The following is a 103449-nucleotide window of genomic DNA, read 5'->3' on the forward strand; positions in this document are numbered from 1 at the left end:
ATAAATTCTTTGGGGAATATTCATGAACTTAAAAATTATTACAAATAATATAGTAAGGGTCATTCTCACAAAAAGGTGATTTTTTAAGTCCCTTAGTAATAAATATTAGGAAATACAGCAGATTTCTTAATATTTTTTTCATCATTTTTCATTAAGTTCTAACAAATCATATGCATTTCTGCTAAATGTATTTAATATTTCATTCTTATTTTTTAACAAACATAACTTCAAAATCCCCTCCGTGGACGTCTCTACGTCTGTGACACAAAATAATTTTTAATGGCTGTTAAACAATTTAAATATTATTTTAATGATTTTTGTAGTTTTACCTAGTTAAATCTTTATAGTAACTTTTTACTTAATATTTTTTTGAAAAAAATTTATTTTTATGAAATAAATGACTAGTAAACTTTGTCCCTCAAAAATGAAATCTCCCTCCTTGGACAATTAATATAGTTAGGTAAATATGCAATAAAGGGCAGTATATGCGATATCCCTATAAGACAGCTGCTGGGAAAGGTAACCGTTTCATTTTCTATTGTTAACTAACAGTTGTTCTTGTTCTCTTTGGTGTCAGTTTTGGATTGTTATGTTCAACTGGGGTTTGGCAAATATCTCACCGATTACTCCGTGGACATCATAAAGAAGGTAAGAGAAAATTATTTTATTTTTGATAGATGAATTTTAGATTGCAAAAATAGTATATTTAATAAAAAGAACTGTCCCATTTTTGTAACTTTAAAATTAAAAATCAGTAAAATTCAAGAACTAGTTTTTGTCTCCTCCGTGGACATGACAATTCCATGGAGGAGAAGACACAGTCAATGTATTAGATAACCATAATACAATTTTAATAATTAAAAAACTATTTTCTTTTAATTGATATTTTTTAAACTGGAGCAAATGTGTTAATTTGCTTGTATTTTTAAAGAAAATCAATTAAGTTTAACTTTTTCTTATCGGAGAAGTAAATATTGACAATTTTTCTAAATAATTTCTGTGATGTTTAACATTTTTTTTCTCTTCAAATTTTAGGAAAGAAATAGCAAAACCAACATGTAAACAAAGAAAGCAATCAAATGTTCAAATGCAAAAGAGAAGGGAACAGAAAAAACTTAGTATGAGACAAGCTAGACAGAAATTAAAAGAAAACTCTATATTGTTTGAAGAAAGTAAAAAAAAAAAAGAGCAAGAAACTTTAAAATCTGTATCAGAAAAAGATTTAACAGAAAAATCATGATCAAATGTACTTAAATTTCTAGAAATTGATAGAGCAAGCCGTTTGTGCCCAGGGAAAAAAGAAATAATAACAGGAAGAAAAGAGAAAAAACAAAAACGTCATTCGGATGACAGTATTAAATAACTAGAATAAAATGTTCATAAAAGAGTACCCTCAACACACAACTTTCATGTGAAGTCTGAATTTTTATTTCAACAGTCTTTACATTTTAATTTATTAATATTCAGTAAGAGTTACTTAAAAAATTGTACACTTAGGCTAAAAATGGATGTTTCCTTTCATAGCAGCATGATTAATCGGAAGTAGCTCTATCTCTAATAATGAAATATTTTATTATTTACTTATTAATGTTAAACTCATATCAGTTGTACCCAATAATTAATGAATTAGTCTTCATTGACATTTTATATTTTATAACATAAAATTTCTCCTCCGTTGACTATTACATCTCCTCCGTGGACAAGGCAGAATTTAAAATATTTTAAATCTTGTAAAAAATAAAATAGAAAACTTGACCATTATTATAAGGACATATAACAAATATAAATAAAAGCATTTATGTAATTTTTATTTCTTTTTCAATTACTTTAATTTTAGAAAATTATTTATACCTTTTCAATGAGAATGACCCGTAAATACCTTTTGTATATATTTTTAATTAACATTTTTATTTAACTAAATAACGTTAGTTCTGTAGCTTTTCAAAATATTTTGACCAATTATAATTTAAACAGCTATTATAATATTTTTTTCACTACTCTGTTCATTCAGTTATTTTAAAATTATTCTTGTCACATCATTTAAACTAACCGAGAGATTCCAACTTGTTTAAAACAACTTTTGATTCAAGAAGAGAACAGTTAGGCGCATGCGCGAATTCCAGTTTTCGTTTCGCTATGTCGATTCCTCTGTTCTAAGCGAGCAAGTTACATTTCCTTATTTTTCTTGTGAATTACTCAGGTGAATGCAGGGAAACAGTTAAGAGGTAAATTTCTTTTTAATAGTTGCTAATAATTTAGTTTTATTTACTAAAAATAATAATGAATTAAATACAAACATATTAGGCTTTTTTCCCTGTTTTAAATAATTTAAAATAATATACATTTAGCCCTATTTAAAGTTAAGAAATTAATTATAAAAAGTGATAGATTGCGGAAACAAGAATATAATTGTTTTAAAATTGCTACTTTAATTGATGCAAAATTAAGTAGCAAAACATTTCTTTCTTGACTAATTTTAAAATTTTTACAATTTATGTACCAAACAGTGTGGAAATAAAATTTTAATTTTAGTAGAAGAAAAAGAAAGGAAAGGTTCTATTATTTTTAGTATTACCAGGAACAAAGTGGTTTTTATGTTAGAGGCATTGGATTTATTTTCAATAAATTTATGGAAGAACTATAAGAGTGGATAATTCTGGTTATTTCATAACAAATTGAATAATTATTTTAAAGAAGGATAAATATGTACTATATATTAAAGTAACTATTTTACGCTAAAATAATAGTTACTTTTTGGATCTCAATTGATTTTTCTTTCACACATTCTGTCATTTGTCAAGGATATAATTCAATAAGTCTGCTAATATATATTTGATATTATATGACATTATTTGATAAAATCATGACTATCCAAAATTGGTTTAAAAAGCATTTTTTCTAATTTTGTTGTTGTTGCCTTTTGTTTTTACATTTCTTGAGCATGCCGCCAAAAGTCATTTATCTAATAAGTTATTTATCATCAAATTTGCAATCTTGATGTAGTTCTCTAATTTGGATTATTCAGATGTTTTTAAAAGTTTGCATGTTTTTGCTCTTTGAATCGGCTTAGATAATAAATATTGATATAATTATTATTGTAATAATAATGTATGCAGTTATATATTAATAATATAATATAATTATGAATAATTTAATGATATATAATTATATATTAATAATGAAATATAATTGGTATAAATATTATTATGTTATTGAATGATTAATTGAAATGAGCTATGAAATCTGCTAAAAAGAATTCTTCACTTTTGCCGTTTTTCAGTACAATCAGATCTAATAAATATGATTAAGACATATTGAATATGCTAGGATTTGCCCAAATCATTGACTTTTTTAAGCCATATTAAAAACGGTTAAAATATAAAGAATCTTTAGAACATTTAAAAATATTTTTAGCGTTATTTAAAACGTTCAAATATATATTAAGAAATGGTTGTAATTGAATAAAGAAAAACGGGTGCAAAATTTTTTTTTTCTTCTAAAAATTAATTGTTCACCATAAATCTTTTATGTTCATTGCATTGTTTTCGTATAACTAAATTTCTTACAACTAAGTTTTCTAATTTGGCTTCTTTAGATGTTTAAGAAAATTTACCTGTTTCTGCTCTTTAAATCGGCTTAGATAATAAATATGGATATAATTATTATTGTAATAATAATCTATGTAGTTATATATTAATAATATAATATAATTACGTATAATTTAATGATATATAATACATATTAATAATATAGTATAATTGATATAAATATTATTATGTTATTGAATAATAAATTGAAAGGAGCTATGAAATCTGCTAAAAGGAATTCTTGATTTCTGCCGTTTTTCAGTACAATCAAATGTAATAAATATGAATAAAAAATACTGAGTATGCTAGGATTTGCCCAAATCATTGACTTTTTTAAGCCATATTAAAAACGGTTAAAATATAAGGAATCTTTAGAACATTTAAAAATATTTTTAGCGTTATTTAAAACGTTCAAATATATATTAAGAAATGGTTGTAATTGAATAAAGAAAAACGGGTGCAAAATTTTTTTTTCTTCTAAAAATTAATTGTTCACCATAAATCTTTTATGTTCATTGCATTGTTTTCGAATAACTAAATTTCTTACAACTAAGTTTTCTAATTTGGTTTCTTTAGCTGTTTAAGAAAATTTACCTGTTTCTGCTCTTTAAATCGGCTTAGATAATAAATATGGATATAATTATTATTGTAATAATAATCTATGTAGTTAGATATTAATAATATAATATAATGACATATAATTTAATGATATATAATTACATATTAATAATATAATATAATTGATATAAATATTATTATGTTATTGAGTAATAAATTGAAATGAGCTGTGAAATCTGCTAAAAGGAATTCTTGATTTCTGCCGTTTTTCAGTACAATCAAATGTAATAAATATGAATAAAAAATACTGAGTATGCTAGGATTTGTCCAAATCATTGACTTTTTTAAGCCACATTAAAAACGGTTAAGATATAAAGAATCTTTAGAACATTTAAAAATATTTTTAGCGTTATTTAAAACGTTCAAATATATAAAAAAAAAAATGGTTGAAATTGAAAATACGGGCTCACAATTTTTTTTTCTTCTAAAAATTAATTGTTCGCCATAAATCTTTTATACTTATAGCATTGTTTTCTTATAACTAAATTTCTTACAACTAGTTTTCTAATTTGGTTTCTTTAGATGTTTAAAAAAATTTGCGTGTCTCTGCTCTTTGATTCGGCTTAAATAATAAATATTGTAATAATTATTATTGTAATAGTAATCTATGTAGTTATAGATTGATAATATAATATAATGATACATAATTATATATTGATAATATGATGTAATTGATATAAATATTATTATAATATTAAAGAGTAAATTGAAATGAGCTAAAAGGAATTCTTGACTTTTGCCATTTTTCAGCACATTCAAATGATTAAAACGTATTAAATAAGCTAGGATTTGCTCTCGTCGTTCACTATTTTATAATATCTTAAAAACGCTTAAAATATAGAGAATCTTTAGAACAATTAAAAATATTTTTAATAGTATTTGAAATGTTCACATATATATTTAAAAAAACAGTTAAAATTGAATGAAAAAATACGCGCACAAATTTTTTTTTCCCATAAATTAATTGTTAGCCATAAGTCTTTACGTTCCTTGTAACTAAATTTGAAATGCTTATTCTTTTACGATTCATAAACTTAAACCTTCTTAAAAGTATTAAAACGCAAGAAAAAGGTAGCATATTTGTTTTTAAAAAAGAAGACTTATATTAAACAACTATACTTTCATTGGCTTCAATGAAAAATTATTCATTTCAGACAGCGTGAATCACTATATAAATATCCTACACGATGCAAGAAATACTGAAAAATGTATTATTTTTCATGTAAAAGCACAATTAAATGATTTCTTTTTTTAAAAAAGTATTTTATCACATTTATAAGTTAAATAAGTATATATCTTTAAAAATTTATATAAGAGATCCCCACAGAAACTGATATTCAGAAGCTGTTTTATTGTTTGTATATTACCACCCTCGTAGAACAGCCGACCCAATTTTAGGGTTTACAACTACTAATGTTCAACTCCATAGCCTTGTAATCTTGAACCCAATCCAGAAGACAAGAGAACTCCTGGATCCAGTATTGGGAGAAATTTGACTTCGTGGAGAACTTTTTTGATAGAACTAAACCGCATTTGCGTTACATGGAGAGGAAAACCACGAAAACCTTGCACGGTTAGCCTGAAGGTAAGGGGACTCTAGCCCATAATTCGTCTACCACTCAGGATATTTTACGTCAGCAATGTGGTCGGTGTGAGCCGTGTGCGGAATTGGAATTGACCCGTCATCGCTGGGATTCGAACCCGGTTCACCTCATTGGAAGGCAAACTTTCAGTCCCCACCACGGCTCTATCGCTTGTATAGAAAATAACTGTGATTTGAACCGAAAAACTCTTAGGTGGACCGCGAAAGAAACTTTTCTTGTGAGAATAAGCCATGAAGTTTCGAAAACTCTCCATTGCTCATAATTTGTTTTCATTTTAATATTTCTGTTCAGCAATTGGTTTGCTTCTTTTTTCTATACTTTAAATTAAGTAATTTAAATAATTTAAGTATGTAATTAAGTAATTTAAATAATTTAAGTATGTAATTAAGTAATTTAAATAATTTAAGTATGTAATTAAGTAATTTAAATAATTTAAGTATGTAATTAAGTAATTTAAATAATTTAAGTATGTAATTAAGTAATTTAAATAATTTAAGTATGTAATTAAGTAATTTAAATAATTTAAGTATGTAATTAAGTAATTTAAATAATTTAAGTATGTAATTAAGTGATTTAATATTTCCGAGGAAAATTCGTGCTCCTCTTAGCATTGAATTTTCCACTTCATTGGAATTTCCAAAAAATAGCCCAAAGAATGTTTTAAAATGTGGTTTTAGAAATATGCAGTTTTGTCCCTAACAGATATTTAATATAAATTTTATTTTCTTCCAAATTATTACCCTGTGAAAAGTTGAGCTAATTTTATCCTTATTAAATTGCTGATATTACTACGTGAAAACAATTGATGCGTCTCCATATAGTTTTAAACTTTTTTATAAATAGTTGTTGACAAATAAAAATTGATTGTATCCTTGTCAGCAAGATTATAATTTTTAGAAAAAGTAATTGAGGGTTTTTTTTTTCTTCAAAAAATATAACATACGAAAATAATTAAGGTAAATGCTTTATTTATTTATTTAGTCTTAAAATAATGTTTCAAGTATTTAAGTAGTTTCTTATGTTTTTTTTAAATATTTCTGTAACAAAATATCACGTAAAATATAGGGTTGTCCAAAAAATGCAACGCATGCAGTTTTTCACAAAAATTTATTGTGTAAGAAAATCCAAAAATTCGATGAAAAAAGTTATTATAGTGCTTACTTTAATTGAATAGAAAGTATAATGCGAGAATATTTAGCGTATATAACATGGAAATCATAATTAGCTACCGTGATTGTTGTTACCTTTTGAAAGGTGTCCTCTTAAGCTGTAAAAAAGTTGAAAAGAAGAAATTAACGAAAACTATTGCTCTAAACCATTTAAAGTTTTTTTTAACACTACAGGTATCTCTTATTTCTGTTTAAAATTTTATAAACCGTTTAGCACATCTATCTATAAATTGTTAAAAATCCCTAATAGTGTATACTAGTCGAGCTACTTTTAAAAAATGTTTTCCAGTTACTTATTTTTACAAGAATTGAAGGAGTAATGTTCAAAACAATATCAAAAAAATTTTCAAATTTTTTTTAAAATTTAGAATATTTGAACGTTTGTTCCTATGGAGCTTTCCAAAAAAAAAGTATCTATATATCACTCATAAAGTTTCATAAAATTTTTAGTTTCTCTCAATCCAAAATTCAGTGGTCGAACGGTCATTGCCGTTTGGCACCTTTTCCGCTCAGATGAACGCAAATTTTCAACCCCATTGCTTTCCGAGGTCAATTTTGTTTAGATTTTCTCGCTATTTCAAGGGCTTCCGGCTGAAAAATATGCTTAGTATTGTTCATTCATTTTAAATGAAAGATGTTTGCTTAGCTCCTTTCACAAATCTAAAATCTTATTGTTTCCCTTTTTTAAGTACTAAAATTATCTCGGAACTTGTTATGGTGTGTTACAGATTAAAAATATTCAGTTTATCTCATGCTGTGAAACATGAAACTATAGTGTACTTATGAAGAAACACTTTTACCACCAAATTGAGCTCTCATAAGCAATTTGTTGTTGGATCTAAGCACTTATAATGGGAAAAGCTTATACAAAACTCACACATTTTACTTCATTCTGCTTTAAACATTTTTGATTTCGAAATCACCAGTGTTGGTGTTTATATCATTTATTCAACGAGTTGGCTTGAGTTTGTAATTGTCTTCAAAGCTGCTATGTAAGGTGGTCATAAGAACTTGACCTATTTATAGACCTCTAGCGGCCGGTCCGTTCAACAGAATGAGATGAGATTTCAGACATAGTTATACAGAGGTATGAGCTCGAGATTCTGAGAACGGCTGCAAAGTAATGCTTAGTAAGTAGTTAAAAGTACAGAAACTCGAAATTTTCGAATGGCAACACCCACTTTTTTCATCGCAAAACGTCCAGTATATGCAAATACACTAAACAGAGTATGAACGGTATCACAGAAAACGGATGCACTGTACACGACGCACAAAAAGCAGATCTGCTCACGACTAAAAGACACACGATCAAGGCGCACAAATGAAATTGATAGAGTCAAAGCAATGACGTTCGTCAGATATTCAGGGTAGAAATCCTTTAAAAAGTGGGGTGGAAAACTGGAAACATTGGTTCCTCAGTCGGGACTCATGCTGACGAAATGAAAAGAAAATTCGTGGTAAAACTGTTTTATCTATGGCTACGAAAGCCTTGCGTGTTTACTATTGAAATCATATTGTGGCTCAGCAAAGAAACACCTGTAATAGGCCGAACTGTTCCTGTTTTGGAAGTGAATCAAGCACGGCATGATTGGACGACGGAAGTGAATCAAGTGTCTTCAGAGAACAGGCATACTGAAGAGCTCGTGTATTGGATATATCGAAATCAACTGTTTTAAAGCAACTGTACTTCATATGTCTCCATATCGATACCAGTGCTCTCAGATATTGTACGTTGGAGACCATCAACAGCTTAGTAACTTTGAGAATAAATTTTTTATCCAATATGATGATAATAACGACAGTCCTCTTTGAGTATTGTGAACAGGAGAGGTCCATTTTACCCAAACTGGCAACGTCATTGTCAACATCAAAAGATTTTGTGCACTAGGTGGACACGAATCTTCATGCTGTGTTACCAGTAAATTGACATGACGCCAAAGTTACTATGTGGTGTGACATTTCAGGCGCAGTTGATCTCTTTTGATTATGTTTGTAACATGCTCTGTGACAGGCTGACGCTATGCAGCTATTACATCATACTAGAATTGCTGCAGGCGAAATGCACTGAGTGATATCGTTTGGGTGCAAGATGGTGCATCTCCACACATTGGGATGTCTGTTCACAGGGTCACATTTTTGGTAATCGTGCCATCTCACACCATTTCCGTGGCCTCCACGATCAACCGACTTCACTCTTGTGGATTTCTGGTTCTCTGAAATCCAGAATGTACAATCCTCAAACTTTGTTGTATTTGAAAGACTCTATAAAACGTGAGATTGCATCATGCCACGCTGCTTTCGGATTTATTTTCCACAGTCTCCCGGACACTTTGGGGGCACACGTAGAAAATTTGTAATTCAAATAAACTTTATGATCGGTGTTGTCACCACTGATCGTTGTTTTACCTCTCTCAAGTTTTCTCCGTGCGCCACGATTGTGTATTTTTTAGCCATGCGCAACGTTTCTTGATGAAAAAAAAATGAATGTTGCGAGTTTCTGTATCATTTATAATCATACCCAAAAGCGCCTCTCACCTCTGAATATCTATATCAAAAATCTCATATAATGAGGATATTTTAATTCTCTGTAAACTGTATTAAATAACTTTATAATGTATACTTTCTATCTTCTTCGGTTCTGTTAAGCCTAGTTCGAATTAGTCTTAATATTCTCTCTGTGCTACTAATTTTATTTTATCAATTAGAGTTCACAAATTTATTTTAAGTACTAATTTTATATTTTAAGTACTAACTTTATTTTAACAGTTAGTGTATATATCCATCCTAAATTCTTGCTTTCTATTGTTTCGTAAAAATTTCTTTTCTTACTCTCTTAAAAAACTCTTTTCTTACTGTAATTATAAATAATAGTGTTATCGTATAACAAAGCTGGTATTTTATACCAAGTAGCGTAAAAGATCATTCTTGGTGTTTTACTACGCCAGGAACTGTCCTTGATTTTGTACCACTTTGAGCTTAAATAGTTGCCACTATTTTTTGATGTTAAAATACATTCAAATTCATAAAGGGTTTTTGACAAGAGCACTTTTTTTTGGCCTTCATTTCGTCAAATAAGGATCTTCTTTTACTTAAGGAACCAATAAATCCCTGCCTATTTTGACTCATCACTATTATTCTAAGATCCATTCCATATCCTAAATTTTTTCACATTTCTGTTTGAAAATATGAAAAGCACATAAAATTTTGATTAAATTTTCTTATGTTTACAAACTAATTATTTAAACAAAATAAATTAAAAATGAATAATATTAGAGAAGTATTACAATGTGGGTCACTTTTTTTTCATGATCTTTGATGGACCCTTTCAATGTTATGCAAAAAATCTGACACACAAATTACTTTGTGCAGTACATCGAAGCTTCTCTTTCTATATGTTTGGAAATAAATTTAACACAATAACAATTTTTTAAATACGAGATTCTCACTATAAAAGCATTGACGATTAATTAAGGCGCCTTCTTTAAAAGCCTTTTAAAATGAGACGTATTTCAATTACAAAACAAATATCCATTTTTAATAAATTCACCCCAATTAGTCGGAGATTTTAATTACAACAAAATTTTAAAAGAAAGAAATTAGATTTAAGTAAGCTTTAGTACAGTTTTGTGATTATTTGATTCGAGGGAATTGTGTTTCATGATCCAATTGTGAAGAAATACACTATGAAAATGTCATGGAATTTGAAAATTCAAATTTATCACTATTTTAAGTAATAATTAAAAATAACTAAAAATGTTAATTAAAACTAATATATTAATTATTTTTAAATATTATATATTAAATATTATATATTAAATATTATATATTAAATATTATATATTAAATATTATATATTAAATATTATATATTAAATATTATATATTAAATATTATATATTAAATATTATATATTAAATATAATATATTAAATATTATATATTATTAAAAAATATATATAATCTCATTTATGTGTTTACTTACTTCAAAGTAAAAAACGTATTTCCTGCATGGAACTCTGCATAAATTATTCTCCAATAAACAAAATTCAGACAAATATGTGTTTTTTAATGATGCGATTAGAAACTTTTAACAAAATAATACAACCGCTATAATAGTTGTAATGAACTTTTTCAGTGGTCCCATTTAGTTCCTTATCTCAGGCTGAGTTATCTTAACCTAAAACCTCGAGCTGAGCTTAACCTTAAGTTATCTGGGGATATTAACTTACGTTATTTTATACGATTATAGTGGAGAGCTGAAAAATTGGTATTCGTTTAGAGTAGTAGACTCTAATTTCAGCTTTAAATTTGCAAAAGCAGCTCCTGAAACTGAAAAACTGAACAAAACTCACTTTCCAAAAACTATTTCTTTAGAGAAATTGAAAAGATTTGTAGACTTTTAAAGAAGTTGAGTGGAAAAAGAAAAGTGAATAATTCTTCACTAAAACTTAAAATTCTTAGTGAAAATTGCTTCTTTTTTATATTTAATCAGTTCAAATAAATTGTGTACTATTTTAACAAGGGTATTTTCATACTCTTAAAAAATCATTTTTTATACCGGTACGTACATGATTTGGGCAACCTTATAAATAAATTACAAGCTTCAAACTATTGTAAACAAATAAAACTGACTTCAGGGAAATTATATTGAAAAAAACCCAATTATCTTGAAAACACTTTTCCACGAGAGCAAAAGCAATCTCTATTTATATCAGCATTTTTCGAAGGGATACTGTTAAAACATGCAATTGTGTAGTTTTAAATGCAAACCATAAATCACTTTATGTCCTCGTTTTAAATTTTATGAAAAAGAAAACTTTAAAAATTCTATCCAATCAGTATTCGTCCTATCCTCAATCCTTAATTTTCAGTCATTCCTGAAGGGTATAATGCTTTCAAATGACATTCTATCATCAAAAGTTTGTTATGCACACACACAAAAAAAGAAAGAACGAAGGAACATCAAGAAAAACAAAATACAAAATGAAATGGCATGGACCCTTTCTGTCTTGTTTGAAGCGTAACTACGAAATAAAAGAATTTAGGTGATATGAATCATCGCTTGATTAAGCTAAAAAAATAAGTTAGAAAACGTCAACTTTAATTCGCTATTAAAACATTTACAACGTTTTTAAAAAAAAATAATAATAATAATAAATATGAGCGCTGAATTCAAATGATTAACCAGAAGATCATTGACCTCCTGAGACCCCAGCTAGCAAACAATATGTGATTTTTGCTAAGAAATATGTAGCTTACACCAATTCTTAAATGCGATGTAAAAAAATAATTAAATTTATAAAAGTTTTTTCAATTAATTTTAATAGTTACATGAAAAAAGAATTTTTTTTATAATTTTTATATAGAAAGATATTTTTATGGTGTTACTTAATTTATTGGACTTTAACAATAAGATATTTATAAAAATATCCAATTACAGTTTTACATAGACTTTATGATAGATCTAAAGTAATAAAATTATATCGAATATTGGACGGTGGGTCTAAAAAGGTTGAATAAGATATTTATAAAAATATCCAATTACAGTTTTACATAGACTTTATGATAGATCTAAAGTAATAAAATTATATCGAATATTGGACGGTGGGTCTAAAAAGGTTGAATAAGATATTTATAAAAATGTCCAATTACATTTTTACATAGACTTTGCGATAGATCTAAAGTAATAAAATTATATCGAATATTGGACGGTGGGTCTAAAAAGGTTGAGTAAGATATTTATAAAAATGTCCAATTACATTTTTACATAGACTTTGCGATAGATCTAAAGTAATAAAATTATATCGAATATTGGACGGTGGGTCTAAAAAGGTTGAATAAGATATTTATAAAAATGTCCAATTACATTTTTACATAGACTTTGTGATAGATCTAAAGTAATAAAATTATATCGAATATTGGACGGTGGGTCTAAAAAGGTTGAATAAGATATTTATAAAAATGTCCAATTACATTTTTACATAGACTTTGCGATAGATCTAAAGTAATAAAATTATATCGAATATTGGACGGTGGGTCTAAAAAGGTTGAATAAGATATTTATAAAAATGTCCAATTACATTTTTACATAGACTTTGTGATAGATCTAAAGTAATAAAATTATATCGAATATTGGACGGTGGGTCTAAAAAGGTTGAATAAGATATTTATAAAAATGTCCAATTACATTTTTACATAGACTTTGCGATAGATCTAAAGTAATAAAATTATATCGAATATTGGACGGTGGGTCTAAAGAGGTTGAATAAGATATTTATAAAAATGTCCAATTACATTTTTACATAGACTTTGTGATAGATCTAAAGTAATAAAATTATATCGAATATTGGACGGTGGGTCTAAAAAGGTTGAATAAGATATTTATAAAAATGTCCAATTACATTTTTACATAGACTTTGTGATAGATCTAAAGTAATAAAATTATATCGAATATTGGACGGTGGGTCTAAAAAGGTTGAATAAGATATTTATAAAAATGTCCAATTACATTTTTACATAGACTTTGCGATAGATCTAAAGTAATAAAATTATATCGAATATTGGACGGTGGGTCTAAAAAGGTTGAATAAGATATTTATAAAAATGTCCAATTACATTTTTACATAGACTTTGTGATAGATCTAAAGTAATAAAATTATATCGAATATTGGACGGTGGGTCTAAAAAGGTTGAATAAGATATTTATAAAAATGTCCAATTACATTTTTACATAGACTTTGCGATAGATCTAAAGTAATAAAATTATATCGAATATTGGACGGTGGGTCTAAAAAGGTTGAATAAGATATTTATAAAAATGTCCAATTACATTTTTACATAGACTTTGTGATAGATCTAAAGTAATAAAATTATATCGAATATTGGACGGTGGGTCTAAAAAGGTTGAATAAGATATTTATAAAAATGTCCAATTACATTTTTACATAGACTTTGCGATAGATCTAAAGTAATAAAATTATATCGAATATTGGACGGTGGGTCTAAAGAGGTTAAAAAACCAGTTTTGTTTATCCACATTTATGGAGTCACCGTGGAAGTAGTGAATTGCCGGAAAATCATTCGAATGAAAAAAGTATTTCTCTTTAAAATGGTTTATCAATTAAAACCATTGTAACCTTTTAAAGGTCTCTTCACGAATTCCTTTCCGCTTCGTCGATTTTCTCTAAAACAGATTCAGTTCACTACATATTTCCCTCCGGTCTCGTTCTTTTCCCTCACCTTTCTCTCAGTCAACGGCACTTTAACGTCACGACATTATCATATTTACAATTAAATTAATTATACACTTAGAATTAATTATACCTATGGAAAAGTAAACTACTTTCGGACCGTTAAATATCTTAACTATTTCTCCGAAGGCTCTCAAAAGTTTAAAACAGCTCATTCTGAATGAATGTATGCTGTAAATCATTGTTTCCCAAAGTGTGGTACGCGTACCCCCAGGGGTACGGGTACAGTTCATCTGGGTTACTCGTTCTTATGCGAAATATCTTGCAACAAACGAAAATTTCAAAACATTTTATTTAAAAACAAAGCTAGCCATGAAAATTTACGATTACGGTATTTTTCTATTGGCTATTTTTTGCAGAGTTAACAGTTAATAATTAGTGGAATCAACAGCCAGTTGTGATTTTTAACTTTTGCGCAATTTTTTTTTTTTTTTTTTTATCACAGCAAAAACAATATCATCCTTCTCACTGAGGCAAATAAACTTATTAACAAAACTTTGTACCAAAAAAAGAAAAATAAACATATTTTAAAAAATGCATTCATTTTTTTTATTAGTGGTACACAGCGTTACGAAAAATTTAGAAAGGGTACACAAAAGTCATAAGTTTGGGAAACACTGCTGTAAATACACAACTAAAGCAATATACTTTTATCTCGATAGTCATTGAAGACATTAGATTATCTAAAATAATAAATTTATAAGAAAACTATCGGCAATACGTTCCTGACTATCTCTTATTTCACCTTTTCCATAAATACTTTAATAATTGAAAATTATTCTAAGAGTAAATAAATAAATACTTAATTTATTTATAGTTAAAAATCTAGACTTGTACATTACTTTTTCGAATTCGTATCAAAGCAATCAATTAAAGTTTTTCACTCAATACTATAACGTTTGCGTATTACCGTCTTATTTAAACTCTTATTTTGTTAACATCAAGACACTATTTAAAAGATTATTTTGGTGTGGCCATTTTGATTGATATTTTTTAAGGTATATATTGAAAATTTGTGCAATAAATTATGTTGACATCAATTTATTCTAAAATGAGAATAATGGTTGCCCAAGAATCAGTCTAAAGTGGCACTTCCTTGAAATAAACGTTTCCCCTTGGTGGAAATACTAGACGTCGATCTGGGAAACATTCATGAGGATGCCATTACAATTTTGATTCTATTGCCGGTAGAATATTTCCCTCTTTCTAACTGCAACTAATAATGTCTCACGATGCTCCGAAAGTTTTTTTAATTTATTTTATTTTAAAACAATGCAAAAAATATTAAATTTACTCCGATTCACAAAGTTATATTTGTAATACTAAAAATTTTTTCTCTTTATTTTATAGAAAATGTGAAAAATTATATAAAACTAGAACTCACTGATTTTTTTTTTTTTTGTTCTCATGCTTTTTTCAATTTAAAAAATTTAAATTAAGCACGATATTTATTATCTTTTCATGTTTTAAAATTTTCATATTGTTATAGATGTAAACTTTTGTCATAAATGTTTAGCTCAGTAGCTTCAATTCAATGATTGAATAAGTGAAAATATCAGTTAACCCATTTTTGGGTTCTCAGCTATCCTCAGCTACTCCCTAGCTTTGAAAATTTATACTCAACCCAGAAAACAAGAGAACTCCTGAACAAACTATCTTCGGCATTTTTCTGGAATGAACCAGCGGTTGCATAACATGGTTAGCCCGGCAGCAACAGGACCCAATTTTCAGTCTATCAGTAAGGTCGATTAGCCATCGCTAATGTGACAACATCCAGAGACATTGTGGTTCGTATTAGCGATTTTTGAAACATTTTCTGGGTTGCTTTGTGTGAGCAAATTATGAATTATTTAACTCCTTTTGCATTAATGATGAGAAACAAAATATAATCTCATATACAAATTAAAAATGAAAGCAGCAATTGTCTCTTTTTTACCGCTATATCAAGTTCATCATACATATTTTTGATCTATCAATCATCATTAATTAATTTTTTTTTTAATTTATCAGTCCATCAATGCTATCAGATGCGGGTAAATATGATTTATTTGAAGTTATCCCTTATTGGTGTGAATTACGTGAAAATTATCGAAATAAATAACTTAATATGATACGCAATTTTATTGACATCTTTTATATCTATCACTTTGAAAGAATACTATAGTTTTTCCTAGTTTCTTCTTAATCTTTTAAATTACAATTGTATAGCAAAAAAGTGATCACTAATGTAAACACTAAAAAAATTAATCATATTTGTTGCAAAATTATAATAATAATAATATTAACTTAAAATAAAGCTGCCAGAAAGCTTCAATAGTTTGAATATCTTTTACATAACGTTAAAAGTTATGAAATACGAAAAATATCAGAAATTTATCAAGTTCGAAATGTTTCTTTACTTTTAACACACTGTTTTTTTAAACTGTTGCTTATCAGCACTAAAATTTCATCTGTGAAATATAGCCCTGGAGACAAACTTTGCTATGGGGAATTTATAGAGACTCCGAGTTCAAAACGTTTAATTTCAAAAGTGTCTGACTTCAAAGCGTTTCTGTAATCTATCTTCAGTCTAGTGTTACATCCTGAATTACAAGCGGGTAAATAACTAACTCTTAATTCCGGGGAAAATATGAATACATCATTTTACAAAACAAAACTTACACGTCATCCCTAAATATTCAGTTGCCAATGGCGAGTTATATATATAATAAAGCAAACCATCCTTTTAGAAGAAAAAATCTTTGTGCTCCCCTGCCTTAAATTTCTTTCAGGCTATGCCAATGTAGTTCACTCACTGTCTGTGACATACCGGCTCATTATATTTAATAAGGGTTGAAGAAATATTCAATTGTAAACATATTTTTAAATAAGAAAATATAAAATGTGAGCGAAAATCGTGGCAACTACTTTACACCGAACATTCTTGGCGTTTCACTATGCCAGTTTTTGGTTCTACAACACTTCGGTTTAACTGTTTGTGGTCTTAAGATACACTTAAATTTTTTACAGTTGCAAAGGGTTCAAATAACCTGGTTTATTCCCGGAAATACACTGGGTTTTCTGGTTCATTCCCGAGTATTCAAAGCCATTTTACAGTCAGGAGTGGTTTTGTTGCTGTCGTGTATGTTGTGATATAACAACAATTCCGGATGTTTGTTTCTATTTTAAAAAAATATTCAGTGTCTTTTGAACGAACTTTTAGTTAGTAAAGTAATTAAAAAAGGAATACAATAAAGTTAAAATTACATATATTACTAAACTGTTTATACGAGTAGATTGTTTATTTATATTGTACATATCTTATAAAAATCCCTTCATTCAAATTGGTAATGGTCAAAAATCGCCGAAACTTCGAGTTTATTATTCCCCAATATTCTCTGTTTTTTTTTTTTTTTTTTTTTTTTTTTGGTTCCGGTTTTGATTTTTTCCCCATCTTTCAAAAACGGAAGACTTTTTACATCACTGGTATTATGTCATAGTTCAAGTGGTGGTGGAAAATTATAAAAAAAAAAAAAAATTTATTCCACTTTTCAAAGATTTTGTAAACATTATATAGTAACGCGATTCCTTAGAATTTCTAAACACAAAAATTGACAAAAAAATAATAATAAATTTCCTTTAAATTGTCAAAAAAAAGGTAATAATAAAAAACTAAAAAAAAAAAAAAATTAAAAAAAATGATTCAACGAAGCGAGACACATTGGAAGATAGAAGAGACTGGAATTCATTTAAAAAACAACAAATGTGTTTCTACCTCAAGGTCAACAATCAGAAAATTAAAAAAAAAAATCATGTAGCATATAAAAGAAAGTGTGATTTAAACAATTGTTTTGGTCAAACGGAAATGTTCTGCTTCGGTTAATAACAATTGAACGGATCTTTACTGTTTATTTATTTATAAAGGATGTTGACCTAAGTGGATGTTTCTATATTTCAATCGAAGTTTTTTTTTAGAAAAGGTAATATACCTTTTTCATACTAAAAATTAATATTATTTTGTGGACAGTGAGTAAAACAGGCGAATATCCTCAATAACTTTTCATATAATAATTGGATTTTCATTTACTATGATTCAATCGTAATGGTTTGAGGGCTAAACCTTAAATATGTTAATCAATTAGTGCAGACGATATTTTAAAATACGAAATCAGACGCAAAACATACTTTATCATAAAAACGTAAACGTAGTTATTCACGAAATGTAGACGTAGTTATCACTTGGTTGTACAATTATTATGGACAACGACCCTAATTAATTTAACAAAACATTTATTAGACAAATACTGGACAGAACAATGAATAGAAATGAGGAGGCCATCGGATGCATCCGTCTCATACCTTTTCACATGAATGTCTAACAGCTCGCTGGTTCAAAACTAAAACGACACTTCTGCACTCGCTTCTCATTCAAATAACATGAGAAGTGAGTGCAGAAGTTTGTTAGTTTTGAACCAGCGCGCTGTTTTAAATAGAGATTCTGAGGTGCGGGGTGCGAAATGAGGTGAGTCGTGAGGTGCATGCCGTGAGTCGTGAGAGGGAAAGTACGCTTCCTACAATATTGATACTAATCTGAGTTTAAATGCGCAAAAAAAAAGTAATTAAATAAAAATAAATAGCAAGCACCATGAATATTTTTTGATCTATAAAAGACGTACAATCTTAATAATTCTTATCCTTAAAAATGTTTATTATTTAGTAATACGACCCAAAATTACTCCTTCTCTGTAAAAACATGGATTTGAATTCTCAAAAATCACAATCTGGAAAGAAGGGTCAGGAAAATAGACTAAGATTCATATTAATTTCACTTTTCGCGTATTTAGCTATATTTCAAGAACTTTTTAAGCGGATAGAAAAATTTTTGCGAACAATTATAAAATTCCTTCTCCAAAGATAATCTCATATATAACAAATCATTAATATTATTTTATTAATTCATTTAACAATAGTCGAAAGTATTTTGAACTTTTAGGTCATTTTAAAGTATTCAATTTTAATTGACATAATACAAAGTTTTCGCCGAAAAGTTCTTAAGAAATCAAATATTAAATAGGTAGGAGATTGATCGAAATTTTATTCCACGTAATATTCCATAGCCTTTTTACATGTAAAATTTTTACACGTACTGGTAAAATTCGTTTGTCCAAATGTAATATGTAATCCTTGTAAAAAATAATTTGTAATAATTATTATTTTTCTTTAACTATAATAATAAAATGAAACATAGCGTATACAACATATTTAAGTAATTTTAATACACAAATCAAATAGTTTTTGAGTTGTCCAATTTTAAAATTTGTTATTTTAAATTACGTACTTTAAAATGATTAAAATTTTTGTATACTTTGCAATCCAAAAGTTTTTTATTTATTAGCAAATAAATCAATAAGAAGATATAAATAATTATAAGAAATGGTTTTTCCATTGAGTTTTCTTTGGGCAAACTAATTTCATAATTGCGTTCAAAAAAATTTTCGATTCATTTAAAGAATTCTCGAGACATGCACAAAAAAATAAATAAATAAAACAAGTAAAAATTTAAAAAAAGAAATTACCATGAAGGATATCTTCCTCTATTAAAATTTTATTTTCCAGAGTGCGCTGTTATACATCATATTGAGAGAATCTGACGGGAAAAAATAATTATTCTGAAAAAGTACGTTTTTGTGCAGGATTTCGTCATTTAAAATAATTAATTATCAGATGGATGGCGTTTTCAATATAACAACAATTTCGTGCTCTTGACCTGTTCTACTTCCGGTTAGAATTAGTTATTTACAGATATAATGTTATAAAAGGTGACTCTAGATTTATAAAGAACTCGTTTTACCTTTTTTTACTTGCTTTTTACTGTTTGTTCCTGTTATAAGCCATGCACAATCATGCATTAGTGTTAGCATATTGTTCGAGCAGCGAGATTAAGTTTATTTTGCAAATTATCATTTAAGTTTAAATTTCGAAGTTGGTATAGTGTTGACAAGGTAATAACCAGGGCTAAAGAGAATAGAAGGGCTAGTTCACTCCGCTCTTAGAGCTGAAGCTACGATTTCCCTCCTCATGACGTCACTGTGTCCACAGATCTCGGAAGATCGCACGCAAAGATATTATGATAACTTTGCATCTTTCTCTTTGTAAAAATAAATTAGACTTTTTCTGGTTATTAGCTTTCAAATTTTACGTAATTAACACATTATTTCCATTCATAAACATAGTTTAAAAAAACTTTCTTGGCCATTATATTAAAAAAATACCATTTTAAACTTATAAAAATATTTTACTAGTTGGCGAAAATGACACTATAAATACTTTATTTTAAAAAAGTTCAGTTTTAACTTTATTAAGAAAAATGAAAGCATATATCGACACTTTTTTATCTACACATTCTATTATAACAATAAGTTGAGTTAAATTTAGAATCGCCGATTTTAAAATATGCCCTTAATAGCAATTTGTTCATACTTAATCATTAGGAAACATCAAACTAGATGTAGTAGAGGAGATGGCTCTCCTGCTTCGGTAGCCCGACGACCTGACGCGAAGTCGAGCACTTTACGGTAGAACAGTTTAACGAGGACCCATACCGCACACCCTCGGTCCCTACGCAGACTGATCCAAGTGGTCACCCACTCGCACACCGACCGCAGCCATTGATGTTTGACTTCGGAGATCTGATGGGAACCGTGTCTTAATGATCAGTCCACTGTGGGACCCAGCCAGATGGAAAACCCATGTTTTGAGTAGAGCAGAAACAATTTCTACTTTCTTAAAACTAAATTGAAAATCATGGGATGCTTCGAAAAACTACGCAGAATTTTAGGCGATGATTGTAGTTTACACTCTAAAAAATTTCACTGATACATTACTGTCAGTAATCGGCAAAATGAGCTCCAATCACTTACCGTCAAAATTAATTTATGCCCGTAAAGCTACCTTGCCCATACAAGTACAGGTCTGCTCGTAAACTTTTTCTTTTAAAATATTTGGTCACTCACTGTGTTGTGCTTGGAAAAGTTATATTCAGTTGTGGCTTTGTTGACCGTGGAATGAGACAATAGTGAAGTGTTGAGGAACAAGAGATTACCTGGTCACCTATGTAGAGGGAGAAAGATGTTCTTTGACTCCAGCTAGGTTCGAACCGGGGATCATTATGTCCCGTAACACGATGATATAACAAACATGGAAGAAAGCTTACATCACTGAATTGAGTTGTCTCATAACATAATAACTGTAAAAATAATGACATAATAACTGCTTTAGAGCAAAATCTCCAAATATATACAGTAATATTCACAAATTGAGGAAATATTCGCTTGGAGATTTTCCCGAGAAACAGTTTCGTTAAAAAAGAAGAAACTTTACAGAGTGGAATAACTAATTATTAAATTAACCTTCTGATACTCCAATATATTGGACCTTGGACAACAGTTGGTATAATTTAATCACATTCTGTTCTATGCCTATGTCCGAATAAAAATATAATTGAATTTATAGTCTTGGGGTTTTTAATGACAAAAAAATTGTAAGCAATTTGAGTACTTATTTTTTTAGTCTAGGGTATTTCGTTTCATGAATAAAAGAAACACACTATAAGAATATCCTGCTCAAGGCAAAAAACGCCAAGATTTATCAATTTTATGCACTAGTTGAAGGTAACAAAAGAGGCTAATTTTAAGTTTAATTTATTGCTTTTTTAAATATTTTATCGCATTTATTTTCTTCTACTAGATATTTCTTAATAAAAATCATATTGAAGTTTATGAAGTATAAATTTTTTCAATTAAAACACATTACAATAGGTATGTAAAAGGCCGGGATAGCCTGGCTGATAGGCCATTGGGCTCATGTCCAAGATTCGTGGGTTCGATCCCTAGCCGGCCGAAGGTTTCCTATGTTGTAAATGGTGACTGATGTAAGTTAAATCTTTCGAGTCACAAAGTCCTCCATATTTCTATAACAAATCAAATACCCCTGGGAGTACTGATCCAGGAGTTCTCTCGTCTTCTGGATTGGTTCAAAATTACAAGGCTACGGAGTTGAACATTGGTAGTCGTAAACTCAAATTTGGTTCGGTTGTTCACCGACGCTTATAAAAATAAATATAGCTTTAGATTTCTCTAAAGAAATATACGTAGATTAATATAGTATAAGAAAAATTATGCCTCATAATTCAAATTTTTTTAGTCCACAACTAAATTAAATAATAAATGGGTGGGTGACAATTTTTTTTGCTCAACTCTCCTAACTAGAAGAGTGAAAAATACAAAAATGCAAAAATAAATACATGTTTTTTCAGAGAAAGTACGTTTTTCTGTCCTATTTAACTTAATTAATATTTAGCATTAATTAATTCGCATATTTGAGGTCACCTCCGTAATTAAGATTGTCACTTAGTTCGTGAAAACCCGATCATCAGATCGAAAGTTATTCCGGGTGATATTTTCTTTTATTTTGGGCTCTGTACAATAAATTTCTTTAATTTCGAGCTCATTTAAATCTCCATATTCATTAAACGTGACAAATTCTATAAAAATTCTATTTCGTTTTCAACAAAGAATGATTCTTTTCTAAAAAAATTTCGTTCTTTTTTTCTCTTTATTTGTGTACAGTGCGTAAAAAAACGAACCATCCTGAATAACTTTTGATCTAATAATCGTGTTCTAGGACTCAATCTTAATGGTTTGAAGGTGTAACTTCAAATAAGCTAATTACACTACTGGTCATTAAAATTGCTACACCAGGACGGATTGCAAATAACAGAATGATATTTATTGGGTACATACCTTATAGTTATAAGAATAAGTGATTAAATTTTCAGGATATTTGAATGTATAGATCCTGAGGAATCAGTATTCAGAGCAGCCTTCCCTAGCATCAATAACAGCAGTTATTCTCCTGGGCATCGAGACAAAAATTGGATAGCATGGACGGGTGCAGCATTTCATGCAGCTTCAACATTATACCACAATTCATCGACCGTAGTAACTGACGAGTGGTTTCGTGCCAATCGTTCTGCAACCATTGACCAGACATTTTGATTTGGTGAGAGATCAGGAGAACGCACTGGCGAAGGCAACAGGCGAACATGTTCTGTGTGTCACGGAAGGTGAGGACAGTGCAGGCAACATGCGGTCGTGCATTGACCTGCTGAAACGTACCGTTATGGAGGCCTCGAAGATAAGGCAGAGCAACTGGCCCTAATACATCAGAAAGGTAACGGCTGCTGTTCAAAGTGCCGGCAATGCGAACAAGAGGTGATCGAGACGTGTATCCAATGGCACCCCATACCATTACTCCAGGTGATGAGCCAGTATGACGATGTCGAATGTAAGCTGCCAATGGACGTTTTCCACGATGTCGCCAAACACGGATGCGGCCATGATGATGCTATTTTACAGAACCTGGATTCGTCTGAAAAGGCGACGTCATGCCATTCCTGCTTCCAGGTTCGTTATTGATCACACTATTGGAGGTGCTCTTGCCTGTGATGTAGCGTCAAAGGTAACCGAAGCCATGGTCACCGTGCTGACAATCTGTGCTGCTGCAAACGTCGTCAAACTGTTCGTGCAGACACTTGTTGTCTTGCAAATGGCCCCATTTGTTGACTCGGGATCCATGACGTAGCTGTACGATCCCTTAAGGTCATGTGAATAGCATGTCTGTCTTCTCGGTTGTTAGTGATGGGAGGGGAAGCTGAGATCCTGCACAGTGTTCCATATAACCATCATGAACCCATCGATTCCATATTCTACAAACAGTCATGGGATCTCGACCAACGCGAGCAGCAATATTTCGGTATGATAAACCGCAATCCCGGTAGACCACAATTCATCCTCGATCAAAATCAGACACGTGCTGATAGGCATTTCTCCTTCTTAGACGCGGCATAACAAAAGCGTTTTTACCCAAAGACAACCCTCAAATTCAATTTCTGTATGAGAAACTTACTGTCAAATCTCTTCTTTTATACACATTGTAGGTGTGGCTACCGCCACCTACTTGGTATGAATGCGCTGATAAGCTAATCATTTGCATATCACAACATGCTTTATCCGTCCTGCAAATTTCACGTTAGTGGTGTGTTGCCTTCCTGGTGTAGCAATTTTAATGGGCAGTAGTGTATTTAGTGCAGATGATATTTTAAGTTACGTAATCAGACACAAAGACTTACTTTCGCTCATGGGCGGATCGTGAATTTGTGGGGCCCTGGGCTGAAACTACTTAGGGGCCCTAATAGCCATTTTGTCAAAAAAAACTGTTTTCTATAGTGATGTAGATAAGTATACAGAAAAAAATAGGACAATAAAATAATTTTTTTTATTTTTTATTTATTTATCTTTATTTGTGCATACAAACAGCAACTGTACAACATTATTGCAAAAGAAATTGACAGGTTATGCGTAGTTATGTTATATAAATTATAAAGCAACCTTTTTGCAGTTTTGTGCTGCAAACTCATTTATTTGCTCATCACATTGTAAGTCCTTCGTTAAATCACAATTTATGGAAAGAACTGATAAATGATGTAGTCGATGGTTCGACATTGTTGTCCTATATTTGCTTTCCATATATGACATCCTGGAGAAGGAGCGCTCCGCTTCACAGCTAGTGATTGACAAAGTTAAAAAAATCTTTAGGATAGTATATCAATTTGGGAAAACATCAACAAGTTTCTTTTCATAAATTAGCATAAAAATTTCACTGCAAGAGATGTAAGACTCTGGCTTAGACTGAAGTAAATAAGATTTTAACTGAATGCATGCACTCATTCACTAAATGCTCGTCTACGTCACCTGGATAATAATCAACAATATTACGTACACTTTTCCGATCTATGTTTTCCATATTTTTGTCTTGCAAATTCATTAAAAATTTGAATTTATTGCTGTACATCTGATAGACTTGGCTCCTTTTATTTAAATCCATAACCAGCTTATCCAACGCAACGTTTAGCGTGTCTCTTTCAAATTTTTCTGCGCTGTATACTGAGAATTCATCTGTAGACTTATCTGAAAATTTTGGAGCAATGCGTCTCTTGTTTATGTCATTGTAGTCTATTCCCTCACTACTTAATATTTTAGCTTTCTCTTCGTATTCCTTTAGCTTCTGATCTGATTGGTGCCTTATGTTGTTCACAAAGTCTTTTAATGACACAATTAACTTGTTGCCTTCACAAATATCTGAACCAGGGCTCTGTATTTTTTTATTAACTAAATTAAATCTCCCCAAAATTTCTTCCCAAAAAATAATCAAAATTGCAGTATCGATTTTCGTCATTTTATTGAATAAATTTCGTGCCTCTTTCCGGAAGTCAACTTTCTCATCCTCATTTTCTCTGAAACTTTCGAAAATTTTCATAATGTCATCATAATTATTCTTCAAAGCTTTTACAGCATCATAGTGACAAGACCATATGGTCTGATTTAAACTTTTTAACGTAAATTTGAGTTTTTTTTCACGATTTAACAGTTCCCACCTATGGATCGAAATAGAAAAGAAAAGGTATATTTTTTGCACTACTCCAAAAAGTTCACAATTTCGGTTGCAACCTTAACAGATTCTTCACCAACTAGGTTAAGGGAATGCACAGCACATGGCGCATAATCCGCGGATTAATTTTTTTGTTTCAGTAGTGCTTGTACACCATTGTAGTGACCCGCCATATTAGCAGGGTTGTCATAAGATTGTCCTCTACAATTACAGTAGTAGTCCATTTGTTTCTAAAAAGTCTTGTAGAATATTAAATAAATGTAAGCCAGTATGACTACTAATTTTAATGAAGGATACACATCTTTCATACACTTTTCCCCGAAAACAGTATCGTAATACAATAGCAAGTTGATCATTGTGAGATAGATCTGGGGTAGAATCCATCACAATTGAATAATGCTTAGTGTCGTCGTTATTTATTTGAGTTATAATTTGTTTAATTATCTGTCGGCCCATAATCTCAATTATTTCCTCATATACTGTTTCTGATAAGTATGATATTATCGGTTTTGGTCACAGCTCTCGTTGTTCAATGTGTTCACGACTGAATGGATCGAACTCTGCCTATAGCTCCGAAACACCCATAAAATTACCATTATGTGGAAAACCAAATACTTCCTCGGAACCTCTAAATGCTAAGCCCCTTATACTTAAAACTTTGACCACTGCAATAACCCGTTTTAGGACATTGTGATAATATTCTGTTTCTTTTCTTAATTGCTTCTGAAGCTGTTTGTCTAAAACAGATCTATTTTCTTTCGTGTCAACCACACTAACATTGATTTCTTATGTTCATTAGAATTTTCGTGATTTTCTAAACAAGTTCCTATGTGTTTCCAATCAGAAAATCCGATTGTGTATTGAGAAGGGATTATAGAAAAAAGTTTGCAAGTCAAACAAAAAACAGTACCAACCCTGGTTGAATAACATAACCAAGATCTTTCCAGTGATTGACCATTTTTCATTTCCTTAGGGAAATACCTATTTGAAAATGTTTTGTTTTGCTCTTTGTATTTCTTTATTGAAGTTGAATATATATTTTTCGGATCTTTATTTTGAAAGTCAGTTATTTCATGTGAGAGGGTGTCATAAAGAAAATCATTATTTTGCAATTCTGGCCACAAGACCACGTCAACATATTTCTCAAACTCAAACTTAGTATTCTCTAAATTTCTTTTCGCCTTGGTATTACCGTCCTCTTGCTGAACACCAATATAGTTTTCAGTGGGATCAGAGGGTTGCTGGTAGTCAAAACTTTGTACGTTTTCATCACTTGTATTTTTTTCCTGGTGTTGCGATTTTCTGCTCCCTTCAAATAGATTCTCTTCGGATAAGATCCCTTCCTTTTCGCTTGTTAATAAATTTGTAGTTATTTCATTCTCGTTTTTATTTTCTAACTTGAAAAAAATTTAAATTTTGCACATTTCTTTCTTTTTTTTTCTTGATCTAGCTATAATTTCCGTTTCTCAGCTCCACTTTTATATTTTCAACCAGACTTATTGTAAAATAAGCCTTTAATATTTTTCTGAAAATAAACAATGAACTTGATAATTTTCTGGTAATAAGCAGGGAACGAGATAATCGATGTAATATTGTTCTTCACGTCACATTTTAATAATTTGTAATGAGTGCAGTAATTCACAAATTATCATTAGAAATCGATTAAAAAATTCATTTAGTATTGAAAAAATACATTAAAAACAAAAATAAACATGATTTATAATTCTTCGCACTTACCATCTAAGAGCAGGAAGTCTTTTCTTATACTGATTATATACTTTCAATTATAAGTAAAATAAGAGAAAGGTCTGGTCTTTATAACTTTTAAGATATCATTTATTAGTAAACTAAACAAGTTTGTCACTTTGACGACGAGAACAGAAGTGTGGGAGAAAAAAAATTACGTCGGGCGTAAAGTGGCGCGCCGAGAAGTCCCCCGTAATAGACGCGAAAAAATACACTGGCCAAAAGCAAGTACCGGGGAATTCCCCGTTCCGTTCGATAGACGCGCACATGCTAGGGTTGATTGATCTCAGGGTTGCCAACCTTATAATAGTTTATGTACATTTACATTTACTTCATTATATGTACATGTACATGAAATATTCAATTTCGCAAAAAGGCTTTAAACTACTTCATTATACATTTTGTTTGTTAGCTTGTCAAAATTTTTTGATTCAATGGGATTGAATCCCCTCCCACAGATAGAACAGACAGTCAATGAGCAATAGTTTTTTGTGAGAAAGTGATGCCGGGGCTGGTATTTCCTTAGGTGCAAGGTCAGGAAGTCATCCAGAACAAGGGATGTTTGATACTCAGTGGTTGCAGGTTTTAAAACAACACTCGCCAACATACAATGAATTTCACAAAAAATTGCTGAAAAGATCCGCGGGGAAGTGTTTGAACATTCAGCCAATTGTCCAGATCCTTTTCACTGCGGACCTGTTCCACCTGTTCTTGCATACAAAACAAATTCCTGTTATAATTTTTTTACAAACGAAGACTTGCATACGGCTATGGCACGCTGGTTCTATTTCCAGGTGGCAGACTTGGATGATACTGAATTATTTAGGTGTATCCATGGGTACGGCAAGTGTCACCACACCGGTGGTTCTTATGAGTAGAAGTAGTTGAAATATTGCTCCATCGTTGTAATAAAACTTCACATGTAATAATCTTTTTTTTTTTTTTTTGTTACTTTTTATGCGCCGTAGGGAAACTTACTTTCTGGATGACTCTCGTAGGGTTTTTTGTAACATTTTATGTACCGTTGGGAAACTTACTTTCTGGATGACTCTCGTAGACTTTTTTGTTACTTTTTATGTGCAGTGGGGAAACTTACTTTTTTTATGACTCTCGTAGATTGAATTTATTGACTTTATAGCTTTTTTTAAAAGAAAATATTCCATAAATCCTTATCCTGAAGCATAAAACAACATGAATGGAGCACAAATAAGGTACGAAAATAGATATATTATAGTTTCAGTTCTCTAAACAAGAACCTTCCTCGGTATCTAAGCATCAAAGGACCGTAGAAAAAAAAGAAACAAATACTTGGAAAGTGGTTTAGCCAATAGGGATAAATGAGCAAGTTTAAACAAGATATTAATAAGAAGGGTATTAAAAATAGGTGTGAAGGGTTTCGACGGAAATCCCTCAGTGCAAAAGATTTTTAAGCTTTTCTCCTTGAGGTTTCCGCTGAAACCTATCACACTTGTTTCTCATTCTTGTTCCCTTGTCCCTATTGATTAAACCACTTTGAACGCATTCGTCTTTTTTACTTTTCTAAAGTGATTTGGTGTTTAAACACTGAGAAAGGTTTTTGTTTAAAGAACCGAAACTATAGTATGCACATTTCTGTACTTTTTTCAGGCTTTCTTCCGGTTGTTTTTTGCTTCAGTCTGCGTAACACAAAATATATCCTTTTGCTCATTTTTTAATGACACACTCTCTGAAAAATCCCTCATATGATTCTACTTTGAATTATTTTAATTATTATTTTGCATAGCTAAGTGAAATATTGCTTTTTAGGTATCTGAGTAATGGACAGCCTTCATAGGAGCTCGATACCACGCTCAATTGATGGAAATGATCCTCGAATACCGATAGCTTGGAAGAGACGTGAGATGACATTTAGCAATCCTTACGCCAGAAGAGCATCCTCATCCTCGGTAACATCTTCCTCATCAGATGACCGGGAAGAAGTACCAATTGTAAGACAGCCATACAGACCTCTAAGTCGTCACAGTAATGTGGAAAAGCACGAAGATCGTTTCGAGCATTATGCTACATTACGTACTGATATGTTAGAGCAATTGTCTTCAAATCGTAGTGACAGAATGGATTCCCATAGAAATGCCAGCTATTTTCATGGACCATATCGAAGTTCAGGCCCCGGCTCAACTGGAACCTTAAGATCTACCAGAAGCGTTCCAGCTTTAGCATTTGCAGCAGCAATGGAAACGGCAGAGCCCTGTCCCATACATGGGGGAGATCTTGCTCCTTCATCTATGAGGCGACATGGATCACTATTCGATATTAGATCTCCTCCAATTGGTGGTATGCCAATGCTTGACAACAAAAGACTGTATGGTTCAAAGCATTCACTCGTCGGTTCACCACCACAGCAGTTTACTTTTCATCCAGAAATACCACAGTATTTACCACCTCATATGATGAACCCTATGATGAGACATCACATGGGCATGCCTGTGATCATGGAACCTCTTTCATTGCGTGATCGCGATCAATTCAATAAAAGAATGGCATTTCCTCCAAATGGGCCAAAAGGATATCCAACAAAGGAGCCTATAGACCCATACAGTGTAGAACAAGTCTGTTGTAAAGGACATCTAATTGTTTTATGGATTATTCTAGGTGTTGTAACTGTCGGAGTAATTCTTGGTATTATAATGGGAGTCACAATAACGTAATTGATGATAATAAATAATAGTAAAACAAGAACTCAGTGTAGCTCCTTTTACAACAAATTTTCGAAATTACAGCTTTTTAAAAATAAAAAAGCTGCTAATTAAGGAAATTTTAAAGGAATATGGTGATTTTATTCATTTTTATCTAATTTTAACTTATTCTTCTTGGAATCTAAACCTTTTAGTTCAAAAATGAAACTGCAATGGGAGTAACAATAACGAAATTGATGGTGTTAAACAATGGTATATCAAGAATGTGTTAGTTGAAAATGTATTCAGAACTCAGTAGAACTTCTTTTACGATGAATTTTCAAAATTATAACTTTTTAAAATAACCTCTCTTGGAATCGAAAAAATCCAATGAATGAAAAATAATACTGAAGATTTAAAATATTAATGCCTGTTTGATTACTGTAAGAAACAGAGATGAATAAAAAGATTAGTCACACACTGAGGGAGCGAACGGGAAGTAGAGGCATACGAGAGGCGAATTCCCATGCGTTTGAATTAGGAAGCGCATAACAGTTCTGCGCAAGCTAACATAAACATCGAGAAAATCGGTTTCTTGCCTTCTTCTTTCAACCCCAGTGTACGGCTTACCTTAGAAGCCCAAAATATCTCCAGGTATCAAACTGGTTTTGATAATTTTTCCCGTTTGATTCGATAGTGTTATTATTTCTTCATACCTTGAATAGTAGTTTGCAAACTCTGATGTACAGACTTTTTTTTTCACAAAAATTTAACAAGACTTAACTCTCTCTATGTGTATATATACATACATACATACATATATATATATATATATATATATATATATATATATATATATATATATATATATATATATATATATATATATATATATATATATATATATAAGTTAAGGAGAATTTACTTGTATTATGTGACACTAAATAATATATATGACATACAGTTATGATCATATTCTTAGAAATGCCAAACTATCTCTTTGTAAAAATTAAAAATTTATATTGTGCATATATATTTATTGGAACTGTAAAATGCAAAATAATTCCTGTTTGTAAATTTGAATGTTTATTTGGAAAATGATAAGGGCAACGAAAAAAATTTTTTTTTTAGTGTACAAATGTTTTGTGTGGTTGAACTTGCAAGATTATCTTAAAAGAATAAAATGGTTTTGTTAATTTTTGAGTTTGTTCTTAATGGTTAAAATTACATTTAGAACACTTCACAGGAAAAATTAACTTGAATTACCAACGAGTGATAGCCTCAACCAGTGGCGTAAGTAAGGGAGGGGTTTAAATACCCCCCTTGAGCTCAGACAAAATGGCAAAAATAGAAATTATGCGGGCTATTATTTTTTAAGACTATATATTTTTATTTGCCTTATGCCTGCTTTTTTTCTCATGGTATTTCTCAGAATACTGAAAATATTTACTATAATAGGGTTGTACTTTTGAAACCAAATTCACGTGATACTGTTACGGACTGGTTCCTTTCTGACCTGCCAGTATAGTTTTCGAGACTGGCTGTCATTCGCGAGGTCTTTACGCTATGATTCTGGAATCCTAGACGTTCTGTCGTCTTTGAGACAATTCGATAATTTTGGAGATGTGGTGAAAAATTATATAAAAGGGGGAACGGAGTACAATGGAGTTAGTTTGTCAGACTAAGAGTTATCTCTGTCGCTTGTCTTTCGGAGCTTGTCGCTAAATCTGTTTTGTTTTGTCTTAACAAAAAGTTCATTGAATCGCCGAACCCGTCGTCGCCACTATTTTGACTAGTGAAGAAATCAGTAACAATACCATTGGAGATATGTACTGTGCTCGTTGAAGTTATTCATTCCAGCTCGAAACTTTGAGATCGTAGCATAGCGGATATTTCTGTGCCAATATATATATATATATATATTTGCTGTTCTTGGATCTTTAGGATGTCAAAACGCAAGAATTTAACAATTTTTTAATTATTTTGAGAAAAAATCATGACCTGAAATTAGTGAGGTGACAGCATCTAGTACCAATGTAAGTTTTTCTGTTGTACAGAAATGTGATACTTCCGTTGAAGAAAACGTTTCTAGTTTAACAAAATCTGATGAATGTGAAAGTGGCCCTCAAAGTGTTACTTCCCACCTATATGACATTGAACTTTTTTCAGAAGATATTACATTATGTTCTTAAACTTAAAAAATCAAATCAAAATTTAACTAAACAATATTGTATAAATATTAAGTCAAAATTGTCTAGCTGTCTAAATTGGGGAAATAATAGTGCTTTATTACAGACTCGTATTTCTTTTAGTAGTTTCAGAAAATTAAGAACACCCTCCTTGAAAAAATTCTGCGTACGCCACTGGCCTCAACTGTTTCAATATAAATATTTCCCTCAATCTTCGTAAGAGATCATATTATGTAACTAGTTCCGGTTGTTTCTGTGATTCCGATTTTCCAGTTCCGATTTTAGTAAGGGATTCGACCGGCTCTATTACTGTCGCATGGGGTCACTGAATTACTATTTGCAATTTTTACACTTTCTCTTTTTAAGGCTTTGAAGTTCTCAGTCTGCCAGTCGACCTGTATGTTGGCTTCTTTGAACGACACGTGTGATTCCATCATTGTTTCAGCTTTAGTGAACTGAAAAACTTGAGTTAACTAAAGCTGAGTAACTGAAAAACTAAGCCCGAAGTAACACACAATATTAATTGATAATACTGATTGATACTGAAAAATCTGTGCTCAAGATTTTGACTAATATTTTTACAAGATATAAGTTATGCCCTGAAAATTTCAACATCATATATCACCACAAAAAGTTTCTAAATACTTCCATAGCGAAACTTAGTACTTGCAACTGATCTGCTTGGAACTGTTATTTTTGCAACTGGACTCATTTTGCTAGTTGATAAATGAAACAATGCATCATTTTGCATTTGTCAAAGTGTTTGGAACTGTCGTCCTCTAGATACTTAATTTTTAAGATTTTTTCTTTACACAAGTTATAGGGGTTACTTTATATTTTGAATATACTCATTAATTTCATGATGACTTATAATTTAAACATTTAAAGTACAAAATTTAGCAGGTACATCAAATCAAGCTGTCTGTATTCCACCACATTTACAAACACTGTGGAATACCAAGAAATATTCAAGTAAAATAGCAACACCATAAAGAAAAGAGTTTTTCAATCTCTCCATTTTTCTCTTGGTCTATATATATATATATATTATATAAAAATAAATAGTTTATAAAAATGTAAGCACATAAATTTTTAAGAAAAAAGAGAGCATCTAAATTTCCTGAAAAACTTAGCTGGAAGCAGGGAGTACAAGAAAAATGGGGGGGGGGAATCTCAACACCTTAGATAATATGTTAACTAAAGATACTCAAAGAAAAAAGCTCTTCCCAACCACCAAAAACAGAGATTCTCACTCTTAGAGAGGAGGATAGGAGCATAAGTTATATTTTGCAGGCAGGTTGGCTTATTTTTCAAAGTGTCGTCAACATATTTCATAATTGAAGGAAATAATAATCTTTCTTAGGAAGCTTGAAATATATAGATCGTTTACATAATCTCTAAAATGAGAAATTGTTAAATGAATTTTTATGAAAACACATTACTTGCGGGTACTTTTTTTTGTTGAGAATTTCACCATTAAAAATTTAAATTTAAGAAAAAGTTGGTTCAGGTAACCCAGGAGTAAGCCATAAAACTTTAAATGCTGAAATTGTTTTTTCAAAATATTAAAATGCAATCAAAGTTGGTACATTTACTTCTCCTATTGAAATAACGCTAGCTACCATTTTGGGGAGGGAAAAATGAAGCAACCTTTTAAAGTATAATTTCCCCCGAAAAAGTGGTGAATACTTCAATCAAACTGAAAAGAAAACAGAACTACCAACCATTACGGATTGTTCATAATATTTCACTTTTAAATTTAAAGAGGCCATACGATTTATAGATTACATTTTAATTACTGAATTTTTAAATTTATTTCAAATTATTTTGATCATAACTGCACATAAATAAATCAATTATAAATCTAAATAAATGCAAGTTATTCAAATGATAGTATGGAAATGACCTTGGAAAGAAATTATTTTTATCTAAAACTGTTGTGTTTCAACTTTTTTTCACTACCACTTGGAATATTGATCCTCAGAATAATTATAAGTAGACAAGTTTGAGAAAAAAAATGTAATATTTCTACTTGCTTATTTTATTTCAGTTTCAATCAAATAACAACAACAACTGCTTTCTTTCAAAAAATTGTTTAAGTGCCATTCAGTTGCAAAACTTGCCATATCCAAGACATAAAATATTCAGGATATATGCTAATCAAAAGTAACATTTGGCAAATATGGAAATTCAGCATATTTTGCCAGTTTCGCAGCAAAAATGATTTTTAAATGCGAATTTGATTCAAATTACAACAACTTCCTGTATTCAGTTGATGGAAAAGTTACTAAGTAGTTAGAACTAATAAGCTAAAAAAAAACACCATTCCAAAATTTGACGGCATGGCCATTTTACAACTGAACAGCACAATGTTGTTAAAAGTATTGCACAAAAACCTAATATATACCTAATAACTTTAGATATAGACAAATTATGATGAACACAATGAAAAGTTCAGAGCTTATCAAGTTTTATTATAAATATAAGATCAAAAATACTTATAAAACATCAATTTTGCACATATTATAACTTTTTATGATATAATCAGTTTTTCCTTTAATATAGTAATCTAGCAGATGTTAAAAAATGAAATAACAAAAGGACATAGAAGATTAAAACTGAGCAAAACTTAACAAAAAAATCATAATCTGATTATATTTTCGAATTGTTTTTAATTTTTTCAAAAATAAAACAACTTATTTGCTAATTCTTCTTTTCACAAAAATTTTTAAAATAAGAATAAACAGTTTGATAACATGAATTAAATTTTTATACATGCATAAAACTATACAAAGTACTATAACCCATACAAAATATACATATATACACACTTTGGCATAACTTTTATAAGAGTAATAACGATAAAACTTTTTATTCTTCTTCACATCACAGAGTGTTTTCTTCACCTCGAACTAAACGTCCTCTGATTTGCCATATGTACTGAAATAACAAGTTTGACTCAAAAAATATTCTTTAAAGTAAATTTTCATTAATGAACAATAAAAAATTTGTGATCTTAAAAGGAAAGTATACAAGTATATTATTTAGCCCTTAATAATATTTATAATATTTTGTAATATATTATTATAATGTCCTTAGTAATAATATTCAATCGTTTATTTTACTTCTGATAAGGAAAATTCTTGCCTCCAAAAAGTTAGTTCAAAAGAGAAAACACAAATACCGCAAACAAGCAAAACAATCTCCAGGAACAAATTGAGAATGTTCCTTACTCAGCTGCTCACTTTGTGACTTTTTAATTTAAGCCTTTTGACTCGTGGAAATAAAAATGAAATTACTCATCCCAGATACTTTATACCAATTGTATAAAATTAAGCTAACTTTAATTACTGGTTAATATAAAAAATTATATTTATCTTTAGTTATGGAACTTTTTAAAAATGTAAGTTTTCAAGAAAGACCAGCCTTCATCGGACAAGTTATAAAAATTCTTTTAGTATCATCATTATGATAAAAGCAGCAATTATTGATTTTTGGGATTAATCAATTTTTGTGAATTGCATTCCCATTAAATATGTTTTGAAATAACCTTCTCCTGCACTTTAGTATATAGCTGTAAAGGGTCAAAAACAACTTTTAAGGTCTTTTTGAAAAATTCTTTTTTAGATAGTTTTTTAAGAATTTGTTTTAAGTGCATGGTAAAATTGGTCTAGCCGGTCACTCAACTCCTGTGTGCAAAGCGAACTTGCGACCTATCTCAGGGTCCTATCAAGACACCAAGAAAATTGTTCCATATTTCTTTAGGAAAGGATTGGTATACCTTAATATTAAGTTCATGGCAAATTAATCAATTTTACAACATATCATACTGAATAATTTTATAACGGAGCAAAGTTTAAGGATCATTAACTTTAATTTAGATATTGATTAGAGTAAACTTAACACCCAGATTGATGATTATTATGAAAAAGAACTTGTTTTAGAAACTTTTTATAGGGGAGAACAGAAATGCATTGCAAAAGGTGGAGGTTAGTTCGAAATATAATAAATGAGTAAGCAATTCCCATAGTTTCAGAAGTTTTCAGATCAATCTTAGAAATTAATGAACACACACTGCATTTAAAAATATGTGTTTTTGTCCAAAAAAAATGGAACTGTTTATTTTAATGACAAGATCAGTTTTCTTAGTTTTCTATCAATAAAAATAGCAATTCATTACTTAAAGAGAAATTTTTAAAACACTAAGTTTCTAATTAAATTCTTCACATTTGAATCCAAATTTGTTTTTAAATATAAACATGTAAAACAAATGAGAAAATGAATGTACAAAGATTTACTTTTTAAATTATGTATTTTAAAGTAAAATATGATATTTAAAGACACTTGTTTCAGTAAATTCTGTTTTATATTTTTAGTTTATCAATTGTAAAAAAACTGAGAGCTTTTTACTATATATTTCATTTCAAAAAAATTTGAACAAAAAATATAGGAGAATTAAAGAGATTTTGTTAAGCCTCTTTCTATTTTTTTGACCAATAGAAATTTGCTTCACATTTGGAATGAAAATTGCAGTAACAAAACTTTGTAACAAAGAATTTTCATACAGTAATATATAACCTTAACTAATAGTATGAACAATTTCAGCTGTATTCACAAATGTCACTTAATGCACCTTCCTCATGAACTAAAATAGGCGAAAATGTTTATACGAAAAAATTATAAATTCCTACCCTCCAAAAAAAACCACACAGAAAGTTATTAGAAATGGAATATTATAGCAGTATTTTCAAAAATGTGCACAATAAACGTTAAAAAATGTGCAAAAAATAACTGCACAATTCGCATAAAATAAAGAACAGACACACTTAACAACATTTGAATCATAGAGTTGTAAATGTAGGTAGGGCGTCAAAGCTGTTCAATTTCTGCTGTCAATGAGATTCCTCTCTTTATGCAAGAATGGAAGGTGACAGTTAAGACGAACTCTATTTTCTGGTAAATTTGTGTTTTGACCTTTTAAGGCAAGAGAAGAAAGCTTAGAATTTCAAGGGCGTTGATATTTTTGAAGTAAAATACTGGATTAGTTTTTAACAAGACCAAGAAAAGTTATTTTAGAACAATTACAAAATGAGGAAAATGTAAATTTTGGAATGGTTTAAAAAAGGTAAAAAGGTATCGCGTCATTAAACTAAATGTAATTTAATTTAATAGTTTTCAGTAATAAGGCTTGGAACATCTGAAGTTATTTTATAAAAACTATGCATAAATTTTCTTATCAATTTATTAACCTTAAAATATGGTATAAAAAACTTGTTAAATTTTAATTCAACTTAGATTTTACAGTAGTTCAATATCCAATACAATTATGAATATCTTTCCATATATTTGGACTTTTTGAAAATATTTACTAGAAATGGTTTTAGACGCACTAAGAAGTCAAAAAATAAAATTAAAAAAATAAGAATGAGAAGTGCTGCATCACCTTTAAAAACTTTTTAAAAAGAACTTTTTAAACTTTTAAATTTTATTTAAGTTTTATACCTATCAGCTAGGATAAGGTTAATCAGCTTTAATACCACTGTTACGGTTTTTGACTTTTTCCTCAATTATTTTATTATCAGGGATGAGAGTAATCAGGAGATAAAAAAGAGGCAAATCCATCAATATATATATATATATATATATATATATATATATATATATATATATATATATATATATGTACATAAAAATTTGACAAAAAAGTGTGATTTTTACACTTGTAAACCATGTGATTATAAATCCCGAAGATTCATTTTAAAATTGTATGAATATGAATCATATACATGATTTTAAATTGAGAGAATATGAATTCCGATATGAGGCTTTTGAATCACGTGAATATGAAATTCTATATCGAGTTTAAAAAATTCAAAAATACAAATCATGATGCTTAGTTTTTAGATCACGTAAATCAGAGTAACAATGCATAATTTTTAAATCGCGCGAATACAAATCCGAATGTCCAATTTTTAAAGCACGTATAAATATGAAAATCGATGTTTGATATTTCAACTGCAAAAACGAATCACAATACTGGATTTTAAGCTCCCGTGAATACGAATTGCTACATAGGATTTTAAAAGCGCTTAAATACAAATCACCATATTGAATTTTTAAATCTCGTAAGTAAGAATTGCAATGTACGATATTTAAATAGCCTGAATAAGAATCGCAACGTTCAACTTTTAAATCAGGTAAATACGAAAATCGATGTTTGATAATAAATTCGCGATTTTAAAAATCCGTAAATACAAAACGCGATATTGGGTTTTTAAATCTCATAAATACGAATCATAATGTACGATATTTAAACAGCGTAAATAAGAATCAAAATGCGCAACTTTTAATTCAGGTAAATACGAAAATCGATGATTGATATTAAAATTGCTTGAATAAGAATTGAGATATTTGCTGAGTCTGGACTTGGGATTTTTGAAAGGCTTGTTTGTATTGTTTTTGTTTCGACACAATAAATAAAAATTTACAAGATTAATTGAATGAGCAAATAAATATTTTCGCCGCAAAACCACAGCTATATTTTTATTTTCGTTTGCTTTCACGCCAGAAAACAGGAAGCAGTGACATCTGAATTACGAAAATATGAGCTATCCGGCAGACGGATAAAAATACGGAAAATCTTATTTTCTGCACTAAAAGCGGAGAAAATAACTAAAATAAGTAAAAATGTAGAAGGGTTAGCAGCTAGGACGCAATTTGAATTTTCTATTTATCTTTGAAAATCGTAAATAAGTATAATTAATTTATTTCAACAACAGAATTTTTTTAAATAAAGCGGGATATTTATTAAATAAAAAACAAACTTTTAGAGAAGCAGAGTTTCTGATATAAAAGCTGAAATTCGAGAGCCAAAAGCAAAAAAATATCCCTGTGTCAACCAGTTTTATCCCAAGGAAATGATTTTTAGAGAAACTTCAGAGGGAGGAATGAGGACTTCAATACCTTCGCTCCGTGGAAAATTAAATTTCTCATAAAATATTTATACTTGTGCAAAAAAACGTTTCGCGGAAATTAGCGGGGGAAATGGAAAAATCTGGAAAAAAAAGCGGAAATCCGCAAATCAGCGGAAGAGTCACATCCCTGTATTATAAACGTCATTGAACTACCAACGACTTTCTACGGTCAGCCTAACGGACAAGGGAATTCTAACCCATGATCCGTCTACCAAGCACTGTAGTCGGTGTGAGCTGGGAGCAGAATTCATATAGACCAGCACTTGTAGGATTCAAACCCGGTTCACCTCATTAGATGACAAACACTCTATTCCCTGTGCCACCATAGCTCTTTCAAATCAAATAACTAATAAGTCAGTGTTAAAAAAACTTTGCCTTAATTATCAAATAGTTTCGTAATTATATTTTAAAAGCCCTATTCTTTCTGAGGAAATGCATTTTATGAATAAACCAACAAAAGCAAGCTGCTGAAATTAAGAAAATGTTATTATTAAAATGTATTTAAATGTTTTCTTTCAAAGACATGAGAGGGGATACAAATAAAATGTATATAAAAGAAGCAGGAAAAAAATAAAAATGCTGGAAATCATTACCCTGCATGCTTTAGAACCAAAATTTAAAAGTAATTATTACTTATTAACGAATGGTTTAATAGAATCTAGTCATTTCTTACTTGTTTACATTCAGTTGTAAGATAGTTTTAGAAGTACAATTTTGGTTTTTAGTATGATTGGTAAAAAGCAAACAACCAACCTAGGTTTGGTTTTAACCAACTTTATTTGGTTTAAAGTTAGTTTTTTTTGGCTTATTTAAAGCAAAAGGTACAGTATTATTTTTAGCTCAAAATTAAATATAACTAAATCATTAAAAATCATTTTATAGAAACCTTTTGTATAAATAAGTATATTATATATACTTATTTATAAATTGTTACAAGATACTTGTATATACAATTATTTTGTATAAACAAGTAAAACAAGAATAAATTAATATTTTCAATCAATAATTAAAAAATATTCACTTTTGTGCCATAAATATAATAAGAAAATAATAATAACTAAATGTTTCAAATGTTTTCACTGTACATGCAAATAAACATTTAATTATAGTTTATTTTTCCCTTGCTTGACAATACACATGAAACTATCAACCTTAGCATTATTTACATTAATGTCATTATTAACCAGTTTTACAATAAAAGCATTAGTATCAATTGATTTTTATAAAAGAAATTTTTTTCCTCCTTTTTATTAAATCAGTAAAAATTTTAATATGAATGAAATATTAAAAGCAATATCATTTTCAATTAAAAGTATTGAAAATAATAGAACTGTGAAAAGGTATAAAAATGAAAAGTCGGCTGCATAAATGTATACCTAAATATAGTAAGAGTATACTTTAGTACTAATGATTTAAAAATAATTTTTTGTCAATTTTATTTTGACATAAAGGAACTTTAAGCAAAACAATATGTTTAGAAATATATTTCAGCGCTAAATAAAACAATAAACATTTAAAATATAAAAGTATTTTGAAATTACTGCAATAATGAAAAAAGAAAAAACAATATAAATTAGTTTACACAGGTAAATGGAAAAATAAAATAAATTTTGAAAAACCTTCCTTCTCATTCATTTAAATTGATTGTAGTAACTCTAATGTATCTTTTAATGAGAATTAAAAAAAAGTTAGAGAAACTTTTGATTGTAACTAATTCAATAATTACATTATTCAACTAATTTTAAAAACTAACAGAACATAGAATCAGTAATGGTTTATTTGATTTTAAGAATCTTTTTTTAAAAAAACTACGATTTATCCTTAAATTTAATTGACTAAATTTATTTTATATATCAGGTCAAGTCATAAGTAACTTCCATTTTTTATTGGACATTTATTTTGCTCTCATTGAATAACAAGATTATATTAATTTATTTTGTAATCACTACTATTATCTATAACCATCTATTAACTTCCTGGTAGTTTATCAAATATTTCCTTGTAAAATGTGGTTAGTTTGGGCTGGAAGAAGTTTTCGTCAGCCTGCCTGACTTGCTCTTCAGAATTGACCGTTTTTCCATTCAAAAAGTTTTGTAAGAAACAGAAAAGGCGGTAGTCTGTCGGCGCAAGATCCAGAGAGTAAGGTGGATGTGGTAAAACAGACCATCCAAGCTCAAGAACTTTTTCTTGAGTCACCTTTGTTGTATGTGGTCGCACATTGTCATGTAAAACAATGACGCTTTGGCAATTGACGAGTACAGGATGCTTTTCAAGGAGTTTCTCTTGCACTCTTTGCAACTGTTGAATGTATATATCCGCAGTAATTGTTAAATTTCACTTCAACAACTCGTGGTGAATTATTCCTTAACAATCCTACCATACGCACCATAAAATCTTTCTGCCATGGATGTTTGCTCTCTGATCTGGTAGGAGTGGTTGATCATTATCAAGCCACTGTCTTTTGCGGACTATATTGTCATAGGTAACCCATTTTTCATTGCCTGTTACAATTTCGTTTAAAAAGGGCTCAATTTTCACCCGTGATAGCAGACTTGGGGCGATTGACATCCGATCTTCTTTATTCCATCCACTGAGATCGTGAGGTACCCATACACCTAACTTGCTGACTTTCCCTAATTTCTCCAGGTAGCGGTTAACAGTTGATTGTGATGTTCAACCTTTCTGCTATACCTCTTGTTGATTGACATAGATTTTGCTTTAATATTGCCTTTAAAAGGTTATCCTCAAAGTCGAAAGGACGTCCCGCCTTTGGTTCGTCTTTTAAGGTCGTATCTCCAGAGCGGAATTTTATAAACCAACTTCTAACTGCCTGATCAGTCATTAGTCTTTAATCATATACACTGCATATTGTTTCAGCTGTCTCCATAGTGCTATTGCCTTGTTTAAATTCCCAAAGCCTTACATGTAGAATATGTACTTTTTGACTCTTCATTTCAGAGGTTAAAAAAGCAGTTTAACATAATGTGTATCACACAAAACAGTTGGCAAAAGATTAATTGAAGCCTCGCCTACATAGTGAAAACAAAAACTTGTTGTCAGGGTAACTCATAGCTGGTTGATAAGGACAATAGATTCTACTTAGTTGCATCGGAAGATATTTATGACTCGACCTAATAGTTATTTTTGCCTAAGTGCAAATGATACATTAACATTTAAAAATAACTAAATCATGTTTATTTGAAGTAATACAGATTCACATAAGCAACTAAACTAAAAATTGAAAAAACTGTTATGAGAAAATTAAAATTTGCTCTCATTCGATTATAATTAAACTAAAAATATTAATAAAAATAATGAAAAACTTAATTATTAAACAGATTATTTTTTAAAAAAAATTTGATTTAAATAGTAGTTTAAAGCAGCAAACCTTAGTTTTTAGAATGAATAAAATGGAATAATAGGATGTTTTAGAAAAAAGAAACACATGCTAAAATTTCATTTATTAAGTAAATAAAGCAGTTATAATTCCCAAAACTGATAAAATAACTTTCCTATGAAATGTATATGGTTCACCTTTAACAACTTTTTTCCAACCAAATGCAGCTCAGTAAACTACTATATTTTATTTTATCATTTAAATTCCTGCATCGCTTTATCCCATTAAAATAACAAGGAGAAACAAAAGGTAGACAATGATTAGATTTTTATATGCTAGGACATACTTAAAGGACCTAACATTAAATCTGTAAATTATTTAATTCAAAAGATATTTTAAAATTTTGAAATCAGAAACAACCTTCTTTTTTTGAATAAACATGACAGTTTTTTGGAGAATTTTGATTTTTGAATCTGAGAATATGGGGAGTAGCTACTATCAGGAAAATATGATCCCAATAGTTAAGGCAGGAGAGCGGTCCGATTTTTTGAGTTCTGTAATGGTAATTTCCCTACAATCATATTTCACAATCTCTAAAAGTAATGAAGCAAATCAAAAAGTTTCAGCAAACAATAAAACTTCTTTATTTTAAGAATGTAAAAAATTACTGTGATGCCAGAATTGGCATACACATATTTATTTTCTATCTTTTAAAATATCCTTCATTACTTAAACTTATTTTTATTAATGGAAGAATTACTTTTAAAATAAATCAAAAACTTAATCTTTTTAAGCGAACATAAAGTATTTATTTCTTCTCTTCCAGATCAATGTAACGGATACTTTCTTTTTATTTCATTATTATGCAGACATATAAATTCACTGTCGCCTCTAATCGAAAACAAAAATATATTTATAACTTTTTATTTTAATTTTCCAACGGCTAAAATGTTTCGGTTGCATGGTTATAAGAATTCACATAAATTTGTTGGCGACTCGTGATCGCCAAGGTGTTCTTTTTAACCCATGTGGATATGCTTGTTGGCTTTGTTTTTGGCTATGATATATTATGATAAATCGCCAAATATTGGATCTCCTACCCATACTCTTTCGCTGTCCGTTGAGAATAAATATATTCACTTTGAATTTCTAAATTGGAAAGGCTGGGACCCCTTCGGGGGACTCCCAGTCTTAATTTTCTAACGGTCAGAAATGTTGTTCTGCCTTTATGATCTCTCAATAGAGAGTATTATTCTTTTTTCATCCCTTTAAGGGATTTCTTATTTTATTGATGAAGTGGCCACTATAGAAATCTTAAGTTATGATTAATAAAACCTAAATTTACATTCAATGATTTGCACATTATTTCCTGGAAACTCAACGTTATTGTTTTTATTCATTCAATATTGGCCAAAATGAACATTCATACATTCCACTATCAACGATACGGTTAATGAAGGAAGCAGCAAAGCTTTCATCATTACAAAAATGGTGCCTTAAGACGGGGAAACGTATCTTTGAAGAAAATTGCCAACCATGTATAATTCCTATTCCTATTTGCATCCTGTTTGAAACTCCAGCCGATGTCAAAATCTTCAAGATCCTGATAAAAATTTCCGAATGTCATCAGCAGCCTACCAGTGCGCTTGAAAAACGAGTCTTCGGTGCTTCTCATATTATTCCAAAAGATTGAAATCAATTTCTATGGTGTTTTTTTTTTTTTTTACTTCTTCAAAAGTGTGAATTCCGGTTTCATCAGTTTCAGTATGTTATTCAAGAAAGTGTTTCTCACTTTGAAAAGATGAAAGTCAACTGTGTGTGTGTCTCTCAACAGTGAATTTTTTTCTCTCTCTCTTTCATCAAAATCGGAGAGAAATTTTTTTACACAAACTGCAGTGCTTTTTTTTTTGCAGTAAAATTTTTTTTAAAATTACACAATTATAAGATAATTGCATTTAGTGCTTTTCAATTTCTAACTGACTATTTTACAGATTCAGTACTTAATATTTTCAATGCATAACATTTTTTTAAAGCAATTATTTCTTATTCTCATTAAATATTTTTGGAATTAATTTTCATTTAATATGAATATCTTATATTCTATTTATTTTAATGATTACAATTTATTATTGCTGTTATATTTTCATTTTTAAAAATGATTATTATTTTTCTTAACTTGATATTTTAATTGGTATAACTATTTTTCATTTATATATATCTATATATAATTTTAAGTTATCTGATTATTAAATATGTCTAAACGTAAAAATAATATAAAATTTCATATTCAACCCTTTGCTGGTGATCCAACCACATTAAAGTTTTTCTTTCTTCAATTAGAAGATTATGTTAAGATAAATTCTTTAGATGAAGAACAAGCTATTGCAACTTTTAGATCTTTAATCTCAGGCAATGCTTTAAAATTTTATATTGAAGAACCTTCATTGGTTAAAATGAAAACACTGAATGAAATAAAACATAAATTTTTGGATTTTTTTAGACAAGATGATAATTCATCTATTTTTGCTTTGAATAATATTTTGTTGAAACCTCAGGAGACAATAAGATCCTTAGCTCATAGGATAAACATAACTTTCCATAAAGTGTATCCTAACTTAAATGATTCAGATGCAATTGATACTTTAAAGTACACGCATCTAATGGGAGCTCTTCCTCATGATATTAAGGTCACAATTTTGAAAGAAAATATTAAAAGTTATGAGAATGCTGTCGAAAGAGCACAACAACTTCAGAATATAGACTCGGCTATTAACAACCAATTTAAAGGGAATGATGAAATTTTAAATCTAAATTCGGAAATTTCAAATTTAAAAGAGCAGATAAACAATATTGTTTCAAATAATAATGATAATAAAAATAAATCTGATGGAAATAAGAGACAATTTGAAAACAAAAATAGAAATTTTAAATCGAAAACTTATTCGAATATTAGTAATTATCGTAAAGCCCCTTATCATAATAACCAACATACCTTTCGGCAGAATTTTTGTGTTTTCTGTGGCAAGCATGGTCACATTATGAAATTTTGTAGAGAATTTTTGAATATTTCTCAATCGGATGTGCAGATTAATCAACATAATAGAAATTTTCAAACTCGAAGGAACTTTAGAAGCAATAGATTTTATCCAAATAGAAGTTACCAAAATAATGGAGATCACTCGTATAATAATCCTAACTATAATAATGACAATAGACAACAAACTTATCCAAATCCTAATGCCACCACTTTTAACCCCAATTTAAACTAAATTTTAGCTCAAATAAGGCTGATGCATTTGAGCTACCACCTAATATTTTGTCATCAGCTAATAATAAGTCAAGCATTAATGAAAAGAAAGATAGTTTTACCCAAACAGTTAATAAAATAAAAATGCAAAATGAATGTATTACTCAAACTAATGAATTTAATGAAATTATTGCAAATGTACACAATGAAATACCTAAACTACCCCTCATTAATGTACAACTTAAAGATTATTCTGCCCCATTTCTGATTGATTCAGGCTCTTCTCTTTCAATAATTTCTAATGAAACATTTAATAAACTTAAACATAACATTAAATATAAATATATTTCTCGTTCAGTTTCAATTAGTACTATAAACTCTAAGGTTTCATTTTTAAGTTGTATTCAAATCTCATTTAAAATTAACAACAAACTATACAAACATACACTTTTTGTTACACATTTAGATAATTCAGTTTTTGAAGGGATATTGGGATATGATTTTATGCTAATGCATAACATTCAATTGTCACCTAAGGGCAATTTTATAACAATTAATGGCGAAAAAGTACCATTAATAGGACAAAAACAAACTACGGATAATGTAGACATTGATTTTGATGGAGATATTGTGTCGGATATTTGTGGAGAGATTCATAATGTAAATAAACAAAATGTAAACAAACAAAATTTGGACACTAAACAAAATGGAAAAGCTGTACTAAATCATAAAATTTTGTTGAATCCTGAAGAATATATTTATGCTAAAGTAATAGTTAAGAATCCTTTGAATACTAATGTAATTTTTGAACCAAGAATAGACTATAAAAATATTGAAATATATTCTTCAATACATAATTTAGAACAGGTTAAAAATTTTCATGGATTCTATAACAAAAAGAATAAGTACTATGCTTGTAATATTTTTCTTAAAAATAAATCTGAAGAGACTTTACATTTAAATAAAGGACAAGCTATCGGCCAAATGTATCCTATAGATACTATCCAAGATTATGACTATTCAAAATTAAATTTAAATGATTCTATTGCCAATAATCAAGAACTAGACCAAACTAAAAGACAGGAATTTTTAAATTTAATTGTACCAACAAAAGATATTGTGGATTTAAGAAAAAGGGAATTGAGAGAAGATGATTTCCAGCTAGATCATCTTGATGAAGCAAAACAAAAGCAATTAAAACATTTATTGTTAGAAAATTATCAAGTCTTTTCAAAATCTTTAAAGACACTCGGGCACACAGATAAAGTAATACCTGAAATTTCTTTTATTCATGATTATCCTATTCGCACTTTGCCATTTCCTGTGCCTCAAGCTCTTCAACAAGAGACACTTAAGCAATTGCATGAAATGGTCGAAGCAGGATTGATCGAAAGGAGTGCAACACAGTGGTCTTGCCCAATGCTTTTGGTTAAGAAAAAGAATACTAATGACCCCAAACAAAAACAAAAATTTAGATTAGCTTTAGACTTACGATTAATTAACAGCATTGTTAAACATTCGGCTTACCCACTTCCTAAGATTCAAAATATCATTCTAAATTTATCTAATTATAAATTCTTTTCATCATATGATCTTCCTAGTGCTTTTTGGCAATTGAACCTCCCTGAAGAATACCAAGATAAGCTAGCATTTACAACCCCTTGGGGAACTTTTAAAAATAAAAGATTAGTTTTTGGCTTAAAAACAGCTTCTGCAACTTTTCAGGCCCTTATGGATTCAATAATTGAGGAAACTCGACTGGAGGGAATTTTCGCGTATCAGGATGATATAGTCATTGCAAGTAATTCTTTTGAGGAAACGGTAGAAAAACTAAAGGTTCTCATTTCTGTTTTAACTAAATATAATATAACTCTTTCACCAAGTAAATGTAAATTTCACCTTCAAGAAATTGATTATTTAGGATTTAAAATATCAGAACAAAAAGTTTTACCAATTGAATCAAACATCATTAAAATTACATCTTTTCCTATTCCAAAAACTAAACGACAACTTAAGAAATTCATTGGTGTTTGTGGATATTATAGAAATTTAATACCATGTTATGCTAAGCAAATTCAACCGCTAATTGATTTGACCTCTCCTAAAGTAAAATTCAAATGGACTCAAGAACATCAAAATGTTTTTAATTCTCTACAAGAGATATTTTTCAATAAACCATTTATAAGACTCCCACAATGGGATAAAGATTTTATTTTAAATACAGATGGTTCAAATTTTGCTATTTCTGGTGTACTTTTACAGGAATTTGATGGTAAACTGTCTCCTGTGTCATATTTTTCCAAAACACTTAAAAATGCAGAAAGAAAGTACCCTGCTATCAAAATAGAATTAATGGCTATAGTAAAATCAGTTTTGGCTTTTAAACATTATCTGTATAATAGACATTTTATTATTTTATCTGATAGTAAACCCCTTAAACATTATAAGAAAACTTCTTCTCCCATGGACTTAACAACTAGATGGTTAATTCAGCTAAGCGAATATTCTTTTACTTTTAAGCACATTTCTGGAGTCAAAAATGTTTTGGCAGATTATTTTAGTAGATTAGAACAAGAACCTCCCCAACAGGACATATGTAGTAATCCTCAATTACTTCAAGTGAATGATGAAATATTTCCTTTTATTGAAAACTCTAATGATGATGAACAAAATTATATAAATAATACCAATGTAAACAAAGACCCCCTTTTGGAAATTTCTAATCATACATTTTTAATTGAACAAAAATTGGATAAAAATATCAAGAAAATTTATAGCAATATTGAAAACAAACAATTCACTAAATCGAATCAACATTACTTTATTGATTCTGACACTAAATTATTAATGTATGTACATATGGAAAATGATAGAGAATTTCCTGTCATTGTTGTTCCTAAATCCTTAATATCTAAAGTTCTTGCAATAATTCATCTTCCACATTTTGGAATTAAGAAAACTTACCAATTTTTAAAATGTAGATATTTTTGGTATGGTATGTATTCAGATACAGAAAATTTTGTTAAATCTTGCCCCAAATGTATGGAAAATAAACATCATAGAATACCTCACGCTCCTTTACAAAATAATTTTATTCCCAAAAGACCATCTGAATTTGTTTCTTTAGACATAGTAGGACCTTTTTCTAATCAACAATATATTTTAACTCTTATTGATCATTTCAGCAAACATTTAGAACTTTTTACATTAACAAAAATTACTACCGAAGCTGTCACTGATTGTCTTTTTGCATATATTTGCACTTATGGCAGACCTGATATGATTTTAACAGATTTAGGTACTCAATTTACATCAGAAATATTTGAATATTTTTCAAAATCATTAGGAATTAAAATGAATCACACTACTTGTGCACATCCTGCCGCTAATTCTGTTAGTGAACGAATCAATACCAGCATAAAATCAACAATAAATTCTTTAATGAACGATGGCATAAATTTTAAAAATGCAGCAAGAATTCATAAAAACTTGTATAATGGTGCTAAGCATAGCACAACTGGATTTTCACCTAATGTAATACATTTCGGTCGAAATTTGTCATTAATTTTTGATACTTATAATCCCGATATTCAAGTACAACAAATAGATAAGGGCCATTATTTGGATAAAATTCTTTCGGATTTAAATAAAATGTATGATAAAACTTATGAAAATATTGCAGACGCCCAATGTAAACAAAACAAAAGTAATAATGAAAAATCAAAACTCAGATGCTTAATACCTAATGATATTGTGTATATTAAATCAAGGGATAAATATAACAAAAAGTTTTCTGGTCCTTACAAGGTTATTAAAAAGCATACTGATGTAACATATTCAATTCAAATGTTAGATAATCATCATGGTAGGATTTTTAAAATACATATTGATAGATTATTATTAATGAATAAAAGAAAGGAACATTTAAATGATAACGATAATGTCTCTAGGAATAATGATAATTATAAATCTCATTACAATTTAAGGAATAGAATCGTTTAGAAATTTTTTTTTTGGTTTTGTGAATGAAAGATAAATATGATTTTTCGAGTCTTTCCTGCTGTAAAGGCAGTAACATTTTGTTTACAAATATAAAGTAAAACATTTTTTTTCCATTCATATAAATATCTTTTTATTTCAAGTGTATTTTCAATTTATATATTTACTATTTTTGCATTTCAAGTATATATTTTTTTATTTGGTTTTCATATGTGAAAATGAAAACAGACTTAAACAAGTTGCAATCACAGTAAAAATTTTGGTGTAAAGATATTTTGTGCAGTTGAAATATGAAGAACTGTATGATTGATTAAATGTTCAAGCAATATAAATATTTACATGAATGAAATCGTTTACTCTAAGAACTCATCAAATTTTTATCTTTAACCCTTATGCACAATGGATGCTAACACAAAGCATTCTAGGATTAGTTGGTAAATAATGAATATTTTATAAGATATGTAATTCATAAATAATACTTGTATATATATATATAATTGAATTTCAACCACATGCTCACATTTAACAAGTACTATAGTACAGTATAAATAAATTTTGATATCTATATTGATTAAACTCTATCTCATTGTTGCTGTTGTTTTGCATGGAGGCATCTGTGCGGAATGATTTATGGTGATTTTCTTTACTTAGGCGCCAGGTAATTAAATTCATTAAGTGACGTAGAGATAAGATTTTTTTTATTACAATGTAAATAAACATGAATAATTAATTCAATGGTAATTTTTTTTAAATTTAGAACAACCGTAAAGATTACATGGATTATAAGTTGTAATAATGTAACAACAAGAATTTTTATTAACAATATTGGACATGTTACTCAGTCCTAAATTTTTTTAAACGTGAATTGAAATAAGATAATATATTTATACTTTCCTGTGCATAAGAAAAGGGTTATTTAATACAAGTAATACACACCAAAATACTACTTTTTGATTTAAATACTTTTACTGTGAAAAGCTAATGCAACTTTTAGTGAATGTTTTTAAATGAGCTATTTAATAATTGTTTAAAATAAAGATAAGTATTCTTTCTGCTGAGTATAAATATTTAGATGAACATAATAAAATGTTCAGATTTTTTTTCATGCTGAAATATATAAGTTTGAAATAATGGAGGCAAACAAAACTGAAGTAAATTATTTTTCTCAAGAAAAGGACTTGTACAAAAAATGAAGAAATAATAATATTGTAAGTTTGCTCTTCTCTCTGAGTTGAGAGAAATTAAAAATATCCTGGCCAGGTCATGACAATGCTAAGCAAATGTAGCATTTTAAATACTCAGCAAAATTTTTCATGTATAGCTCAGAACATTTATATATGATATTTAGTAACTTGAGTGTTAAAAGTATATCTTAGAACTACAACTGTATGTTCTAAAATTTTTTTTTTTAATAATAATTTTACTTTGATATTTAATTATACATAAGTGTATATTTCATATTTTGTTCCTTGAATATATTATGTTTCAATGCATAAAAATTTTTTGTAACATGGGGGGAGATCCAAAATAAAAAAAAAAAAAAAAAATATATATATGTATATATATTTTTTTCTGTGTCCAGCGGGGATATATGTGATGCCAGAATTGGCATACACATATTTATTTTCTATCTTTTAAAATATCCTTCATTACTTAAACTTATTTTTATTAATGGAAGAATTACTTTTAAAATAAATCAAAAACTTAATCTTTTTAAGCGAACATAAAGTATTTATTTCTTCTCTTCCAGATCAATGTAACGGATACTTTCTTTTTATTTCATTATTATGCAGACATATAAATTCACTGTCGCCTCTAATCGAAAACAAAAATATATTTATAACTTTTTATTTTAATTTTCCAACGGCTAAAATGTTTCGGTTGCATGGTTATAAGAATTCACATAAATTTGTTGGCGACTCGTGATCGCCAAGGTGTTCTTTTTAACCCATGTGGATATGCTTGTTGGCTTTGTTTTTGGCTATGATATATTATGATAAATCGCCAAATATTGGATCTCCTACCCATACTCTTTCGCTGTCCGTTGAGAATAAATATATTCACTTTGAATTTCTAAATTGGAAAGGCTGGGACCCCTTCGGGGGACTCCCAGTCTTAATTTTCTAACTGTCAGAAATGTTGTTCTGCCTTTATGATCTCTCAATAGAGAGTATTATTCTTTTTTCATCCCTTTAAGGGATTTCTTATTTTATTGATGAAGTGGCCACTATAGAAATCTTAAGTTATGATTAATAAAACCTAAATTTACATTCAATGATTTGCACATTATTTCCTGGAAACTCAACGTTATTGTTTTTATTCATTCAATATTGGCCAAAATGAACATTCATACATTCCACTATCAACGATACGGTTAATGAAGGAATCAGCAAAGCTTTCATCATTACAATTACATTGTATTATGCTCAAAACATTTTGCATACAAATTTTTAGTTTAATTTAATTTAGGTAATTTTGATTAACAAAACTCAAAATTTGAAAAGAATTATTTTAATAGTTCTTGAGAAATAGAATATAAAAATACCACTTTTTTTGAGATGGCAAAATACATAAAAAATAATATTAACAATAAAGTTCGTAGACTTTTTAACAGTGTTCTTGTTAAAACAATTAGAGCTACATTTTGCAGCTTGTAAATACTCCCACACCATATTTGGAACGTCAAAATATAGAAACTGTCAAAAAAGGTTTGTTTATTCAGAAAATCTGATAACTCAACTTAAAATATTGTCTGCATCAATTAATTAGTATATTTAAGGTAAAGTAGGGTGCATAGTCAAATCTTTCAACAAAAAAATAAGCACCTTTTAAGTATTTTTTAAGCACTGAAAAATATTTTTAAGCACTATATACATAAGGAAAATGCAAAATAATTTTCTAAGACTTTAAATGATCATGATAAATTAACTAGTTTCTGACAAAGTACTATTTCAAAGTACTATTTCAGTAGATCAAGATATTTTTCGGTTCGCTATCAGAGGGTGGAAATTTAAGTTTGGAATTGAGAATATCTTACAAAATGCAGCAGAGTTGCACAAGAGAGTGAATAATCTCACCGAAACCAGCTCAGCAGACGCATATACGGACCTGCAAGTATTTTACCAAACATGTAAAATGATTGGCGCTTTCATACGCTATGGACAGACGGTACGCCGAAATGGGTCGTGGTGGAATGAACTGCAAAAACGCTGAATTGAACAAAGTGAAAAGCACACTTTTGCATAATACATGGCGAAAATCAGTATGGCCAAGAAAAAAAAATCTCATTTCCGAAAAGGGAAAATTAAGCACTTTTTAAAACCACCCAATGAAAGAAGCACCTTTAAAGGCTTCTAAATAACGAAAATCGAAAATAAGCACCTTTAAGCACTTTTTAAAAACGCTACGCACCATGTAAAGCCTGTCATAAAGTAAGGTTCATTTTTAAAGGTTTTAAAAAATGAAACCAAACTAAAATCAGCGACACAATAGCCCATAGAGGACAAATGCCTATTGCGCCCATCAGTTTTCAATCATAATCAAAAGCTATTGAGGGCATTCAATTTTTAATTTTGCACATAGTACAGGTAGATTTAATAGTAGGTTTGAAGTTAATAGATGATATGTAAAAGATAATACAAGATTCTTTTTGGAAACTTAGCCTTAAGTTTAAATAATTTTTTAAAATTAAAACAAAAAATTTTAAATGTTCTTAAGCTACCACATTTTTTGTATAAAAAAATCAATATAGAAATAATCCAGATTTGAAAAGTTCCTTAAAATCTTGCCCTCAATGCTCAACAAGTATAATTTATGTGTGGATTTTAAAAAGTGGTACTGCAGGCAATAGATATTTTTCTAACATAGCTACTGTAGTTATTAATTTAAAAATAAACCAATTAATCAAGTTTTAAAAGTAAATTTAATAGTATTTAAGTATCATTTTAGGTATTTCAAGCATATGAGTGTCTGAGACCTGCAATAGTAAGGCATCAATAATATTAAAAACAAATTACACAGCACATTGAAAATGAATATATTTTCTTACTTTTCCATATTGTAAGCACAGATGAAATTATGTATAAAACTAATTTAAACTATTTTTTTACCTTTACATCATCGATATCCAACCCCCTCTTTTTAGCAATTTCAAGTATTTCATTAGCAACATATTCCTGTGATGTTCCTTTTACATCAATATAATCACAATCACTTGAAGCATAGTGACAAGATATAGCCTATAAAATTATAAAAAGTTATTAATTTTATAAATTTATTGTACATGTATAACCTTAAATACAATATATTCAATTACAATAAGTGAATAAAATATTAAATAATCTGTGCCGTAAAATAATTTATTATACAAAAATAAACAATAACATAATTAAATAAGTATACATTCTTAAAGTATTTTGATATTCTTACAAATATTTAAGTATTGCATAAGAGTTAATAGTAGATATTCATACAACACTTCATGGAGAAAACATTAATATCAAAATAAAGAACAATATGTAGTTCACACTATAAGAAGTACAAAACTTCGATGGAAAATGAATAGAAAATTAAAATACAATGGAATCAAATGAGTTAGAACAAGAAGTTACAAATAGGCAAGCAAGACCAAACATCACTGAAACTTAGTTTATGAGTCACTACAAAGTAGGAAATAAGAGGAGTAAAATATGATTAGAAAGAATTGAAAATGCAACGAAATAAGAAAGAAATAATAATCTTACCTTAAAAAAAATCTCTGCTGTTAAAATGTAATCTAACAATATTTTTAAAGAGGAACTTGTTTAAACAAAGGTGATTGTTGGTGAATTGAGTTTTCTTTTAACATATTAGTAGTGGCTAGTCAGGAGAAAAATTCTCCTATCATGGCCCGTTCTTGCAGAAATTCATCCCCCATTTAGTCAATGGAAGGTAACTACTTCAATCTGTTATGAATGTGAAACATTTTGTTGTAATTTGAATGTCACATTTCTTGGAGGGAGGGTTGTAACATGCATCATAATTGGCAGATACTCTGGCATAGTTATACATGCTTTGGCAAACTTTATTTGTAATATTTAACACATTATGAAAGACAGTTAAAGTAAGAATTTTTTTAACAAATTTTTCCTAATATAGTAACATTTTTTACTACAAGAGAAGTATGCATTTAATAATTATTTAAAAATTCTACTAATTTAAAAAAAACAAACATGTATTTTATTGTATTTGAAAGATTATAAATAAACTGTTACAAACGAAACTCATAATTTTCTCCACTAAAAAGTGCACTGTTTGAAGGTATACTTCACTTTTAAAATCATAAGAACATTTATTTTCATAATTAATATTACAAACCAAATTTTTTAGAACTGTAGCACTGAACATCATAAATGTAGATTTTTTATTAAATATATTTTTTGTTAGGTAGTTTCTATATTAAGTAGTATTTTTTTAGATTTCTTTTATTAGGGATTTATTTATTATACACACTTTATTTATTTATTTATTTTTTGAGTCACGTCTATTCATTCAAACAAAATTCAAATGCCAACATTCTTAGAGAGAAAATTATATTTCAAGAAGTCATATGAATATTTTTTATAAGATAAATTTAATTTCAAATACAGTTTGTTCAAAAAAATTTATTAGGTTAAATGATACTTATTAAATAAATTTTTAATAAATGGAATTTTTTCAGTAAAATATTTTGTATATTTCATTTAACTCATAACTTATAATTAACTCATACTCATTTAATTATGTTATTTCATTTTCATACTTCTGTTCTGTTTTACTTACATTCCATAAATATTTATTTTTTTATGAAAGTAAACAGTGAGTAGGACAAGTTGTATAGCTAGTACATATCCCGTAATTTGGATATGATAGCTGCTGTATCTAATTCTTGGTGACTATCAATGGTGCAACTGGTAAAAAAAATTTAAATTACTGATACCAAATTGTTTAAAAAAATAATAATACTGAACAAAAATTGTTACAAACTTTTAAAAACTGAACTGAATTGTATAAACATAATACCAAATTGTATTAACATTGAAAAATATTATTATTAAGCTGCATCATAATATTTACATTAATTTAAAAAAATTCCTCGAAAACCTTTTGCTTGCATTTCCTTTATAAGTACATGAAATGTTAAATGCATGCAATTCATAAAAACTCATTAAAATTTAACGAGAATATTTCAAATTAACATTAATCTAATTATAAAAAATAATGATAAAGGCAGAGAAAATATTAAAGGATATGTTTTAAGTAAGTTCAAAGAAGAAAAGCAAGGATGTTTATCATCTCTACAACAAATATATTACATATTTAAAAAAGTGTGATACGTATTTATTAAGCTCATATTTGAACCCTGTATCAACAAAATGAAAATTCAATTTCACTTTTAAATTTTGGTTTAAAATAGTATTTAATATTATACATCACTAAATACAAAATAATATTAGTTTAAATTTAAAAGGATGTATTTTCATATATTCTTGACATTTTTTTAAAAACAAAAACATATTTTTCTTCTTTTTATTTATTTTTGTAAAAAGCAGGAAAAATTTTGTAAAAAAGAAAGTATCTGTTAGGCTTAAGTCTTTTACAACTTACATTTGTGTATGGAAAAAAGCAGGAAAAATTTTGTAAAAAAGAAAGTATCTGTTAGGCTTAAGTCTTTTACAACTTACATTTGTGTATGGAAATCAAAATTTTTTAAAGTCACCTATTATTATGAGACACACCTACATAAGCTTTATTGACATAATGAAGGTAAAACATGCATTTCAGTTGGTCATGGTGTGGTGTTTCTTCAGGTGTATTGAATTAACTAGTGCTAAGAATTTTGAAAATGACAGAACCCAATAAGAGTATACATTTTGGCAAATAACACATCCTGGAAATGACACTAAACTTGTAAAAGAGGCTGAAATTATCTTTGTATCCTTTATGTTATAGCAAAGTAATAATTTATTTAAAATAAAGTAGGTCATATTATGACAAGCTGTTAAGGTATCAAAATCAAAACTTCATCAGAACCTTAAAGAAAAATTCATCTCTGAGAACTTGGCAGCAGCAAGTGGGAAAGATACCTTTCTGAAAGTAGTTCAGTAGTTCATCATATTTGAAATTTTGAAAAGAGGAGATTACTTAATTGAGACTAAACTTGTAATTTCAAGGTCATGTATTCAAAACATTCTCATTGTTCTCATCGTTTCATAAATGTTTAAGTTTTTCTACACTCATAATATTTTTTTAGAATAAATAAATTATGATTCTTTTATGAATTCTTATCAATTTCAAAAGTTGAGTTCCATAAAATTTCCAATGAAAAAATTTACATACGCTCCATCTTTATTGTGCATGCTAGACTCAGAGTTTGAAATTTTTAATTAGAATATCTCTTAAACCTTTCCAAACTACATATTACTCATGGGGGAAAATGCATACTGCTCTGTTCTTATAATATAATCATCATTTTGTGCATGATTTTTAATTGTAACATAATCAAAAAGCTTAGACAGCAACTATTATAGGGAGGAGGAACATAAATTATTTTAGACCCTAAAATTTTTAGAAGAATAAAATTTAAATTGTGATATTAAAATATTCTTAATATTACTAAATTATTAAAATTAACATACATAATATTAAAAAATATAGTGAAATACCAAACTACAGAATTTTTCAATACTATAAAGTACTTTTTAGCTAACTGTACCAAATATTTTATTTATCGCATGTGCAATAAATAACTATTTTAAATAATCTAAATTATCTAGCTAATATTTAATATTGTTTACTCCTGTAATGTTTTACCTGTAAGTAATATTTTATTTGAGATTTTTATTCAGTAATTTATTTATTATTTTTGTTATTGCCAAACACAGAATGGATAAATTACTGAATTTGAAATTTTCCTCTAAAAGAAATTATAACTTTTTCTAAGATTTTGAACGGTTTTTAAAATTTAAAAAAAAACTGTGTGTAAATATGAAAAGAATATTTATTTGACCTCTTGAAAATTCAACTAAATAATATGTATTTATAAAATTTTTCTGTTGTTGTTGTAACATTTGGGTCAAATTGTCAGAATGGTTTTTTAATATGAAAGCGGTTCCTTTTTAATAAATTTTATTTTTGAAATTTTAAAGCCATACATTAGAGATTTGTTGAATATTTCAAAAACTTTCTATATTATTATTAGCTTTCTCCTTTGAATTGAACCACAAGACTGCAGGTTTTACATCTATGATTATCTCTTTGGAATTATTAAAATATTGTGATTATTAAGAATATGTTAAAATAGTTTTTAACATTTTAATTTTGTTAACATTTTTAATATTCTTAAGCAACATATAAACAGTGCTAGTAACGCTGAGTCTTCAGCTGACAGAGAGAGGGGAAAAAACTTTTCTCATATTTGAAATTAATGATTTTTCGTTCATCAAAATAAGGATAATAAAAAAATTTCCCAACACTACATTCAGAGCTGTAGCCAGGATTTATTTGATTTTCAGGATAGGGTTTTTAACTATTTTTTTAATGTGCACGTTTGTACACTGTAGAATACATTTAAAAATAAATGACACAGTAATGATTAGATAACGTTAAACTTCTTGAATGAGCAATTAATAATAATCGATTTCTGCTTGAGTGAGCAGTCTCACTGAACATGGCATTTTGAAATATGAAAAATTATGCATTCAAGAAAAAAAAGAATAACAAAATATCAAATATAACTACCACAAAAAGCAAGAAATTAATAAAAAAAATTAAACTAAAACATGAATAAAAAAATCTTAAATATTCAGAACTAGAAAATTCCGTCAACTATTAACAATGTTTCAGTGGGTACCAATGAAATTAAACATTAAAAATATGTTAGATTAAACCCACATATTCATTAAGCTACATCAGTGCACAATTTATTATACAGATAGTTATGAACCATTTAAAATAGTTGCAATTAATTACGAAAATTCAAATGAAAGCCAGAACGTATGGGCTTTTTCAGCACAGTGATTGCACATGACGCAGATGGACACATGTGACATCAGTTCATGAATTATCATGTAAGCCCCCGCTTTAGGTGAAAATTAAAGTAAGCATTTTTTGCTTAAAAATAACTTAATAAACAGCACTCTTAGGAAAGTAATAAAATGTTTTCTGTGAGTTTTAAGAGACTCTGAATGCATTAAGATTTTTTAAAAAAAAATTAACTGTAATTGTCCATTCTGGAAAGCCTAGAAAAACAAACCAGAGAAAAATAGCAATTTTAGTATTTTTAGCATAATTTTAAACTAACAAAAAAATTTGCTTGAATGTAAATATATGTGAAATTAAAATTCCTTATAATTATAACAAGTTTAATCTTAAAATTAACATGGTAGTTTAATCGAAAAAGAAAATTAATATAAGTTCTTAGACTTATATTCAATTTTTTAATCAGTTTTTCAATAAATAATACTCATTAAATCTTTTTCTCAGATAACATAATAATTTAAAACTCCATAATTAATCAAGGAAATATAAACATTTTATTAACCACTGAAGTTTGCTGTAACATGCTATTTAAAATTATTTGTTCAGTTTTATCTTTCACCAAAAACCTTTATTACTAGGTATTCTTTTTTATAGAAATTAGTACAGTTTTTGATTTTGATTTATAAGAAAAATCTTAAAAATAATCATTAAAGCATTTTTAAATCTCAAGACTCTTAACAATTTTAGTCTAAAACCTGAAATACTAAATTTTAAAAATAGTAGAACACCTAAAAAATAAAATTAAGAGCTAAAATCTAAATTTCAGGTTATGATCTTAGAATTAAACAATACTAATAAAACATAAATGTTAGGTTATCATAACACCAAAAAATAATTTGATACTGACATTCAAATTTTCAGTAAATTTATTCGCTTCATAAAATTCCTTAAAAACAATTTCAGTGTCACTTAAAATACTAAGAATAATATATTATCGAATGAGACACAGATTTTTGTATACCTTTCGAAATCCTTTTGTTCTATTAGCTCCAGAACCATGAATTAATAATGGATGAAAAAAGACTGTATCACCAGCTTCCATTTCCAAAAAGACTCTTCTATCCTTCTGATTTTCTTTCAAGTCAGAAACTCCATGATACATCTTATTAACACCACCCTATATATTTTAATTACTTAATTAAAGTGTTATTACTTAATTAACCTAAGTTAAAATTTATCTTTAAAATTAAAATCAGGTTTCAATTTATTTAAGCTTAATAATTAGTGATGATTTTACTGTAACAGAAACAATTATCCCATTAAGAAGGAATAATCATTTATTCAGTTATAAATTATATTAATTTAATAAAAATAATATGTTTTTCAGATAATAAATGAATATGAAATAAATATAATCAAATAAAAACCACAGACAAAGGCCTAAAAACCAATAAATGAAGTTATAAAGGCAGAATTATTATACAACCTATAAGTTAGAAACTGTTGTATCACTAGGAGGAATAGGTAAATAAAGAATGTCCCTCCGGCAGAAACTGGACTACCGCATTGATGTATGCTGTGTGACCAAGGGTTCACACATAGAACACCTGTAATGTATGTAAGTAAAACTTGAATAGTTTCGGAATAATTTCATATGTTTCTTTTTTTCATATTTGTCTTCTTTTCTTTACTATAAGGCTTCGAAACCCTGGAGGGAATTATGAATAACCCTTTATATCAAGGGCTGTCAGCAAGATTATTAATAAAAAAAATAGTAGATTTATTAGACCTAAACTAATAAATCCACATTATGATATGTTTTTAATACAAAATATTATTATATTAGATAAACTTATATAATATTATTACATGCAAAAGAAAGTATTTTTACATAACAATTTCCTTAAACGGTCACTTAAAAATTTTTTTTATTTGTTTGTCTGTTTCTTTGTCTAAGTAATATATATTGGTTACAAATTAATTTGCACATTTCTTTTTTAAATTGCTGGTAAAAGGATAGTTAATCAGAAGTGTAATGAAATGCAATTAATATTAAAAAAATATGAATACTTGATAGAATTGACATAAGGAATTTGTAAGGAAAGAATAAAGCCTAATTACTAATAAGTAATGTTGTGAAAATAATACTACATCATTTCTACACAATAAGAAAAAAGAACCTTTGAGCAAACTCTTTTATTTTACTGGCATTAACAAATAGATATAATTGTATATTAATATTAGGGCTATTAGCAAGAGTATCAGTTAAGATAATTAGATTTTGGAGCCAAAATCACTTAAAATACAAATCTAAGAAATCTAATCCCAAAATCGAAAAGAAAAAATTATGCATACTGTAACTGCGATTTATAAAAAAATTTTGTTTTAATTACTATACATCATTGTAAAATTGCTAGTAAAAATATTAAATCAAAAGTGTCACTTAGGTGTAAATGCTGATGATTCAATATATTTATATCATAATTAATGACATAAATAAAATTAAGACATTTAATGAAATGTGAATGACATTTAATGAAATTTAAAAAAAAAAACTTAACAATTCAATGAAACTAGTCATCATCATAGCAAAGAGATATTGGAGAGTCTGAATACAAGAATTTTTGAATGCATAATGGTATGTTCCACACATTTGTGAAATCCTTAATTCACATGTACTTCATGTATTGTGCTGAATGAATAATAATTTGCGTGCATCTAAAACAACAGACAATTCAACCAATCTCAATAGGCTCATTAAAGGAATGCATTTACAATGAAATTGAAGCAGCACACAAAACAGAACAATATTTGTTATCTAAAAGAAAACACTGGAAAGAGATCCAGGAAAGTTGAGAGCACTTTAGTCATAAATTCGGTAAGTAATCAGTGGCTTAACACGGACTTAAAACAGATCATGACTATTAAGCAAAACAGGTAAATCATATTAAAATTCCATCAACAAATGCAAGCCAGATCTTCACAGCAGGTATTACGTATGTTGAACACTTATTATCATGCCCAGAACTTCACCCAGAATCTCAGACAAGCCGTGACATTTTCAAATTATATTGAAATGGTAGAAACATGATTTCTCTGTGAAATATTCATGCTTCTTAGGGTCTAACACAATTCACTGATATATATTTTGCATTTGTTCTCTTATGTTTTTTGTTCTTGTTTATATTGTTCATATATTTTATTGTTTATCTTCCTATTTATGTCACTCTTTCTCATGTTGCCTGTATTATTTACATATTCATTTCCAAATAAAGACACAGGAGAAAAAAATAACATTAATCATAAAAAAACTACTTTAATAAGATGCTGCATTCAAAGAACCATCTTCACACCGAGGGTATTAGTCAGAATTCGATTGAGATGCTGCTAGAGTAAACCATAACTTATTTACATATGAAAACAAGTTGTAACTATTTTTGTATGTTGACATGCTATTTGCGATAATATGGAAATGTGATATTTTGATTACCAGTCACTGCTTATTTTAAACACAATCATAAAACTTCCAGTAACAAATCTAGATTAACTTAACATTTGTCAGCAGTCGTTATTTACAAACGAAACAAACACTACTGATAAATACATAGTATAACTTTAAAAAATTGTTTAAAAATAATGTAAGTAAAAGAGCATCACATTAATTTGCATTTTCCAATTAGTCATATGCTTCAACTAGGTTGTCTAAATAATGCTATTACAAAATTTAATCTTACTTCCCAATCTGGGTACTCATGCTCTAATAATGGGCCTTTATGTGTTCCAGGAATAGCAACTAGGCATCCATTTTGACGGTTCACTCTTTCCATAGCTGTCCATGCACAAACAACTTTATCTGCAGGCCTAAATGGAAAGTAATGCAAGTCTTGATGGAGTGGATGGCGAGAAGTAAGAGAGCCTGAACAAACATAATTTATTAGATACATTAGGCACCAAAAAATTAATGTAGGATATATAAATAACATAATTAAAAATTCGGACTTTAATAGCAATTTTTCATATAGAAAGTGTTATGTTACTTAATGGTTGGTTAGTCATTGCTCAGTCTTCCTTACAGCACAGGAGGAAAGATAAATAGTGGTATTAACATGATTTCATTATTTACATAATTTTTGGTCAAACAAATCATTTGTATTAATCAACCATAAAATATTTATAAATAAAATAAAAGAATTTTAATAAATTCAACATAAAACATTTATATTAAAGAATTAAATTTTTTTTATTTGGATGTGAAATTACATGAGGTGTTTCCTCTTTACAATTTAAAGTGGTGATAAAGCTCACTTAGTTTAAATGTAAATGTATAACTGCTTTCAAACTGGGAGCATTTTTCACATGATCCAGTAAAACTTGGAAACTTGGGCATTAATGTGTAAAATACAATGGAACTAATATTTATAAATAAAATATTAATTTTTTAAATAAATTTAACATAAAACATTTATATCAAAGAATAAAGTTTTTTTTTATTTGGATGTGAAATTACATGGGGTGCCTTTTCTTTATAACTTAAATTGGTTGCTAATGTCCACTTAGTTCAAATGTAAACGTATAACTATTTTAAAACTGGGAGCATTTTTCACTTGATCCTGCAAAGATTGGAAACTTGGGCGTTACTGTATGAAATACAATGGGAATAAACACCAGCACTCAACTCCACACCAATTTCCCATATAGGACATCCATGGGTTTGAGATAGTCATGGCTAGGTCCCTTTTCAAAGATGGCCCTTCGCAGAGCCCCCAGCTCATAACTCCAACGCCGCCAGGGTGAAGGCTGAGACTGATTAGCACCCTAAATCATCTCTAACAGAGTATAAAGTTATATCAGAATGAGAACATACAGTGTATCTGCTACATTTCAGATTTTCAAATCCATGATTTTTCATGACTAATTCCAAGATTTTTCTTGACTTAACGAATTTACTATTTTCTCCAACAAAAACACAACAATAAATTTAAAAAAGCATTATAATAACATTAATCACATTAAATTTAAAAACCAGAGTAAAGAAGAAGTTGAAGCAATATAAAATTGCACAAAAAAATACGAAAGCAAATAATTAATTTTTCTTTTTTTCTGCAGGATTATATTCAAAAGATACTTTTCTCGTTCATTAGAAAGGAAAGAAATACTCCTGATTTTTCTGTTCTCATTTCAGAATAAAAATAATTCGCCAATGACTGGCTTACCTCAGCTAGAATTTTAAATTGATAAAATAAAAAAAATTAATAATAATAAAATTCTGAAATCACAGAAGTTTAAAAGATAATTTGCTCTAGAAATGATATTTTTCCTTTAATTTTTTTTAAAAAAACACCATGATTTTTAAAGAACATGATAAAAAAATTTTATATTTAAATAAAATATGACTGTGAGTGAGGATTTTGTTACAAATTCAGATATTCGGTACACCGTGAAATTGGGTGGGGGGTACATTCCATTTAAAAAATTAGATTTTTCGGCAGCCTAAATCCATGACTTTCCCTGATTTTTTTTAAAAAAATAGTTAAAATCATGACATATCATGGCAAATTTTGTTCAATACTGAAATTCATGACTTTCCAGTTGCGTGAATACCCTGAACATAGAATTGAATACTTGTTACAATGGCAATTAGTGCAGTTAACACCTGCAATGAAGAGTTTTTCAGCTTTGTAGCTAACAAATGTTGTTGATTTCAAATTGAAATTAGATATTATATATTTGCATAATTTAAATTATAAATTATATGTCTGGCTACAATTAATAGAAAATTATACAGTTCAATACTAAACAGTTCAAAAATAACAGTTCTCATAAACTGACGTAAATAACTAGGTTTATGTTTTATAGAAAGAACTAAATGCTACATTATATTCTGCCATTGCTCAGCAATGGACAATATGTGATTTTTTCATTAGTTAACTGTTACTTTAACTTAAAGCTAATATGTAAAGATTTGCCTCAACTTTGTTCAAATTCTTAACTAAAACCTGTTTTGAAACATGCTCCTTATTCACAGAGAAACAAGTGGGGCTCGCTTGCTAAGGAACAGAACTAGTAGAATCTCTTTCCTGACTTCAAAGATCAGCAAAAATTGAAAGGAATATTTATATAGAAAATGATGTTCCGCCCATCACTCCTCAACCATTTCTACAAAACGGAATGTTAAAAAATCATGAAATAAATTAATTGATAAAAAAAAAACTTTTTCCTTCGAAACATTCTAAAATATACTCTTATTTTAATGAAAGATATTTAAATAATGCATATCCAAACTAAAAAATAAAAGACATATAACTGTAATAAAATTACAGCAAAATTGTGGAAAATTTCAAATTGGTATATACCTGGATCAGGAGGTTTATTTATAAGCATTGTGTGCATTGCTTTGATATTGGGACCACAAAAGCATTCAACATAATCGACAATCTGAAATTAAAGCAGATGATCTAGTAAGAACTTTAAAATAAAATCTATAATATAAAACCTAGAACATAAAAGAAAATTTAATAAAATGGCTAAAAAGATTAAGGTTTACATTTTAAGAGGCTGTAAGCATTAAAAAGTTTTACTTTATTGAAATTGTAATGAATTGATATATTTTAAATATATTATAGTCACTAATATATTAAATAATATTATTTTTAAAACGTGCTATACAAAGTCATTGCTCAATCAGAATTTAACGTAATTGTCTAAAATATCTATTCTCTTATATGGATTAACTGCTCTAACATGCTTGCTGTTAGTGCAGTTTAACAGCACTCTCAAAAAGGTTATGAGAGAAGCAGGAATTGCAACCAAAGGAAACAATTTTTATTTATTTATTCATATTCTAGCATATGCGGATGACACTGACATCATTGGGAAAACAAGACAAAACTTACAGAGAAACATTTCTAGCTCTTGAGACAATAGATAAAAACATGAGCATAACAATCAAATAAACCAAATATCTGCAAATAACTAAAAGAATCACCAATCTTGAGTTTTCTGAAGTAAATGATAACAGGTTAGGAAAAATCACAAAATTTAGATAACTTGGAACATTAATTAATGAAAAAACTGACAAATTTATGGAGAAATCAATAGTGGTGTTAAAATGGCAATCAGAAGTTTTTAACAGTTAAAAAAATAACAAAACACTTAAATCAATGCTTCTTAAATGAACAACAGAAATCAATATTTATAAAAATTTCATTCAACTATTTAACTTATATAGCTGTGAGAGGTGAACGTTTATTTAAATTATTATCGGCGTATGTAATTAGAAGATATACTGGGTGAGCACTTTGTAAACATGAACTAAAGAACAAATTTAAAGAACCATACACTTTTAACATCCTCAAATTTTATCTTTTTAGAGGACTTGAACACTTAAAGAGACTGGAAGACCCAGACACCTGATATTTAGCAAAGCTCTGAAGTGTCAAGAAAAGGTGACAACCCATTAGATGGTTTGACAAAGTCCTCAGAGTCCAGAGTGTCAGATGTCTTATATAACTGGAAATGGCTGATACTGACAGGGACCACCGTTATTCTTTATTTCAGGACATTAAAGTAGAATATCATGTATGCCACAAGTTTGAAAAATCCAAAACACTGAACATGCAAGACTTCCTCGAAATAACAAGAGGAAATAGATAAACAAATTGAAGAATTATTAAAGCATAACGTAATTAAATAAGCTCTTCTAGCTACTCCACTCCAGTAACTTTAGCTTTTTAAAAAGACAAAAATAAAAAAGTAGATTGCGTATAAAATTTAAATGCAATTATTATATCAAATGTAGAACCATTACCTTTGACAGAAACTTTGACAGATAAATTATGCAATCGTGTTTATTTTCCCTGGATATAGTTGCAGGTTTTTGGAACATAAAAATTCCCCCTAATGACACTGCAAAATTTGTCATTAACAACAGCTTATACGAATGCTTAAGATCGTCATTTCGGTTGAAGAATGCTGCCCCAAGTATCTTTCAAAGAACAATCCGCTGAATTTTCATTAAACATAAAGTTTCATTTGCTGCTAATTATTTTGATGATATAATTATTTTTTATAATAGTTTTTAATTTTAAGTGAAAGAATAGAAAGTTGTATGGAAGAAGAATAGTATTTATTAGTGAAAGACTGACATCAATAAATACATAACTTTGAACTAAACTGACAAAGAATCAGAAAAACTATTAAATTTTATTTTTAAAAAAAAGTCTGCAGCATATTGAGTATTAAATTAGTAACATCGCGTTAAATTTCTTTCTTGTTAACAAAAATATGTTTTTTTATAATTCATATTAGTTTTAAATATTGATTGCATGTTAAGATTGCAAATCTTATTCTTTTCATTTTAATTATGCTTCTAACATAGATTTTAAACATAAGGTTTTAACATAAAGTTTTAGAAATAAATATTTTTTTTAAATATTAATCATTTTTTTAATTACTTGTTACTTTTAATTAAATAAGGATATTTTGATGTTTGTTTACATTAAAGACTAATTATTCAGAAAAAATCTATTTTCTGGACTTGCCAATTCCGGATATGGGATTTTCTACTGTATATATATATCTACACATATGCACACACACACATATATATACATATACACATACTAAGATTTTCAATTATTTAAGAATGCCTGAAAAAATCAATGATTAAGAAAAAATACATACAAGACTTGTTCGAAAAGTAAGTACTGTTCTGGAAAAACTCACATAAAATTTTTTTTCTTTGAAGAAGCAAGATTTATATTCCCATGGGAGAGCATTTTGGAAACTATTTTACTTCATAGTTACCCCAATTGTTTAGACATTTGACAAAGTAGGAAACCAGTATTACCCTACCCTCTTCAAAGAAAGATGTCGAGAAATTTCTCTGTTATATTTCTACAAATTATAAAAACTTAATGTATACAATGTATCTAATATTATTTTTATCTAATATTAGGGATTTTTTCATATCATCAAACAACACTGAATACCGAAAAATAATTTCATGCATTTATATCTCTAACTGTACATCAGAGATAATATTATCAGTGCAGCAAACCATAACATTCTTATTTCTCTTGTTGAAAGATTCTGAAGTGAATAAGCAATTACCAAACTCAAGAGTCAGAATTAGCGCATTATTTTTCAAATCTGTTTGGTACAAACCTTTGCAGGTCCGTCAATGGTGGCAATGAGAATGTCCCAAGGGCCAATCTTTAAGAATTATGTATTAGTACTAATATTTAAACAATTTAAATAAAAATGTGAGAAATTTAAATAGAAATTAAAAAAAATTTTAGGATACACATGTTAGCACAAACAGTACTTCATCAGAGAATACGCAGACATGTCTCCTGATGAAGTACTGTTTGTGCTAACATGTGTATCTTTAAGATTTGTTTACTTTTTATTTAAATTTCTCACATTTTTATTTAAATTCTTTTCGTAAGACAATTTTGGTTTTAGCTGCTTAATAGCACTTTTCAATTTTTACTTATTTTACTTAAATTCTGGTCTTCATTTCTGTTTAATTTAATTTTCATATTTATATTAGACACTAATATTCAAACTAGCCATTACGAATATTAGCTAATTTATCTTTTTAGCCACACTTTCAAATGCTAAAGTATGCTTCAATATATTGATGTAATTTCAATCAAAGGGCATATATTTTCTCTGCAATTTTCAGTGTACTTAATTTCTAAGTGGAAATAATCGAGCATCACACACTTTACAAAATTGCAAATGTTTGATTATTTCCTAACATTTATTAAATTAAGAAAAGCATAAAAAGTTGAAGGTTTAAAGAACCAAATCGTAAAAATTTTTGAAAATGACAAACTGGCTCGCATAAACATATCTTAATAATTTCTCATGTTTAAATAAGCCAATTTTTCATTCAAAACCATTTTGAATATGTGTATAAATTAAGTTCTCCAGAAAAGATGGTCTCCTAAAAGTAATGAAGTAGTAAATACATTTTGAAAGTAGTAGCGTTTAAAAAAAAACCAGTTGTAATAAAATACATTTGTAATAAAATAGTTGTAGTTAACTGAAGAATAATGAAATTTTTCCAATCACTGATCAAACTACTGTTCTTTTTACTATTGAAAATAATTTTAATATCATAAAAAAAACTAAATGCCCACATATGTGGCCTAAGGTGTAAAGAGTTTAAAAATATTTAAATAGCATAATTTAAAAAAAATTTTTATAGTTTATTGGAACCTGTTTTGACTTGTTTTAGATGGACAAAATTGTAACCTTAATAAAATAAAAAAGATGGACAAATACCTGAGGTAAAGAACAGTAATCAAACAATACTTCATCAAAAATGAAATCCTGAATTTTATTTATAACTCTTTCATTAGGTCTTGTTTTGCTAAAAGTGACATCTCTCATTACTGTTAGTCCTGGAATATTTACTTTTCCATCACAAATATCTTTAAAACGCTGCCTGAAAACAAAAATTGCCCTTTATAAAGTATTAACATAAAAGCAGTTTTACAAAAAAATATGTATATCATTTGTAATAGTGAAACTAAGTGAAAAATTTTGAAAATTTTAAGTGCAAAAAATTAATATCAAGATGATATAAATAATATTATTAATATTAATTGATATCAATTTATGTAGCATACAAGCTTCGTATTTAACATAATTTTTTTGAAATAAGATTTATAATTTAATTACCTACCCATGAAGGATATCACACCTTTATAGTAAATAATTTAAGAAAAATTTTAGTTTTTACTAGAATCGCGATGTTGCATTTTTGAATCGCTTGAATATGAATCACGATATGGATTTTAAAAACATGTGAATACGAATCATAAAACGTTGCTATTAAATCAAGTGAAAATAAGAAAATTGTGATGTTTGATATTACAAATGCATGATTTTCAATTTATAAATTCCTTATATCTATTATAATGCGAACAAAATTTTAAATTTTGCTTTTGGAATAAAGGAAAAAATATAATAAATTATGATTATATATACATGTTAATGTATTTTAGAAAACCATAAAAGGTTTACAATCCAAATAAATTAAGCAATAAGTGTAATGAGCTATGATTAAATTATATTACACAATTTTTTTTTTTTATAAATAAGTAATATATTATAATTTAGCAAAATGTTTTTTTTTAAATCATGCACTTTATTCACGTACTTATTGTACTTGGCATTTTTTTCCCGCTTTTAATTCATTTTTTTCACGTATTTAATTCATTTATACTAGATTTTATTCACAAAAATCAGATTGCTGAAATATGTTTTACTTCATGCCATTTTGTATAAAAGGCTAGAAAGTTAAATTTATAAGACAAGTTAATAATTTTTACAGAACAATTTGATTTGAACATTGCAAAGAAATTGATTAGAAATGATAAAAGTGAAAAAATCCATTGCATGGGTATAATGATGTGCTTTTTCAAATGAGCTCAATCTGAAAAAATATGGGTTATTCTGGGAGGTGCCACCTCGGCAAAACTTGAGTAAAAGTGGATATGGTCTAATGGAGAAAATCGCTTTGAGGAATTGCCATATTACATTTGGCTCCCATTTTAGTTAAGGTTGTGATACAGCCATGTTTGATGCTTTATTTGTTAGTTTTTAACTTAGATCGCTCTATTATTTTATTAATTCACGACTTTTGATACCAATTTATGATTAATGAGACAGATAATATCAATAAATTTTCTTGTATTTTTGTATATTTCGTTGGTTATCATTATTCTTCTTATCATTATTATTCTAAATTAAAAACTTAAAATTAAAAGTGAATTCATGTTAGAAGCAAATCCTGCAATCTCATTAAGCACCTAGGAATGAAAATTTCAATATTTCTAAAAAGAGAAGCAAAGAAGCGTAGGTTTTTCATCAAAATCTCAGTAGAACCTTGAATCACACTACCTTGAATCACATTAAGATTGCATGTTACTTCCATAACTGATCATAAGATCAAAAGTAACTGAGGTGTTCTATTTTTTATAGTCTGTTAATCCAAAGGAAAAAAAATTATCCAAACATTACACTATAGCATTATGATAAACCCAATGCGCTTTATAATCTCTAAGTAATTAAAAACAAACTATTTAAAAAGCAAAGTAGTAAGCCCATAAAATTGCATTTGAAGCTGTATCCTGCCTTTTAGAGCAAATCAAATTATTTCATGTAATAAGAAAGAAAAACAGTACAAATTAGGTAACAAAACATTTTCCAAATTTACCAGTTGTATAAGTGCTAGAGAGTAAAAGAACAAGAAAACTAGTACCTGTAAATTTCAAGAGACTCTTCTGATACAAGCTGTGGCACAACAATAAAACCATTTTCTTCATAAAATAACCGTTGTCCTCTAGACAACCTACTGCAGTTATTTGTATAACGGAAAGATTTAGATTCATTTGGCTTTCTTGTTTGCGAATAATTGCTTTTTTGAACAATTGCCTGGAAAAGAAAAATAACAATTGAAACCTTTTTTTCAAAAGAAAAAAAACTAGCTTGATTCAAAAAATAAGAACCAATCTTTTTATTATTTTACCCCCATTCAGATTTTTTTTTTCTTTTTAAGCTTACGTTTAGAATACTGCAAATAAAGCTAATACCTATTTGTATTTGATAAAACTGGCTACTCAGAGAAATAGTTGTTGAAAAGAATAGTAACTTGACTTTGTAGCTAGCATATTAAGGTCCTAGAAACTATCCTAATTGAAACTATCCTAAGAGAACGTTTTTTAATGAAATTAATTGTTTAGAGTCATTGGTTCCATTGATACAATAAACCTATTGGCATTTTAAGTTAAAATTCAACACTTCTGCATGACAGAAAATATTTTTTTCCAGGTTCCTCTTTTCTGTTATTCTTTTTAACTAGGCTATAAAACTATTGTACAGAATTTTATCTAAAAACCAGAACTTCTAAAATGTTATTCCTAACTCAACATAATTCATAAAAAAATATGTGTGTGCTATTATTTTGAATTAATACTCTTATACCTCAAATAATAAATTATTTCTCCACAGCTCTCAAAATTTGAGAAATTTCACTATAAACATTTTATTATTATGCCACTAGTTGAATTAGAGGTTTCTTAATTTATATAAAAAAATTTATAAAAAATTATGATGCTATTTTCTTTGTTATTAAAACTAAAATTTCATGACTTATTCTGTTTTGAAAAGTAATATGTAGAAGTTCGAAATAAGTTTCTGGCTAAATAAATTCATTTAAGAATAGTGATATTTCTTTTTTTATTCTTTAAATTAGGAGTGCACAACCTGCGACCCACAGGCCATATGTAGTTTTCAGACTGTTGGATTGCAGCCCGTGAGAGCTTTTGAACACGAATTTTTTTTCCCATGAAAATTAAGAAAATGTCAAACCATTTTAATCACACGTTTGATTCATCACATTTTGTCACACTCAACTTGCATAGAATTCATTGTAAATCAATGTTGTTTCTCATTTACTTTTTCAGCAGTTATTACTACGAGATTCTGATTGCGTTTTAATAAGATATTACAATGTACAAATTTTGAATCTGAGTAATCCCTTTTCGAATCTCTTTATTTTTTCCGATTTCATGGTGAATCCAAGTGACATTTAAATAGACTTTTTTTTAATATTAATAACAACCAACTGCCCTGTGGTTTTCAAAATCCTGATACATTTATTATGTATCAACTTGTGAGTTAGAAATCATTTGCATTTAATTAATCACATTTTGACGTGCTTTACTTGAGCCGATTTCGTAGGAAATCTGAATGATTTTCCTTTCCTTTTTTAAAGGCAGTTACTGCTACGCCTTTTGACATGACTTTGAAAATCCTATACTTTTACTACCTTTTTATTACGACATGAGAGTTTCAAATCGCACATTTAATCAATCTCTTTTTAATGCATTCTATTTTTGTCCCATTTCATCGTAAATCCTAGTTTCCAAAAGAATTTCTAGAAGGAACTCGAATAGGCAGCACTTCAGCAAAAAATGTATGAACCAAATTTTTATTTAGATATTTCTGTCTACATAAGCGTTAGATTTTTCTCTAAAATAATATTGAACAATACATCAACTCAACGCTAAAACAAAAAGTTACTTTGCAGGGGGAAAAACACTAAAGATCATAAAATTATGTTCAAAAATGCAATTCAAAATTTCCTTTATGTAATTCCAAATTAACTCGATCTAATTGTAGCCAAATAAGAAAGATTAAATATTGCATTTTACATTAATCAAATAATTCTTTTGCTACCAATCGGAATTTGCCGCATAATTGCTACTTATTAATATATAAGATTTTTTTTGAAATATAGAAAAAACACAATTTTTTCTAACAAACAATCGTTTAAATGTTTTCCATTTTGGAATTACTTTTGGGTTTATCATAATGCCAATCATGATAAACTGCCAATGGAAGCTTGAAATCTACCAGACAGTCATGTTGTTAGCAAATGAGGATTACTGTCAGTATTTCAAAATGATTTTAATCAACTGTTTTCAAATTTAATATTTTTGAGATTAATAAATTAGAATTTCATCTAAAAACTTAGTCATCATTTTTAAAAATACTACACTTCAGTCAGTGCCAGATTACCCATTAGGCCAGACTAGGACATGGCCTGGGGCACCCAATCATTAGGGGCCCCCTTAAAATGGATTTTTTGAAAATAAATTTAAAAAAATTAAGATAAACAATGATTTTTTTAAAAAAAAATAATAATTTCAAATATATATAAATAAAATACGATAATTTTTTTACATAATGTTTATCATATTTATTTCTTGCTTATTTTAGTTATTATTTACAGTAAAATTTAATTTATTATTATTTATTTTTATTTTAAATGTGCTTTCTTAAATGAAAAGATATATAAATACTTTTATATTTGAATAAATAAAAAAATATACGGAAAAAAAAATTAACAAAAACAAGTAACAAAATTTAAATTTCAGATAAGTGAAACTCCAAGAAAAGTTTGTTATAATATAAATTAAATATAAAAATTTACAGACTTCTGTAAATCAACAGTCTTCTGCTAATTTGCAGAATTCTGTAAATTGGCATAAGAATCACATACTTGTTATAAAAGTTGATGACATTGTTTGGCGATAAATTTCTATCTAAAGAAAATGGGTATAACGGATGGTAAAATAATTGAAATTAGTAAAATGTAAGAATAAATTCTAGCTTATCTTTAAAATTTCCCGATTTTTCCGCGTTATTATCTAAATTTTCCAGGTTTTTTCCAGCATAATAAAATTTCCAGGCGATTCCAGGTTTAGCAGGTCGGTGGCCAGCCACCAATTCTGCGACGTACATTTTTAAAAAGATGGTTCAGGTATTTTTCATTTGCCTAATTTTAGATGTTTGAAAAATTTCTTTGTTTTTGTGCAACTTACATCAATAGATTTCGATCATCATCCTTAATATTAATCAAAAAAGTAAGTTTTAAAAGATTTAATAATACGCAGCTTACAGTACTTAATGACCACTTCTTAATATTAGAAATCATATAATTTTATTGAAATGCATTAAACTTAATAGAAAATACCTTATCTATACCAGTTTAAAAACATCACAGAAAGGACAGCTTGAAAGACATAACTCGTAGCTATCCTCGTACAAATTTCTACTTATTTCTATTAAAAGATTAAAGCAAGTTTAAAATTTATTTAGTGTCTTGGCCAACATATATCGATGCAAAAGTATTACCTCTCTAATGGTAAGGAAAATTTTTCATACTATGAGCTAGGGCAGAATTATCGTCAAGTATTGGCAGTTTACAAGCAGCGGTGCAGGAGAAACTAACAAGAGTCATCACAAAAGGACACAAAAAAGGCATAACTCGTAGCCACCCTCGGATAAACCTCTGCTTGTCATTTTAAAAAAATTAGCAAGTTTAAAATCAATTTAGCACTTTGGCAAATTGTAGTTGGTGCCTTTCAAGTTGGTCCCCTATTCCAACTTTTTTTTGTTTTTGATAGTAAGTTTTTAAAAAATTGGAGACATTTTCAGCACAGAAACTGGGGATATTCCTATATCGTGATCTGTCGTGCCAACTTCAATCGCCAAGATGCCAAATAAATTTTGCCAATTAAACTTGCAATTTTCGTTGAAAAGAACAAGTAGATGTTTGCCCAAAGGTGGCTACGAGTTATACCTTTCGAGTTGGTCCTATTGTGTGATGTTTTATTTAATTTCTCACTGGCCGCTGCATAGTATTTGCCAAGACTTGGTGATTGTCCTGCCACAGATCTAGATATGAAAATCTCCCAAACTGTACGTAAATCTTTACGAAATACACTCGACGTCCAAAAGTTACCTACTTTATAATTTACCCGATATTATAACATTGATGGAAAAAATGTATAGTAAGCAATTGGAATGATTTAAAAGTGCTACACATTACCTTCATAGGATTTTGCATTCCAAATAAAAGCATTTCAGGTGCTGATTTATCAGGATTCAAATGACGATAAATAGTTTTTAATCGATCTTCTGCCATCTTTATCTTTTTAAACTGCCAAAATAAACCTTCAGTAAGTTTATGCATCTTATTAAGGATCATATTTTACACAATAAAAACAAATTTGCTAAATGCATCGGAATTAAAAAAAATGAAACAAATACCTCTGTAAAATATTCTTACTACAACAAACAGATATATTCCACTCTATTATACTATTGACACTTCTGGAAATGTCTTCATCACATACAGAAAGAAATAATAATAAGTTCACTTCAAAACAACTTTATATGTAAAACAATATATTTTATCTCAACAATGATAAGGAATGACGCAATACTGTTTTTCCTTAAAATATCGGATTGATTAAAGGAATTGATAAAAATATCAGATGATTTTTGAGTACAACAGGAAAGTAAACAACAAAACGAAACTTGTCTTTTCAATTCTAGTGCCGTAGATATAAGGAACCCGTAAGAGGAAGTGAAGGTTCTATCTTACCGGTGGCAGCAGATAAACCATTTTTGTGGTTTATCTCATTATTGGCGTCAAACAACTATTTTTATTATCATTTTTTATAGAGAGTGTTTAGTTGTAATAAGTTCTGATAAAGAATATAACAATATAATAAAATATTAAAATGGATAATAAATTTTTTTTTTTTAACTTAGAAGTTAATAAAACTTTTTCCTCAATTCAGAAATATGTTTTAATTCAGTTTAATGAGTGTTAGCCATAAATTTGATAATTTAACTTCACAACTCTAAACTACTGACAAAGCCTTTAGTAATATGCACTTTTATGCAGAGCTGCCATCTAGTGACAGTAAAACTCTACAGAAATATAGAACACCAAATTATAATAAAATGAAAATAGGAAAGGAGCATATAAAAATAAAATTTAATTCTGAGAGGGATGAATTTTTATGTCCTTCAAACATGCGTCGTTTAAAAATTTGTTAGAATTTAATGACAAAGTCAAAAAGTTCGGAAACAATTGGTATTCCGAAGAGCAAATATTTCCGCAATTGAAAAGACTATTGAAGAAAATAAAACATTTACAATTTAAAAAATGTTTTTTTTTTTTTTAATAAAATTTAAAACGAGAATTATTTTTGTAAAATAGTTAATAAGTATAAAAAATTTCTCTTTGTTCATTACCCTTAAAAGTATTTAATAATGAATAAAATTATTAGTTGATTTTACTGCGTTTGAAAGTTTATTTTTTTTATGTTTTCTCTAGATTTTGAACTGGGATTGTTTCACCTCATAAAAATGAAAAAGCAGCACTATTTCGAGCGCACACTAAGCTTTACATCAGCGATTTTCATTTCCGCCCCCACGGAAAGTGTGCTAAACGTTCGAAGAAACATTATTGACTTCATTTGCATTTCTATGAAAAGAAAGAAACATATTAGTCACATATACATTAGTTAGTTTTTGAATTTAGATATTTAAACTTAAGCAAAAGGGGAGAAAATCGCATTATTCTTATTCTATAGCTTTAAAAATTATCTTGTGTGTGAGCATTTTCTTAAAAAAAAAATGGTTCTTTGAAATTCCTTTTTTTTTTTTTTTTTACGCTTAAGTTTTTCAACTTTCATTTAAAGAAGGAAAAAAAAAACTGTATTGAAAATATTGAGATCTCTATAATTCCATTTAATTGAGTAAGAAAAAGTTGGAAAAGAGCCTCTATCTTCATGTTGAATTTAGAAAATTGAGATAACGGCCGAATAGATTGGTAAATATATATGCTCTAATAAAAAATTTACAAATAAAAAATATCTAATCAAATATGGGGTATTCCGTAATTACTACTTTTAATACAAGGTGTTAATATAATATAGATTTTTGGAATCTGAGGCAAAATTATCATAAAAGAAATCTGAGAAAAATAGCGAATCGCAATAGGGGTAAATAACCAAACATATTTGATTTTCGGGCTAAACATAAGGAAATTGAGATCGGTAGAACTATATCTAAGTATCATTAGGCAATCAAATTGTTTTTGCCATTTTTTCATCCTGATCTCTTCTTAACTAGTAATTCGATAGTTTCCAACTATCTTTTTATTACTTCCTTGCTTAAACATTATCCTGCGACCTGTACTTGCGTACCATTTAGATTAAATTCTTAATAAAGATTTAAAAAATTTATATTAAGAACGGGGAATCGGAACACTCTGTTCACATATTTAAAAACTGTTTATGGCGCATTAAGTCACAATTTGATTAAAAACTTCATATTTGGTGTCGCAAATCAATATCTTAGTCAGAATTTTATCAAAATCTTCGGAATCAGTGTTGAGGATAATCACAGCATAAATGTATTTAAAATTAATAAGGAAAAAAATTATAATCCAGTTAATCTAACTAATAAATCTAGCAATCCAAATAATCGCCTTACATCCCATTTACTCTATGACAGACAAACTGGCTTTTTATGATTTTAATTACATTCATGCTATACGTGACTTTGAAATTAAATCATCAAATTTTCCTAATGCTCTTGTTTTTTTAATTATTATTATACTTTTAGCTTTTAAGGACATTCTATTTCTGTATCCAGAAATTACACGGTTAAATAATAAATCTAGATTATAAAATATCTTATTTTCTCAAAACTTTTCGGAAATAAGTTATGAATGAAAACATTTGTACATAATTTTTTTACATTTTGATTGTTCTGGGCAAAGGGATTTTTTATGAAATATTTTAAGCATACAAAAAATACAAGTAATTTTATTTATTTATTGTACTAAGATACTGTGATCAAATAAGTACTTTTCTTGTAGCCACATTGGGTATGAATTTTTACTTCAATAAAAGTTTTTAAGTACAAAGCCATAATAAATGAAAGAAGTCAAAATAACTACTGTTATATGAACAATTTAAAACTTTATTTTATAAAATATCTGTCACAACGGTGATACCTGCTTGCGTTAATGATTTCTTATCCCCCTTTAATAAAGGTTGGTGGACTGCGCTTAAGGCAATCTTTATGACCATATTACTTAGTTTCGAAAATCGGTCAAATGTTTAATTAGACCTATGCAATTGTTTCAAGAATATTGGTTAAAAAGTTAAAAAATATATACATTTGTTGCTAACATGTCGTCTTAAATTGGTTAAAAATAAAAGTTCAGGGTGTAGTATCAAGTTTTATTTAAGTTTAAAAAACTTTACTTTAATATTTAATAATTTGAATTTATTTAATATATTTAATAATTAAAAAAAAATTTTACATGCAATTTTTGAATGTATTTAATAATCTGAATTTTAAACCAGTTTCAACCAATCTATCTCAACCAAAGTTCTGCATATTATTTTTAAAAACATATTTGAGCATAAAATGACTCTGACCAGAAGTCATGGTTGGCAATCATTATTTTTTTTACTTCAAAATCGCACATATTTGATTTAAAATGGATTTTTTTTAATTCGAATAAAATTAATTGGATATTTTAAAATTTACCAACCAAAGCATCTGATACAATATTTTAATAATACTATTGCTTAAAAATGGAAGTAAAATAGTTAATATTTCTTACTAAAAATGGAAAAAAATTATTATTATATTATTACTAAAGCCCGGAATTTCAGGCAATAAAAAATGCAAAAATAGGCAGGCAAAAAAGCATTTAAAAAGTTTGAAATAGGCACTTAAAATTGGAGCAAAATGTTAGTTGGCAATGCCTAAATGCCCATATAGGTATCCAATTGGATACCTTAAGGTATAGAAAAAGGTATATACCTTAAGGTATAGAAAAAGTTGCTAGAAGTATCCGGTATACCTACATACTCATTTTACTCGACTGTCGTAGCAATAGTACAAAAGAAGTGGACATAATTGCACAAAAAAAAAACCTTCAACTGCGTAAGTGTGAAATAAAAATTGAAAACTCATACTTACAATAATATTGTATGCAAATTTATTCTGATGATTGGTTATTGTTGCACATCACAACTAGATGCTTTTTCGAATTTTCAAAAGAGAAATTTTGTCTCCTGTCAGTCAATATAGTTTTAAGCAAAAAAAAAGATCTTTCTACTTCGACAGAGGTTATAGGCGCGTACCTAAAACAACTTGCCATGGTAGGAGATATGGTAAGTTCAACTGTAGTATCACCAGAAAGTACTTTTGCAATGTTCTTGATGCATTCAAAGTCTGTATTTGCAGAGATGACGTTTTCACATTTCTTCCTTATTCTGTCACCAGCTGGTTCAGGCACAGACATTAATTCTTCAGTAGTATTGTCGAAAATCTTTAGTGACTCGGACAAAGATATATTTCTTTTTTCAATGTGTTCAATAGCTCCTGGGAATTGAATAAATTGAAATAAAATAAATAATATGATAATATTATTTATTAATTATAAATTGAAATAAAAATAATAAATAAATTGAAATAAAAGTCGGTTCATTTTTTATTTTAGAACTGCTATGCAGACTTTTACTTTTTCTTATGGATTTTGCCTCTTCATCCGAAAAGCTGGTAAGGACTCGAGTAACTTCCTCAAAATTTGTGCAGTAGTATGAGACTGCTGAAATCCATGTTCCCCATCTAGTAAGGATCGGTTTAGGAGGTAATTGAATGTCTGGTGCAATTTCTTCGAACACTTGAACTCTTGAAGGGGCTTTCACAAATACTTTTTTCACGCTAAAAACAAGCGAGTCTACCTCAGGATAGAGATTTTTTACTTCCTCTGCTATCCTGTGCGATGCATGAACAAGGCACGTTAGATGGATCATATTAGGAAATAAAACTTTTATGACATTTCCAGCTTTAAGTGTATTCTATTCTCTATTCAAACAACACTGTCAATCTCATGGACAGAAGAATGTCTTTCACCTGCCTTGCTCATTCAAGCACGAGTACACTATCAGCTCAGATGAATAGCCATTGTACAGTGCGAGGGGTGACCACTGCCTCAGAGGGAGAGAGTTGTCCCAAAAGGAAAAAAGTCCTAATCTCTATAAATGCATTACAATACGTCGGATGACAGTCAACCATTTCTGTACTTCAAAATTTATGCTCGGTCAAAAATACAAAAAGCTTTGCAGAAAAATTTTAAATTAGACAGAAATAGGCATTTATGAACAAAAGGAAAGAAAAAGGCACTTTCAGAAGAAAACGTTTAAAAAAGGCAGAAAAGGGCATTTATGGCATTTTGCCTGAACTTCCGGGCTCTAATTATTACATACTAATCACAGCCTTAAGAAAAAAAAAATCATAGTTATATTTCTCAGATTCAACTTGGTGATAATTGCTAAAATTGTCAACTAGATATGATGACAATTTGTCAACTAGACGTCTAATGAAAAGTAAATTAGTTTAGATAAGAAAACATTACTGAAAAAAAAAATTACGTCATTCTGGTTTGAGGAAGTCTTGATACACTCTAACTCTATATTCAATAAGACATAAAAGCTTTCCATTTTAATTAGCAAAAAACTAACTGGACATAATTTAAATATGTTTTTTGAAAGTTATTTTAAAAATATTAAAAGGAAAATTACTATTTAAAGGTTTCATGCCACTCTTATTTAAGTGTAGTCTATTTTGAAACATAATAATTACATGAATATCCCTTTCGATATTTCTTAGTAAAAAATTCAAATCAAATTTCTTAGTAAAAAAACATTTTAAATTATATATTTTTTCAATTAATAATTTTTAATAATTTTGTTGAAATTACTGATTTATTTTTTTAAAAAAAATAATCACTATTTACATCAATGCATTTTATAATGAAAGGGATAACATAGTGATTTCAATGCATATGCATTTTATTACTCCGTAATAAAAGAAATAGCTTCCTTAATAAACATACATTTTCAATTAAATCAGACTTTTTAAGAATTCACACATTTAAGAATGTATTTATTAATTATACTGTATGAAAATATGTAAAACTTAAATTAATAATTCTTTAAAAAATTAATTCATAATTAATGTTATAAAAATTATGTTTGTTTAAGTTAATGTTTTTTTTTATATATTAAACTGGTTTAAATTAGTGATTTATTTTTAAAAAATTGAAAAAATGTAATCAGGATTTAATTCATGACTAAAATGAAGTAATTTATGCCAACCCTGACAGAAGCAATCAGAAACTTAAAAATCTAGTATATTTTTTTAAAAATTTAATTTATGTGTTTTTAAAGAAAAACCTTAAAATAAAGTTGAATTATTTCGTGCATTTCGAAATGATTTTTAACAAATTCTTTCTGTTTTGCTTACAGTAACATCGTAGTAAGAATTTGATTTTCAATATATATATTGAAAATCATGTTCTTTTTATCTACTAAGTTGATAATTGAGTCAATAATATAAGCTTTACTCTATAGTTATGTGCAATACAAATATGATCTTATATCGAGTTTTGCTGTCAATTCAAAATTTTAAAAAAATAAGAAAATATTGGAAACAATTTTTTTAACACAACTCAATTATTTTTCTTTAATCACTTAATAAAAATCCTAATGTGTCTCATAAAATAAAATAGTTTCAAAAAACAACAACTTTTCTAAATTTTCGTTAGGAAAAGCAAAACTTAAAATAACTGAGTGTAGCTTTTTAACTTATTAGTGTCGAGTCGACATAGTCTCAGTTAATTTTCCAAGTACATGTTTTTCATAAAAGGCGTTGCAAGAATTTCTTATAAATTATTTTTTAAAAAAATAAAAGAATAAAACTTGGTAACTTATTTGATGTTTTATATTATTAGATTTTTCATTTTTATTTTCAGAGTTAATAAGAAAATCTTGCAACAAATTTTAAGATAAAATTTAATAAAATGCCATAATATCAGAAAAATTAACTGAAAATATATTAACTCGATTTTCCCAAGTTACCCTCAATATTCTAATTTTTACTTCATCGAATAAAACTATAGAAGAGCTGTTTTGTAAAATTTTTAAAAATTAATTCATTGTTACTCTGAAGATATCTCGTGATTGTTAAACTGTTTCTTAATTTAACTACTAAACACTGAGTACTATATTTAAACAAAATAATGCGTTTAAATGTATCCTAATCAAATTTTTTATTCACAATAAGTCGAAAGTTGAAAAGGGAATAACAAAATGTTCTCAAATGCATAAGTTCACCCGTTCTATAATTACATTTGTAAATTAACTTACCCATAAAGATAATAAAATTGTAATGATAAATGCAATACTATCAGTAAATATATTATATTCTAATTGTAAATCTAATCCTGTTTAAAATAACTCGAATTTAATAAATTGGACTAATATATTTTGATATATTTCTTGGCCAAGTAGAAGCTTATCGCCAAGTTAGTGCTTGATTTTTATAAATTGCACCCCTCACATGTCAATGAGGAGAGAGATCTACCTACAAACGTTATCAACTAGCAGCGCAATCAGCATACTGCTAGGGGTGGGGGTTATAATTGAGGCAATTACTGAGCGCAGTCCACCATTGCCCCTGTCACAATTATCCATTTTTCTTCAGCAGAAAGACTTCACCTAAATTCCTAATCTCAAATAAATTTATTAATAAGCATACAAACAATAGTTTTAAATACAATATAACATATATATATATATAAGATTTTTGCACATAAGAATTCTTTCCTTGATTAAACGGTTTCAAAAACTATTACTTAGTAGTAGTAGTAGTTCTTAGTAGTAGTTTCTTTTAAGTTCAACATAATTCACCCAATAATTCTTTATGAAAATCTATTTTATGAATTTTTAATGTTATATTTCACATGCTTAAAGAAACTAGTTTTCAAGAAAAGGTTAAATCATTAGATTTTAAAAAATTTTAATCAATAAAAAAAATTTGATTCTTCACAAATAAAATGCAAAGTTGAAAATAAAACAAAAATTCAGGATAATATTTACCATTCATTGAGCTATGAATAATAATTTTAATTAGGCGTACACAACTCTAAAATTTTACTTACAGGTTTAATAGCAATTTTTTTAGAAGTTTATGAAAGCAATATATTTAAAAAAAACTTTTAAACGCTTGTCTTTGCATTTTATAGAATTCGTGTCATAAAGAGCATTGGACATATCTTTAAACTTACCTACTAAACATGGCAGTAATATTAGTCTCAGACAGACAGGTCATAAAATGCTTGATATAATTTTTAGATTCAAATACTTAAAGACGTATAAATAAATACCTAAGCATTTACAGAAAAAAAAATTTGGAATTTTCGAGAGCATAAGAACTAATCTAACACAATAAATTTATCAACTTTAGTTTGATTAGCTTTTGAAATTGTAACTACTTAAAAATAACAAGATATTTAAGGAAAAACATCTACCGAAATATCGTTTTGAACTAAATTGCCTAAATAATTAGCCAAATAATGAAAAAAGTTAATTGTTCTTGCTTTAATAGAGAAATTTTTAACTGCAATTTTTATTGTTTACACCTGTAATAATGTGGCTTACAGAATTTCATTGCGTAGATTTTCTACTTTAATAAATTTTCAGCATAGGAAAAAAAAGTTTCATATACATAACATAAGTAAGTATAAACCGTAATAATTATATTTTAAGTGACGAAACTCGCCTCTGAAAAATTGTGAAATCATAATAGTTGCCAGCGTGGATAGAAACAAATCCAGTTGATTTTACAAAATAATGTAAATTTCATGATAATTGTTGCAGAATGTACTAAATATTTTACACAAAGGGAATTTTAGAGATTTTTCTAGCCATCAAAATAGAAAAACTGCAATAATTTTCAGTTAAGATTGAAATTAAACATACTTGAAATTTTATGTGTTATATTTTTTCATAATTTTGAATATTAACAGGCATTTAATTCGTCAAAAATATTTAAAAGATTTTTTTAAATTTATTTAAAAAGAAAATTCTGAATAAACAGAACATTTTAGACGAAAAAAAGTTTTGACCTGATTTCTTAAAATAAGGTTTGCTTCATTAGGCATTAGTAATACTTATTTAAATATTCCAGCACAAGCGATCTGTACAAAAATACTATTTCAATTGGGATTTTTTTTTCAGAAAACTTACTAAGTTTTACGGAATTTTCTAAGATGTACAAAAACCAGGAGAATTTTAATTAAACCAGTAAATCAGGAGAAACTGTCAAAATCCAGTAGTCTGCAGGAAAATTCAGTAGAGTTATGTAAAATGTTTAGTGCAAATGTGTTTACTGACATCAGTTCTTATAGATGTTACAATAACAAGCTTTTACACACGTAAAACATTCATTTTTAAAACTTATATCTAGTAACCAAGCCTATTATACACAACAAAGATGATACCATATTAAAATGCTATTTGAGAGGTGTTAATAGGCACTCTGTGAAAATAATACAAAACTTAAACATCAGACATGAGATCATGCTTCTGTTTGATACATTATGTGCGCTTTTTTCTTTTCAGACACAAAATTAATTTTACTTTTAAGCAACTGTACTTCTACTCTACGATAACTTTACCTGAATAAAGAACTACATTTTACTATAATTTATAATAGAATTGTATTCCAGCATTAATTGAAATGAACCAGAGAAACAAGATATATGAATGTGCATTACAAGAGCTAAGGAACTTAAATTATTACCAATGGCTTGATCATTAGGTCAAGTACTTTAAAAACAAAACTAAACTTTTTATAAATTAGAAACAAAAACCTTAACATTACTCCCAAACTGCAGATTAAATTTTGTATAATTACGAAAATGAGTACTTAGGATTACATTTCACAATATGCACACTAACAAAAGGAAAATACTGAAAACTCCAAATGCTTTTGAAAATGTCCATATAACGGTCAAATTATAAATAATTCATAATATTATAATTATTCTAAAATTTCTGGAAGTAAGGCCGATTATACCACAGAAAACGTTCATATTTTTAAGATCCAAATTAAACTAAAAATATTTTGATAAAGCTACAATAAATTGCATTGTTTTACCCAAAGATGGGAACTTATTAGTTTCGAGAGTCTGTAAAAATGACACTTAACCTTTATTGATGTCAGTAAGACAAAATTAATAGTGGTAAGAGGTACATAATATAGCTAATACAGTAATGAGTTTTTCAGAACATCCTTAAATTTATAAGTACTTGAAAAATGTTAATAAACGACTTACCCTAGAAAATACTTAACAACTAATTAGGTTTGTAAAGAAGCTTATGTTGTTATACTGAACTTGGAAAAAGCAATAAGAAGAAAACCATTTCAAAATCATCTGTATAGAAAGTTAAATAAACCATCTAAATAGACAGTTCTCTAACTATTGCTTCACCAAGTTTATCTTCTCCATACTCAGCCAAATTGTATGAGCTACACAGACATGCTTCCAGGAAAGCAACTAATATTATGAAAAATGCTACTATTTTTTCATAATGTAGAAATAACTTTTATGGGCACATCAAAAATTTTCATCTATTCGATAATTATTTAAAGGTACTATGTACTAAACCGACAATCTTTACAAACAATTTACATAACATTTTAATTTCAAAACTGTCAGTAAATATTATGTTTCATCTAAATTAAATTTGCACAAATATATAATTGCATACAAGAATGAGACAAAAAAATAATAAAATATTTTACATTATCTTTTAAAAGTTGCCTTTAGCATGAATAATCAAAATTTGAATACAATCCATTACTCTTTTGAGAACGCTGCAATAACAAAATAGACTTGTTTAAAACAATTCCATTGCTTGTATTTCGCTGATTATAGATTATGTGTTATGACATAAATAGGTTTAGAAAAAAGCAGGTGTAATATGTAAACATTTTAAACAGAGCTTTTCCGAAAATAAAATTAAAAAAATTAAGCTGACACTGGAGTATTGATGGCATTGATGAATTGGTCATAAATAAAACTATATTATGCATTTAAAAAATTTGCTTTCGCAAAGAACCTTTCAGAAGAAAATTTAAACAAGATTCTACGTTGGTTTAAACTTTTTACTTTAACAATAATGTAAATAAATATTCAGCTAAATTTTAAATATTAAGCCAAAGAAATTTTTACTATTATCATTATTTTAAACATCATAAAAATATATATATAATCTTCTTATCTCAAATTTAAACCGTATAATTCAAAATTAAAATAATAAATGCAATGTTAGTAGTATAAATGCTCATAAGCTAGAGTTAATGCTTAACAATGATGGTATAAAATTGTTTCAGATATCTTGAAAATTTAAAAGAAACTGAATTTTAACTACATCTGTTTTCAGAATACTTAGACATTATTATAATGACCATAAAAAAATTTCAAACATTATTAAGATTTATTATTGAACACATATCTGCCAAGCCCATTTTCTAAAATTCCGAAGATTTAATACAAAGTTGCGGAAAAAATTACACAATGCAGTAGTTAAGAATAAAAAATAAATCAAATCAAATCATGACAAACATTATTTCACAACTTAATCATTTTATTTTAAAGCAAAACACAATATAAATATAAACTTCACTCAACTATAAAAGCAATATATTCTTACCGTTATTGTTTAATATAAACATATCAATAATCCTTTGGTAAAATACAACACATATTTGTCATTAAATAAAATAATTTTTTACTTTTATTCCAAAAAGCAACAGTTGGACTATGTGTTATCATTTTAATTATTATTATTTCTAAATTAAAAAAAAAATTCCAAAACTTTACAGTCATTTCGTGCAGTCTAAAGCTTTTTTTTCCCTTCAATTGCAATTTTTTGTCTATGTGCAATTATATTTCACAGCAATAAACTGAGGAATCTTTGCTTTATTGAAAGATTTTATGAAATGATCAGCAACAATTAACAATGTGTATACCAAGCAAACACATAGCAGGAATAAATCACACAGGGATACATCTTTCTTCAAACTTCTACACAACAACAAATTAGAGGACTTTCAGCTCCGACAGATTTAAAGAGAACCAAGCAGCATATACAAGCCAGTTGTTTTATTTTCTGTCAGGATCGAACTTACGGCCACTCGTTTTCTATCAGAATGTAATTTTCCATTTGCATTGTCCAGCAGACGAAGCTAAAATTATAAGAGAAAAAAAGTAAAACCTAACATTGAAAACACTAAATTTAAAACTCTACATTGAAAACATTAAATTAGTTAAGTAAAATTAAAACTATTAAGCATTAATTATTTCTCTAAAACTTAAATCTATTAATTTGAAAATGTCTAAAATTTAATGGGTAGATTTCCGTAACAATAACTGCATCAAGATATCTCAGTATCACCGTGCAAGAATCGAAAAGTATTTCATTTATAACCACTCTCAAGTAATAATTTAATTCTTTCTTTATTTTATTTTTTAAAAAGAAGAAATTATAGTACAAAACCCCTAAGCCCTTTTTATTTGAAGTGAATATTCAAGTGTGTATACAGATGCAAAAATATATCAAATTCAATGCTTTTTAATTTTTTTTGAAGATAAAGTACAATGACAACTATCAAAATATTTTTGTACACTGTATAAGCTCATAGAGCCGAATAAAATTTTAACATTTATTTTTAAAAAAACTTACTGAATAAAAATTGTAACTACTTTTCAGCACTGCTTTTCATTTAACGTAAACACTCTTTAAATAGACCATATTGTTGCTTATTTTTCAACCATTTGCTATCACTTACAAGTTAATATAATTAATGATGTATCAAAAACATGCAAATCTGTCTATATTCAAGAAATGAAAATAAAGATATTTAACTCATTATTTTACAAAGGAAATTTAAATAATGTAACAATATTGTTCGTCTTATAAATAAAATTTCAAACATTCTAAAATGCAATGGTTTCAAGTAAAAAGTAGCCGATTAATTAATAATTATTTTAACATGGCAAACTTGTTTACTAAAAATTAGTTTTTATCATTATATTTGTCGTAGTGAAATTCTGACAGTTGCGAATTACCAAGTAAACATTGTTTTTACGAGCCTATTTTAAACTAATTACAATACTTATTATTCATAGTCTGACAATACATTTTAACAGAGTAGTCAACTACTACGAGCGAAAATTGTGAAAAATGAGCACAATCATAATATTTACTGATAAATTTATTAAATCATTAAATTAATTCTTAAATGTTTTGATGAAGCAGTCAAGATTATTAAGTACACTGAATGTTTCTACAGAAAAAACACTACCTACAATACTATTTTAAGGTTTTATGTATCTATCATTGAAATCTATAAAGTTTACTAAAAAGTTACTACATTATAAATACCTTTGAAGTTAAAAATACTTTAATAGATATATAATCATTAAATTAATTCTTAAAAGTTCTGATTAAGCGGTCAAGATTATTAAGTACACTGATTGTTTACACAACTTCATCCTCTCTAGCACATCGTGCTTTATATTAATTTTCTAGCTGATTTTTAACTGAAGAAAAAACACTACCTACGATATTACTTTAATATATCATGCAACTTTCACTGAAATTTATTAAGTTTACGAAAAATTACTAAATTATAAATACCTTAAGTCGCTTAAGTAGCACGTCAAACAAATCCCTCTAAGTCAAACAATATGGCGATGTAAGCAATCATGAAAAAGTTACAACTCAACAGTCGATAAAGTTTTTCGAGTTGTATCGTTCGCGAACTACCACTAATATTGTCTTGCGTTTTCCTGGCATAAAAATGCATTGGCTAAAAATGATATTTTAAGTAATATTTAATTTATCGTTTTCCTTCATAAATAAATTTTTATTCATTAATAATATGGGATAACCTTTCACAAAAATGTGGCGCCGTACCAAAAGTAATGAAATAGATGATAATTTTGAAAATTCGAATGTTAGATCGAATACTATTTAATCTTATGTAATATTAGTTCTAATATTAGAAGATAGGATTCACGAGTCTAGCGTTTTCTAGCACGGCAGTATTATATTGCATCTTTCTAGTATTAGAACATATATTAGCGACCTGGGATTAAAGTAAATATTTACCAGTATTTAATGAGAACAAATCCTTTATATGAAGTTGCTTTTAGTTTATCTCTTGAGGTTTGTGAAATTTTGATTATTAAATGAGATTATTTTTCTGTATAACTCTGTTTTACATATTTTGTAATCTGGTTGGCAGGAAAATCAATCTAAGAGCAAATAATTATGTTCCAGCAACGAAAAAAAGGGCTCGGGAGTTCACTTACTTTTTACTTTAATAAAGACCCTTTTAAAGTAAATTACATAAATTATTACTATTGTGAACTTCTATTACTGTTAAAATCTAACAAGACAAATTTGTAACTTTTTTACATGCATGTACACATTTCCTTCTTTCTAGCTATCAAAACAAAGTGTTTAACAAATAGGCAATTCATAATACTTTTCAAGTACTAATAAAGAATTGTATAATCAGTAATATTTAATAGAAATTTATATAGTTAATTGTATAATTATTTTATCAATAGCATTTATAATGAACACACCAAATATAAAAATAATGTAAATTGGCAATCACACTGAATTCAATAGATCTATAAAATGATCAATCTTTGAATAAACTATCATTATATACCTAGTCAAGGACAGTACTAAAAGCATCGGGCAGATTGGTATACTTCAATGATTAACTTTTTAATCCTTTAATAAAAACTATTAAACGATACGGATTTACAGACTTATTGAACTTAGAAAATAATGTTAGTCTTGATGCTCTGGCCAACCTTTCATCGAGGGTGTCAGCTTGAAGATCCTACGAAAATCAGTTGCCAGAAATAATTCATTAGCTGATAAAATTGTTTTTCATTTTTTATTTTATAAAATTTACTGAAGAATATGGAATTACAGGCTTGGTAAATTTAGAAAAAATTTGTAGTCTTGAAAATTCGGCCAATCTTCCATCGTGGTTGGCAGCCCGATACTACCGCGACAGTCGGTTTGTAGATTTTGTTGATCAGCTGATGAACTCTATTCCTTTGGTAAAAACTTTTGAAAATTAGGGATTGACTTAGAAAAAAAAGTTTGTCTTAATGCTTTGGCTTACCGTCCGTCGAGGGTGGCTGCTTTAAGATCCCTCTACAGTAGATTGGTAGATTTAGTTGATTAGCTGATGAAATTCTTGTTTCTTCAATAAAAACTATTGAAATATACAGATTTACAGTCTTGTTGAACTTATGTTCCGGCCATTTTTTTCGTCGAGGGTAGCGGCTCTAAATTCTTTTGAAATTTCCGTTATTTGAATTAGTTAATTGGCTGGTTTGGGGCTTGCTTCCTTAATAAAATTTTTTGCAGGATACGGAATTACAGGCTTCTTCAACTTAGAAAAGAATTGTTTCTCGTGAAAATTACCGTTTCCTTCCATCGAAGTTGGTGACTTGAAGCTCTCTCGACAGTCTTTTGTTACATTTAGTCGATTAACTAATGAGCCCTTTGTTCCTTTAATGAAAACTATTTTATTTTTTATATTATTATCATCGTTGAACAGCCGACCCAATTTTGGATTTGCAACTACTGAAGTTCAACTCCATAGCCTTGTAAATTTGAACCCAATCCAGAAGACAAGGAAACTCCTGGATCAGTACCGCCAGAGGTATGATTTGTTATGGGAACATGGGGGATTTTGTGACCCAACAGATTTAACGCGCATCAGTCCCCATTTACTACGCGGGGATCAAACCCATGACCTCTTGGACATGGGCATATTGCCACGGATTTGCAGACTTGTTGAAATTAGAAAAAAAAAATTTGTCTTGTAGCTCCTACCTTCCTTCTTTGTTGATTGCTGCATGATTATCTAGGGAGTTAATTGGTAGACTCTACTCAATGAACTTCTTGTTCTTTTAGAAAAACTATGTTACAATATGGAAATACAGACTTTTTAAATTTTATTTTTGTCTGAATGCTGCTGCTTACCTTAAGACAAGTGTGGCGGCTTGAAGATCCCACGACAGTCGATTAGAAGTTCACCTAATGGGACCGTTTAGTTCCTTGCAGATGGTTACAGATTATAGCTGAGTGGGCAAATCCGTCAATCTCATGACAGACAGAATGGAAGTCCCAGCTTTGACACATCAATATTTCCTTCAACACATGAAGAGTTTTAGAGTACAACACTCTTTAATTTGAGAGCATGGACTGTCAGAATACAATACTCTCATACAAGCATAGATTGCAGCTCCATGAAGCTTCTAAACAATCTCCGATGTCCAGTTAAATTTATTTTTTACAGTTTTGAGACATTGCTAGTTGTAAACGGTTAAAAAGCCGTATAGTTTTTTAAATCATTACTAGTTGCAAATGATTTCATGACCATAAGACAGAAAAATGGTTTTTACCGTAAATTTTGCGGTTAATCGGATGGACAGACTGCTCCCGGTTATTTTACCATAATTTTAAAGTGAAAATTCTAACTGTGTGCAATACATTAAACACTCAAATAATATTGATATACGATAAACATGATTCGCAAAATATTTTTTAGCAATTTTATTACCTTTTATTTATCAAATATTTCTCGTATTTTTAAGAACTTTTTAAAATAATTCAATAATAAATTGTGAACTTACTTTAAGTACTTGAAAGTTATGATGTATAAACGGTAAAAAAATAAGTACTCAATTAAACTTACGAATAATTTAAAAGTTTTTGTAATTAAAAGAGATAAAAAAATGTGAATTAAATGGTAAGAGGAACTTGGGCAATTTTGTTTTTTGTTTTGAAGCTAATAAACCTGCTTTGCTTCCTAGTAATTTTGAGAATATGATTTGCAAAAACTATAAGGAAAGATAATTTTTTTAAAAAATTGAGATTATAATCACATTTTAATTTTGCATTGGACATCAATAAAATGTAAGGTATAACACCTTTTGAAAAAAGAATAAGAAAGAGTTAATAGTGAAAAAAACTATTAAATATAATGCTTGTCTAAAATCTGGTTAAATTTATTCTTTGTGGTTGCTACAGTAAAATAAATAAATGAAATAAATAAAATAAAATGCATATAAGTTTATAATAATAGAATACGCAACATTTCTTAGTTGTTCTTATTCACATATCTATAATCAAATTAGTAATCAAAATAAATCAATTAAATTCTATTATAAAATCAGAACAATTAAAAAAAATAATTAATGGTGTACTTGTAAACAATAGTAATTTTTTCGCTTCGTTAAACTCGCATTAAAGGGATAAATAATCCATTGCTAAAATATTATTGAAAACGATAAAGAGTATGGGTATTACCTAAAACAGATCATTAATATTTTTATCTTCTCTTTTAAGTAGTACATAAAATAATAATTGTGAGGCAAAGTGAAATTATGACGCTAGAATTTTTACGACTTCTTTGCACAGAATCCCTTTTAAAAAACAAGGAAACTTCAATCTCAGATTTTTTAATATTTTATTTTCTATTTTTAAAAAATGCAGATTTCAAAAGCATTTTAGTAACGGGTAGTAAGATTAAAAAATACTGCGCTCTCTTGGCGAAATTCATCCCCCTTTAGTTCCGCAGTGGACTGATCGTTAAGACACGGCTCCCAGCAGATCACCGAAGTCAAGCATCACTGGCTGCGGTCAGTGTGCGGATGGGTGACTACTTGGATTCGTCTGCGTTGGAACCGAGTGTGTGCGGTACTGGTCCTCGTTAAACTGTTCTACCGTACAGTGCTCGACCTCACGTACAGGTCGTCGGGCTACCGAAGCAGGGGTGCTATCCCCTCTGCAGAGGATCAAAATTGTGAGGGCATGTCTTCGGATCATCCTCAGGGATGTTTCCCACACCGTCGCCAACAGCCCATTGTGCAGCTCTAGTGCGACGTAAATGAACTACAGCAACAACAATCATCCCCTTTCATCAGTGGGGAGTAATTACTTTAACCAGTTATGAATGGGAAACTCTTTGCTGCAATTTGTACTCACAAAGGAGCCAAAGCAGAGATGTTCTTTTTTTTTTATTTCTAATGGCAAAAGAAAATGACAAACTCTTACAAAAACAGTGAACAAAAAGGTGAACAACAAGTAGGACAAAAAAGTCACTATCTCATTAACAGATCTCGGGCACTCCAGTAGTGCCTCACCTCAGAGTCCCCAAGCAGAGCCGATCATCTCAATAGATGGTTCCTGTCCATAAGTTCATTATTCGAGCATAACGGGCAATTTGGGTCAGCGAGAATGCCGATGCGGCAGAGGTGGTTCGCCAGGCAATCATGGCCCACTGCAATTCCGAATTCTGCAACAGCTTTATAAAGCAGGGATGTAGATCGGTAGTAATTTTTGGCATGCTAATACATACTTTGGCTGTAAAGTATTAAAAAGTTAAAACAAAATTTTTTGAAAAATATTTTTTCCAAATATATTAACATTTACTCTAAAAAATCAAGCAGGCATTTTATAAATTATTTATAATTCTTATAATTCTTTTTTTTTTTTTTAAAAAAGTGTATTTTACTGTTCTTGAAGGATTGTAAATAAACTGCTACGAAAGAAAAACTTAGAGCATTGTTTGATGTTCAAAAATTATAAACACATTTATTCTGATAAATAAAGTTAAAAAGCTATGCTTTTAAAACTGCTTGAAATGAGATAAAACAGTGAACGTCATAACTTTTTTTACATTTTGAAAGTTTATTGCATTTATCCGTTTAGCAAGTGTGACCGAAAGTAAATTTCTATTATATAGATTTTGTTTATTTATTTGGCGTGTTTTTCGTATATTCTTGCAAAATTTAAGTGCAAATATTCTAAGAGATAACATTTTGAAAGTTTATTGCATTTATCCGTTTAGCAAGTGTGACCGAAAGTAAATTTCTATTATATAGATTTTGTTTATTTATTTGGCGTGTTTTTCGTATATTCTTTCAAAATTTAAGTACAAATATTCTAAGAGATAAAAATTATAAATAAGTCATTAATATTTTATTAGAAAAATTTAATTTTCAAATATTGTTTCTTGGACAAAATTCGTAAAGTTAAATTATAGTTATTTGATCGTTTTTAATAAACGAGGTTTGTCTGTATAAATATTTTTTACAAAGAACGTATTATTTATTCATTTAACTATATTATTTAGTTTTCATACTTACATTCCATTATTAAAATATTCAGTTTGTTTTCGTTTTTTAATAAAAGATACGGGTGAGCAGGACATAGTTATGCAGCTAATACTTATCAGATTATGTGTATATGACAGTTTCTGTGCACATAATTCTAATAAATTTTTCATTTATTTTTTCTCTAATAGAAAATGAACTCATTTCTCATTTTAACAAAAACTCACGTATCTATTTGCCAAAAAACGTCTGCACCACATTAAAAAATAAATAAAATAAATGAAAATAATAGAAATTCAAATCTTAATTTTCGATTATTTGATATCTTTAAACTTACAATAATGGTATGCATTTTATGCTAAATGTTTCATGTCGTACCTAAGTTATATCTTTAATATTTGATAAGTTAATTTTCAGTTTCTGTAATTAAAACGTTGGTCATAGAAAACTGCAGATCGAAAGTTGTTTCTAAGAAAATAAAGTATTCAAGTATTCAAAAAAAAAAATTACCGAAAAAAGACTAAAAAGTCAAAAAAAGAAACAAAAACACAGGGAAAAAATTCTCCTGTGCAAAATAATAATTAGTAAATGAAAGTTTTTGTGGTAATATTTATTTTTTGATATTTAAACTGATCTAATTAACATTTTATTATAAATGCATCAACTGTCCTCTGCAAAAAATCACCCTATTAAAAATTCTGTTTCACATAATAAAATTTTTCCAACAATTTCAGGTTAAGAATTCACGCTAAATAAAAATTTAAATACATTTTAACCGTAAAATATTTTTTTATTTAGCAAAAAAAAGCTTACATTACTTCAATTAAATCAATAGTGTAACACGAAATAAAATTTTAAATTGTTGATAGTGAAATTCTTAAGAAGATATCATTATTGAGTACAAAATTCTTAAACATTGAGAGCAAAATTCTATAACATTGAGTACTTAAAAAAGAAAAGAAATTTTCTCCGAGAATCTTTCACCTTAGTTTCTTTTAGAAGTAGTATGCGTGCGTTTCACTGAAACACATAAATATTTTACTCAAAAATTTCATCGAAACATTAATTAAATTATGAAAAAAGTAATAAATATAAAGATACTGAAAATGTCGGAAAATACGTTTTTAATAAATTAAAACGATAAAAGCATAGATTTTTCATCTTTTCTATAACAAATATATTAAATCATAAAAAATGTGCCACGCTTCTATTAAGTTTATATTTGAATCTAATATTGATGGAATAAAAATATCATTTTATATTTAAAATTTTGTCTTAAATATTTTTAATATTATCTATTATTAAATGTAAATTAATATTAGTTATCAGTTTAATTCTAACCGATTTGTTTTCCTTAAACTTGACACTTTCCTTAAATTTATACATTATGTAACGAGAAGTTTTATCAGTTTTCATTTTTTTAAGAAGCTGTAAAGACAAACGAAAAGATCCATTAAGTTGAAGTCTTTCAAAACTAACACATTTTTGTAAAAATAAATTTTTTTAAGTCATTGATTGTTATCTTTCCCTTCCCTACAAGCTCTATTGACATAATGAATGCAAAATATGCATTTACGGTCATGATGTGGTCCTTTCCTCAGGTTTAGTGAACTAGCTATTGTTAAAAATATTAAAAATGACCGACCCCAAAATATATTATCAACAAGAGCTTACATTCTGAAGATAACACAACAAAAAGCCAGGAAGAGGCGCTGAAATGATTTTGATATCAATTCTAAATAAGGAAAACCATTTATTTTGTGGTTAGTAAATTACATTATGTCAAGCTGTGATGGTCTCAATAGCTTTGAATTTCTGCGAGAACTTAGAGAAAGGTTTCCATATGGAAGGGTATATCATATGGAAGATACCACTGAGAATAAACTTGCTCTAAGTAACACATCGTCTCATACATTTGTTATTATATCAGGACAGTGATGACGTCCTTTTACAGAGCATGGTATCATATCTGGCTCTCTAGATGATCCGATCTCAATTCGGTGTTCTCTCCTTCCGCTGGTTCTAAAGGGTAAATGCTTCCCTCAAAAGGTCATATTGATATTTGAATGATTTATTTTCCTGAAAAAAAGTTTTTTTTTAAAGATGCGTGTTAGGTAAAATGAATGTACCCTGAAAATCAAGTCGATTGAAAATTGATAATAGATTGATCAGATTCGGCGAAATGGACATATAAATCACATTTAATCATGATAAATGACTGAAGCAATGATAACAAGTTTTTGAAAATAATGATGTACTTATCTATTTCTGGCTCAATCCACAAAGGGCCCATTGTGTAACTCAAGTGAGACGTAAATAAAAGGTATCAATCCAGAGCAGTCTGTCTTCCCATTCTTGTCTGTAAGACAAAACATCAAATATAACAAAAAATCAATTAGCAAAATTAAAAAGACAAAAACTATTTTTACGGTTTAAATTAGTTTTTCATTTGGTTTATTTAAAACTAAAACAATATTTTACGTCTCAAACTTAAGTAAGTAAACATTGAAGAGTATTTCATGAAGGACGCAGCTATTATAAACTAATATTTTCAATAAACAATTCATAATAGAGTCAATTAACGTCCAACCCTCACCTCTTTGATTTTAATAAAATTTGGTGGATGTGGACAGAATCTCCTTGCCGTTAGGCTAAACGTGGGAGGTTTTCGTGGTCTTCGTGTAACGTAAATGCGAGTTAGCTCCTTCAAAAAAGTCCTCCACGAAGGCAAATTTCTCCGAATCCAGGAGTTTCCTTGTCTTGGATTGGGTTCAAAATTACGTAGTGGAACATTAGTAGTCGTAAACCTATAAAATTGGGTCGGCTGTTCAACGACGGTTATAAAATATAAAAATATAAGAATTTTCTTGCGAATTAATATTTTAGAATTAATATATATCTAATAGTTCTAAGCAAGTTTATTGTTCACCTATATAAAAAGAAGAAAAGTTTTTTTCTTAAATTTCTTTTCAACTTAACTTTTTTTTTAAAAAAGTACTAAAAAAAATTGAGATGAGTGTTCGATCAATCTAAATCTTTGCCATGACATAGAGACATTTTCTAATAGTGGACTCAATAGTAAATTTTTCATTTGATTTACTTAAATTTTCAATAGCATTTATTAATGTAGCTTCTGTTAAACGTAGGATATTTTAAAAAATATTTTAATATCCTGATGATATATTAAATGAAAAACGTTTTATTTATCAGGGTTTAATTTTTAATCAAACTATATAACATAATTTAAGAACCATACTATCTAATTTAATATAATCTCAAACTTTTCGATGCTCTGTTAGAAATTTTACGTGACTCAATGTTCAACAGAAGATTCTTATCGAGGTTTTGATATTCCCAATGTTACGCATCATAATTTTGAGCTCTGTAATTTGAACCCGTAACTTGACCCCCTAATTTGAGTTTTAAATCCCGAAAAGTTAAATTCTTAGATCAAGCAACAAACAAGGGTTAAATTTACTTGATTTAAAAAAGAAAAAACAATTTGAAAATAAGAGTCGACGTGTTTCAAGCTCTCAAAAATAGGCACCCATTTTCAAAATTTGTCAGACGTGAATACGAGGAAACAGAACTGATTTGAAGTGATAGTACGTGGACATTCATTTTACCCTGATTTGCCAATGTGCTTTTTCTTGTTTTGTTTTTCATCTATTTTCCTTTCTCGGCTACTGTTTTTTTTTATTTATTTGTTATTTTTTTTCAGTTTTACTTTTTACATTATTTTTTCATTTTTCTTTAGCAACTTAACTTTTTATTTTTCAAATCCCTTTTGTTTCTTTTCATTCACATCAGGCAAATCTTGAAAATGGGAGCCTATTTTTAAGCACTTGAAGCGTGTCGACTGTTACTTCCAATTTGATATGAAGATGAAAGTTGTCCCCTCTCACTAACCGCTGCCATAAGTGTAAGACTTCGGTGATCTATGGGTAACAATGTCCATTGCCATTGTGAGACAAATAAAACTTGAACCAACTCTATGATCGGGATCTATGGTTTTCATCCTCACAACTATGTTTGATCTCTCAAAAAGGAGGCAGGGCATAGGGGTAAGTGTAAGATTATGGTCATTGGTATGCTAATGACCACGTATAAATTCTGCTAATGTGTGTAACTTGGAGGCAAAGCGAAATGATGAGTGTGGAGAGACTGTATTGCAGAGATTGCCCCTGTAACAGATTCATCACACTTTGGCAAAAAACTCGTTTAATTACTTTAAGACAAAAATTAAAATTGTGTTTTATCACGTTTAACAATAACAAAAACCGTAGTAAAAAAAATTCTTAAGTTTTAAATGCAATTATTAAAACAACAAATTCAATACCAGCAAATTCAATTAAATGTTCGAAAATAACTTTTGATTATAAGATAATTTCATTTACTTGATGCTTTAAATATTAAATTCAAATGTTTTGGCTGTGAAATAACATTTTTAAATGAAATTTTTGATACTTCATAAAAATATGATGACCATACTTTAATAAAAATTATTTATAAGTAAAATTAATTATAAATAGAAATAGTACTTTATTTTAAGTAAATTTATTTATTATTAAATAAAGAAAAAACAAGAGCTCAAAAAATTAATAATTAATTTAGTTTTCGCGCGTGTACTTTACATCTAAAGAACTGAGTATGGTAGCTCCACTTTTGCGATCATATTGAAACAAAACTTTAGTTTTAAATAAATAATGTTTCATTTTATGAAAAGAAATTTTTTTTAATATAGATTAGATGGTAATTAAAGAATGTAAATAACGAGTTTGTTCGATCTGCCAATCATATAAAAAGCTTGAACTTCATCAGCCCAGCATATAAATTGTTTGTTTACATTACTTTCCGAAGAGTCTTTATTGGTAAATCCATGCATTTATAAAATTCAATTATGTAGTTTAAAAAATTTGAATAAGTGTATAGTAACAGAAATATCCCGGCTGCAGTAATTAACTATGCAAAAACTTCATTAAATTGTCTTAATAACCGTATAGCATTGTATTTAGAGCATTTTACACAATTATGAAATATGGTCGAATATTTTGTTTCTGGAAAGTCATTCCTTGATGGTTATTTTTCGGACAGCTGGATCTGGAATTACCTTTTAATTTCTATAAAATACTGTTTTTTCTTTAATAATATTTTATATTTTTGTACTTGGACATATGAACAAGGCTTGACTGACATATATGTTTTGTAGAAAAACCATTTAAAGTTTCTTAAACCTTGAAAAAGAACATTTTTTTTCAAGCAACCAATGAAAGGTACATAATAATGAAAATAACTTAGGTATATAAATTTTTCCTTCTTCATTTATTTTATTTATTTTTCAATACTAAAATCTTGAGGAACCTTTTTTTCATATATATTTAAAGGGTGAAGCCTAATGTAAGTTTCTAAAGGCTTTCTTCTCAGGAGTTATACTCCTAATTATGTTATTTATTTAATCAATAAAGTGTGGAGATTGTCCCTGATACTGATTCATCAGAATTAGACCTAGTTTTTTTAATTGCTAAAAAAAAATCTTTCAATCCCAAATTTGCAGTTCAGTGTGTGACAAAGATGCTAAATATATATTAAAAGCATGATTTTGGAATATTCTTCGCTTGTTTAGGCTTAATGTATTTGATTAAAATGTTACACACTTAAAAATCGCACATTTGCTAATTTTGTTTGTCAGTATATTAATCGCTAAAAAAGTAAATGTGTATAAAATTAGTTTTTTTTGTTGTAATTATTTCACATTTCTACAAGATTAAGAAATTATATTGTTTAACACATCCATTGTGGTTAAAAATAATTTTAAAAGAATAAAATTAAATTTTAGATTAAAATTTTAAATTTTTATACGTCCCGGAAGACAAAAATGCTAATACAATGATGTAATATAATAGTCCCTAGAAAAAGAAAGAGTAAAAATGATAAAAAACACTTCATCCTAATTTAAAAAGTAACCGAGATATCGATATTTAAAGTTTGTATTCAATATTAGTGTGATATTTGCTCGCTTCATTTGTGAAATTTTCTTGCTCATAGTTCTATTTGATCAAGAAAAGAGTTTATTGCACTTACTTTAATATTTTGTTACTTTTATTTCGTGCAGTTTAATTAATCACCAGTATTAATTGATAGTATTAAAACTATAAGCAGTTTTAATGTCGATACTGTGGAAATAAGTGCCTTACTGACCCTTGAATGGGATATAAATGTACCGGAGAAAATTACTTGATAGTAGTAAATTTTGGCTATGACACATTTAACGTCACTTGCCGTGAGAAATATCCTCACGCCAAGTGATGTTAAATGTAGTTAATCTATACGAATACTGCAACAGGCTCGCACCGACCACAGTGCTGGCGTAAAATATCCTCAGTGGTAGACGGATCATGGGTTAGAGTTCCCTTGCCATCAGACTAATCGTGGCAGCTTTTCGTGATTTACTTATCAATATAGCACAAATGCGGGTTAGTTTCATCAAAAAGTTCTCCCCGAAAGCTAGTTTGATCCGGGATCTCCCTTGTTTTGTGTTCGGCTCAAAACTACTAGGATACGGAAGTGAACATTAGTAGTCATGAACTCAAAACTGGTACGGTATTTCAACGACGGTTATGAAATAAAATAAAATCTATTATGTTTGGATTAAAGTGAAAGCAAAAACAATTCTGTTACATTTAACTTACCCATATTAAGGCAACTACTTTGTTATTTTCACTGATTCATAAACACTCCTGAAAATGTCACTTAATTGGTTCTTCCACTATGCTCTTCAATAGTGTCAGTATTCGAGTTTCAGATTTGTGCATGATTTCGTAGTGTTGTTCAGTATTTGATTTTTTATTTTATTTATCCCGTACGAAGAACTGGTATTCAGTATGTTTAAATCTTAATAAAAGGTGCAACTTTCATAATTTAAGTGGTTCAATTTTCATAAGTAGTACAATTTTCTTAATTCAGTAAAATGAAATTTTGTGATAAATATATAGTACATATATTTTTTGGTAAGATGTCAAAAGCTACGAATTAGGGGTTAATTGTAAAAATATTTCGCCGAAATGACGAAACATTATTTACTTTTATGTATTATTAAAACACATTTCTTTTAAAATTCAGAAAATAAGATTAAATAATTAGAAAGTAAGACTAAAAATTTAAAATATGAGATGAAAGCGTTATATATTTTTTTAAGTTAGATTTTAGTCGAAGCATCGATTTCTCTTTCACTCTCGATTTCTCGATTCACACTCAAATGCGCGATTCGAGTTAATACATATTAAAAATATCGGGATTTACAAAATCTTGTCGAAATGTGTAGCAATAAGAGCTGGAAAAGAAATCGAAAATAATACTTAGAGAAAAGATACGATACTTAGAAAAACGAGCATAAGTTAAAACTTTGTTTTGAGTTAAACTTAGATATACGTACGTAGAGAAAATATACAGAAAAAGAACACTCAGAGAAAGAGAGTACTTAGAAATTAGTACGATAATCTTGACACAAATAAAGCACGTCAAAAGTAAGAAATAAGAAAAGGTAGAAATAAGAATTCACTTGACTATTTGCACAATTCGAAACTCGCGAGTGGTTATAATATATGTGTTAAAAAAAAAAAAGGATTTTAAAAAAACTTGGAAATTCGATAGTATATGTAACCTCTTAAAGCACGAAAAGTCCCTTAGTTTAATTATAAACTCGACACTATTAAAGAGTATTGCAAGACCGATTAAATAATAATGCGTACGTGTGTTGAAAAGATGAGGGTGGGATCGAAAAGTGTTCTAATAATAGTGTTTATTTGAGTATCAATTTAAAAATAGGGGTTTCGAGTTATGACCAACTGATAGTAGATTCGAGTACTGATCAAATGATAGCAGATTTGAGCTCTGATAAAATTAAAAAAGAAGTGGGTTCGAGGACCGATAAAAAGATAGTGGGTTTGAGAACTGACTCGAGTATCCCTAGAGAATCATCGTAGGTTTAAGCATTTATCAAAAAGATTCACAGTTTCTAAAAGTGATCAAATGATATTTGGTTCAAGTACCGATAAAGAGGCAGTAAGTTAGAGTAGTGATCAAAAGATAGCTGGTTTTTAAGTATCGATAGTAAGATAGTGAGTTCGAGTTCTGAATAAAAGAAAGTGGGTTGGATCAAAAGTTATTTAGGGTGGTCTATTTATTTTAACTGCACACATTTAAATGATATTTTATGGCTATTAGCATTCATTGTGTCTCAATTTTGTTGAAAATTATTTTAAAAAATGAAAAATAGTTGTAGTTGACTGTTGTAACTCAATTTAAAAGTTGACAAAAAATTTTATGAATTTATAAGCTCATTCACCCACCTATAAATAAATTCACTGCTCGTTATTAATATGCTTATTTACTAATCTTAAAGGAATGTAAATCTTAAACGTGAAACTTAAAGCAATTCTCCCTTCAACTCTTGTCCCGCAGTGGACTGATCGTTATGACACGGTTCCCAGCAAAACACCGAAGTCAAGCATCACCGGCTGCGGTCAGTGTGCGGGTGGATGACCACTAGAATCAGTCTGCGTAGGGACCGAGGGTGTGCGGTATAGGTGCTCGTTAAACTGTTCTACCGTAAAGTGCTCGACTTCGCGTGCAGGTCGTCGGGCTACCGAAGAGGGGGTGCCATCCCCTCTGCAGAGGATCAAAATTGTGATGGCATGTCTTCGGATCATCCTCAGATATGTTTTCCAGATCGTCGCCAATAGCCCATTGTGCAGCTCTAGTGTGACGTAAATGAACTACAATAACAAGAATAACAATCAAACAAATAATATTTTTAAAAAGAAAGATTAATAATTTGTAAAACTTAAGTCTGGGTTCCTCCTAATCTGTCACTCCTGGTGATAGTACTTCTAATGTCATCCAATTCAGAGTTGCAATTAAAATTTGTAGAATTTATAATGAGCATGGTTTTGATTGACGATAAATTATGCATCTAGCAGTAAAAAAAACAATAAAAACTTGTCATCCAAAGCAGAGTTATGTTTTAAGTACTCCAACTGAATTTAAAATAAGCGGATAATGAACTCAGTTTTGCTATAAAATAGCTATAAATGCTGCTTTTAATCATCATGAAACGAT

The 103449-nt window shown here is 28.4% G+C and overlaps 2 protein-coding genes across 2 annotated transcripts; one reads left to right on the plus strand and one right to left on the minus strand.

Moving 5' to 3' along the window:
* Positions 1 to 2136: 2136 nt before the first annotated feature.
* LOC107455717 (uncharacterized) lies at positions 2137 to 30756 on the plus strand. The gene is made up of 2 exons (XM_016073382.4): positions 2137 to 2225; positions 29245 to 30756. Exon 2 carries the CDS (start codon positions 29256 to 29258, stop codon positions 30144 to 30146), a length of 891 nt encoding a protein of 296 aa, XP_015928868.1. The 5' UTR covers positions 2137 to 2225; positions 29245 to 29255; the 3' UTR covers positions 30147 to 30756.
* Positions 30757 to 34755: 3999 nt separating this feature from the next.
* LOC107455720 (phytanoyl-CoA dioxygenase, peroxisomal) lies at positions 34756 to 75915 on the minus strand. Its single transcript, XM_016073387.4, has 9 exons — positions 75492 to 75915; positions 75271 to 75381; positions 71134 to 71306; positions 69150 to 69312; positions 65210 to 65291; positions 62591 to 62772; positions 59878 to 60033; positions 53969 to 54097; positions 34756 to 35242 (listed from the first exon to the last, which is right to left on the minus strand). The coding sequence occupies exons 2-9, from the start codon at positions 75364 to 75366 to the stop codon at positions 35189 to 35191; spliced, it is 1035 nt and encodes a 344-aa protein (XP_015928873.1). The 5' UTR covers positions 75367 to 75381; positions 75492 to 75915; the 3' UTR covers positions 34756 to 35188.
* Positions 75916 to 103449: the final 27534 nt, after the last annotated feature.

The sequence above is a fragment of the Parasteatoda tepidariorum genome, chromosome 11, assembly GCF_982258835.1.
Source record: "Parasteatoda tepidariorum strain Cologne lab strain chromosome 11, Ptep-v5.0, whole genome shotgun sequence".
NCBI lineage: Eukaryota > Metazoa > Arthropoda > Arachnida > Araneae > Theridiidae > Parasteatoda > Parasteatoda tepidariorum.

Bases quoted from the DNA above. Each gene is read 5' to 3' on its own strand.
- LOC107455717 (XM_016073382.4), top strand. From the start codon at position 29,256: ATGGACAGCCTTCATAGGAGCTCGATACCACGCTCAATTGATGGAAAT.
- LOC107455720 (XM_016073387.4), bottom strand. From the start codon at position 75,366: ATGGCAGAAGATCGATTAAAAACTATTTATCGTCATTTGAATCCTGAT. The intron at 71,307-75,270 runs GTAATGTGTAGC...TTTCTTTTCCAG, and splicing joins GAATGCAAAATCCTATGAAG to GCAATTGTTCAAAAAAGCAA. The intron at 65,292-69,149 runs GTATTTGTCCAT...CTTTAATTTCAG, and splicing joins ATTACTGTTCTTTACCTCAG to ATTGTCGATTATGTTGAATG.